Raw genomic sequence first — 144,179 nt, 5'->3', positions numbered from 1 at the left:
ATAAATTGCCCTGATTTTAGCATGTATAACAGTTTTTTTTTTCTTAATTCTTGGTGAGTAATTCCTTTCCTATAGCCTGGTGCGACTAACGTCGCTTCAAGATTTCATAATTTCTTACCTTGGCAGCTGTCGTTTAGGCACCAAACGTGAAACAGTTCAAATCGAACATACTCCGGAGTTTGGAATTCGAGGGAATGCAGATATCTGAGAGAGCACTTTAAAACATAATCTTGGGTGTTGTGTCCACTGGCTGGGTTGGCATACTATTGACAATCTCTATTTGCTCTTGAGTGGCCTGGAAGACATGACAGTGATAGATAGAGGGAAGACAGTCAAGAGATTTGTAGATAATGATGAAAACTTGGAAATTTAGCTGCCCGGTGAACGGTGAGTAACCCTTGTTAAGAGTATTCCCACATGCAGGAGAGGTTTTGGAAGACCTCAGGATTACATCATTGGGTGAATAACCTGCAACTCCTTCCCTTCCACCATGTGTGAGCCCTTGTGGAAAGACAAAGCTGCGAAGGCCGCAGTGAACGTTTGGGAAAATATGCGTTTGTAAAATTGCCATTCAGGCAATGCACAATGAAACAGTGAACAGAACGTAAGTACGCCCTTGAATAGAAGCAGAGGGAGTTCGACCATAGAACATAGAACATAGAACATTACAGCGCAGTACAGACCCTTCGGCACTCGATGTGGCGCCGACCTGTCATACCAATCTGAAGCCCATCTTACCTACACTATTCCATGTTCGTCCATATGCTTGTCCAATGACGACTTAAATGTACTTAAAGTTGGCGAATCAACTACCATTGCAGGCAAAGCATTCCACACCGTTACTACTCTCTGAGTAAAGAAACTACGTCTGACATCTGTCCTATATCTATCACCCTTCAATTTGAAGCAATGCCCCCTCGAGCTGGTCGTCACCATTCTTGGAAGAAGGATCTCCCTGTCCACTCTATCTAACCCTCTGATTATGTTATATGTTTCTATTAAGTCACTTCTCAACCTTCTTCTTTCTAACGAAAACAACCACAAGTCCCTCAGCCTTTCCTCGTAAGACTTTCCTCCTTACCAGGCAACATCCGAGTAAATCTCCTCTGCACCTTTTCCAAAGCTTCAACATCCTTCTTATAATGCGGTGACCAGAACGGTACACAATATTCCAAGTGCAGCCGCACTAGAGTTTTGTACAGCTGTAGCATAACCTCATGGTTCCAGAAGTCGATTCCTCTATTAATAAAAGCTAAAACACTGTATGCCTTCTTAACAACCCTGTCCACCTGTGTGGCAAAGTTTAAGGATCTCTGTACCTGAACACCGAGATCTCTCTGCACATCTACACTACCCGGAAACTTTCTGCAACTGTAATACTGTTCTTGACCAACAATGCTACACACACCCCTCTTTTACATTCTTCTCTATTCTTACTGAAACACCTAAATCCTGGATCCTGCAACACTCATTTCTGACCCTGTTCTATTCGGGTCTACGGATTGGCCATAAAACTGAATTCACAGGTACCAACCCATGCTGCAAGTTCAACCACCTTATTCCGGATGCTCCTGGCGTTGAAGTAGACACACTCCAAACCAACTTCTTTCTTGCCGGTGTCATCTTGCGTTCATGAAACTTGATTTTGTACCTCCCTACACTCAACATTTTCTTTACTTGAACTACAATTTTTGTTCCCATCCCCCTGCTGGACTAGTTTAAACACACCCCAATAGCCTTTGCGAATATCCCCCCAGGATATTGGTAGCCCTCTGGTTCAGATGAAGACCATCCAGCTTTTAGAGGTCCCACCTAACCCAGAAAGAGCCCCAATTATCCAAGAATCTAAAACCCTCCCTCCTGCACCATCCCTGTGGCCACATGTTCAACTGCTCTCTCTCCCTATTGCTTGCCACACTAGCACAACAGCAGGGTGGGAATTTGAAAGGACGCATGGATGTGTATTACGACCGTGTCGTCCAAACGAATGGATTTCAGATTGAGCTGAAGAAGAGCAGAGACGTGGAAGAGTTAGTGATGTTCATGAAGTGCAAGTAGGCTGACATGGTGATTATGGTGATATGTGGTTAATAACACATCACGAGGTGAATAATGTCACCATAGTTATGACGTGTCTTTTCAGACTTAGACAATTGCCAGGGAGGAAATTGAATCAGTGGCGAGGCATTTTCTCCCAGCACGTGGTCGATGATGCCTTCCAACTGAGCTCATCCACTTTCCTCAATTCCGCTCCCAAAACCCTTCCCTCAAACTATGACGAGGTCGGAACTCCCTTCTAAATCACTTTAAAACCCAGCAACTTCTATTGACATCATATCATCCTACCGTATGTCCGTCAGCTGCAAATGAACCCCACCAACTAAGATGTGTTTCCCTCCCCACCCCTATCCTTTTTCTCCAAAGAACTTTCCTTCTTTGACTCCCTTGTCAAGTGCACGCCCCCACCAAACCACCATTCCCTCCCAGCAACCTTCTCATTACAACACGGGGATTTGAAAAACATCCCACCCACACCTCCGCACCTCAACTCTTTCCAAGGTCCCAAAGGACCTTTCCATGTCCATCAGTGTTTCACCTGCATTTCCACCATGTCATTTACTGTATCCATTGCTCTTTTTGCAGTCTCCTCGACATTGAGGAAATTGGATTCCTAAGTACAGACCACTTTGGAAAACATCTCTGGGACACCCGCACCAAACAACACCACTGGCTCCTGGTCGAATACGTCAACTCTCCCTCCCACACAGCCAAATTCATTCAGGTCCAGGGCTTCCGCCGCTCTCATGAACTGTCCTATCTGTCCATCTTCCTTCCCACCTATCTGCTCCACCCTGCGCTGCGACCTATCATCATCACCCCCACCTCCATCCACCTAACACACTCACAGCTACCTTGTCCCAGCCACACCCGCACCCATTTGTCTCTCTATCCCTCGGTTCACAAGCCTCTTTCTGATAAGGGCTCGTGCCCGAAACGTCGATTGTCCTGCTCATTCGTTGCTGCCTGTCCTTCTGTGCTTTCCTAGTATCACACTTTCGACTCAGTGGCGAGGCAGTGGATTTTGAGTTGGGACTGAAGTCAGAGGTTTCAGTTTTGCAATGATTCAATTGTAAGAAATGTCTGCTCCAACAGGACTGGATGTCATGAGCAAGTGAGACGAAGTCAAGCCTGTGGAGGTAACCATCTTGAATTTCCACAGACATATATCAGGGTGCAGTACGGCAAACGGCTGAATAAGAGGCCCTGGATTGAGGCTTGGCTGACTGGCAGAAGGCAGACAGTTGGGCAAAGGGGTCTCTTCCAGGATGGCAGCCCGTGACTAGTGGAGTTTAGAGGAGTCAGTGTTTGCACCACAGCTATTCACATTATGTATGGATGATCCATTCAAAGGAACTGAGGGTGTTGTTGCTCCATTTGAAGAAGACACAATGATAGGTGGAAGGGCAGATCTTATTGATGAAGCGGGCATGCTGCAGAATGACTTGAACGGACTGAGTGTTTCGAAAAAAATATTTGCAATTGGCATACTTTGTGGAAAATATATGGCCATATGTTTGGTGGAAAGAGTAGAGGCATAGACAATTTCCTGAAAGCAGAAAGATTTCAAACTTCAATTTTCTTTTATGTTGAGCATGCAATTTCAGTTTGTGATGAGGATGGCAAATACAATGTCGGCTTCTGTTCAAGCTAATGAGAATGACCGGGCAGAGGTTTAAACCTCAGTCAATAGGAGGCTCTGGACAGATGCATTTGGAACATTGGGAGTAGGTTTTGGCCCATATCTAAGTGATGATATGTTTTGAGTGATGGAGAGGAGGATTATAATGGCTGACTCAGTGGTGAGTACTAATGCCTTGCAGCCTCAGTGATGTTGGTTCAATATCTACTTTGGGCGACTGTGAATTTGGAGTTGGTAGATACTCTCCTTTTCAGACTGGGTTTCCTCCACAGACTAAAGATGTGTGGCTGACGTTCTTTGGTCATGGGAAATGCAGAGTAAAGGAATTGAGTGGAGGTGTGTGTTTGGGTGCGATTCTATTCGCAGGATTAGTGGGGATTTCTTGTTCCAAATGGTCTGTTTCCACATTGTCGGTATTCCATAAGAACAACGTTGATCGCAGAGATTTAGGCCTTGTCATAAGGATTTTTTTAAAGGAGGTGACAGCTTCCATATAAACACATGGTTTCAAATGAATGTCTTGAACGGTATAGGGAGTGGAGAGGCATTCTTAGGGAGGACATCATAAAGGCCAATCGAGAATATGAGATAGCCTCAGAACATAAAGTTAAATATAATCTGAAGAGATTCTACAAGTATATCAAGAACTTCAGAACAAAGAGGACCACTTTAATATGAAAAAGCTCACCTTTGTCTTGAATCTCAGCAGATGGAGAGACATATAATGTTAACATCGCGTCAGTTTACACCTTGGAGAACAGAATGGCGGGTACAACTGAATATTGACGGTTTGAAAGAAGTTCACATTGAAAAGGGAATGTGGTGGAGGACATGGAAAATATGAAGTTGGATATTTCTCTGGGATTTGATCTCCGGAATCCCGGAACATTGTGGGATGATAGGGAAAGAAACTGTTGGCCCTTCGTAGAAATATTTTTATCATCTATTATTAGGAGCAAGGTGCCGAATGACTGGAGGATGGCTAATGTTATGCCTTTATTTAGAAAGGAATTAATTAAGAAGCCTGGGATCGATAGACCTGTGTGTCTGGTTATGGTCGTGGGTAAGTTGTTGGATGCAATTCTAAACGATAGGTTTTTTTTGAATTTTTAGATTCAAGGAATGAATCGAGATAATCAGCATTGTTTTGCACAAAATTGATTGAGTTTTTTGAGGGCGTAGCCAAGAAGATCAATGAGGACATAGTGGTAGACTTTGCTCACTTGGACTTTAATAAATGCTTTTACACGGTTCCACACGGTTCACTAATTCATAAAGTTAGATCACAAAGAGATCAATGTAAGGTTTCTAATTAGATATATAATTAGTTTATTAGCAGGCTGCTGAGAATGGTGGTGGAGGGTAGTTTTCAGACTGGAAGACTGGTACCAATGGTGTCCCATTGGCTGAACGCACATTCATTTGTTTCATTTAAATAAATGATGTTGGTGGGAAGATAGAAAGTATGCTAAGTAAGTTTGCAAAATTGCCAGTAGAATGGACAATAAAAAGGTTATGTAAGGGTGTGAAGCGATTTTCTCATCAGGTCAGCTGCTCTCTGGCCGCAAGTTTAAAAAGCGTGAGAGGGGCGGGGGGGGGGGGGGGGGGGTGGGGGAGTAGTGAAGGGCCGTTCTTCCATCGTGAAGGGCACATTATCAGACATCCATCTATTCTCGTCCCAGTTTGCAGCAATGAGATTCTCTCTGTGATCTTAAATGACATAACAATAGTACTGAAAGTTGACCTGGCCACACTGTTGTAACTCCTTTGTGGAACGTATTCTCATGTTCACATACAGAGGCAATCACACAGGCACATTCCACGACAGTGACAGAGTCCTCAGGATTATACGCACTCCATGTGCTTTATGTCTGCAAGTTTCCCTGGAGAAAGGCGGCTTTAAGTGGAATACAAGGCACTTCGCTAGAAAATGTGCACCGTTCTGGTGAGCCGTGATATGAAATGGATACTGAGCTGAAATAGTCGAACACGCTCCTCATGTGTAACTTCCAATAACACAAATCCCACCAAACAAGCCCCCTGGCTCCTGGGACCTGACAGGATAGCTCCCGGCAGACATTCTTCACCAAAAATAACGAACACACGGCAAAATCTAAACACTTTCACGTCTCGTCTTGTTCTGTTTCTATTCCTGTAACACCTCCAGCTTTCTCTGAACTTCTAGTCCCGATGTCAATGAACTGTTTGATCTAAACACAGGCACATTGAGAAAATAATCTTTACCTCAAAAGCAGAGCCAGGGAATGTCAGCTGCACGGGCTTGCTCTCGCCTGGGTAATGAGATATCAGGTCTTATCGTCCTGATTATCATACAGTCCGATTCCACAAATATGACCGTAACAGTTATTACCAATTGAGATGTCCCAATGAATACCATGACTGACAGTAAGATCAGGGGAGAATAGCTTCGACCCCTTCCTCACCGAGGGACATATTTCAAAGATTATCCCTTTACTTCACAAACTGACCTCCTCACAGCTGGCCAGGGAATTGTCTTGCACAACAATACCCTTTTCGCCCACTAAGTCAGCACCAGTCCAACACAATCCCCTGAACTGTTCTTATCACATCTGGCGTCACTTGATTCAGAGGGGCAAACATATTCAGTAATGGAAGTGTACAACTAAATGGGTCATACCTGCTCTAGAGTTTTCTGCCTTTTCCATCCTGACAGGCGGTTGGTTGCAGGTTCCTAACGTTCCTTATCTGAGTTATACGCATTTCACCTAATCCTGCGATTTGAATTTCAAACAAATGCAGAGAACAAGCACTCTTCAAGTTCCCGCTCGGCTCTCAGTCACAGTTCGCAAAATGTTGAACTGCGTGAGGAATCCACAGTGGATATAATACTAATTGCCTCAACCACGTGGCCACAACTGCCGAAGCGCGCTACTAACCTGGTTTCAAATTCTCCCTACCTGTGGAGTTGAGGGATAGGCAATCACTGTTCGGTTTGTTTGAATTCAATCACCACAGTTTCGACAATGTTAAATGTCAGGACATGTGTGGTCTGCGTAAACAATCTCGATGGTTGAAATGGTTATTCCGTTAAAAAGAAATGGAGAGATTGCAGGAGAAACTAAACAGATCTGGCAGCATCTGGGGAGAGACAAATAGAGACAACGATTCAGAGCTTCTTCAGGAGTTTCTCAGAAGTACTGACAAACCTGCCGAGTTCCTTGAGCAGTTTCTGTTTTTGTTTTAAATTCCGAGTGTCCACAAACCTTCACTTGCCATTCAACAATTCAGAAACGCATTTGTGGTTCCTCATTGGGTTTGGTTTCCGTTTGGATACATATCCCTGACCCTATTAAAAGAAATTCTCTGGCTGCACTCTGATTAGCTTGTCCTATTATTTTTGTGTTGTACAAGTCGAATTTGTTGTCCTCGACATCACTCTGCATTGCTACTCGGTGGATAAGAACAGCGATCGCTCCATGCGTGGGTACACCCTCTTTTAGGTTAACAACCAAACGAGAGGACTAATTGCTCCACAGTGACTGGGGAGTTCCCTTGTTGCAGGCCCCTCGCAGGATATCCAAAAGCAGACTGTCAGTGAACTCAAGCTTTCTACCGCCCTTCGCAGAATGAAAATTGCCCTCAATTGATTTGACGTTTCCAAAATGAATTCTTAGGCATTCATTGTGGACCATGGGACAGTCTGATCTCACGCTTTGCAGACACATACATGTCACCAGGATACAACTCTCCTAAAACTGGGAGTTTCTCCCTTCGAGCCTTATGATGAACATTTTCCTGACCTCGGTAAAAACTCGGAAAACTTCGGCCAATAAAAAACAGATGGTGTGGGAACAGCTGTTCCTCTGTTCCTGAGTCGTGGGAGAACAGCAACCTCTCAGTGATGAGCTGAACGCACTGAGAAACGTCGCCACAGAGCGTGAATGACGTCAATGATCCCCGAATGCAAGCTGCATCCTGCTCCTCCCATATTGACAATCGTCCTTAATTAGCATTACTTTTCCGAAATAAATACTGTTAAGTTCACGGTGAAGACATGGGAATAGTCTGATCCCACACTCTACAGACACACCCATCACACCGCAAACCAGTTATCCTCCTACGGGGATCGTCTCACTTCCAGCCTTTCAGTGTCCTATCTGTTCCCGCGTTTTCTAATTGCCCGGGAGCTGAGATGAGATTTTACATCCTGACTTGCAGGAACGTGAATCCATTAATATCACAGATCAATTAATATCTGGAGAACATCAGAGTCAAAGTAACGGCCTCCGAAAGAATGGAAAGATTTCTAAACTTTTAAAGTGACAACATTTTCCCAGAAACTTTTCACAATCCTCTGTTTTGCACCATGTACAGAGATATATAAATCTTCTTTGTCAAGAGATTCCAGACTCTGGGAATGTTTTGTTTGGAGCACTTTGGATGCTGCCTGACCTGCTGCGCTTTTCCAGCAACATATTTTCAAACTACTCAGGACACCTGGCAGTGGTGATTCGTGTCAAGTTGATCTTCATCAATGCGTATCGTGAGTTGTCTGTCCTCTACAATGTTTCCTACAGTCACGACGTGCACCATTGTTTGGTCAAATTTGTACTGCATATGGTGGATATTTGGTCCTTTTTTGGTGAGTTGTTGTCAAACGGTGCTTTCGGTTTATGCTGTATAATAACTCCAAGTGGTCAGAGGAGTCTGGCTTTACGTGCTGTAACATTTTTTTTTACCTATAATGATGCGTACTAGGTGTGTTGGATAATGGCATGTCCTCCTTGTGTTGATTTTGGCAATGAATCTGCGGAAATATCTATTGTTGCAAAATATTACTGGAGGATCCAGTGAACAACACAACCAGCTGGTCCGAGTAGCAATGCAGAGTGATGTTGAGGACAACAAATTCGACTTGTACAACACAAACATAAAAGGACAAGTTAATCAGAGTGCAGCCAGGGAATTTCTAGAATGACGAGAATCATCCAATGACTCCATCAAAAAAACAGGTTGATCTGGACCCAACATACTGGGACATGCAAAGAAACGACAAGAACCAGCAACTGAAAGCAGTGGGAAGGAAATCAAACCAAATCAAAATGCTGCAGGACAGCAGTGCTTCACACGAATTTCACCTGCCTTGAAGATATCACAAAGAAAGCGGAGGAAACGGCTGCAAACCAACTTCCCAAAACCACCGAACATCCCCACACCATCTGCACCCTTCACCGGAACTACAGATCTTTACAAAAACCTTGAACCCCAGAAAAAGTCAGAGCCGCCCCAGCGGGAATATGAGCCCTGGCCTCCCACGTGACAACTGAGGTGACGAAACGCCACCAGGTGGATGTCAGAGCTAACTGAGGCTGCAAGCTACTTGTGCATGTTCTTGTCAATAACACCTGCTTGATTATCCTCATCCCATTTTCCATCATTTAATGTTGTATGCCTTAAGCATTACAAATTCACATTTAAATATCTCTGAAGGTTATTCGAATTTCTGCCTCTCTGACGCATAGAGACAGTGATGTCCAGATTCCAACCACTTGCAGGCTGATAAAGTTATTTTATTTACAGCTACTCGAACTTTTATGACTCTTACCTTAAATCTATGGCGACCTTTCAATTGATACCTCCATCATAGAGAAATGTTTCGTTAAGTTTACCCAATCCATGCCCCTCATTATTTCCTACATCTCAATACTGTCTCCTCTCAATCTCTCCTACTCTCACAAAAATAAGGCCAGCCTATCTGAACTCTATCATAGCTGAAGTTCTTCAATCCAGACAATATATTGCCAAATCACTTCTGCACCGTTTCCACAGTTGTCATATCGCTTTTGTTATGTGGATTGCAGAATTGTACATAATAATCTAGCGAGAGACGAATCAAAACTTGAAATAAATGTGGGGAATTCACAAATATTGGTCTATTCCAATAAAGTCTCTTTCCCTCGAAACTGTTCTGTGTCCTTTTCATGAACCCAGTGCTCCAATGATCTCTGGTCCATGCAAATCAAACACTATACATGAGGAATGATAACCCAACAACATTATCTGATTGCATTGAGTGTCTTAAAGGTCCTCATTGTGGCATTGGGGCACGTTCACCGAACAAGAGTTACAGCTGTAACACTAACTTCACGGTGTCAATGTGAAAGCGAATGTTAATTTGTGCAATGCCCCAGTGACATGGGAGGAGGGATGAAAAGGAAGAATAGTGATTTAGAAAGGGAGAACATCTCCGAGGTTGGGTGGAGATAAAGTTTGAAGCAATAAAATCATCACCGTATAGTGTATTTTAACTTTAAATTTGAATGTTCCCTTTCTGCGTCTGTTATATGGAGTAATATGGAACAAATGCGCATTGCTGATACTCGGATTTGAATGGAGGTTGCTTCGGCCACAATGCAGAGGATGAGCCACTATACGATCACATGAAATAATAACCAACAGTAAAAGCAATAAATGCAATGGCTGAGATTGGCGAGGAACAGCACCACATGCACAAGAGGATAACCTACTGAGATTGGAATGAATCGTCATCTTAGATGTGCTCAGTGGCTGTGGAGATTCCATCCTTGAGAATGTTGAAGACTGAGTTCGATAGATTTCTTGCACAGATGAAATGTACAGCCGCTAGTGCACAAATTGTTGAAATGTAGGTTTAAATAACAACGAAGTTTCACATTATTACGGGACAACGTAGTAACGACTGTTGAACACTCACATCACATCGGTTCCCAGGTCTGGAATCAGAGAAATTTAGTGGTGCAGTGGCGAAGATCCAATCGGAAATTGGGAGTGGAATGAACGCGTGGATCTCTACTCTTTCTGCCAGTGACCAAGTCCGTGAGCAATCAGTCCTTTTATGAAGGCAGAGAGGCGCCTGAAACGCCCAGGCTGGGAGCTCCAAACTCGGCTGGACAAATTCTGTTGACATGGAATAGGGAGCAGTGGGAGCAGAGGCTGGGAAGTCTAACCTCATCTGGATACACTTCAATTGACATGGCACAGGAAACTTTGGGTTGATGGAAAGTATGCTGAGCGATTTTAATCAGAACTGAACTAGTTTTTGGCAGCATACATTTTTGTGGATTGAGGGGGGATCTGCCCCAGGGAATTGTCACAATTATAAATAAACATTTTGCAAAGACTGAGCTCGTTCAGGACTGTGAAATGGACTAATTATCATTGCACTCTGACATTTCTCATATTCTGACTCTGCAGCCGGTTAATGTTCTGGAAGGATATTTTAAAAATCTTTTTTTTGTGTTATTCAATTTCCTGCAAGCTTGTTCTGGTCTGGTTATTGATGTAACGTAAACAATCGAAATCAATATGATGCTAGGATTCGGTTCGAGGTTCCGTCGAATTACGGAGGAACAACAGGAGAGTAGACGTGAAATTTATCAGAACAGCAGTGATCAAAATGAATGGACGGGCAGACAGACAGTGAAAGAAAGCTTCATGGTGATTAATGTGCTTTCTTTGCCAATGAAACTTACCGTGTCACAAAGTGGTGACTATTGAGGTCAAGCAATGTGGGTGATAATATTTGCTGGTTTTGCGAATGTCTCACCTGCGCTGACAGGAATGGAGCTTTTAAGTCCTTCTACACAGAGTGAGGCAGGGAGAAAGTAAACACAGCAAGCTCCAAAAAAAACATAAATATTTCTTATTTTCTGAACATCAGTCCCGAACTGACTAAGATGATCTTAGCAAAATTATTTTACACCATGTCAGAGATTACAGATTCGAACACGGAAACCAAATTATGTATCAAGATTAAGTCATGCCACTTTATTCGCTAAGAAAAATGCAACATGGAAGTTTTACCTTCTGACTCGCAGTAATTCTTGCACAATATCATAAATTTGTTTCCCATGAAACGGGAATAGCTGTTCTTTCTCTAACTTCCTAAACGTTGAACAAATCACACCTGAATCGTTTTTGATCTCTGTAGAACAACTTCAACTTCTCCACCCTGAACTTAGATATAATATTCCGCATTTTTTTGACTGTTCTGATAAATCTCCTTTTCGATTTATCCACAGACATTCACATTCTTTGTCGAGATCACCTGTTTGCGCAAACCCAAATGTTGTGTATTCATGTGGGTGATATTATCACACACAGGTAATTGCTCAGGAACATCACCCTGATTCCTGGGTATTTCCTCAACTGTGAGAGTTTGCTCTGACCACAGTGCTTCTGATTTCGTTCGAGCTGCTGGGTGCAGCATTTGATTACCAACATGAAATCAAATAAATCAAATTAATTACTTCAGTTTTTTTTACTAATAATCTACTGTTACAACCTGACATAACCTTTTGTACTGTCCACTTTTCTACCAATCTTGTTCTCATCTGCAACCTCACTGACCATGCTTTATACATTTTTATCGAAATCATTTGCATGAATGGAAAACGAAAGCGGGCCCAGCATTAAACCCTGTGGAACACAGCTGGAAACAGTCCTCCAGTCAGAACACTGCCTTCCACCACCGTTCATGCCTTCTACCATGAAACTAATTTTATATCTTATTGTAAAGCTTACGTTCCATTCTATGTTATCGAACTTGAAAAATTAATCAACCTTGTGGAACCTTTTAAAAGGATTTATTAGATTCCATCTGAACAATGCCTACCACTTAGTCCTCATCAATATACTTGGTTACGTCCTCAAAAAACCCAACCATGTTTGTGAGACAGAAATTCTCTCGCACAAAACCAAACTGTTTAGCCCTATTCATTCCTCGTCTCTCAAAATACTTATAAATCCGATTGTTCAGTATTGCTTCCAACAACTTAAAAACGACCTGAGCAAGCCTCACAAGTCTATCATTTTTAGTTTTCTCCATTCATCCCTTCCTCAACAAAACCACACCCTATTTATTGGGCACATCACTCGCAGTAATAGATGATGTAAATATTTCTACCAACGACCCAACAGTTTATTTCCCTGTTTTCCCAAAAGGCCCTTGCTGCACGACATCAGATCCCAGAGAAATATCCAACTTTATAGTTTCCAAGTCTTCCAGAACTTCCTCTTTTCAATGTGAACCACTTTCAAAACATCAATGTTTGTAGCCTCCATTTCGTTCACTAATGTGAAATGAATATTTAAGATCTCTTCCATCTGCTGAGGTGCAAGACAAATGTTAGCTCTTGCACCTTTCTGGGATCCTATATGGTCTCTAGTTTTGAAAGTATTTATAAAATATCTTTACTTTATCCTTAAATTTATGTGCTAAGGCTATCTAATATGGTCGTTTTGCCTTCATGATTTCCTTTGAAGAATGCCCCTCCACTCCTCATATTGTTCAAGAGATTGACTTGAGATCGCATGTTTACATGGAAACTGTGATTTTTTAAAAAAAAAATAATTCTTATACGACAAGTCCCTCATCCCTGCGGTCAACGTTGTTCTAATAGAATCCTGAAAATGTGCGAAAAGGCAAATCAACCCAAGAAGAACCAACGAAACATACGAAGATCATTGCATTTAAGCTCACACCTCTACCCGATTCCTGTAAGTCTGCATTTCCCATGGCAAAATGACGTCAACAACGTATTTTTCTTCTGTGGAGGAAACTGACGCAGATACGGAAAGAACGTGCAAACTGCAGACAGTCGCCCGACGAAGAAATTGAACCAGCGTTGCTGAGGCTGGAGACAGCAGTGCTCACCACTGTGTCAGCCATTGTAAACCTTCTATCCACCACTCATAATATATCTCCCCTTCGACATGAGGGCAAAAGCTATTCTAGATAATCCAAATGCATCTGACGAGAGCCTCTTATCGCTTCATTTGCAAACCTCTGCAGTTGGTTCTTAACTTGCTTGAATGAATGCAAACATTGCATTTACCCTCCTAACAGCCAACATAACTTGCATGTTAAACATCAGAGAAACCTCAACTCGATTTCTCAAGTGCCTTTAACCGAGAGATCTCTGAAGCCTTTCCGCGTCACAAAATGGTCTATGCCTCTAATCATGCCATTACTTTATGACCTCACTCTTTTCCACACAGTGTTCTAACTGCAACCTTTTTTATCCAAGCATCCAGCAAGTCCACGTAATTCTGCAGCCTGCCCGCTTCCTCAAAACGATCTGTCCTTCGACCTTTTGTTGTGTATTCTTCAAAATATCAACAACACTCTCAGGTCCTTTGACCCGATCATTCACGCATAACGGGAATAGTTGTGGTGCCAAAACTGACCCTTGCTGAACCCCACACGTCATGCGCTGCCATTCTGGAAAAGACCCCTTCACCCAACTGTTTTCAGCCAGTCAGCCCAAACTCAAGCCATGCCAGTACTTTGCCCCTCAAACCATAGACTCTTTTTTCGCAGTTTCCAATCCTGCACCTTGACAAATGCCTGCTGCGAATTCAAACTGATCAAATTCTCAGAATATAATGTTTCTCACTTGCTCATTACTTCCTCATAGAATTCTATTACATTTGTCCTTAAGAACCTGTGTTGATTCTTCAAGTACTACGGAATCCCATCCTAATATTGACCTCTCCTACGGTATTGAATACAGAATTGATTTGATTGACATTTATCTAATATATTAAAACTTTGCTTTCAGTCCTGAATGTCACGACCAACGAAGTCCAATCGCATTTGAGAGATGTAACATCTTGGCTGTCTCAGCAGGCTCGATGAGTGAGTGAATTCCTTCCCCCAGTGGATCTCTCTGCGGTCTCTGCAGGGTCGATGAGTGAGCTAACTGTTTTTCTCAAATGTAGCAGGTAAATACGTTCTGCCCACTGCAAACTCGCTGGTGTACTGAGAGTTGAGATGATCGCCCGAACCGAGTCCCACAATGAAAACAATTGAAATGTCTCTCAACTTGTGAGAATGTCGATGGAACATCAGACCTGCAGAGACTGGAGAGCACATCCCACACACTGGATATTTGATCGGTCTCTCCACAATGTGAAGACGTTCATGATTAAACGATCCCAAGGAACTTGTATAGTGATTACCACAACCTCAGCATGTAAAGGGTCTCTTCTTTGTGAACACGTTGATGCCATGTCAGTCCCCAGGAACATTTGCTACACTTGTGACGGTCTGGACGTTGAAAAGATCTGGTAGCAATGTTAATAGGATTTCACGTCGATCGGACATTTGCAGCACGTCCCACAGTTGTGAAATTGAAGATGTCTGCCCTCTGTGTGAGCACGTGGATCGGACGCCAGGACCCCAGAAGTTCTAAAGGACTTTCATTCGTGTCCACATATTTCCCATGCATCAACTACACAAAGGTCTGATAATATTTTCCAAAGTCTGGACAGATGAAAGTTTTCTCATTAGTATGAACATGGTGTTGGATAATCCAATCACTGGACGTTTTATCGCATTTTCCGCAATCCAGACATTGAAATGATTTCTCGTCATTGTGATCGAGCAGGTGTCGCAGTAGGTCAGAGAAGGAGTTTATCCCTTCCCACACATTGAGTTTGTTCCTGGTATCATTGCTTTCATGGGGTTTCTGCTCAGATGGAGAAATGAATCATCACTTATCTGCAGTCTCACTTAAATATGACTACAATTGTAGTTTGTGAGCTCTGATGCAAGCAGAAGCCTTGTCCATACACACAAGTTAACGATTCTCTCCCACCGTAACCGGAGCCTTTTCCTTCCATGTTCAAACTCTAACAAGTTCTATCTTATCATGGTGGAGTGATTGTTTATTAAAACTTTCCTTCTAATATGCTGTGAAATTGATGTTATATATTTTTTTAAATCAATAGAATGAGAAAGAGTCTCTCACAGACTCTGGATTGTGCCTGAAGCTAGGATTGAAGGTAAGGGATTTAGGCACAAACAATTTGACAGGAAATTTGCCAGAATCTTTCAGACACAGCCTCCACTTCTGAGTAGGAGCAGGTCAACAGGTGGATGCGATCACCATCAAATCCCTATTCACTCGAGGTCAAACACTCTCCGGACTTCTCTGATATCCTGTCCTGTTGGAGCAGACATTTCCTACAATTGAATCGTGCAAAAGTGTGGCCTCTATCTTCAGTCCCCAACACAAATCCACTGCCTCGCCACTGAGGAGAGTGTGTGGACTTGGAAAGGCACAGCAGGGCAGGCAGCACCCGAGAAGCAGGAGAATCGACGTTTCAGGCAAGAACTCTTCATTCGAAATGAGGCTTGTGAGCCGAGGCGGTATAGAGACAAATAGGAGGAGGCAAGGTATCTGAGAGTGTGGTAGGTGGGTTGAGATGCGGTTAATGTAAGATTGGTAAGATAACGAGTTCTTTTTTTATTCTTTGATTTTTCAACAGTCTCTTTGGGCATTTAGAATCGTGGGAATGGAGGTGAGGGCATTTGAATGTTACTCCTGCCGAATGTGAGAGGTAAGGGTCATGACTATTGTCCCTGCTGACGACATTGCGGGAAGTGCACCCATCTCCAGCTCCACGAAAACTGCGTTCGGGAACTGGAGCGAGAACTCTATGAACTTCGGATCATTCGAGAGGCAGATAGGGTTATTGAGGGTAGTTACAGGGAGGTAGTCACTCCTCAGGTGCAAGAAAAAGGCAGATGGGTTACAGTCAGAGGACGGAAGGGGAACTGGCAGTCACTGCAAGGATCCCTTGTGGCCATTCCCCTTAACAAAAGAATACCGTTTTGGATACTATTCTGGCGGACGGCTTACCAGGGGAAAGCAGTGGGGCACAGGGCTATGGCACAGTGTCTGTCCCTGCTGCTTAGAAGGGAAGGGGGGAGAGGAACAGAGCAATAGTCATTGGGGACTCCATAGTTAGGGGACAGATAGCAGGTTCTGTGGGGACGAAAGAGACTCACGGTAGGTGTGTTGCCTCCCAGGTGCCACGGATCGTAATTCTCTGATCGTGTTTTGGGATCCTTAAGGGGGAACGGGAGCAGCCCCAGGTCATGGTCCATCGAGTACCAACAATATAGGTAGAAAGAGAGATGGGGATTAAAGGCAGAAATTCAGGGAGCTAGGATGGAAGCTTAGAGCTAGGACAAACAGAGCTGTTGTCTCTGTTTTGTTGCCCGTGCCACGTGCTAGAGAGGTGAGGAATAGGGAGAGATTGGAGTTTAACACGTGGCTACAGGGATGGTGCATGCGGGAGGGTTTTGGATTCTTGGATAATTGGGGCTCTTTCTGGGATGGGTAGGACCTGCACAAGCAGGATGTTCTTGGTCTGAACCAGAAGGTTACCAATATCCTGGGGGGATATTCGCAAAGGCTATTGTGGGTGGGTTTAAACTAATCCAGCAGGGGGATGGGACCCAAAATTGTAGTTCAAGTACAGAAAAGGTTGAGAGTATGGGGATCCGAAATCAAGTATCATCGTCGCAAGATGGCACCGGCAAGCAAGATGGTGGTTTGAAGTGTGCCTACCTCAACGCCAGGACCATCTGGAATCAGGTGGATGAACTTGCAGCATGGGTTGGTACCTGGGACGTCGATGTTGTGGCCATTTCGGAGACATAAAAAGAGCAGGCACAGGAATGGTTGTTGCAGGTCCTAGGATTTAGATGTTTCAGTGAGAACAGAGAAGATGGTAAAAGAGGCATTCTTGGTCAAGGACAGTATTGCAGTTGCAGAAAGGATGTTAGGGGACTCGTCAACTGAGGTAGTATAGGCTGCGGTTATAAACAGTAAACGGGAGGTCACCCTGTTGGGAGTTTTCTATTGGCCTCCGAATACTTCCAGAGATATTAGGGAAAGGATAGCAAAGATGATTCTCGATAAGAAAGGAATGAGACAGACAAGGTAGTTGTCATGGGGACTTCAACTATCCAAATATTGACTGGAAACATTATAGTACGAGTACTATAGATGGATCCGTTTTTGTCCAATGTGTGCAGGAGGGCATCCTGACACAGTATGTAGACAGGCCAACAAGGGGTGAAGCCACATTAGACTTGGTACTGTGTAATGAGCCCGGCCAGGAGTTAGACTTGGGAATAGCTGAGCACTTTGGTGATAGCGATCACAATTTTTTTATGTTTACTTTAGTGATAGAAACGGACAGATGCATACCACTGGTCAAGATCTAAGCTGGGGAAAAGGCAATTACGATACGATAAGGCTAGATTTAGGAAGCATTATATGGGGAACGAAACTGCAGGTTTCGGGCACATTAGAAACGTGGAACTTAATCAAGGAAAAGCTCCTGAGTGTCAAAGATAAGTATGAACCTGTCAGGCATGGAGTAAGCTGTAGAGTGGGAGCTGTAGTTTACAAAGGAAGTGGAATCTCTGGTCAAGAGGAAGAAAAAAGCATATGTTCGGATGAGATATGAAGGCTCAGTTAGGCCGCTTGAGGATTACAAGACAACCAGGAAAGACCTAAAGAGTGAGCTCAGAAGAGCCAGGAGGAGACATGAGACGTTGTTGGTGGATAGGGTAAGCGTAAACCGTAAGGCTTTCTACAGGTATGTAAAGAATAAAAGAATGACATGAGTAAGATTAGCACAAATCAATGATAATAGTAGGAAGTTGTGTGTGGAGAAGAGGGCTAATGGGAAGCACAAAATGCAGATCTTTCAACAGTATTCTCTCTAGAAAACGACCATGTTGTCGAGGAGAATATTGAGATACAGGCTACTAGACTATGTTAGACTAATGAAGTTCACAAGGAAGAGGTATTAGAATTCCTGCAGAGTGTGAAAGGAGATAAGTCCCCTTGGCCGGACGGGATTTTTCCGAGGATCCAGTGGGGAGCCATAGAGGAGATTGCCTAGCCTTTGACATTGATCTTTAAATCGTCATTGTCCACAGGAAGAGTGTCAGAACACTGGAGGATAGCAAATGTGGTTCACCTGTTCAAGAAGGGGAGTAGAGACAATCCTAGTAATTACAGACCAGTGAGCCTTACTTCAGTTGTTTGTAAAGTATTGGAAAATGTTATAAGAGACAGGAGTTGATAGGGATAACTTGATTAGGGATAGTCAGCACGCTTTTGTGAAGGGTACGTCGTGCCTCACAACCCTTATTCAGTTCTTTGAGAGTAAACCGGTTAATATAGTGTATATGGTTTTCAGCAAGGCGTTCGAGAAGTTTCCCCAGAATAGCCTGTTGTATAAAATGTGGAGGAATGGGATTATGGGAGATATAGCGGTTTGGATCAGTAATTGGCTTGCTGAAAGAAGACAGAGGGAGGTGGGTGATGGGAATTGTTCATCCTGGACACCAGTTCCCAGTGGTGTACCGCCAGGGTCGGTATTGGGTACACTGCTGCTCTTCATTTTAATAAACGACCTGGATGAGGGTGGGTTAGTAAAATTGCAAACAACACTAAGGTCGGTGGAGTTGTGGATAGTGACGACGGGTGTTGCAGTTTTCAGAGAGACATAGATAAGTTACAGAACTGGGCTGAGATGTGGCAAATGAAATTTAATGTGGACAAGTGTGAGGTTTACATTTTTGGTCAGAGTAACCGGAATGCAAATTATTGTGCTAATGGTAAGTTTCTTGGAAGTGGAGATGTGCAGAGAGATCTCGGTGTTCAGTAACAGAGATCCTTGAAATTTTCCACCCAGGTTGACAGGGTTGTTCAGAAGGCATACAGTGTTTTAGCTTTCATTAATTGAGGGACCGAGTTTCGGAACCATGAGGTTATGCGACAGCTGTACAAAACTCCTGTGCGGCCGCACTTGGAGTATCGCGTACAGTTCTGTTCACCACATTATAAGAAGAATGTGGAAGCTTTGGAAAGCGTGCCAATTTCCTAGGATGTTGCCTTGAATGAAGGGAAGATCTTACGAGGAAAGGCTGAGCGACTTGACGCTGTTTTCGTGGGAGAGAAGAAGGTTGAGAGATGACTTAATAGAGACATATAAGATAATCATAGGGTTAGATAATGTGGTAATTCTTTCTGATGAAAAAGCCTGAAGTAGTTTTATCCAGGGCTAATCTGTTTGAGTTTGAAATTCCACTTCTGTGTTTCTCCTTCGAAGAACATGTGGATAACAAGCAGCTGACGTGAAGAATGCTACAGTTTGGCAGGAAGAGCAACATGAGAGAGTAGAAGCCGTAGAGTAACGGGGAAACAGTTGGGGAGGAGACGTACGGGGAGCGGCTTAATGCTTCTCTTCCTATGTAACAACAACAAACTAGAGGAATCCAAAGTAAACAGGCAGGAGGATGGGAGATTACAGGAAGCCAGGCTGCCTCAGGAGGTATAAGTTCAGCGTGTACCAATTCTTAATAGCTGGGCCTGTCCTCGAATGGCAGCCTGCTGCCTGTTTACCTCTTTGCTTACGTAAACAGGCTCTGGTTTTCAAGTCTAAAGTGAAGAAAGAAGTAGCCAAATGGTTAAATTCCTAATTTTCTGAAAGTCGTCCCTCCTGAGGCATTTGTCACTCTCGAAAGATGTGTCATTGGTAATAGAAAGAACTAAAATTCCACTGAATCATTCAAAACAATTTATGTCTTCATTGGAAGCATCTCGCAAAGCAAGTTGTTTATCTTCTTAAACTTGGTTTTACTAAATATCTCTCAAACATGAGCTGTTTCTGAGTACTTTGTAGCCAGAACATTTGAAAGAATTTCATTCTGTTTGAATTATTTGTGGCACTTCTTAATATACCGATTAATGTCTCCCATCGATGAATGCAACCGAGAATATCAGAGTCAACCTCAGACCGCTGTCAGAGGAGGGGAAGAGAGGAGGGGATGATAGGAGCGTCTCGCACGCTGCTCTTGTGCACGTTACCAATTTCAAACCAATCCAATACCTGCAACCCGTGGGAGTGTAAACGAAACAATTAAAAAGAGCCCCGTTTCAACTCTGTGAATCTTTAGGGGAATGAAAGATGAACTGACCGAATGAGCAGAGACTGTCAAGGTACCTTCCCCTTCTTGAAGGAGCAGGGACATCAACTCTGATGTTCTCGAGGCATGAACTGATCTGAGTTATTGAAAGCATTCCCATCAAAGCTGCTCCACTCTCGCTGTTGTCACTGTCAGCAACAATATAACCTGATTCCCTGACCAGGCACCCAACCCTGGCCGCAGTGAAGAAAACACCGACTCTTAACCAATACACCACCAGTGCTGCCTTCCAAGCTGTCGAACTGCTTCTTACTGCCAACGCATATGGCATTTAATTTATCAGTACATAACTTTGAGCTAGTCATCGACTGTTTACAGAATGGAAAGAGGCCCATCATCCAAGTTTTCAGCTCTTGGCCTCTCCCCTTGTTTTCTCAAATGTTTCAAGCACTCGTCGCAATGGTATCATCCAGTCACGTTTTACAATGTATGCGACTGAAGTTTAAGATATGTTCACACCCCCTCGGTGATCTGAACCCCATTTCACTTACAGAGGCAAACACAAAGACAACTGCTGGCGAAGTGACTGTGGCCTCAGGAGAGATCAGCCAGAAAAGATGATTGCACCCAATTGGCTTATGTTGTCCCATTTCAAATTTCAACACCAGAGTTTGGTTGCAGCAAAGAAAGGAAGCATTCAGCGATTCCCCTGTCCGTGTTCGTCCCCTAACTAAGCATTGAGCTACGGAGGCAGTGTGCTCTGAGAGAAAGATTCTCACTCTTTAGAAAAAGCAACATAATAGATGATTGGATAGCCCATGCATTAGAAACCAGTCGGAACAAAACCAAGACAGAACTGAAGGCATCATGTGCAGAAGGATGGGAGTCTGTAATGCTGAATCAGACAGTGTCCATGTTCATAGAAAGAGCGACTGTCCCTGGAAGTCCAGTCATTTGTATTCCGTGTTCTCACATCCATCACCTGCGAATCATTAGCGTTTATTGTTACCAATATGAAATGCTGCCTTCCCCTTAAAAGTAAAATTATGACCTGAACATTCACACGTAAATTGTGAAATTGGTATTAATTGATGTTTTTTTTATTCCATATTTAGGCTAAAGAGCAACATGTAAACACTTAGATTATCATTAAAACCCAATATTAAAGCCAGTTAGTGTTTTCAAAAAACTACATAACCAGAGGAAGAGCTGGGAGTTGCACGACTGAAGGAGTGGGACTGCTCCTGCTTCCGATCCACTTTTCATCCCTTTTGTCCCAAGAACAAGTGCAGAAGCCAAATACTGGCAATCTGATATATATATTTTAAAAAATCAGAAAATGCTAGAAGTATTCAGCTTGTCTGGCAGTTTCTGAAAATGTGGTAGAGGTCAACGCCATCACAACCTGATTGTCTTTACTTTGTATTCACGATAACTAATGTCCAAGTCACAACTCATTCAGACACATTTCCTCATCTTTAAAATGTATGCACGCTTTCAAAGTTTGCCATGAGAAACGTTTTGTCAATTAAATCAGTACTGACAGGATAGCCGTTTAAAACTGTATGAAACATGTTGCAAACGGTCATATCAGACAAAATGAGGTGCCCCTGAAGAAATATGTGTTTCATTCAGGAAAGTTAAAATAGAATTGTTCATAGAAAATTGTGGTGAACTTCCTGCCGATTTTTTTTTGAGGTAAGAACAAGTCTTGATTATGCTAATCTAAAGCGATCAGATAAATGTAGATTGGCAAAACAAAAGACAAAATTTCTGTGAGACTGCTGTGCATGAAACCTGGGGATGATGGAATATAAGGGATAATAGCAATATTGATCATAAATAGGCAGCGTTAAAGGTTACTGATGAAGGGTGCCTGCCTGAAACTTCGATTTTCATGATCGTCGGATGCTGCGAGACATGCTGTGATTTTTGAGCACCACTCTAATGCTGACTCTGATCTCCAGCATCTGCTTTCCTCACTTTCGTCTGTGGCAAAGGAAACAGAGTCATAATTAACAATTGTGTTTTGAATTGGAAGAACTTTTCAATCGAACTTTGATTGAGCGTTGGTGTGTGAAAGTTCTGGTTAGATTATTTTAGCCAGACAGCATTCTCTGATTTATCAGAGCGCCCAGCGCGCGAATGAGATTCTATGATTGGTTGAAGGACCAATGCCTCCAGCTTGGTCCTGTAGGACCGCCTCTTCCTCGCTGTTGAACATTATACGTCATCACTTGGGATGGATCCTGCAGCATGCATCGGGTTAACATGAACTGTGAGCATGCTCGTGTCGAGTGCTCATGGGAACGAAATGTAGTTGTCTCCAATCGACAGTCGGTGAGTGAGGACTAAAGGGGAGGGAAGGGCCAGACGCTATAGCCCAGTAAGAGGTCACAGGTTTGGTCATGAAATGATTCTGGAACCAAACATAGTTTATCTGGGATCGCCAATTAAACCACAGAGAGCATGAGTCTTCTTCTCAGAAACAAGCCCCTGTCAGTGACCGCTATTCCTGATTCAGTTTTAAAAGAAAAATATCAGGTCACGGTTGGTTGATCTAACTTTAGCGTGAATAGAGTTGAAAATAAATGATATTGTTTGAAATTATTGCTGTGGTCCATGAGGTTGTAGTGTTTTTCGGAGATGCTTGGGAGTGTATTACTGACTGGAATTGATGGGAAAATGTACCCCATGAACACCTCTGTCCCTTACCTTACGGTAAATGTGTCAGAGAAGGAAAGAATGGAGCAGGAAGTGGAGGACTCCTGAGCAGGATAGTGGTTCATGGGGGTTTTGGAATTTGAGTTCATTTGTGGCCAATCCCTCAACATAAATCCGACCGATTGTTTTTCTCACTGCTCCCCTTCGCCACCCTTTCCTACCACTTCCTCCACCCAGCATCAGCAACATTTTAAAGACGTTTACTTATTTCATATATGCTATGTCGTTTTTGTCAGAATATTCAGTAATTTGAGAACTGAATTTAAATTGAGATACAGAACAGCCAGTGTACGAACCTCAAAAGTTACTTGGCACCTCTTCGAATTGCTGAAGTTCATATGCTAAAATTGCTCCCCGATTATTGTTTGGTAAGTATTTACAGGAGTATTCTTTAAATCTAGACAATGTGTTACTGATGTGTGTGTCAGTTAAAAACAATTGGTTTTCATCTCCCTCCTTTAACAGAATGGAAATATGAAAATTTAGAACAGGACTGCTTGTTGTGATGTTTGATCCTTCTCTGTTATTCAGTATGATCTTATCTGATTATTCCACACCGTAACTTGCTACTTCTTTAGGCCAATCGATTTATGTACAAGAAGACGAAATCTCCTTTCCTAATTTAGTTTCGTAAATTTCTGCTCGCTCTGTCCAATCCAGTTACTGTTTTCCAATCTTAGGCTAACTCTTGCCCTCAAAACGATAAATATCTAGATCTTGTCACCATTCCACGTTCTGGCTTTAATTACGTTCTGTGGCATCAAATTTCACTGAGTAACCAGTTTTTGATTAATAAATAAAATCATCATCTCAGTCTTAAATGGACTACCCTATATTCTTCGAAGTGACGCCACCTCCTCACCCTCTATGGTTTGGATGCCCTGGTCATTGAAAGCATCCTTTCTGCACTTACCTTGTTCGTACCTTTTAGAATTTAACTCGTTTCTGTGACATCCTACTTCATCATTCTAAACTTGAGTGATTTTCATCCTAACGAATCCTCATACATCAGTCCTGCCATCCCATGAATCAGCCTGGTAATCTTTTATTGTGCAGTCTCCGTATGGAGAACATCCTTTATCAGATAAGGATTCCAAAACTGCACACAACACTCTCGGTTGTGCTGTCAACAAGACTCTGCACAATTTCAGCAAGTCTTCCCTGCTCCTGTGTTTATATCCTCTCAGTACAAAGGCTAACACACCGCTTGCCTTCCTCGCTTGCTGCTGCGCCTGCATGCTTACGTTCAGCGATTTGTGTACAAGAAGACGAAATCTCCTTTCCTAATTTAGTTTCTTAAATTTATGCTGACTCTGTCTAATCCAGTTACTGTTTTCCAGTGTGAGGCTAACTTTTCTGTCATTCCATGTTTTCTCGCTACTTCCTTTTATAAATAGTGGGGTCATATTAACTGAACTCCAAGCCCTAGATATTGTTTCAGAGTCGATTGAGTATTGAAATATGACAATTAATTTACTCTATTTAGTCTCCACGCTCTAGTTACAGAACGCATTCACTGCATTTAGGGTAGCTTGAAGAACACTGCTGTTTGATTTGCAGTTGGTGGAATTTACTGTCTTTTAATCTCACCAATTTCCACAACACCAGCTCCGTGATAATAATGATTTCCTTCAGTTCCTCCCTCTCTTTTTCTTCCCAGCACTTTAGGAATATTACTTTTATCATCTGTGATGACAGAACCAATATACATATTTATTTGGTATGCTATATATTTCTCCCACATTATAACATCCTCTGTGTCTCATTGTAAGGGATTTGTTTTTTTTTCTCTCTCTCAATTCATATACCTTCAGGAACTTTAACAAATCGTTATAAGTTTCTCTCAAGCTTACTGTTAAACAAAATTTTCGTTCTGCGTTAATTCTTTCTTCATGTTCTGCTGATATCTGAACTGGTCCCATTCTTAATGTCTGCTGCTATTTTCAGCCAATTTGTAAGGATCCTTGAGTGCAATATTATGCCTAATATCGCTTTTTATGCATGACATGGCCACGTTTCCCGTTTTCTTTGTGTCAGACAGGAGTGAGAAGCAGTTGCAGTTCCTGGAAATGCTGTTGAAACGCTTGTTTTGTTAAGTTCTGTTCCACAATTCGTTGTACCGTGCTCACGCTTCATATGAGTATCATTTCTTCTATTTAGATTTCGGCTCATAATCTAAGTCAGCTCTATCACTCCCGAATTTAATGAAGAATTCTCTCACTGACTTATTCAATCTTCCTGAGGGACACCATCGAGATGGATTGCCAATTATTCCTTGAAATATATACAAATAAAGCTTTCCAATCAGAGAGAGAGAGAGAGAGAGAGAGAGAGAGAGAGAGAGAGAGAGAGATAGAGATAGAGAGAGAGAGAGAGAGAGAGAGAGAGAGATCGCGCGATTTGACTGATGGTGATTTAACCTGAGAGTCGTTGTGCCTCAGGCAAGGCGCAGGATTGAAAATGTGGGTACTTCATAAAGCCAGTACGAGAACTGTGCACATGCTGCTGCTGTCATTCTTCATCGCAATCTCGTCGACCAGCCAACTAAGCTAGCTCACCAATGGCCATTAAACAGTCCGTAATCAAAGATTCTCTGCCCTCCATTTGTGTTCTTAATGTAGCGACTCAGAAAACCATCTCATACATACACCACATATGTCGCCTCCATAGCATTGTTACTGATCTGACTTGCTCAGTCTATGGGCAGATTGAAGTCACACGCAATAGCGATAAGGCCTCAAGATAAAGGAGCAGTATTAGGCCATTCAACCCATCGAGACCTCTCCATTTTTTGGTTATGGCTGATATGTTTCTCAACCTCATTCTTCTGCTTTCTGCCATCTCCTGTAACTGTTGATCCTCTCATCAATCAGGGACCTATATACGTCTGTCTTGAATTATTGCAATGACTTGACCACTAAGTCCTCTACGGCAAAGAGTTCCAAAGAATTACGAGCCTCGTGCTGAAGAAATTCCTCAGCATCTCACTTCAAAATGGTCATCCTTTCTCTCTATACTGCGCAGTCAGCTCTTGGTCTCTCGTGCTAGTTGGAAAACTTCTCCACAGCCACTTTATTTGCCCCTCTCTGTATTGTTTAAGTTTCAATCCGATCCCCCTCAAACTTCTAAACTGCATCAAGTACAGCTCCCGAGTTTTCAACATTTTATGACAAGCATTTCTTTCCCCCAGGATCATTCTTTTAAACCTTCTTCGGTCCCTATCCAATGTCAACATATCTTCTCGAATATTGTGTACAGTTCTTGTTTCCTCGTTACGAGAAGGATTTTATTACATTGGAGAGGGTTAAGAAAGTATTTACCATAATGATGTCATGAATGGAAGTCTTCTGTGATAAAAATAGGCTGCGTTTGTTTTCACTGCAGCAGAGGACTTCGACGTTTGGCCTTCTAGAGATTTGTAAATCACGAGGAGCATAAAAAAGGATTGCTATCAAAGGTGAGAGAGTTCGAATCCTGGGGCATATTTTTTAAGTATGAGAAGGAAGATTTATAAAGGACATGAGGGGCAGCTTTTGTTTCACACACTTTGGTCACTGTGTGCAATAAACCGCTAGAGGAAGTGATGGATGCAACTACAGTTAAATTATTTAAAAGTCGTTTGGATAAGTAACTGATTAGGAATGTATTGGCGGTATATGGGCCAAAGGCAGGCAGGCGGGTCTATTTTAATTTGTCAATGAGTTCTGCATGGCATATAAAGGTTGAATGGTCTGTTAAACTGCTGTATGACTCTGACCCTACCCTTAGATATCGGGCCTAACTTCTTGCAAGATTGCAAATGTGGTCTGACCACAACGATATAAATGCTCAACTGGACATCTCTGCTCTTGTATTCGAGGCCCCTTGATATAAATTATAAAACTGAATTTTCCTTCCTTCATTCCAACTGAACCTGCCTGATCTAGGCCTCCCAAGTCACTTTGAACTTCGGATTTCTAAACACTTTCCGTGAACTGAAATTATTCGAAGCTTGCCTTCTTCCTCTCATACTGCATAACCTGACACATCCCATATTGTATTCCATTTGCCACTTCTTTGCCCATTCTCTACGCCTGCCTAGCATCTTACGAAATTTCCCAGCTTTCTTGACACGACCTGTCTCTCCAACTACGTTTGTGTCAACTGCAAATGTAACGAAAATGTACTCTGTCCCTTTGTCCAGATGTTTAACGTGGAACGTGAATAATCATGCTCTCAATACCGAAACCTGTGCAAGTCTTAAAAAATCAGTAGCTGCCATCCTGTAAAAGACCCCTCTGTTCTCACTCAGCCTGTCAACCAATCCCCTCCTTGTCACTAACAGCATGCTTCTTAACTTATTTAGCTGTCTGCTCTATGGCACCTTATCAAAGGACTTATGGGTATTGAATGAGATCACGTCCACTGGCTCTACTTTGCCTTACTTGTTTGGTACTTCCTCAAAGAGATTTAGAATAGCTGTCAGACATGACGTCCACTTGATGAAGACATGCAGACTTTGCTGTATTTTACCGTCCATTCCCAAGTACTGTGCAACACTGTCGTTAGCATGGCCGACAGTAGTCTGTGTCTGCCTCTCTTCTTTCTTTCAGAAGGGGTGTTGCAATAAAAAAATTCCACTCATCTTGGACCCACCGTGACGCCGATGACTACTGACTGATCACGACCAATGCCTCCACAATCTCCTCAGCAATCTCCTCCAGAAATCGGGAATGCAGTCCATCTGGTCTCAGTGACTTCGTCCCTTCAGACCTTGCAGCTTCCCTGGCATCTTCTGGTTAGTGCTAGCATTGCATTCACTTCCTCCCTACGTGTCTCTTCATTCACGTATTTTGTTGTTGTCTTCCATTGTGAAAACTGATGCAAAGTACGTGTTTACCTGCACCATTTCGTTGTTTCGCATTACGTCATCTCCACTGCTCCAATTTGCACTCTTCTCTCTGTTATCTCTCCACCATTCAGGCGCTCTGTCTGTATTGCTGATGAAGTGTTTTTGAGCGAAACGTCGGATTTTTCTGCTCCTCGGAAGATGCTTGAACTGCTGTGCTTTTCTCGCACCACTTTACTCCAGAATCTGGTTTCCAGCATCTGCAGTAATTGTTTTACATAGTTGACTTAACCCTACTGCGAATCCTCTTGCAAGGATGCCTACCTTGAAAATATTTTCCTCCTCTCTCGACAAGAATCTCAGGGAGACCCTCTCCCACTGCAACTCCCAGGTCATTTCCTCTGCCCTGAAGCTACCTTCCCCCACGCTTCTCACTGACTTTCATACCCACCGCACTCATCTATTGTACTCTATTCTACTTTCTCCCCATCCCGACCCTCCTCTCATTTATCTCTCCAACCTTCAGGCTCTCTCTGCCTGTACTCCTGTTGAAGGGCTTTTGCCCGAAACGTCGGAATTTCCTGCTACTCGGATGATACCTGAAATGCTGTGCTTTTCCAGCACCACTCTATTCCAGAATCTGGTTTCCAGCATCTGCACTCATTGTTTTACCTTACTATTCTCTCTGTAACCTTTTAAATATGTGAACAAACTCTTGCACCATTCTTTATATTCAAGTTCACTCACTTACGTAGTAAATCTTAATAACTCATCTTGCCATTTCAGTTGTTCTCTGCTCATTATTGAACCCTTCCAAATGCTCTAGGTTTCACTCATCTACATCAGATGGTAAGTTTTTTTCTTTTGTTTCTGTGCTCTCCCTGACTTCTCTTGTCAGTCATGTTTGCTTTATCCTTTCTTAAGCATGTTCAGGTGGCGTGAGCAATGGATCCGGTGTTACGAGGCGCTGACAGAGTGCCATTTGGAATTGGGATAACGTCTGCCAACTTTACAGGATAGCAGAGTACATGGAACAAGACTGTGACCTGGACACAATGATTGTGAATTTCTCTCCTGGATTGGTAGAGATGGGTTTACGAAACTGCATTTACAGTGAGGTATATTTGTGTCTTCTGAATTTCTTACCTGGATTGACAGTGATGAATTTTAGATACCCCTTTTTGTTATTTTACCGTAAGTCCTGTCGACTGTGTCTTTATGATTTATCCACCAATTACCACCCCCAGATCCTTTGACTGTCACAAATCAACTCCATTTTCCTTTTGCTTCTCAGATCATAAGGATCAAGAGAATCTGCTTCATTTTTTTATTTCCTGATGTCTGTCTGCGCACGCTAAAACATTCATCTACCTTCTTTCCCTGCACATACAACCCGACCAGCTATGTTATTTCAGCATAGACTGTTTTTATTAAATATTTCAGCTGCTTCAGTATTTTGCTATTATTTTCTTGCAGGTGTTTCCTCACAGCACTGAGTCTAAATGTACAGATGCTCCAATGATGAGCTGCTTTCTTACTGAGTGGTGGATACAGAAACAGATCTATGGACTCCGGTGTGAGTTTTTATCCTTTAATTTTAGTCTCAATTACCGAATGATTCCAACAGAAGTTAATTTGGCGCATCGTGCTGATGCTGGTTCCCTGAGCAGACTAGTTCACCCCACTTCCCAGCGCTTTCATGAGCAAGTCTGGCAGATATTGTCAATCTCCAATTCCCTATGTAGAAATCGATGGATTATCTTCTTGAACTGCTGCAGTCCACGTAGTGCACATGGTCCCAGATTATTGGCAGGTGAGGAGTTACAGGTTAAACACCTGGAAATGATGAAGGAATTGCAATGGATATCCAAATCAGCAACATAAGATTATAATTCTACCCCGTCTTCCATCTGTCAAAATGTCCAGAATGATTCACAGGAAGGTGAAAAGGCAACACTTGACACTGAGCCACATAAAAAATTGTTTAGGTACTTGACCGAGCATGTTTGAATGGGTTCTCTCTCAATTATATGCTTCAAATCAATTTTACACGGTATTAGAATGATTGATTTGCAATCAGCAAATTTGGTTGAAAGATCACTGCAGAGTCTGACGGAGTCACTTCATTCATCCAAACTTTAATAATATAGTGTTCTGAACAGGAAAGGTGCAAACTTCGTTCAAAGTCGGGAGAAACAGAACACGTGTGTGGGGGGGAGGCTTCAGATGATCATCTGCCCTGTCAAGACGCAAAGGGAATCAGCACAGTGAGATACTATGCAAATGTCAGGATTGTGGAAAAGGAGAAAGTGATGATTGCACATGCTTGCAATCAGTGTCTAAGAATGTGGTACTGGAAAAACACAGCCCGTCAGTCAACATCCAGTCATAAGCACTTCATCAGGAGATTAAATGTCCCACAATATGAAACAGGGGACAAAAAATAAGAACAATAAAGAGGTCGTATTTCAAAAGTTAACTGGACTAAAGTTTGAGTCAATTAGACCAGACAGGCTTCATCCCAATATTTTGAAGAAAGAGGAAGACAATGAGAGAATGTGAATGCGCTGGGAGTCATCTTTCAAGTTATATAATCTCTGCAAAGTCTCCTGTGGAGTGGAATTCACGTTGGAACCCCACTGTTTTACTTATTCAGGAGGCTTTTTATCCGGTCCCACACAACATGACAAAACACAATGGGGTTGGACAAAAAGTGCGAGCATTCATATAGGATTGTTTACCAACTGGAAAGCATCGATTAGGAATAAGCATACTTTTCTCAGGATGGTATTCTGTTACTGGTGGAGTACCACAAGGATCAATGACAGCACTGCTGCCTCAGTGCTAGAGACCGGGGCTCAATTCTAGCGTCACGCGATTTCCAACATGAAGTGTGCACATTCAAAGTGTCTGCGTGGGAATCCTACGGATGCTGCTGTTTCTGCACACAGTACAAACATTCACGGTTTAAGTGAATTGCCCATTATATCCAGGAATGTACAGGCTAGGTGGATTGGGCATGCGAAATGCAGCATTATAGGGAGAGTGTAGGGCCTCATTGCAGTGACTGCATTGCAGAGATTCTATGGTTCAATGCTTGAACCAAATTGTTCCCAACCATTATACATGATTTGGACATTTGGACCTCTTGTAATTTTTCCAAACTTGTTGATGACACCAACTGGATCGGAATGTACATTGTAAAGAGGAAGGTGGGAGCCTTCAAGTGAAGTTTGACAGCCTCAAGAATGAGTCAGTAAATGGCGGTTTATCCATAACACACGATAGCTCCACAAAAGAATATCAATAATCTGGTTAAATCTGACTACCTTTTCGCAAAGTACCTTGAATTTTCATCATATCCTTGATTTTCTTTCTCCAAGTGCCTTGCTCAACAACTTTATTGAAAAAACATTGAGAAGCTTTCATGTGACAGATGTTAAGCTAACTACTTGTCATTTCCTCCTTGACTTCCCTTCTGTTCTGACTAAATAAAACTCACTGATCTGCATGGGTTGGAGAAATTGAGGACTGCAGATGCTGGAGATCAGACCTGAAAATGTGTTGCTGGAATAGCGCAGCATTTCAGGCAGCATCCAGGGAACAGGAGAATCGACGTTTCGGGCATAAGCCCGAAGAAGGGCTTCCTGAAGAAGGGCTTATGCCCGAAACATCGATTCTCCTGTTCCCTGGATGCTGCCTGACCTGCTGCGCTTTTCCAGTAACACATGTTCAGATCTGCATTGGTTCCCACGATGACTCTCCACTGATTTTATAATTCTCATATTTGTTTTCAAATCCATCCATGGTCTTACACCTCATTAATCCACCAATGCTGCCAGCCCAACATTCCTCTGTGCTCTTCCCACTCCTCTACTTCTGCTCTCTGTATTCGAACGCTTCTTACTCCCCCACTGCCAAATATGGATTTTACACTGAATGAGAGAGTCTGAAGCAGTGTTGCATTGCACTAAACACTACAGGCTACTACTCTTGGCGGTAATATGGAGTTCTACCTCATCACCATGTTGTCTAAAAAAATTAGATCAATTCATTCTCATGATATGATGTAGATTCCTGCAAAATACTTGACTATTTTCTGTGTGCTGGCAAGTACAGTATCTTTCTCTATCCCCTGTTTCACTTTGACTGTGACATGGCACATTTTACTGCTCCTTTACCCACTTATAACTGTTCTTTGTTTGAGGTCTGTATTTCTGGTTTTGTGTGCGGTGGGCCAGTGACAGCCTGATGTGCAATTCCAAATTGTTATGAAGGTGAAAATGTGTGCTGTACCTTTAAGAGAGGTAGAATGCTGTTCTGCAATGAGAGCTTACGAGAGCAGTCTCAGAGTTTACTGGAAAGTTGAAAATATATAACATTTGGCTGTGAAATCGGTACCTGAGTTGGTTCCTGTTTTGACGACAATTCAAATTTAACCAACGAGATTCATTTACGTCTCTGTAAATTAAAGGCCAATCGATTTCGAATTTATTATTCTGCCAACATCGAACAAATGAGATAATCCGATGTGGGGGTATAAGAAAGGTAGGCATTTTGAACGTCAGACAGAGTTACTACCATCAAGGGAGAACTACAGGAAGAAAATAAAAGCCAAAAACAAAAAGACCGATTGCGAAATGAAGGGAAATGACTGGCAATTTGTGCAGCTAACACCAAACAAATGTTTGCATGAAAGCTGCTGGGTTGCGCTGTTGGATCTTATCATCACAACGATCACATGTGCCCCACACGCTGACAATTGATAACTCCGCCGAATCTCAGTTCATCTGCTGCTGAAACTCTCATTTTTTTGCCCCTTTGATATCATTAGAGGGGACTTTAAATGAAAAGGCTGGCAATTTTGCTCGATTGAAAAATTGCAGTTCTGAGGAATGATGTTTTAAATGGACATCAAACGCGACTGTAAAAATTCAGCGAAGGAACAAAAAATGCAGTGATACTGGTGGAAGAGTGCGACGGAGACCAGAAAAACTTAATGGTATAGTGGAGCTAATGGCAGTTGATCTCTCAATAATGATCAAATAAAAGGGTAGAAATAACAGTGGATTTTCACAACTCCAATGTAGTGTGTCATTGTAATGTGAAATGAATTTTGAAGTGATTTCAAGAGCACTGTTTTGATCAGTCATGGCAAGACAAACAAGAGAGGCACAATAGGAGGAATGGCGTCGGGAGAGCATCTTGGTGGTAGAGATGACAAACCAGTCAGCTTAACGTCAGACTGAAAGCCACAGACCACAAGTATTAGAGTAGTATGGTTGACAAGGTGTGTGTTCATTTCACCATGGCAAACTGGTTAAAAGATAAACGTCTGTGGCATTAATGGAAACGTAGCAAGTAAGGTGCCATACTGGCTTAGTGGCAGGAAATCAAGACGAATTGTTAACAGGTAATCTCTGGTCCATGCCAGTAAAGGCTCCGACATGATGATTGATTTCACAACCACCGGGATTGAAATGGATCGAATGGTTTCCTGTTCCCAATCATGGGATGGGACACGTTTACCCATCAAGATTGACAGCAGCAACACAGACAGAATGGTGCCGATGTGCACGTTAGATTATGGAATGCCTCAGTGAAATGGCAGGAGCGATGTAAAGGAGGGTTAGTGATCATGCAAGGGAGGGAAATCTCTGAAAGTGCGTGGGTTTGACTTCTGATTTATGAAATGGAGAAGTGTGATATTCCGCATAAGTAACCAGTGTTGCGGAATATCATATAATCTCGTGTTCCCAGGGCTAAACTAAGAGAGACTGAGTGGCGCAGCAGTGAACATCAAACTGGAAATTGGCATGAGGATGAGCCCGCTGTGACGGTATAAAGGTGCATGAAACGCCGGGGCTGGGAACCCAACCTCACATGTAGTACCTTCTCTTGACATGGAGCAAGGAGCATTGTGATATCAGATTGGGACCTCCAATTTATATGGAGCGGCTTCTGTTGCATAAAACAGGGGGCATTGTGGCAGCAGGCTGGAAGTTCCAACCTCACCTGGAGCAGATTTTATTGATAAGGAGCACAGACCGATGAGACGTAAAGTTGGAGAAAGGATACTCAGTTATTTTAATCTGAATTAAATTAGTATTTAGCAGGACCCATGTTTGTAGATTGAGTGAATATCTGTCCCAGGGAAATCTCGCAAAAAGAAGGAAAAATGTGGCAAAGATTCAGCTCGTGGAGGAGAATCTGTGCAGAAAGAAACGCAGGTAATATTTTCTTTTTCTGCCTTTATCAGAAGACTGACTGCGTATTTGGTTAAATTGCAGATGTGATTTTCAGCTCGTGCCATGATATTATATTTCCTGAAAACCCATACAAGTCATTAAAGCGAACTAAACTTCCAAAAATTAGCGGTATATAACTAGATCAAAGGGAGAGGACAGAGGGTGGTGCTGGAGGGTTGTTTTTCAGACTGGAGTCCCGTGACCTGTGGAGTGCTACAAGGATCCGTGCTGGGTCCTCTACTTTTTGTCATTTAACTGGAGTTGTGGTGGACAGCGAAGAGAGTTACCACAGAACAGGATCTTGACCAGTTCTGAATTATCTGAATTAAACTCCATCTGAGAAATAGCAGATGGAGTTTAATTCAGATAAATGTGAGGTGCTGCATTTTGGGAAAGCAAATCATAACAGGACTTCAACACTTAATGGCAATGTCTGAGGGAGTGTTGCTGAACATACAGACCTTGGAGTGCAGGTTCATAGCATCCTGATGTTTGAAATTTAACTTGAAAGTGGAGTCGCAGGTGAATAGGATAGTGAAGAAGGCGTTTGGTAAGCTTTCCTTTATTGTTCAGAGTATTGAGTACATGAGTTGGGATGTCATGTTGCAGCTGTACAAGACATTCGTAGGCCACTGTTGGAATATTGCGTGCATATCTGGTCTCCTTCGTATCGGAAAGATGTTACGAAATTTTAAAGGGTTCAGAAAGAAATGAGGATTCTGTCAATGTTGGAGGATTTGCTAAAGAGGGAGTGGCTTAATTGGCTGGGACTGCTTTCCCTGGCGCGTCGGAGGCTGAGGCATGACTTGTTAGAGGTTTTCAAAGTTATAAGGGTCAAAGATATGGTAAATAGAAAGAGTCTTTTCCCTGGGGTCTGTGGGTCCAAAATTAGAGGGCATAGTTTTACGGTGAAAGGGGAAGGATATACATGAGACCCACTGGGCAACGTTTTCACACAGAGAGTAATACGTGTATGGAATGTGCTGCCAGAGGAAGTGGTGGAGGCTGATACAATTGCAACATTTAAGAGGCATTTGGATCGATATACGAATAGAAAGGTTTTGGATGTATATGGACGGGGTGATGGCATAAGGGACTTGATTAGGTTTGGATATCTAGTCAGCATGGACGAGTAGGACCAAAGGGTCTGTATCCATGCTGCGCATCTCTCTGACTCTATGACTCTATTTGATGTTGACATTATGCTCGAGTTTATCTTGATTTATGGAGGAAAAGCTGGAAACTAATGTTGAAATTTACAGGATCAACGATGATCCCATTCAATGACTGAACAGACAAGAGGCTGAATAGAAGCTTCATCATGACAGATATGTTTTCATTATGAATCGCGCTGAAACACAACGTGGGGAGGATTGGACTGAAGCAGTGGTGGTGATTTTCTTTCCTGGTTAAATTTTTGAATATGAATGCTATTTCTCCTGTCCTTGTTAACATCAAAACTCTGAAGCATGAAAGCGTGAAGAACATTTGGGGCAAGTGGCGCAAAGTCTAACGTGCCTGACTCAAGATCAGAACATTGTAGATTTCACTCCGCTCTAGCTCGAGGTTAACACAGGTATTCATTACACTCACAACCTAATCTTCCTCATTGTTCTGAAGCGGAGATGAAGCTTGAGCTCCTGATATGCAGACACGAGAATCTCTTTGAGTACACATCCCGGAGAACATCACAGTCAATGTCGCAACGTCATCACAAGTGAGGAAGACCAAATAGTCCCACACACTGCGAATCGGCACTTTTCAATTTCACAGAGCCATCGACCCAATCGCTGCGGCTCATAGTAATGGCAAGGAAACAAAATAAATATCTCATTCTCATGTTGGTTCATGGAGTGCCGAGGCACCTTCTCCTTCTTTAAAAGGCTGGGACATTAACTCTGATGTTCGTGGAGACATTGATTGATTCGAAGCATTGAAAGGAATCCTATCACAGATGCCCACGCTGTTGATGCTGAACAAAACAGCCCTTACTGGGAATTAAACCAGGGCTTCAGTGGTAAAAGTGCCAATTCAGAACCACGACATGACCAGGGACGAGTACAGCGGTCAGAGGCACGTAGTGTGACAGCCCTCAAATGTGTTGGACGCGTTCTCTGCAGAAACAACCGCTTCACTATCCTCATTCCATTTTCCATCTCTTTGCCTTGTATGCCTTAACAACACAAATACAGATTGAATATCTCTGAAGGTTGTGTTGATTTCATCACAATGAGTTGCAGATTTATCCATCACCACTGGTGGATAAAGTTTTTACTGCTTATCTATTGAAAACGTTCTGCCTCGTACATTTATCGACTCCACTTGGCGTTTGTCCGAGAGGAAACATTCCTTTCAGCCGAACATGCCTTTATCTCTCATTGTTCTGCACATTTCAATCATGTTTCCTCACAATCTCCTCTTCTCCATTGAAAGTAGAACAGAAAAACTGATCGTTTCCAAAAAAAAAAACTCCCTTTGCTAAATATGCATTGTGTCATTTTCCTGAGCCTGATGTTCCAGTGATCTCCGGAACATGTCAGTAAAAATTGCTACATGAGCACTGATCTGTATGTAAATGGATCGATTGGTTTTAAGGTCCTAATTGTGGGATTGGGTCACGTTCGCCCAACAACATTGACTGCAGCTGCACAGACTGAACAATGTCAATGCGAGTGATTGATAGCCAAATGCCTCAGAGAAATTGGAGAAGGAACCTAAAGCAGGGTTACTGATCGTGGGATGGGGAGAAATCTCCGAGAATTGGTGCGTTTAAATCCTGATACATAGACAGCAGAAATGTGAAAGGGCCAGGGTTTGAAGGAGCAAAATCATCACTTCGACGAATATTTTCATATCAAAAAAGATTGATTCGCTCCTGCTTTTGTGAAGCTTGTCTTACTCTGCATAAAACGGGAACAACTGACAATACTGAAAGTCAAATTGGAGATGATCTTTCTGCTGCCACTACGCAAAGCACTAACCACTGCACGATACCGGCAACGCGTGGAATAGCATGATGCAAAAAGCAGTAAAGATAGTGGCAGAGGATATGTTAGGAACAGGACTACATGAACAGTAGGAATACTTGACAAACAGTGACTGAGAAATGCAAACTCATGGTTGGCTGAATGGTTAACTTCGGTATCTCAAGAGCCGATGGATATTTCATCACTTAGTTTGTTGAAGGCGAAGATTGATATAGTCCTCCAGAAAATGAAAGCATCAGGGAATTGCTGGAATGTATTTCTGCAAAAGAAATGTAGTTTACCATCGGTTGCTTTAGCAATTTCGTCATGCAAGGAAGAAACCATTGCTGTGGAATATCATATAGTGCCAGGTTTCAGGCCTGGAATACGAGAAACTGTGTGGAGCAGCAGCGAAGATCAAACTGGAAATGCGGATGGGGATGAGGCAGCGGATATGAGTTCAGAAATGAAATCATTGAGTGTGAAATATGTCACCGAAAGTACAGAGTGAATTGAAATGCCGGGGACTGGGAGTTCCAACATTGCGTGGAGCAGTTTCTATTGACGTAGTATACGTCGCATCAGGCTGGGAGATCCAACCTGAACTGCAGCAGCTTCCATTGACACGAAGCAGGGAGCACTGGGATATCAAGCTGGAAGTTCCAACTGTATCTGGAGCAGCTACTATTGACATCTGCACTGAGAGAAATGGAGGTAATGGTTTCTCTCTCTGAGCTATCTCATATGGCTAACTCTGCTCTGGGCAGAAGGGGAATTTTTTTGGTCATTTCATTTTATTGAATTTCTTGTAAACTCGCACAGGCCGTTAAAATACGTTCAGACTTCGAAAATCAGCTTGAATATGATGTTGTGATTAGGCATTAGTTGATCAAAAGTGATGGAGCAAAATCAGTGAAGTGGAATTTGAAATTCATCAGATGAGCGGAGATCCCATTGAATGGCTGAGTAGACACAAAGTGAATGGAAGTTTCATGAGGATGAATGTCTTTTCGTTACAAAACCTCCCGCTGCACAAAGAGTGGATCATTGGAGTGAAGCAGTAACGGTGGTTATCTTTCCTGGTTATTCAACTTGTGAACATGAGTACGATTGGTCATGTCCGTGTTTAGATCACAACTCTGCAGAATGCCAACCTCAAGCACGCGCGAGCACAGTGTCACAATGGATAATGCGCATGGTTATGGTCCAGAGATTGTACTTAAGGTTTCGACTTGGTTCAAGAGCAAGACTGGCAGGCTTCAACTTCACATACAAGTTAATTTACCGCACAATGTAGCACATACAACGGGTCAGTGGCACAATGGATAACATACCTAACTACAGATCTACTGTGTGGAGCTTCGATTCCAACCTGGCTTGCGGGCAGCGCTGACTTTATTGCACTTAAAACGGACTGTTCTGAAGCCGAAATGAGGTTTGCACCTTGAACTGCAGGGACAGGAGTCCCTTCATTAAATACCCCTGCGACCGTCAGAGTCAATATCCCAGAGTCATCACTGGAGGGGGGAAGCTGAATTCTTCACTCAGGTTGCCCTCTACACCTTTCAACTTTCCGAGATTCACTGTGGCACCTGCGATTGTGAAGGAAACGAGACACAGAGCCAAGTCTCAGCTTTGACAATTTTGGGAAAACCTTTAGGAAGCGGAATCAGAGGAGAATGGTGAGTGATCTGTCTGAATGAGCAGAGACTGCCGAGGCACCGTCCCCTTTATTTAAGAGTCTGGGACATCGTCTCTCATTTCTCGACGTCATTAATTGATCCGAGGTACTAAAAACACTCCACTTGCAGGGGGTCTGCTTTTGCTGATGTCACTGTCAGGATCAAAACAAACCCAACGCCCGGACTGAGAATCAAAGCCGGGTCACAGCGAAGGAAGCGAAAAAAATGGACCTGCTAGCCCACCATGGACAGCTACACGAATACCACGTATGTGTAGAATGACAGCCCTCAAGGTCGTTGTACATGCTTTCGTCAGATGCAATCGCTTGACTATCTTTATTCACTTTCATCACTTGGCCTTGTATGCATTAACAACTCAAGTTCAGATCCGTGTATTTTTGAAGGTTATGTGGGTTCAGACAGTGAATCCAGATACAACCATCCGCTTGCTGATTAGATTTTTCTGCATATCTCCTCAATCCTTTCCACTTCTTAACTTCAGTCTTCGCCCCTGTTGATCGGTCAAGAGGAAACGTTTCTTTTAGTCTGTATTGTCCATGTCGCTCATTACTTAGTGCATATGAAACATGTATCCTCACAGTTTCCTCTGCCTTAAGAAAACAACCCCAGTCAAAACAATCTGTCTTCATAACCTAAACTTTTCAACTTGGTAAATTTCTGCACGGTTTCCAGTGCGATCAAATGACTATTATAATGTGAATTGCAGAACTGCACGCAATATTTCAGGGGAACCGAATGAGCAAATGAAATAATTGACTGGAGAAAGCCACAGAAACTTCTCTTTTCCAATAAAACATCATTTGCTCAATCCTGCGCTGTGCACTTACCTGAGCCCGATGTTCCAGTAATCTCTTGTCCGTGTCAGTAAAAGCTGCTCCATGAGGATTAATTACAGAACAGCGGCATCTAAATGGATTGAATTGCTTGAAGATGCCGACCATGGGATTGAGCACTTACACCCAAAACAGTGACCGCAGTAGTACAGAATGAACAGTGTAAATGTGAGTATTATATTGTGCAATACCTCAGTGAAATGGGAGGGTGGACGTTTAGGCGAATTAGTTCTTGTGGGAGGGAGAGATTTCTTCGATAAAGGGTGGTTATGATATGTGAAACACAAAGATGTGAGATAGCGGGTGTTTGAAGAAGGAAACTTATCACCACGTAGAGTATTTTCATGTAAATCAAAGATTGATTTTCTCAGCGTTTGCTAAGCACATATTACATGGAGTAAAACGGGTAAAATGCCGATTGCTGTGACTGTGATTCGAGCAGAACTTGCTGTGTTGACAATGCCAAGGAAGAACCATTTCATGATCCTGGCGCCACATGGAAAAGCACGATGCAAAAAGCAATAAGGATCGGGGCAGAGGTTATGCCAAGAACAGAAACACACGCACAAAGGAATACTTGTCAAACAGTGACTGAGATGTGGGAACTCAGATTCGGTTGCATATATATCGCTTCTATGTCCGGAGAGACTGTAGAGATTGCAACACTGAGATTGTAGGATGTTACGTTTGCGAGATATCTACAAAACTTCAAAGGGTCATGGGATACTGCAGGGTATTGCTGAAATGTATTTCTCAATAACACTGTATTTTAACATCGGTTACTTCACCAATTTCCTCACTTATTGACGTAATCATATAATGGCATGTCATATAATCCCAGTTCAAGGGCGTGGAATCAGAGAAATTGATTTGCAGTGCACCCAAAACTAATTGGAAATGGTAATGGCGTTCAGCGCGAGCATGTGGCTGTGAAAATGCAATTGGTGAGCGTAATACCATTCTCTGATGATATAGAGGCGCGTGAAATATCGAGGCTAAAAGCTCCCGCCTTAAGGAGACCGGCTTCAATTCCCACGCATCAAGAAGCAGTGGGACATCAGGCTCGGAGCTCCAATTTCACCTGCAAGAACTTGTATTCACATGGAACACGGAACTTTGGGACATCAGCTGGTCGAATAGATACTCAACTATTTTATTCTTAAGTCAGTAGTTTTCAGCAGGATACTTGTTTGTGGATTGAAAGAATATCTACAACCGGGACAGTCAAAATTACAAAGAAGAATTCTGCAAAGAGTAAATTCTTGAAGAAGCATCTGTGCAGAGTGATGCAGAGGAATGTTTACGTCATCTGCCGTCCTCATATGTTTGACTTTGCACTGGATTAATTTCCATGAAGGGATTTTTTTGCTCGGTTCACAGTATTCACTTTCCTGCATATTCGCAAAAGTCGCTACTGTGCTCGAAATCTCTGAAAATTAACTGGTATATACAATGTGGTGATTAGGCTCACGTTCACGTCAGTTATGCTGAAGAAGTGGATTCGAAATTCATCACATCACATTCCATTAAATGACTAAGCAGACAGAGTGTGAATGGAAGCTTCATGAGGACATATGTGTTTTTTTTTGGAAAATTCGTTGCTTTGAATGGTGATGAAAATTAGACTGAAGCAGTGACAGTGATTATCTTTATTGCTTGTTCAACTGGTGAACATGACTGCTATTAACCGTGTCCGTATTAACATCACGGCTGTTAAGGCTGTGCATGCGGCCAGTGGCGCAATGGATAACGCGCCTGACTACGAATCAGGAGACTGTAGGTTTGAATCCTACCTGGCTCGCCGGCAGCGCAGATTTTAATCCCGTTTAAAAATTGATTTTTCAAAAGCCGAAATAAGGTGTGAGCTCCTCATCTGCAGGAACGAGAATGCCTTCATTAAATGCCCCCGAGAACATGAGAGTCAATGTCCCAGCGTCATCACAGGAGGGAAGCCGAATAGTCGCGCGGGTGACTATTGGGCACCTTTCCATTTCATAAAGCCACCGATCGAATAACTGTTGCTCGCGGTGATGCTCTGAATTGAGCATTTGGCCAGTGGAATCAGAGAAGAATGAAGGGTTAACTGTCCAACTGATCTTTATAGAGTGTGAGTTCTCGAGTCTCCTACCCGCTGACTGATAAAGTTTTCCTACCAGTCTATTCAAAGCTTTCTGCATCTTATCTGAAATCTACAAACCCTGGTGATCGATCAAGAGCAAATGTTTCCTTCAATCTGTAATTCCTTGCTCCTCATTATTTCGTACACGTCAATCATGTCTCCTCACAATCAGCTCTGCTCTGAGAAAAACAACATTTTGAAAGTCTTGTGTTCACTGAAATTTCTTGCCTGTTTTTAACAGTTCGGTGAGTGGAGTAGTCCCACTGCTAACATTCAGCACAAACTTTTAGTAAAAGCCACTCAAAGCGGGGAACCGTAGTACTGCTCTTTTCGTCAACAATGTGTAAAAGTCCCCTGTTACTTTCGATTTCGCATCCCGTGGGGCTATTTGTCCGTGTTCAACGACGTTTCCCAGGAAGGTGACTTTAGCTTTGGCAGATTCACTTTCAGCTAGGTTTACAAACCAGTTTGACTTCCGAATTCGATCAAAAAAGCCCGATAAATGCAGTAAATATTCAATGCACGAGAGTTTGAAAGTCACCAGGCACAATATACACCAATCAGTTGCGTATTCGGCAATTACCCTGTCAGTTAACCTCTGAAATGTGGCTGAAGTGTTTTTCGTACAAACGGCATTACTTTAAATTTCTGCAGGCCAGTTGGCGTTACAAATTTGCCTTTGATCTTTCTGTCAAAGTTCCCTACCAGTAACCTTTGAGGAAGTCCAACTAAGAAATGCAAGTTGCTCCTCCAATCTTTTCCACACAGTCCTCCAACTGCAGATATGTATACGCATCAGTCTTTCTAACAACATTGATTTTGTGGTAATCCACACATAACTGTTGGGTCTTTTCTGGCTTTGGCACCATGATGATGGGTGAACTCTATTCATTGAAACTCACTTCGGTTATGTCATATTGGTGCATACGTGATATCTCCTTATGAACTTGTACAACTTTAAAGGGTTATGCCTGCAAGGATGTTACAGAGTCAGAACAGCATCTCCTATATTTTCATCATCTACAATTAGATTATTAATTCCCAGTATATTTCAGCAGATCTCCCCATGCAAGAGTAATAACTCTTTCGATTTTCTTCTGGAAGATAACTGAATAACTTTTTGGACAACTTTTGCATTGTTCAATTTTATTTCAGGAACGTCCAATGCAGAATTCCCTGACATTGGTTCTTCCCAGTGTGTCGTAGTCAAAAACACATTCTCCTCTTGCATTCGTTCTCTGCCAAAATACCGTTAGAGCATATTCCCATCACATTCTGTGAGATTCCTTCATGACTGGAGTCCCTATCAAGTAGCTAACCTCACTCAATTTCCTCTCAATTTGATAAGGTCTTTTAAACCTTGCTTTAAAGTTTCACAGATTAATGAATTTTAAATAATTGCATTAGTCTCAGCGGCAAAATTGTGATTCTTGGATTTCTCATACACTTCCTGCTTCACCATTTGCTGCGATACTTTTAAATACTGTCTCGACAACTTCCCAACATTATTTAGTTCAACTCTAAAATTTGACGCATCATCCAAATGCGTGGTCTCTGTAATCGGACTTATTAATTTTTCCTTAATAAATTTTAATGGTCCTCTTACCTTATGCCCAAAATTGGTTTCAGATGGACTTTGTTTGGTGGATTATTTTGGTACATCTCAGATCGCAAACAGCACTGACGCAACTCCCTTATGGAAATAATCTGGCTACTCCAAACCATAAAACCTCAATATAGTCTTGAATAATTGACGTCACCTTTCCAATGCACCCTGTGATTCTGGATTGTACACAGTAGATTTGAATCGTTTTATTTCCAAGCTGTCTAAACACTCCATGAAAAGTTTGGACGTGAAGTTTGACCCTTGAGTTAATTGTATCTCTGATGGTAGTCTTAATCTAGTTTTTTTTAAAAACCGTAATTCGTCCAATATCCTTTTAGCTGTCATATTGCATGATTGAACAACATTTGGAAATCTCCTCAATACATCCTTTTTCTGTTAATTAATACTTATTCCCATCTTTTATTGGATGTAGGAAAACTTCACAATGAATGAAGACACTTAAGAAAGATTCGTCGAACGCTGGGATACATAGTAAAAGTGCAGGCTTTATTATTTCCCATGGTTTTCCTATTAGTTGAAATGTATAACACGTCTGGCAAAATTCAAATGCATTCCCCTGCAATCCAGGCCGTAAAAATGTCTTTGTATTTTAGCCTCCGTTTTCATCACGCCTACGTACCCTCCAATTTGTGGCACATGCGGCACTCGCAGCACCACTTTTCTGTACCCTACTGGAAAAATAAATTCTGCCCATTTCTCACTTGCTTGAGTATGTGTTGCTCTCCACTTCCTCCTTAACATATCATTTGCTACGTAATATCACACGGGGATGCATTCACTCTCCTTCCAAGTATATGACTTCTGATCCAACTGTATTAATTATTCATCTTTCTGCTGTAACTCAGTAGCATAGTAGAGCTGAATATACTTGCGTTATTAACGTTTGTCCCTTGCTGTGTCCCACCTACCTGACAAAAAAAAATTGTAATCATATTTCAGCTTCCATATCCGTGCCTTTTGATTTGTCATGCTTCAGCTTATGACTCTGTGATCGCGTTAAGACACAATCTGGGAAAATTCCTTGATAAACGTCCTGCATTGCGGCACTTGCCTGCATCTCGACTGGCTTTTCAACTGGAGTAGGCAGCACGCTTACCGGTGATTGAGCTATATCATTTGCAAGCACAAATTGTATTCTTGGAGCTGAGAGTTTGTCCAGACCTCCCAGCAGAAATTCCCCACTCTTTCTGCCCACTCTAGCCTCACTGTACATAACTGAGCAATTTTTCGTCCCACCATGAATTCCCGTACACACAGTTCTTCAGGAGTATATGTTTCTCCCTCCTTCTGAATCACAGACAGGCACGATCCTGTGTCCCTCAATATTGTTAACTCTCTATCTGCTACTCCTGGACAAGGTAAATAAACTTTACCTTTGCAGGTATATTATTAAAGCAGATGTGGCACTTCCCCCTTACCAACCTCTGATCGGCTTGTGCACTCTGATGCAGCTTTCCACCCTCCACTGTGCTTTCTATTGCCACGCCAACAAAACATCCAGGCTTGTTTCGTTTCCCTGCATCTGAATTTCCAGTGCTTTCCCTAGTTCTCCAACACTGATTTCATGTGGCCTACTTTATTGCAATGAAAACCTCAGATTTTGTACTCTTCAAGAGTTTCCTATTTCCTCTGTGATAAGTTATCCTAATGATTTTCACAGAGATTTAACTTTCCCTTTCCACGTATGGATTTCACTTTGCCCCAATTTCTATCCTTCAGACTTAAAATGATTCTGGAAACCCATCCCTGTTTTATGGACCACTTCATCACAATCAGCCATTTCAGCTGCTAACCTTGTCGTTTTAACAATATGCTCTTCCATAGTAAGCTTGTCTTCAGCCTTTATCTCCAGCCTTTTAAGGTGAATTCCTTTAATAATTGCCAATTTCTGAAGTTCAAACTGTGTCTCCCTTTCTCTCTGCTCTGCTGCTCTCTCTTCCTCCCTCTTTCTACTTCAAATCGTATCTCAAACTGCTCAAATCTGGTGTCCTTTCCTTATCTCTCGAGTCTAACTCAAGCTGCTTCATTGTCAAATAAATTTTCACCATCTCCAAAAATTTCATGGATTTTGCAGCTTAGTTAAATGGGGAGCTACTGCGGGAATGATCACTCCTTTCCTCACAGAAAGAGGCAAATACAACCCCAGTATGTCTGCTAATTCCAGAAACCCGGCCTGAATTACTTTTTGTAAAACTACCAACTTTACATCGTCCATAGCAAGACAACTCTTTGAACCTAAATGAGACATTGCTTTCCCAAGCATTGCCTACCCCAATCCAAATCAACACCCGAATTAAAGACGCAAGCACCTATCAGTTGCTCTTTTAATCCATCAACTAATTCCCAATTTATTATGGACGAGGCTAATCCATTCAAAACGTTATTAAGCAGACAACCCAGACCGTAACGCTATATTTTTTCGTTAAGCGTACAGTGAAAATTACCCGAGTAAGCTAGTTTCAAAAATTATTCACAAAATGACTGATTGAAAAACAAAAGACAGAATATAGAATACCCACAGAACTTAGTCTATCCAAAGTAGACTTACTTATGCTGTTCTGAAAATACACAGCAATCCTTAAAAAAAGTACCTTAAAAACAGTAAAAATGAAACAGAAGTTAATAATTAGAAGGGCAGAAGGAGAGAGGTTATTAGTTAGTGCACTACTGCTGCAGGATCTCAAAACCGGAATTCAGCTTTCGAGAATAACCACTGTTTTTCCATTATATAGTTCATTTCGAAAACATTAAATCTTTGGCCTTAAGCCTCAGCTGTTTACAGAGAAACGAAAGGCCTCACAGTGAACACTTTCATCTCTGTAACACTTCATCCGATTCGGAGCCCGAACTGTTTTAAAATGCCTTTGATAAAAAGATATCAAGAGACATTATCCTTGAGAAAAAGTACTGCTCCGTTTCCTTTTAAAAAAGAGAACATCTTTGTGAGAGCCCAGTCCGTACAAACTATCTTCATTAGTGAAACTCTACGAAAAGACAATATCCTGGTAAATCTGTTCTGCACCGGTTCCAATGTCATCACATCCCTGCTGTAATGATAATTGCAGAAAGACACACAGTATTCCAACTAGAGCCGATTGAGCAAATGAAATTAACAACTTAGAAAGCCACAGAAACTGTACTTTTCCAGTAATGTGACTTTTACACAATACTGCCCCGTGGAGACAGTGAAAACTGCAGATGCGAGAACTCAGAGCCGACAGTGTGGTGATAGAAAACACAGTGGGTCAGGCAGCATGCGAGGAGCAGGAGAGTTGATGACTCGGGCATAAAGCCTTTATCAGGAATGAGGTTTGTGGCCTTGAGGACTATAGATAAATGGGAGGTTCGGGAGTTTGGGGGCGTGATAGTTGTGAATGCGAGGAGTAGATAAAGGTGGAGAATAAGATACTAGTTCTGACAGGAGGTGGAGCGGGTAGGTTGGAAAGGTGATGTGCAGATCATGAAGGCAATGCTGAGTTGGAATCATGAAACTAGAATAATGTGAGGGAAGGGTGAATGAGGAAACTGGTGATCCCATGTGGCATCAAGGGCCCAAGGGGAAGATGAGGCCTTATTCTTTCAGGCGTCGTGTATTTAGGGAATGTCAATGAAGGAGGCGCAGGACCTGCATGTGCTTGGCAGATTGAGAGGGGGAGAATGAATTTCATCAGTGATGAGCTTCTAACTGCATATCCAAACTATCATTATGAACATGTTGTTACATCTTAGGAACGGTATCTAACACTACCCCGCCTGAGGAGAAGGCGAGGATTGCAGATGCGAGAGATTAGAGTCAGGAAGGATGGCGCTAGAAAGCACAGCGGTTAGGCAACATCGGAGGACCAGGAGTGTCAATATTTCCAACATTCCTGACGAAGAACTTCTTCTCGAAACATCGACTTTCCTGCTCCATTGATGCTGCCTTCCCAGGTGTACTTTTCCGGATCCACACTTTTAACTCGACACCACCTCAGCTCAACTGCATAGGAACATTAAGATGCACCTGTCACCACTCAGTTGATTCTTCTGTCGCATGCGAGACAAACTGCAACATTCATTTCCCCATAAATATCAGGTCATTCAGATCACTAAAGAAAAGAAAACTACAGAGACTGAATATCTGAGAGAAAAGAAATAATTGTTGTAGAATTCAGCATCCTGTCAGTTCAACTGAATGTTTGGATATTAAAATTGGTAAAGGAAAAGAGAAAGCTGCAGTTCAATAACTGCGACGTTCTGTTTCTCAAAAGAAAAAAAAGTTTCATGAACTGGAATGTTTCGATCAGACAATGCATGCTCACCTTGTCAAGTGCTGATAGGTACGGAGGAATATATATTTGCTTCGCCACTGCTGAACAGATGAAAAATATCATTTTGCCTTCCGAATCAGTTGATGCTCCTGCAGAAAAGTCAATGTGACTCATAAACCCAGCACAGCCAGTTGGGTGTGCATTTCAGAGTCCTGCAACATCGCATTTTATTTAAAAGATCTTTATTGATTGTTCCTTATAAATATGGCATTCTCCATTTCATTATGCATTGGACAATTTTGTACCCACTCACTTATTCATTGGTTCATCACTCAATTTTAGTATCCCTAACGTTCCATTCACGACTTAACTACCAAACTACTTTCACGAAAAAAATGCTTATTTTTAAAACCGAACACTGAGCTGAAGCAATGCCTGTTGGAAATCAACCATCATTCTCTCACTCTCTATACCTTATTTAGTGTGTCTCAGTGCCTGTCACCTTAAACCTGTGCCCTCCAGTTTTGAACTTCACCATCCTGCGCAAACGATTTAGTCCAGTTGCCTATCCATGCCCCTCATGATTTTTTAAACCGTGAGAACGTTACGTGCTGCCTGGAACATTCCAGCGAAAAAGCCCCTGCCTACCCCATCTCCACGCTTAACTAAAGCGCTCAGGTCCCCACAACATCCTTGTAACTCATTTGTGCACAGTTTCAATTTTCACAAAATCCTTCCTGTCGAAGTTGACCATCACTGCAAGCAGTATTCTCAATGTGATCTCACCAATGCTCGATATCGCCACAACATGACATTCCAACTTGGATAATCGACTTTCTGATTAATGACAAAAAGTGTGCCAAGTACTTTCTTCACAATCTTGTCTACTTCTGACACCACTTTATCTGCTTTTATAAATTTTGCCTTGACTGATAAAGTTGTGATTGTCACGATGTTCTGCTGCCTTCACGGATATGTGGCCCAACATGCAAAGTCTCTCTGTTCCTCTGGGTTTCCTCGTGTCCTGCCATTCATTGAGTAATCAGTTGACGTGTTACTCCCAATGTGCATCACCTCATGTTTTTCATGGTTAAATTCAACATCCCCTATCTGAATTTGACATTTGACAAATTCATCTCTGAGTTCCTCTATCCTAAGACCTTCTTCCTCACTATTAACCATTTTGCTAATATTCGTATCATCGACAACTCTGCTTCTCATTTCCCTCGACTTTGTTCTATATTCTTTACACACACCCACAAACGACATGGGACCCAGCATTCGTCCTTGTGTTACACCATTGAATGCCAGTTCCAGTCACACAAACAGCCTTCTATCACCATCCTGTGTCTCCTACCACCACCAAATTAAGTTTGGATCCAACTTGCCAGGGGACCTTAAATCCCTTTTCACTTTTATCCTCTTACCAGTCTCAGTTTGGTGTCGTGTTAACGGCTATGTTGAAATCCACACAAACAACATCAACTTCACTACCCTCGTTTAAAAACCCGATCACTTGCCAATAAAATATATTTAATTTAATCTGTTAGGCATGACATTCTGTAACAAAGCCGTGATGACTCTTCCTGATGAAACCTTGACTGGACAAGTGGCAGTTAACTCTCTCCTACAGGGTTTGCTCAAAAAGATTCCCTTTAATTGATGTCAGACTCACTGCTGTGTGATTCTCTGGTTTATCTCTCCCAATCTTGCTGAAAAGTGGAACTGCATTTGTATAGTCCACTACAAACCCAAAGAGGAAAGTAAAACATTTCCTCCCTTGTCACAGAGAGGAACATAAGATACAAGTCCGTCTTGAATTGGGAATATGCCCACTTCAAGCCGCTCAGAACCACGAACACTTCATCAGTCTCTATGTCAAACTTGTTCAGAACCTTTCCATCCCACGCCCTGCATTCTGTCCCTATACCTCAGCACAAGAGGACTGTTCGCTTGCTGAACAAGGAAAGTGATTCACTCAGTTATCCCATTTGCTGACACAACTGTACTGTCACACTGGAAGGAGATCATTCAGATATTTTAACTCGAAAATGCTGTATTAAGCCTTTGTGGTTATAAAATATTTTGCTTTGATAGCCACAGTCTATTACAGTGAGAAATGGTGTGAATTTTCTCTAACTGAAAAACATTTACTTAATTCCACCGCGTGTGGAGATTCCTATCTATTCCCATCTGACATGACCGAGATTTAGCTCTCTGTTATTTACCATATCCAGAACAGAACTGCTGCACAAATCCAAGCACATGATTTCTATATTTATTGACCTACGAAATCGATGCCAATGCCTCACATTGTAATGGGATTCATCAACAAGGGAGCTTTTCAGGATTAACACAGTTGTGTCTGATGTGCAGAGGGTCATTTCACAAGCACAGTATCAAGCTTCCTCAGGGGCAAGACCAAAAGATGCTGGAAAGAGAAATCGGAGTTAACATTTTCAGTCCAGTGACACCGTCCTTAGCATTGATGGTTTCCAGGAAAAGTTTGGTCTATATGCAGAAGATATGTGGGGCTGCTGTACTTAGGAGGGAACGAGATGTCGGGATAGAGCCGAAAGAGAGAGACTAACAGTTGGACATAAGAATTGATAGTGATTTATTTGGAGCATTAACAACTCTACACGGAGACTGTTTATGACTAACCATAAATATTGTGTAATGGTTGCTGTGTTATAACTAGGCCTGGTGGGTGTGTCGGGGGCCAGGACATGGGAGACTTCAGGCCTCTAAAATGATTGAAATTGGTATGGATGGTCGCGGGGTTCTCAAGCAGAAAATGGTCTGTTACTTTTTCAGCATGCGCTGAGCTATGGTGGAACACTGCAGTCAGCCTGAGATAGAGACGTTGGCGAGGAAGCATGGTTCTGTGCTAAAGGAGCAGTCAACTGGAAGCTCAGGGACATATTTGGCTATAGAGCTTTGTATTCTGCAAAACGGTCATTCAATCCAGACTTCATTTCCCAAGGTAGTGGCGACCACAATATGAGCAGTGAATCTATTCGACTGGATTGTGCAAAGTGTAGGTAAAGTGTGGCTTCACCTAGAAGGTGTATTTGAGCACTTGTGTACTAAGCAGGGAGTTAAGAAATGGACAAGTGAGGAGAAGCAAGAAGCAAGAAGAAAGGATAGCGTTGAGATATTATTAGAGATGTTGTTAATAAATGGGTAAGAAAGCGACCATAAAGGCACTATACCTGAATGCTCGTACTTTTCGGAAGAAGGTTGGGGATATAACGGCATAAATTATCACGAACGAATACAATTTAGTAGACATTGCAGAGACATGGAGACAGCATAGTCAAGGCTGGTAGGTAAATATTCACGGGCATGAGACAATTCGGAAGGACAGAAATGGTGGTAAGGAAGGTGGTGTAACTCAAACATTCAAGGACAACCTCAGACCGATGCTGACAGATGATATACGCTCTGTGGAGAATGAGTTTAAATCCATTTGGGAGGAAATTAGAAGTTCGAAGAATAAAATGTCATTGATTGTCGGAGTCTACCGGCTCCAAATTTTAAGATTACATTGGGGAGGGCAGGAAACAAAGACATAAATAACACCTGAAAAAATGGTATGGCAATTATCATGCGGATTTTAATCAACATGTCGATCGGTCGAAGCAGCTCAGTCAGGGTAGCCTTGATGAGGAGAGTATTGGGTATCTGCGATAGATTCCTTAACTACTGTGTAATGGAACAGGCCAACAAGGGGAGAGGCCAAATTAGATTTGGTACCGGGTAATGAACAAGGCAAGGTGATAGATTTGGCGGTAGGTGAGCACTTCGGTGATAGTTACCAAAATTCAATTATGTTTACTTGAGCTTTTTAAAGGGAGAGGTACACACCGGAGAGCTACAAACTTGTTAAAACTCGCCAGGTGACTAAACAGATCGATGTGGATAATGTCGTTCATGTAATGCACGTTTGGATTTCAGTTAGCCGTTTGATAAATTTCGCCATGGTGGATGACTGCACAAAATACTAAGGTATGGGCTTGAGGAGGATTTCGTGCTTTGGACTAGAAATTAGCCAGCTGAAAGTAGACAGAGGGTGTTATTTGATGGTCAAACGTCATCCTGGAATTCAGTTGCTTTTGATGTAATGCAACGATCTGTTTTGGGCTCACTGCTTTTTCTCATTTTTATTAACAACCTGGATGGGGGCGTAGAAGGAGGGGTTCGTAAATTTGCGGATGAAACTAAGTTCGGTACAGTTGTGCATAGTGCTGAAGGATATTGTAGGTTACATAGGGACACAGATAAGATGCAGAGCTGTGCTGAAGGTTGGCAAATGGAATTTAATGCAGAGAAAATGTGAGAAAGAGCATGGCATTAAAATTAGCACAGAATACAAAGATCGATAGGAGAAGTTTCTATTAAAATATAAAATGAAAAAGAGTGGCAAAAGTAAACGTTGACACTCTCGTGGATAATAAGGGGCATTTACGTATGAGATATGCGGAAATAGCCATGACATTGAACAGGCATTTGCGTCGGTCTTCACGGTGGAGGATATCAATAACATGCCAGTAATTGACAAAGTGATGACGGTTGGTGACGACCTGGGAACAGTCATTATAACAAAAGAGCGAGTGTTGGATTGTGGGAGCTAATTAACACGATGGTGTGTTAAAAAGAAGTGCGCTGGTAGTATTTTTCCAAAATTCTTTGGTCTCTAGGGTAGTCACAGCTGATTGGAAAGCACAAATATAACATCACTGTTTAAAAAGGGAGGCAGACAGAATATGAGGAATTAGATCAGATTACTTACAGTGTCGAAACAGGCCCTTCGGCCCAACAAGTCCTCACCGACCACTGAAGCGCAACCCACCCAGACCCATTCCCCAACATTATAGAACTTTGTTTAACCTCTGCAGTGCACCACGGTCCCGCAGAGGGAATGGTTCCTGGCGAAGGTGGACAAGGGCGGGGAGGGGAATATATGTTTGGTAATAGTATTTCGCTGGAGGTGGTGGAATTAGGAAAATACTTCGTTGATGACTTGGAGTACCACAGCGCTTAAGATTCCAGACCATGTTCTGAAAAACATGGGATGAGGTTGGAACGTTGCTTCATGACGGACATTTGAAAGATGTGTCCAAAGTCCTTCTTTTGTTCAGTGAAAGCCACAATGTCTTTGAGAAGCTAACTTTAGTAGCCAAAAGCATTGTGGCCACAAGAGCAGGTCATAGTCAGAGATTTTCGTGACTCCCGAAAGCCTGTCTGACACATAGCCTGCGACGACACGCCACCTATGATTTGTCACCGGCAGTCTCCACGAACAGCTGTTCACTCTCCGAGCGAGAGCGTTATTCACCTCATTGACCAAATGTTCTTCTCTTTCTTTTGTTATTTCCCGACCAACTGTTTACTCCTTTACAATACAGAATGAGACATGATGGGATAGTTCCTGTTCGCCTGGATGATTGCAGTGTTAAAGAAACAATGCACAGGAGAAGCACAGCAGATTAGTCAGCATCTGAGTTGCAAGAGACATTTAAATCACAACCTTGTTGTGGATTCCTTAGTGCAGTTAGAACAAAACTGAAAAGCTCAACACCGTCCAGAACAGAGCAACTGAATTGAGCAGCAACACACAACTAATAAAACATCGACAAACATCCATTCCCATCACAACCAAACACTCAGACATGCAGTCTGCACCATCCACAAGATGCACTGCAAATGTTCACCAAGGGTCCTTAAAAAGAACATTACAAAATTACAACTACTTCCATCTAATAGGAAAAGTGTAGTAGATAGGTAGGAAAGACCTACAACCCACAGACCATCCTGCTCTGGAAATATATTGGCGTTCCTCCAGAATCACTGGGTCAAAACTGTGGATTTCACTCCCCTTTATTTTGGGTCTACCAACAGCACACGGAAACGATGGTTCAAGAAAGCAACTCATCACCACCTTGTCCAGTCAAATCAGGAATGAACAGTAAATGCTGACCTCTTCTGGAATACCTACAACCGACAAAGAATGAAAATCATACGCTTTGGAGTTTTGAGTCGTTCTCTCTTACTGAGATATATCTGGTTTTATTTGAGGGGTATCAAAGATGAGGATTTGCTGTTGGGAAACAGAAACGATGCATCACATCAGAATTTGATGGAGCTGCTTTGTTCCATGTAGCCTGATCCTCACCGGCCTTTGAAAATGAAAGCAGAATGTTACATTCACAGTGGAGTGAAAGCATTCACTATCTGAACTATCGAGACATAATTGGAGGGGCGCTGGAGAGGAACTGCGGTAATGTGGTGACGATTCAGTTACTTGTCTGCCCTGAATATTCATCAGTGCAACCACACCGGGGAAAAGCCATTCAACTGTTCTGAGTGTGAAAAGGGATTTGCTCAGTTTTCTAACTTGCTGACTCACCAGTGGGTTCGCACGGAGAAGAAACCATTTAATTGTCCAGAGTATGGAAAAGGCTTTAAAAGTTCTCACGAACTGCTGTACCATCAATCTGTTCAAGTTGATGAGAAACCATTCAAGTGTTCTCACAGAGGGAGTGGGTTCAGGCCGTCACTTGATCTCACTTTACATCTGCGAACCCAGTGGACAGAGGCCGTTCGCCTGTTCTAAGAATGGGAAAACATTCAGTCAGTCATTCAGTCTGCTGAGACACCAGTGAGTTCATACCATTCGTATGAGACCATTCGTCCACTGCGAGTTGAAGTAATTAATTGATTCCAGCAATCTGCTGCAATACAAGAGAGTTCAACTGGAAAGAGACCATTAACCTGCTCTGACGTTTCTCAAACTTACTGAAAGACGAGTGAATTCATATTGGCGAGAGGACATTCATATGTTCTGAATTGGGGAAAGGATGCACTTAAGCCATCCATCCTCCTGATACACCAACGGGTTCACTGTGACAATAATTTGTTTTAATGACGCAGTGTGGGAAATGCTTTATAAGTTTCCAGTAATTGACGTCCCAGCAACATGTTCACGCTGATGAGAACACAATCTTATGCTCTCACTGTAGGATTGTTGTTTCTTTGATAAAAGTGAATACACTTCACGAGATCTTCATTTCGATGTGAAGAGCATTCAGAAATGCTGAATGCATCGATATATCTTTTAGTACAAATCCACACTTAACAATGAAGAAGAGGATCAAGAACAGGGCAGTCAATGGATATCTACCAGTCTCCTCTAATTGTACGGAAATCCGGGAAAAGAATTTTTGAATTTGATGTGATTGAACACTGAACACTTAAACATCAGATCAATTGAAGAGATTAAACACATCCAATGAAGTAAACCCCGGCTGACAGAATGAACACAGTTCAATTCTCGATGTAATAACTCCATATCGCATTCACATGCGACCTCACTGGATTGTTTGCACTATTACCGTCTTTCCAGATCGTAGAGGCTACTGCCTTCATTTGAGAAAGAAGGGGCTGTTGGTGATTTAACCAGGTCAGAGAAGATTTCGACAAGGACAACTTTTAAATTAACCTCAAACCATTGATAGGAATTGGAACCACGCTGCGAGCATCACACTGTTTTATAAGCCAACAAAGCAGCCATCTGACCGAAACAGATTCCACCTGACTGGGCTGTCACACGTGCGAATGAGTAATTGAATCCCTTGCTACCCACAGTGCAAATTAACTGCCTCTCCACGCATGGTGGCTCAGTGTTTAGCACAGCTGCCTCAAAGCATGAGGGGCTGACTTCGATTCCAGCCTCGGAGGATTGTCTGTGTGACGTTTGCAGGTTCTCCACGTGTCTGCGTGAGTTTCCTCCAGGTCCTCAAATTTCATCCCACAAGACAAACTGGTGCGCCGGTTAGTTGAATTGGCCATGATATATTACCGATACCGTAGGTTAATAGTTGGGGTAAATATAAGGGAGGGTAATGGGTTTGAGTTCTTTTTGGAGGGTTTGTGTGGACTTGTTGGGCCGAAGGGCCTGTTGCTGCACTGCAGGGATTCTCATGTGTTTTCTGGTGTTTCATCACATCATTACTCCTTAAGCTCTTTTCAAAGTCAGACCATTAAAATTTTTCTCTCATTTGTGGGAACAAAACCATATCTGCTGAGATTGGAAACCCGAGTTAATCACTTCCCAGGCAAGGAGCAAGTAAATATTTCTCGCTCGTGTGAATATACTCGTGCTCGCTGAATAGAGATGACCAGGTGAATCTCTTTCCACACTCAGTGCAGGCCTCTCAATAGTGTGCCCATTCATGTTTATTTGAACCTTTGCTAATTTAATAAATTCCTTCTCATACACAGAACAGACGAATGGTGTCTCTTCAGTTTCATGTCGATCGGATGACATTAGGCGGTGTTGTGAAGATAATCGCTTACCAAACAGAGAAGACAAATCTTCTCTCCCTTTGTTGAAGTCGTCTGCGTGCCATTAGGATTGATCCTCGAGTGAATAGCTTCCCGTCATGGAACAGCTGAGTGGCTTGTCCCCATGTGAACAGGTTGATGTTGAATTAAGATTTTGAATTTACAACCTTTGCAGATCCGAAAGTTTATTTTTCAACAGTATGGGAAATGACATGCAAACCTGCCTGCACACAGCATGGCCAATAAGAACACAGAAAATCAAGCCTGTCCAAGCCATACAAGGAACACCCAAAATGCCTCAGCATTGACCAAACAGGCTGACAAGGGAAACCATACATGATCAGAGTTATTCACAAACCAGGGAATACACTTCCCAAGACAATCTACCAATAAGCTTCCTCGACCCGATAAACACAGCTGAAGCAAAGGCCGTAGGGTAGTGTAGTACCCCCGAGATATCAAAGCCACATGAAGCTCAGGTAAGCTAGGGATGCACCAGAATACCTTGCTCATCTCTGGAGAGCAACAATGGTATCACCATACTGCCAAGGAAAGGGACATTCTCACACACCCACGAAGAGATCTGGAACCCCGATCCCATTCTTGAATGGATGAATGCTGCTGGATGCTTGATTGAGTCCAGACTGTATCAATCACGTCCAGAGCTTGTGCCGTAACAGGGATCCAGCCAGGGGAGAGCCGGACGGGCAAGGGAAGCCTGGAAAAATAGAATGAGAGACTGCTGATTAAATTTTTCGCATCAATCCTAAGAGATTCCTCAGCTCGAAGGAAATTGACCGGGATTCCACCAGTTCACTGTTTTTTCTGTCTTGTGGTTTCTGAGCATTTGCTTTGGATGTGTCTGCTTGTTTGCTGACTGCATATATTGTCAGTTTCAGTTCTCTCGTCTAAGTGTGTTTATCCATCAGACAAGTTTACTTTAGATGACATGACATTACAGTGTGGAAACAGGCCCTTCGGCCCAACAAGTCCACACCAACCAGCCGAAGCGCAACCCACCAATACCCCTAAGTTTTACCCGTTACCTAACACTACGGGCAATTTAGCATGGCCCATTCACCTGACCTGCACATCTTTGTGATTGTGGGAGGAAATTGAAGCGGGAATTGAACCCGAGTCTCAGGCGCTGTGAGGCAGCAGTGCTAACTACTGTGCCAACATGCCGCCCACGGTGTGTTTGTTTACAGTGTGGTGCGCGATAATCCTTTATTGCTTGACCTATCAATCACTCACTACTTGTGTGTTCTGTGAGTACTACCTTTATCTTTCCTCTAAAAATGAAGTGCAATGCTTAGCTGTCAGCGCAGGACGTCCAGTACGCCATGGGGGCAGGGAATTCCACCCACTGCTGGGATGTGCGAGCTGGGCAACCCCAACCATGTGGTGACAATGGCCCAGGACCGAGGTTGTACAAGACGATATTGAGGAGGCATGTAAGTTTCGATTCCCTACAGTGTAGAAACAGGCCCGTCGACCCAACCAGTCCACCCCGACCCTCGGAAGAGTAAGCCGTGCAGACCCATTTCCCTCCCACTAATGCACCTGACACTATGGGCAATTTAGCACGGCGATTTTACCTGACTTGCACACCTTTGTGAATGTGTGAGGAAACCGGAGCACACGGAGGAGTCCCACGCAGATATGGGGAAATGTGCAAACTGCACACAGACATTCGCCCAAGACTGAAATCGAACTGGGACCCTGGCGCTGTGAGGTAGCAGTGCTAACCATGCCGCCCTGTAAATACGTGAAAATCAAAATAAAGATCGGAGATTCTATTGTTATACCTGGTTCACTGGCAGACACTGTGCTGAAAGAGACAGGGGATGGCGGTTACTTTACACACTTTACAGTAGACTTTTACACATGTCCACAAGGAAACTGACCATATGGGAAGTCCTTTAAATTCGAGAAGCTTGATTATTGGACCACGGCCATTACGGGAGGGCACGTTGACCCCTCCTGGGACACTGCATACATGCTGCAGTGTCTTGCAAAGTTTCGGCAGGTTGCCCACCAGTTCCAGGCCGCGGAGGCGAAAGACCGCTGCAAAAGCAAGCGACACTGTGATCAAAATAATTCCAGACACAGCCACACCGCCCTGTGCCCCACAGTACCTGAAATTTCCCATACTGGATTCAAAGCCAGACCCTATTGGGCCTGAATGATGTGGCTGCATTTTTTTTTTACCATACATTACACAGCAAGCCCGCGATGGGACACATTAGCCCCCGGGCAGTATGAATCACCACTGCTGCCCAACTCAAATGATAAGTCCAGACTCACAAGAAGACCGAGTGCTTGCCGAAATTACTAGGCCACCAACTGTCAGTTTCCCCGCATCATGATATGGTGCACCCCGCTGTATAAGACCTGGATCCACGCAGAGTTCCGGGCCATGCGACAGACCCGTTGAAGTGACAGCTCCCGTTCTACAATTGGGTCCTCGAAATTTCCTGTATTTTCAACTGTCGGTCCCAAGATGTGCAGACCATATTACAGCTTGTGCACATGACCCACTGGGTGACCATCAGCCCTGTTATTGACATCCCCCTGGGGCACCGCTTCAGACTGCGAAAAAGTGTCTGGACAGCACCGTGAAGGATGCAATAAAGGCCATTGCAAGACGGCACGCCGAATTTGGGCTGTTATCCAGTGTCTGCAGAGCAGCCAAGCATTTGCTCGATGTCATTGTCCGTTTTAGGGAGGTCTGTGACTCCTCGTCGGGCATTCCATTAGCAGAGAACGAAAAGCTTGCCGTGCAGTCCTTACATATGCTCACGTTTTAACGTTGACAAACGAACGACGAGCAGGATGGACAATTGAATTGTACTTAATAACTTGGACGGGAATCGGCTGTTCACTGCACCAAAACTGACGGGGGCATTCGACTGGCTCGCACAACTTGACAACCACAGGGACCACTCGGAAAATTACCTGAGTTGCAAGAACCTCTGCTCTATACGGTTTTTGAGAATACCCATAACAGAGCCACTCTCCTAACCTATTAACTCCAGTATTGGCCCTGCCACTGCGACTGATGCTGCCATTATTTCAGACTCTTGCCCAGTCGCCATCCTGAGCCGGCAGACCTTATGTAAATTGAATGCCAATATCCACTGTTCCTCTGAGGATCTCACATTAGCGAACCAGGACGTCCAATATTCCATGGTGCGGGCAGTAATTTCGCACAGCACTGAACCCTCTGACCAGGTAAGTTCCTGATGCTCTTGGTCATGCTCCACTTCACCTATCTGCGCTCTTCTCGACCCCTACTTGCCCTGTTGTCAATGGCCCCTTTCTGTAGACAGTTCCCTGACTCCCTGCTCCCAGTGGGGTGCGCAATTGACGGTATTGACTTGTCATGCATCCCAGCAGAATTAATTGAAAATAGCGACACACTACGGTGATAGGTAGATTAGATTAGATTAGATTAGATTACTTACAGTGTGGAAACAGGCCCTTCGGCCCAACAAGTCCGCACCGACCCGCCGAAGCGTAACCCACCCATACCCCGACATTTACCCCTTTACCTAACACTACGGGCAATTTAGCATGGCCAATTCACCTGACTTGCACATCTTTGGAGTGTGGGAGGAAACCGGAGCACCCGGAAGAAACCCACGCAGACACGGGGAGAATGTGCAAACTCCACACAGTCAGTCGCCTGAGGCGGGAATTGAACCCGGGTCTCTGGCACTGCGAGGCAGCAGTGCGAACCACTGTGCCACTGTGCCACCGTGCCGCCCACAAAGTAGATACTTGTGAAATCTAAGGACTTCAAGGTGACCTTCTTACCAAATGCGGGTGCTATGATGTTGTTATACCTCTGCACTGACAGCTGAATTGACGTCAAGCTGCTGTCTGTTTTCTCCATTGCTTTTGATCATTCTGGCTCTCGTCTAATTGCCTGAAGACGAGAGGTGCCGACAACCTAGGAGCTTGCTGCGTGGTTTCTGGTGTAATTTTCAGAGGGGATGAGGAGCTGCTGTTGGTCACGGGAAGTGCCTGTGAGGCCCCCAACCCCCACTCCCCCGAAACCCCACAACTCCCCATAATCCAGTTACTGCAGTCAGCAGCTGATCTACCCTGTCAGAGCACACTGGATCCTCCTTACCCTGACCTTTTGGAACGACAGTCTGCTGCCATGAATGTGGCAATGGCTGGATATGATGTGTTTTGCTTTCAATTTCACTTTCATCTCTGGCCACATGTAAGTTCTTCAGTTTAACCTTGTAACCCTTGCAGGAAATGTCCGCTCGCTGATCCCTTTTTGTCAACTTAACCAGGTTCCCCACACATAATCACCACCTCAGCAAACTCTACTTGAACTTGCCCACATTGACTTATTGATCCTCCAGCCTTGATAGAGCAGGGACTGTTCCTGTGCCCAAGCACCCTGCAGGAACTTTAATGAATCAGGGAGCAATCTGAATCTAATTGATGTTAAGTGTTTGTTAGTAGCCAATGTCTCTCCAAAGCTGTTGTTTGAAAGTATAGGTAACAGCCTTTAAATATGATTGCTGCATTCTCTGAACCGGAACATCCTCTGCCCACATAGTTCGAACGACGCCCCCTGCTGACCGACCGTTAATTGACCAGTTCTGACAATGTTGCATTCTCGACTTTTCCTAGCCGACCCACGTGGCCACACCTCCTAATTCCAATCCTGGTCCCTGCATTTCATAGCTTCCAGTAACATTTTGGCACTTATGCTCAATTCCACCACAAACCCCTTTCCCGACCTATTACTTTGTGCTTCCAAGCAACTTTGGGCAAGAAAGTTGTGAAAAAGAGGTTCTGTTTTGCATCCTTATCATTTTGTTATCTCATCATTCCTGCACCTCCATTTTGTTTTCGTTCCCTCCGGTTCCCCTCTTTGTTCTTTGTCACTAAATCCTTTTAATTGCTGCATTTTTAATTTTTGACGAGAGCGGATGGAACTCAAACAAAGTAAGTGTCTACAGCAGATTGTGAGTATTTGTTAATTTGCAATATAATAAATAACATATGATTAGGATTCATTAAAAATGACGCTTAATACTTATTGATGTTGGAATATAAAGTCCACTTTCCCCTTTATTGACACGAAGTAATTTCTTCGATTTAATTTTCATATTTCAGAATCAGTTCAGTTCAAATGGCAAAAGACAGCTAGATCGCTGAAGTCACTGCATTCCAAACTGATTTTGGACACGTGAGAACTTCAGTTTCTCTCCCGACTGCTCTCTCTATCCGAGCAACTTTCTCTGATTTCCTTTCCTTCACTTTTAAGCGGCCGTGCTCCAGGGGGAAATACTATTGGCTGTTGTTGAATCTCCAGCTCGAGCTGAGAGAGGGTTGTCTCCCATTGTGAGGTCAGAGACCCAGCCACAGGTTGATGGGACTCAGGGGTCAGGCCCCACTGCGCAGCCTCTGTAGAATCTCCATGTCTCAGTGTTCCCCGAGGGGAAAGGCACATCCAGGAAGGAGTCACTGCGGGCCTCACTATAGGCTGCATAAAGGGACACTGACAATTACACACGGAGCTTGGACAGCTAGTTCCAAGGGAACCGATGTGACACCTGTGCCCTGTGACTTTGCTTGGGAATTCAACCTGCGTGTGTTTAGAACAGGAACTCTTCCATTGGGTTAAATCCAGCCATTCAAAAGGATCGAATATCTACTGTACGAATAATGATATACTTCCGAACACCTCATGGAGACTATCATTTACAGCAGATTCTAGTCGATTGTACAAACAGAGAATTATACTGAAAAGTATAAATATTTTCTGCATTAACTCATTCATAAACGAATCAATCCATTGGTCAGGTATTTGGTGGAGAAGCACAGGCTGGCGTTGCATTTCAGGCCCCTGCAAAAACCTGGACATAGACTCTGTTCTAATTAACTGGGGACCTGAAAACTCTGATAGGGAGACCCTCCTGAAGAATGTGGCCTTCACTGTCTGTGCTGTCACTTATTCCTCCCGAGAAGGTGGTGGAGAGTGAGTTCACTTCCTTAATCACTACAGATTACTGGAATATTGTGTACATTTGTTCCTGGGTCCGCACCGTCAATCATGGGGATGGATTGGAAAGAATGGAACTTTTCAGATTGGGAATCTGATGGGATTTTCAAAAATCATGACACCTCTGGGAGAGACTGTTCCCCGAATATAAGGTTCAAGAATGAGACAACACAGGCTGAAATTATCTGCAAAAGTAACAGGTGTGTCGTAAGAGATGTTTTTTGTTGACATAACGCTTGGTGTTTGTGTGGAGGGCCCTGCTGGAGTTCTAATGGAGGCGGCTCCAACTGACGCTTTTAACAGGGAACTCGGTCATTATTTGAATTTCACTGAGGGGTGGAGAGTCAATGGACAGAACAGAGTGTCACAGTAATTTCGTTTCTGAATCTCAAACTCCCACTTTGTCAATGAGGACTTGGTCACTGACATCAAGAGATGTCAGCATGCTGACGCTTGGCTTGGGAGTCTTTGTTGTGGACATCGGGCTTTACTCACTGTCAACCTCCAGACAACAGGATATGTCTTCAGAATTTGCAAATGACACAAATTGAAAATGCAGGAAACAGGGAAGAGAAGAGTAGCAGAATTTAGGAGGACACATGCAGACGTTATTTCTATTCGGTCTGAGGATGAACGTGGCCCACAGGTTTCCTGATATCCTCATATTGAACTAATCAGAGCCAGACTTCCTTATTGTTCGTGGCCAATTAATATGAAGCACAGAATTCCTGTGAAACAGACAGGAGAGAGGTGAGAGCTTTCTGTTTGTCATAAAGAGCAAAACAGTCACGCAATGACCGTGGGGGAGAGACATTTCCTGTATTTAATCAAAATCACACTCTGACATGGCGAACCCTCCAACGACCTGAGGGACTGTGATTTGTAAAACATATTCCACTTGAAGCTTGTTCAGAATCAGTCACAGATTATTTTAAATCTGCAATCTGACTAGATTGATCCTGAAGGCAGAAGTTTTACAGACACTGCAGAAAAGATTTACCACCATGCTTCCTGGACTGGAGGACATTTCTTATGAAGTAATATTGAGGGACCGAGCGCTTTTCTCATTGGAGTGAAGAAGGATGCGGGGTGAATTGATAAGGGTGTATATGATGATAAGAACCACTGATAGAATGAATAGCCAGAGACTTCTTCCCAGTACAGAAATATCTTCATAAGGGGGCATAATTTAAAAGTGATTGGAGGAAGGTTATTGTGGAGATGAGAGGTAAGTTCTTTCTATGCACCGACCAGACTCTGTGGCGGTGGTAGTTCAATCAGATGCATTATGGATGTTTACGCGACTCTTGGATAGGCACATGGAAGATAGGTTATGCAGATTAGTTTGATCTTAAAGTACATTAACCGATCAGCGCATTGTCGAGGGTTGAAGGGCCTGCATTGTACTCTTCTGTATCAATTGTCCTCCACATTATTGACTCCACTGTCAGTTAAAGTTCTGATACCATATATCCCCCTGAACGATAATGTTTAAGAACTTCTCACCATTTTCAACGGGATCATTCAGTTTCTGTTCGATGCCTCCGACAAACGTGAACCAATTGTTGTAATTGTACCATTCTCCACCACGACCTCTGGAGAGCAAGTGGGAATACAGCGTTGAGATAGGGAATCAGGCATGATCACATTGAATGGAGAGCAGGCTATAGGGGCTGAATGGCTTCGTCCTGCTCCTGGTTTCATTCAGCTAAATGTCCTCCTGAAAATCTCATCCTTAAAAGTATCAGTGAAACATTGGGGAAGCACATCAGCAGTTGTTTTCGTTGAGATTTTGCTGCATCTTTAAAATTTGATTTTTCTTTGCAGTGACGATGAACAGTCAGTCTGAGAATCAAAGTAGTCCTCAGGACTCCTGATGGCGTCACAGTGAAAAAGTTCATAGGAACGCTTCCTTACTGTTAATGATCAATCGTATGCAATAAAGAGAGACACTTCATGGAACTTCCGGATTGTTCACGGACCCGAGATGTTAATTTGCTTTGTGGATTACAGACTATATAAATGTAGAGGAATTACACTGGATATCGGCAAGTAACGTGAGGATGGATATTTAAAAACCCTGCAAAAAAATCTTAAGGATATCCTAAAATGTTTTAAAAGTAATTGAGCGGTTTTGAAATTTATTCAACACTGTCGAGGGAATGGGAGGTAATTTCAGAAACCGAGAGAGACTCACAGACACAGATAGAGAGCCACAGCCACAGGTACAGGATAAGATTTCCCTGGAGGTGTTTCGGAGCTCACTCTGTGGCCCACGATAGGCATGGCAGCAACAAATGGAATGCAGCCATTTTCTGGTTACATGGACGATGTTTTGTTTACTATTTGGCACAGTATTGTCCCAGCCCTGGGAGGGTTTGATGTGGAAAATGTAAAGGGGGATTTATTCTTTATCTAACTCAGTGCTGTTCCTGTCCTGGGAGTGGTTGATGGGAACAGTGTAATTGGGCTTTAATCTGTACTGAGCCCTATGCCTGTGTTAGAGATTGATGGGGACAGTGTCGGGTGATTAAAACAAAACCTAACCTCATGCTAAACGTGGCCTGAGATTTCAAAGGGTTCCAGTCTATTGTTAGATTACTCGACACTGAACCTATTTATAGATTCCAGAAGCAACACCGATATTTTCTCCCTATCTCATCCTGCAGTTCCTGTCATTGACTCTCAAACATTCATCATTTTGGGCTATTCGAAATTCCAGGGATACAGTCCTGGGCTTGTGTCATTTCCATGGCCATTGAACCCGTGCCGTCCAACTATAGTTCTGTGAATCTACGCTGCATTCATTTGCACATGGAATCCCAAGTCCCCAACACGTTCTTGTCTTTATCTTTTTATAAAGTCGCTGTCAGCGCTGTGCTGACATGAAATGGCTACCTGAAACAAACCTATAATGGCTACTGACACTTCTGGAATCATTTGTCCTGGTTGGCAGATTAAAACACATCGTACACTTTATACATTTTCATCTCTCGGCCTCCTGCAGATGAAATAAACTGGGATGCGAATCGATGCAATTTCGATGTTAGAGGAGGGATAATCTAAACCAAATGGTACAATGGTAAACTGGATGCAGGAGCAGAGAAGCTTCAGTTTGAGTCTGAATTCTGTCAGCACAGGTGAGGGGCAAATGTGTGAAAAGCTTTTTTTTCCATTCATGCATTCCTACATTGGAGAAATGTTAATTTACAAATTAAACTCTACAAGCAGGATATGGACAACTCTGTTAAAAAGTTTCGATTGATTAAGATGCAGATTCCAGAATCCTTTTAAAGTCCGTGCCCTGAGATTTTTAAAAGTCTATCTAACTTTCCAAACTTCAAGACGAAAATGCGATAGTTATATGACAGGTCAGCTACTGAATTGCAGGTGCGTGGTCTTGTTCAGAATCTGTCAGAGATTTAGCGCGGAGTAAGATGTACTTTATCCAGATAACAGGCATTTATCAAGGACCAGCCTGACGTAATTTGCCTTCAAATTTTGTGTTCTCTAAAAATAAAGAAATTGATTTACCATTCTGCAAGCCTCTCGGATTGTGTATCATTAGTATACATTTGTGAAAGAGTAACTGTGTATGTGAATGAGCGAGTGTGGCTTTGAGGTGTCTGTGACTGATTGACTGAGAGTTGGTGGCTGAGATTGGCTGAGTGAGAGGTTGTGTTCGAGTGTGAGATTCTGAGATCGGGAGTTTGCAATGCTCTATTTTGCGTGTGACCGATCATGTGTGACCGCATGACAGTGTGTCTGTGCGTATGAGCTATGTACGAGTTTGTGATAGACACTGTAGAGGCAGCTTTACTCTGTAATCTAACACAGAGCTTCCCCTGACACGGGAGTGTTTGTGGACATATCTGTACATTGTATGTAACCCTATTTTTCCCTGACCCTGGGAGGTTTAGTTGGAGAAAGTGTACAGGGAAATGTACTCTGCCGATAAGCCAGTGATATAACTATGCTAAGTGCATTTGATCGGGACATTGTGGGGATAGGGGTTGACTTCGTCATTATCTAATTCCACGGTGAACATGGTCTGGGAGTTAGAAAAGCTGAAGTGCAGAAACAGCTTTACTCTGAACTTAACCCCATTCACTACCTAAATACAATCTGAAAGAACTGCTGATTCTGTCAATCAGAAACAAAACCTCAGCAGGCTTGGCAGCATCTTTGAAGAGAAAACAGCGTTAAAGTTTCAGGTCTGGCTCAGATAAACGGTGACCGGATACGACGTGGTAACTCTGGATTCTCTGTTCGGATGTTGCCAAAACTGCTGAGCTTTAATCAGCAATTTGTTTTTTTCCCTATTCTCTCCCTGTTCTACGAATTGCTCCCCTCAATTAGCTTAGAGACTTTGTTCTGCTGTACATCAGCTTGCTGACAACACATGGAATTCCAGTCTCTCACTCAGACTAGAGTAAATGAATATATAATCCCAGCGGTGTGAAATGCCCCTGCCCTATCACTGTACATTTCCCTGACTAATGCACCTAACCTTCACATGTCTGATCACTTTGGGCAATTTAGCATGGCCAATATTACTGAACCCGCACATGTCGAAGCAAACCAGACCATCCGAAAGAACCCCACGCAAACACGGGGAGAACTTACAAACTCCATTTACAGTTGCACGACACTGGAATCAAACAGGAGTCCCTGGAACTCTGAGGCAGCAATCTAACCACTGAGTCACTGTGCCAGCCAAACAGTTAAGTTTAAAATTGGGACTGGGAATACAAAAAGCTGCAGTTTAATTTCTGCGACATTCAGTTTCTCCACAAATAAAGTTATGGAGTACATCAGTTCGATAAGCCAGTTCACTACCATCTTCTCAAGGGCTGATGGGAATGAGGGATAAATGCTGAGCCCAGCCAGTGATGCTCACGTCCGATGAACAAACGAAAACTTCATCCCTTTGCCTTGTTCATACCTTGCTGCCCCTGCAGATTAATTCGATGTGTTTTAATATCCCAGGACACACAGATCCCTCTCTACGTCAGAGTCCTATAACATCTCCCCATAAAAACTGAAGTCTCTGTCGATTCTCCCTGACACTCTCAACTTTGTATTGTAGTGGACAGGGCTTTGCCCATTGACTTACCATCGCTATATCAATCTGTTTGACAGCAGCTTACTTGCACTTCACAATTTACTTATAAACTAGTTTCACCAATAATATACTCAGTTTTTAGATCAAGACTGACTTGAGCAGATGCCTTTTGGAAATCTCAAAATCCTTCGGTCACTCTCTGTTCCTTATTCAGTGTGTCTGCCTGTTTCGCTCTGCTCGCCCAGAATATCTGTGAATTGCCACATTCATCCGTTATCATTTTGGAGATGCTTCATGGTGTCCATATCTCCTGTACGATCACAGTAAAACGTCTTCACCTCCATAGGCCCAAGACCTGGTTATAATTGCCAAACTGTCCAAATATTTGGTGACGCCATCACTTTAACTCTCCCGATTTGTGTCCAAGGTTGCGGACAATGATGTTGAATCAATTAATAAGATCCAGATTAAAGGAGTACTTGACTGAAAATAAATACAGTTCTACTAAAGGACTGTAAAATGTACAGATCGGGATTTCCAAACATCAAAGCTTCATTAAACAATCCTGGATGTCAGATAAACAGGACATTCACACACCTGGGTCGGACTCAAGACTCAATCCCCCCGACACAGAAAGGTTCCTGTATCAAACAACATACGGTATTGGAATCAAATGCAGTTTTTGTGAGCAGGACATAGCACATGGATTGAGGAAAATTGTCCATGTGGATGTTCCGAATCAGGAATATAATTGGGAATCCAAACTGAACAGAAACAATCCAGTAAAGAACTCTGTGATGAAGTTCTGGAATACATCTATTTTCGTTGAAAATGGGAACCCTCTTGGTTAACAATCGAGAATTACTGCGTGTGTGTGTGTGCGCGCGCTCCCGCGCGCGCGTATGCACGTGTGTTTCTGTGGTGATAGTTGAGCGTGAGTTAAATTTCTATCACTTCTCAGATTATACATATCTTCAAAATGTTTGGTTAGGCATCATCGAGGGAACTTTACTCTGTATTTAACCCTGTGTTGTCAATTGATCTCACAGCTTCCTATATACTGGTTTCAAGGCTCCATCCGTTGCCACATCTTATATTTGCTAGTATCCTTTTCAGACTATCATTCAGCCACTCAGTGACATCCCAGACTCAGGGAGGCAGCGTGCTACCTGGTGTCGCATATGCATTGTCACAGACATCTGCCTGATGCCCGAACAATGCAATCCCCTTATCACTATTGCTGTCCCACTTCTTTTGTTTTGTCCATTAATTAAATTCAGAGAAGGTTCATTTAAACTCGGAAGCAACAAATGTAACTTTTCGATTTGAAAATGGAGGGATGCAGAAAACAGGGCCAATGCTGAAATTCTGTCCAAGCAACAATGCTAAACCTTTTCATCGTTCTGTGGTTCCTAATATTTATACATTTCGTGTACTATAGTATTGAAGTATTTCAGGGGGTGCACGCTGCCTTGTGACGGAATGATGAAATGAGAATAAACGACCCAGTTCTCCAAAAATATCTAGTTGCTTTCATTCAGAAAGTGGTTGCTGGTTCCTCTCGTGGCGGCCAGAGGAGATCGCTCTCCTCACCTCACGGCCCTGGCACGAGTCACCTGTTGCCTCCTCTCGCTTCCTCGTTGTCAGACGTTCCCCGCTGGTTATGGCCATCCTTTTTGTGACGTCACTGCGCAGCCGCTTGCGCCTTTGAGTCATTCAAGACATTGTGAGGGTGTCAGAAAAAATAGAATGTACAGGGACAGGAGCAAAGTGTCCCAGAGAAAAAAAAAATCTGCTGCTTGTACAGTGACACTGGGAGGCCAGCAGAGGGCGGTATTTTATCACTTTTACAAAACAGGGACAGACAGTGACAGAGAAAGTCAGATACATTTCTTCATCAAATATTAATTAATTCATTGGTGACGCCATCACTTTAACTCTCCCGATTTGTGTCCAAGGTTGTGGACAATGATGTTGAATCAATTAATAAGATCCAATTAATAAGATCACGTTAACATTTCTGGTAATATTGGATCGACACCCTCACTCCCAGCCCCCCACCCCTCCCCTGTCTTGGTTAGTTCCTGTGCAGGTTGCCCTATTCCTAACAACATTTGCTGCTCTTGGACTGTTTGTGCTCCTTACTCTGATACCCTCCTCTTTGAAGTTCCTGCTGAGGTTCATTTTACAGTCGGCTATCATACATCCAGAAGAGCGTAAAGTCTCACACACTTTCATTACGAGGATGAATGTTTGAATCATAAGCATTCATATTACCTGTGGGGTATTTCAATAATCCCATGCATTGCTGAAACCTTCAGGATGATAGGCTTATAGCCGAGTAAGGGGATTTGTGTGTGTGGATCTTCATTGTCTGCCAGGACCATTCATTAACATGTTTCCCTCTGAGCTATAAAGAACAGATGAACACAAGAAATAGCAGCATGTGTCTGAAATTCGGCTCCTCGAACCTGCTCCGATTTTTAATACAATCATGGCCGATCGCATCTACGAAGTGCTTTAAGAGGTTAGGAATGGCAAACATTAACTCCCAGATTGCTGAGGTCCTCGATAATTCGCCACGATCGTAATCGATCCATACAGACCCCATCTCTCTGGCACTTCACTCATCTCTGGAACATCTGGATAACATGGACACCTACATCAGACTTCTCTATATTGGCTTTACCTCTGCCTTGAAGACCCTAATGCCAACAAGACTCATCGACATTTCTGAGTCTTAGGACTTTCCTCACATCGAGAACTGGATCTTTAACTTTCTGACCTGCAGATCACAATGAATGAGGAGAGTTGGAATAATACGCAATACTGCTGCCCTTCAACGCTGTGTACTCAGCCCCCTTCAATATTACTTACCCTCTCGTGACTGTACCGCCAAATTCAGCTCTAACTCCATTTACAGATTTACTAATGACACCACGACAGTGGGTAGGTCTCAAAACCGACCTAGATTACACCTCCTCCCACCCTGTCTCCTGTAAAAACGCCATCTCATATTCCCAATTCCTTCACCTCCACCGCATCTGCTCCCAGGTGGACCAATTCCAATATCGAACAACCCAGATGGCCTCCTTCTTCAAAGTCCACAATTTCCCCTCAGACGTGGTTGACGATGCTCTCCACCGCATCTCCTCCACTTCCCGCTCCTCCGCCCTTGAACCCCGCCCCTCCAATCGCCATGACGGCAGAACCCCACTGGTCCTCACCTACCACCCCACCAACCTCCAAATATCGTATCATCCTTCGTCATTTCTGCCACCTCCAAACAGACCTCACCACCAAGGACATGTTTCCCTCCCCTTCCCTACCAGCGTTCTGGAAAGACCACTCCCTCCGAGACTCCCTCGTCAGTTTCACAACCCCCACCAACTCAACCTCCACTCCCAGCACCTTCCCCTGCAACCGCAAGAAATGCAAAACTTACACCCACACATCCCCCTCATTTCTCTCCAAGGCACAAAGGGATCCTCCCATATCCGTCAAAAATTCACCTGCACCTGCACACACAACATTTACTGCATCCACTGCACCTGATGTGTCCTGCTCTACAGTGGGGAGACAGGCCGCCTACATCAGAGAACACCTCTGGGACACCCGCACCAAACAACCCAGCCGCGCTGTGGCTGAACACTTTAACTCCCCCTCCCACTCCGCCAAGGCCATGCAGGTCCTTGGCCTTCTCCATCGCCAGACCATGGCAACAGACGCCTGGAGGAAGAGCACCTCATCTTCCAGCTAGGAACCCTCCAACCACAAGAGATGAATGCAGATTTCTTCAGCTTCCTCATTTCCCCTCCCCCCACCTTATCTCAGTGCCAACCGTCGGACTCAGCACCGGCTTCTTGACCAGCAATCTTCTTCCTGACCTCTCCGCCCCCACCCCTACTCCGGCCTATCACTCTCACATTAACCTCCTTCCACCTACGCATTCCCAACGCTCCTCCTCCAAGTACCTCCTCCCTACATTTAATCTTAGCCTGCTTGGCACACCCTCCTCATTATTGAAGAATGGCATATGCCCGAAACGTCGATTCTCCTGCTCCTTGGATGCTGCCTGACCTGCTGTGCCTTTCCAGCAATGCCTTTTTCAGCTCTGATCTCCAGCATCTTCAGTCCTCACTTTCTCCTACAGGAAATAGCGCTTCGTGACATGGTGTTAAGACACCAATCTTTCACTCAATGTCAGCAAAACAAGGGAACTGGCCATTGACTTCAGGAATTGGACTGAAGGACACACACTGGTCTCTGTCATTGGTGCTGATTTGGAGGTGATGGACAGCTTCAATTTCCGAGTAATAAATATTACAAACAATCAGTCTATCCATGTCAACTCTACAGCCAAGAAAGCACATCAATGCATCGACCTCCTCTGACGGGGAAGAAAATCTAGCATTTTAGCAATGACTCTGACCAATTTTAACATTGCACTGCAGAAAACATTCTATTCAGACGCTTCGTATGGTAACTGCTCTGTCCGTACTGCAAGAAATTGCAGAGATGCGTGTATCTAACCCAATCCATCACGCAAATCACATTTCCTTCCATTGACTCGTTATTGAATTCTCACTGCTTCAGGAATACAGCTAACATAATCAAAGGACCCTCCCACCACCGCAATGTTCTTTCCCAACCTCTTCCATCGGACAGAAGATGCAAATGTTTGAAAATACGCACCAATGGATTCAGGAACAATTTCTTCCGTGCTGTTATCAAACTTATGAATGGACCTGTCATATATAGAGTTGATCCTTCTCTGCACCTGTTCAAAACCTGTGAAACTACATTAAACTGATGTCCTTGTGTAAGGTATGATTTGTACTGAAGAGAATGCAACATAATATTCTTCACTGTTTCTCAGAATGTATGACTATCACAAAACAAGCAAAATTAATCTGCATACAATACGTCTGAGTCTGGTCTGCTCGATAACACTTTAAACCTATGTCTCCTGTGAGCTGTGTAAAAGATTTCCATTATCCATTACTTTGATGCCTGTCATAATTTCGAAAGGATCTATTTCGTATCCCTCAGCCTCGTCGTTCATGTGAAAGAAATGATTCATTATATTGTCCCGCATCATTTATGATGGGAGGTGGCAGGATTGCAGAGTTTCTGTCTGATCCATTAGTGATGAAGTCAATTAGCATTGTCTATCCGTTGCTTCTTATGGTTTCTGGCACGCAACTATTTCTGTGTCGTAGCTTCACCAGGTTGACACCTTACGTTTAGATATACCCAGTGTATGCACTCATAGAACATACAACATAGAAAAGTACAGCTCGGAACATGCCCTTTGGCCCACGAGATTTAATCCTAATGTCAAATATAGTAACTTAACCTACGCATCCCTCAACTCACGGCTATCCATGTGCATGTCCAGGATTTGCACCAATGTCCCCAATGACTCTGCTTCCATGACCACAACTGGCAACCGATTCCATGCATTCACAACTCTCTGCGTAAAGAACCTACCTCTGACATCTCCTTTATACCTTCCTCCTAATATCTTCAAACTATGACTTCTCATACCATTCATCCTGCCCGGGGGAAAAGTCTCTTCATATTGATTGTATCTATTCCTCACATTATTTTCTATACCTCGATCGGTCTCCTCTCTTCCTCCTTCACTCCAGAGAGAAAAGTCCGAGCTTATTCAAACTTTCTTCATAAGGCAAGCTCTCCAGTCCAGGCAACATCCTGGTAGACCTTCTTTGAGCTTTCCCCGAAGCCTCTGCATCTTTTCTGTAGTAGGGAGACCAGAACTGGAGACAATATTCCAAGTGTTGTTTCACCAGGGACTTGTAGAGCTGCATCAAAGCCTCTCAGCTCTTAAACTCAATCCCCCTTAAGGAAAGCCAAAACTCGATATGCTTTCTTCAAAACCCTATCCACTTGGGTGGTAACTTTGAGGGTTCTATGTACTTGCATACGCAGATCCCTCTGTTCCGCCACACTGCCCAGGATCCTGTCTTTAATCTTATGTTCAGCATTCGTGTTCCTCCTTCCAAAATGCATCACGTCGCGTTTATCCAGGTTGAACTCCATGTGCCATTTCTCAGCCCAGATCTGCATCCTATCTATGTCGCGTTGCAGCCTGAAGTAGCCGTCTATACTGTCGACGATACCTGCAACCTTAGTGCCATCTGCAAACTTACTAACCCACTCTTCAACCTCCTCATCCAAGTTATTTATAAGAACTACAATGAGCAGAGGCCCAAGAAGAGAGCCCTGAGGGACCCCAATCAACACTGTCCTCCAGACAGAATATTTTCCATCTACAACCACACTCTGCCTTCTGTCAGCCAGCCAATTCTGAATCCAGATCGCCAAGTCTCACTGTATCCCATACTTCCTGACGTTATAAATTAAAGTCCTCTACTCTTCATTTAACCAGGTTTGATCACTGGCTCCAAGTCATAACCCTCCCATTCATCTGCTTCCCCTGCCCTTCCATCTCTTCGTTGTCATGTCTTTGGAATGTACTTTGTTTAGAGCCTTGGTAAATTTATACAGTGCATCTTGGAGGCTGTCATTGCTTTACACCATGCAGAAGGACTGGTTAATACTTACAAACAGTCTCTAACACACTCATTAAAAGGCAGAGCCTTTAGGAACAGCTGAAACAAAAATAAACCAGGTTTCTTCAGGATTAAAATACCTATCACTGCCGCGAACAGAGAGAGCTCCTGAGCAGGTGAAGACTTCTCTGTATCTTGTTCAGAGTCCCAAGCTGTTTTGTTGCCTGAGAACCAATCACATCGTTGCTGGTAGCAGAAATCCTTTGTCAGTGGTGAACTAGTGGCCAATCATCAATGAGCTCCTTGTCACAAACAAAGGCTGCATCTGTGTATAACTCCGTTCATCTCCAATCATATTTCAATTATTGGGTCACTATCAGGTGAATTGCTGTCAAACCTTGCAGCTATCCTCTGCTTTCGATCTGTTTGTAAGGTCGCTCTTTTCACATTTTAGACCACAATTACACTCAATTCTTTTTTTAAAAAATGTTTTTTATATGTATTCGCCCTGAGAAAACTAAAATGCCATTTCAAAAACGCGTTTACTTGCAAAATACATGATGCATAATTTTTATAAAAAGTGCAGTCTATTTATTATTTCTCCCTTCTTGCAATGTTATGCAACCTTCACATTTCTTAAAGCTTTTACGTATTTCACCATTTGTATTTTAGGACAATATATCTGAATTCACATTAGGTATTCTAGTGATGTGTAGAATAAAATGGTTACAACAAACAACACCATCAAAATATGTTGCATTGTTAATTTGAAACTTTTAAAGAAGGCCAGTGGATTACAATCTGTGCAATTTTGTATTTCATTGTTCTTTGTTGGGTGGTCTTCGAAGTGCTGAAGATCTAACAGCAATCCCAAAGTCCCCTTTCCTATGGAAGAGGACTTTTCCAATGATCGGTATTGATTCTAATAGAAATATCCTCCAGGTTCTCAATTCCTAATTCATCACCCTGGAACAAGACAGCACGTCGACCCATTTCAGAAGCATCAGAGGCCATTTTGAAAAGACTGGAAAATGCAGGGATGGTGAAATAGGTTCATCGATTCAAATTGCTTTCATCCTTTCAATATTAACCTCGCACTCTACTAACTAAACCACCTTTCTCTTATTTCGTTCAAAAACTTGTTAAAGGCGCAGCTGTCCGGACGAAATTATGGACAAATTTTCTGTAAAGTCAAACAATCCAAAAATCTATTAATTTCTCATTTATTTTTAGGAACAAGAAATTCTAATAGTATCACTTTTGCTGTCTCCATCAACATCTGTGCTCTTGTGTGTGAATGTCTGTGTGACTGTATGTGCACGTGTGTCTCTTTAAGTCGATATGTGTGTTTCTGTCTGAATGTGTCTCTGCACATCTCTCTGTATATGTGATTGTGTCTGAGTATCTGTACGTATTTCCGTCTGTCACACACACACAGAAACAGGCACAAAACACACACACACAAATACACACACACACACACACACACACGTTCAAACATAACAAAAAGCAATGTATCACTTCACGCCCAAGAGGAATAGTCAGAGGGAGAGATATATTGGGGTTTAAACCACATTTCAGTTGTTACAATCCCGAAAATAACAGAGGTTGCACATAGGTACAGACCCAGAGATACATAAACATGGAGACACACACTAATACACACAATGAGACACAAACACACTCACATAACCACAGATAGTCAGGAAGAGATAGATGGGTAGACACACACAGAATCACAGAGACACGAACACACGATAATGCACACACACATTCAGAGAAACACATGCATTAAGCCAAACAGAATCAGTATGCAGTAACTGACACTGCGCTATGTCTAACCATCTGCAGCACAATCTATGTCCCATCAGCTCGTTCCCAGTTTTTACAGATGAAATGTTGACGAGAAAGTGGAACAGTCGCGTGAGGTGTCTCAGCATAATATCCGTGAAAAGGTGAATCTAGTTAAACGTTCATGGTCATTTGAGCAACCAACAGACTTGTACACCACATCTGTGTAATCACTGGATGTCCAGCTGTGAAATGGATTGATGATGATGGCAAGTAGTTATGTTCTCCATAATTAGGTAGAATTAACTTGCAGTGCAAGTTAACATTCTCTGTCTCCACCATCTACACTCAGTAGCAGTGGAATATACCACTGACAAGATGCACTGTAAAAATTCCCCAAAATTCCTCACAGAGCAGCTTCCTGAACCACGGCATTATCGCGTGGAACACTGAGCACAGCAGATACACGGGACACCAGTTGACAATTCCACATCAAGCCACTCGCCACCCTGGCTTGGAAAAACATCTCAGTTCCAAAAAGTGCCATTGGTTGGAAATCCTGGAACTCCCTCCCTTACACCATTATGGGTTTATTTGGATAAGCTGAATGGAAGCAGTTCAAGACGCTAACTCATCGTCAACTTCGCCAGAACAATTATATCTGAGTAATACGTGGTAACCCAGCGGCAATGAACCAAACACATTAATGAATCACAAAATAAAGGTCACGATTTGGAACCCACGTGCTCCAATGCTGAGCTTTTGAAAAAATTTTGTTCATATTCGAGAAAATTGAAACACGATTTCATTTGAATGTATCAAATTCTGAACAGTCTTCAGAGGATAGATGGTGAGAAATTGATCCTGTGGGTCTGGGTATCTGAAATAGGATAACACAGTCTCAGGAGTTGCGGAAAATCTCAGCAGGTCTGACAGGATCTGTGAAGAGAAGTCAGTGTTAAAGTTGCACCATTTACAGATCTTTTGGTTATTATTGACACACCCTCAGGGTAAGGGGGCAGGTTATTTGGGAATGAGATGAGGAGAGCGCGATTAACTCTAAGGCCTCTGAGTCTTTAATATTCTCTCTCCCTGACGATTATTGATGCACCCTCACTGAGTGCATTTCAGATTGGAAGACACAAATTGCTGGTTTCTCAGGGAGTCACGGGATATGTGGATTGCACAGGAAACTGGAGATGAAATCTAAGTCTAGCTTTGATTGAATTGACTACTAGAACAGACTGAACATTTTAAAAAGTCTGTATCGACCTCTCATTATTTCTTCAGCGTTACCCCCATTCCAATTTTTCAGTAATTATTACTTTTCTAACTTCCTACCGCTCTGCTGAATTCCCCTACTCTCATAACACATGAGCTAACCTTTCCCTTCTCTCGACAGATGTTGCATGACCTTACCAGATTCCTCTGAATGGCCTGTGTTTATTTCAGAGAGAATTATAACTCCCTATTCCTGTTTCTGTGAGAGGAAACATTCTCCAAACCGATTCCTTTAATTCTGTTTGTTCACAGAGAAAGGAGGCATTGTTCTGTCCAAATGCATTACATGCTCATGAGGGTATCAAGATATTGTGATGATTTTTAAAATAAAATATATTAAACATAATGAAATTCATGATGAAAACACGAGACCCAATTCTAACTGTAAGGGGCAGGAATTCAGTTATGCAAGTTGAAAGTGAGGACTGCAGATGCTGGAGATCAGTGTCAAGATTAGAGTGATACAGGAAAAGCACAGCAGGTCAGGTAGCATCCGAGGAGCAGGAGAGACGATATTTCGGGAAAACCACCGTCATCTGGAATGAGGCTGGGAGCGTCCAGTGTGGACAGATAAATGGGAGGGAGTGGGGTTGCGGAGAAGGGAGCGGAGAGCGCAATTGATGGATGGAGGTGGATGTAAAGGTGATTGGTCGGAGAGGACGGTGGAGCGGATAGGCGGGAAGGAAGATTGGCAGGTCGGAGAGGCCATGAGGATGGTGCCGAGCTGGCAGGATGGAATTGGGATAAGATGGTCGGAGGGGGAAATCAGGCAAATTGTAACGGCCACATTTATGCCCTGGGCTTGGAGGTTCCTGAGGAGGAAGATCAGGCTTTCTTCCTCCAGGCGCCGGGTGGTGAGTGAGTGGTGATAGAGAAGTTCCAGGTCCTGCATGTCCTCGGCAGATTCGGAGGGGGAATTGAATTCTCCCTCCGCCAGTTGTTATTTGTATGTTGCTTCTGACCCATCACAACACAGATCTGTGTGAATGCGCAAACAACCGCTCTCTGTACATTTCACTCAATAATGTCAATAACAGGACGGATTAAAACAAAATGCAAACTGTGTTGAATGCTGGATGTAGGGAATCATGTTACTGTAGAGCCTTTACAGCACTGAGATCAGGCTTTCGGCCCATCATTCACAAACCAGTTTCCCTCTTGAAACCTCTCCAATTACCCAAATCCCTGTCTGATTGAAGACTGTCTGTGTGGAGTTTGCACATTCTCCCCGTGTCTGCGTGAGTTTCCTCCGGGTGCTCCAGTTTCCTCGCACAGTCCAAAGATGCGCAGGTTAGACTGGATTTGCAACGCTCTATAGTCAATAGTGTCCAGGTGAGCGTTGGTTATATGGTGAGCCATGAGAAATGTGGAGTTACAGGAATAGCGTAGAGGGTGAGACTTGTTGGGATGCATGATGAGCCGAATAGCCTGTTTCTACACTGTAAGAATTTTATGATCCTATACTCCATCCCACCTATCTCTGTGGATGAAGTGGACTATCATCTGATCAAATATCCCCTTCAATGGGCCAGCGTTTTTTTTTCTCCCTGACAAAGAACTGCAGGTGTTGCAGATCTGAGAGACAGCACAAAAATTGCTGGGAAACTCAGCAGGTCCGGCAGCATTTGTGGGGAGTGAATCTTTTGGATCCAGTGATTGCTCTTAAGGACTGAAGGCTTCTGATTCTGATATTTTCAGACCTGTTGACGTTTTGCAAGCAATTTCTTGTTTTGCTTTCAGCCCCAGTTCAGTTGGTGACTATCACGGCCTTGTTATGTGTGTTTGGGAAAAGGAAGGCGTTTGCTGCTGGCGCGGTGGTGGTGTAGTGGTGAGCATAGCTGCCTTCCAAGCAGTTGACTTGGGTTCGATTCCCGGCCATCGCAGTGTTGCGGTTTTGCAAGGAAAAGTCTTGAGCACCAACGTTGCATTCTGTGGCGAAATGGATTTGTCAGGTTGCTTTCGGGTTTTCATGGCGATGGTTCCTGTTAATTGCCGTGACAATCCGGGCAGCGTTGCTCGAAAGCTTTCCTCTCTGCTGCCCATTGCTTAGTTGGATATTGTTTGCAACATAAGGTTCGTTTTGTTTTGTTCGAAAAGTGAGAGATTGCTATCGTCAGAAACGTTAAATAATTACAGAAGCCGCTGGAAATTCGGAACTGATTCAACAGCTTCTATCGTGGACGGGAAGGAGGTTTAAATGCGTCAAATTTCTTCAAGGTTAAACATTCGCACCTCAAAACCATTTGGAAGCTTAAGAATTACAAACATCACATTATACCTTTTCCTAATCCATTCAAGTTTCACAATATCATTCCGGTAGCAGGAATGATATTGTGTGTTTATGCAATGTTACTATATTCGAACATTGACTGTTTCGTAGTTAAATGATGTTTCATTTCGTTAAGTTTTCCAATAGAGTTGGGTTAGTCCACACTTTGTTTTTTGTTTGTGTTACAACGATAGTGAAATTAAATTATGTTTCAGTTCAAGCCTGGAAGTTTCACCAATTGAATTGCATTGCCGTACATTTACCTTCAGGAGAAAAGAAAAAGGAATCTCGACCATCTTCTTAACTCATCGGAGTTTGATCTGGTTCAAAACCTTCTCGATTTCGGTCAATAAATGTCCCTACAATCCGCAAAAATGATTTTCACAGATTAGAGGAGGATGCACAGACATCGTTATTAATTGTTATTACCTCGAACATGAGACGTTTGGGAATGATATTCCTCAGACCATCGACTGTCTGCTCAGCCAAGGTTAAAGGCTGGAATCCGGCAAAATTGGAAATAATGCAATTCCCAGGAGACTGAGAGGTTACTAACAGAACGGGAGGTGGAGAGTCGGGAGCAGAACTACAGGGACAGTCCGCTCTGATCACTGACCCTTCACCCTCAGTAAATCCAGTGCCAGGAATGACTGCCATTGGTCAGAATGACAAAATGTTGTGATGGAAAATAAAGAGCATGAAAGTAAGGGATGGTTTAAAGCATGAAAGCAATGGAAGGCTTAAAGCATGAACCCCACTGGCGATCTGTTGCAAGGGGTCTGTAGAATGCAGGATGAGATAAGAATAGTGGAGTTCTCTCACACCAATTAGCAAAGAAAGGTTGACGCTGAAAGGTCTCGATGGTGAGATGAGATTACAGTTAGTAAGGTTAGGCTTCCTGTTAAGTATCATTATGACTCGATTGGGAACATAAATATTTGGGACATGACATTAAGTATCAAATTAATTGTTAATAGATTCAGCCTGATTGAGATTATTGACAATGAATGACTTATTATGACATCGGGAAAGTATGAAGTAGGGTCTGGAAAGAATGACCATTGTTGCGAAAGCTGACATTAAATATTTAACCATGACATGAGAATAACGTTAAGAAGAAAGAACAATTAAAGAGATGATGGTAACTAACATCACTGGTTTATTGTGTAACGAGTGTGAGGTACTATGATTAATATATTTAGATATGCTGGTAAGCAAACAATGGGTGGGAAACATTTATAAAAAATACCATGGACAATGAAGTTCGAGAGCATTCGAGAATCTGCTTTCTCGGTGTCACGGTGTTTCGTTTGCAAATAACAGACCGACTTCTTGAAGAACACTCTACGTCTCCTGGTGATTTTCGATATTTTTTCCACGACAAAACCCAGCAGGTCTGGCAGCATCCATGCAGAGAGGATCGTGGACAATATTTAACAACTTCATCAGAACTCAATAATCTCCCACAGGTACTGCCAAACCAGATAGTTTTTTCAGCAGTTTCTGATTTTGTTTCAGATTCCCAGAGGCCACAGTTCATTACATTAACCTTTAAACCATTGCAGAAAGTTCTTTGTGGTTCTTCACATGGAAATTTTCCGTTTGAGGAACATTTTCCTGCCCCCATTAGAAACAAGAAACCCTGCAGCAGAGAAAACAGATGCTTTAACAACAACGATCGCTGTCACTTTTGGAGGTCTTGAACGACCAGCCTTTCATTTAACGGTCTAATACGCTGAAACTTCCAACTTAAAACCTTGCCCGGACTTCAGTCTGTCCTTCCCAGACCGAGAAGTGTCCTCTTATCAGTTTTATTTTTCCAGAATAACGTCTGGAGCACTCATTATGGAGGCATGGGAACAGTCTTATCCCATCCACGACAGACACACCCATGTCACTGAACACCAGCTCTCCTCCAACTGGGACCATATCCCTTCAAGCCTCCTAGTCCCTTGTGTGGTCCCGAGTTTTTTCATTGTCCCGGAGTCTAGATGAGGTTTGTATTTGTCATGTAGGGGAACGAGAATTATTTCAATGTCTCAGATCAGTTCATGTCCCGAGAACATCAAAGTTAATGGTCTGTCCTCTTAAAGAAGGGGAAGCTGTCTTGACTGTCTCTGCTCATTCGGGCAGTTCACACTTCTTCATTCTCCTTGGATTTAACTTCTTACGGAGTTTCTGAGGATTCACAATGCTGGAGACTGGGTTATATGATTGCCACATTAACATTTTTCCACCTGCCAATTGATAATATTTTCCCAAAATCTCTTTAACCCTCTTCTGCCTTGCACCATGTCCAGGGTCGAGATTTCCTGGCATGTGAAGAGATTCCCGAGGTTTTCTTTGGAGCCAAGAGAGTTAACTGAAGATATTCTCCAGCTGTTTATCTTGATAGGGGAGGGAGCGGTCGGGATTGGTACATTGACGAGCAGGAGGAAATATTGTCACTGAACAGGATCAGTGTCCAGAGGACTGTGATTGAAGGAATTTAATAATATGCAGCACTTGTGCACAGTAAATTTACAGAATACTGCAGAAAACCGACGGATCTAGCGGTAATTGTGGAAAGAGAAACAGAGATAACATTTTGAGAGTGATATACTTGTGATCAAGCACTCGACTTTCCAGCGCACCATACTGCCAGCGAAATTACAGCCAAAGAAGTGTTTTTGAAGAAGATTCAGGTCTATTTGTTCATTCAAAAGTCAAAAAAGACAATGCTGCAAACACTCAGAGATGGCACTGGACAGTGCAGACCGACCTTGAGGGTATTATTTTTGCTCTGATATGCACCTGGGATAATGTGGCACCAGAAGACCTCCTCACAGCGGAAGGGGTCAATTATGAAAGACTTAGGTGTGGAGGATATTTTCTCTTGCAGAGGGTAGCAAATCTGTGAAGTTTTTTGCAACAGAGGGTTGTCATGGCTGCATGCATGCAAGGCTGAGAAAGACAGGCATTTGGTCACTTCGGGAATCTATGGCCACAGAGATGAGGCCGAAAAGGGATTTGAGGATTAACCAAATCAGCCGTGATCTCATTGAAACTTGTCGCTGACTTGATGGGTTAAATTGCTTCCATCTGCTCTTTGTTGTCATTTCGAAAATGTGAACCTTTATTGCAAATTAAGAAAAGCAGAAAGTTTAGAAGAGATGAGTACAGTCAAACTGAGTCAACATCATTTTTGAAAGGAAAATCACACGATGATAATCCGACAGATTTCTTTGGTAGCATGACCTGCAGACTTGGTGAAGGACGATGCTCAGTAAAGTTCATTTGAATTTTAGCAAGCAATCAATAAGGGGCTATGTAAAAGTCCATTGTACAAGAAAAGGAGTTCTTGGTGTTGGATAATAAAGCAGCACTGTCTGTCTGTTGTCTATTTAACAGAAATCACCGAATCGAGATTAATGAGCAGTTTTCAAGTTGGAAAGATATCTTTTGTGAAATCCAGATTGTTCAATCATCGGACTTAATGTTTTATCTGACCGAATGACTTGGAGGAAGTGGCAGAGTGAAATGCAGCGATACACAATATATTGTGAGCATATTGTGATAACGATGTGGAATTTTACAAACAGATATCGAAAGTGTGAGTGAGTGGAGAAGTCTTGGCAGATGCAGTTTCATGGAGGGGCATTTTTATCTGTAAATAGGTTCACAGCTCTCCATTCAATTTGCAATGTTGCAAGCCCACACAACAGCGCATTCGCTCGCTGTTGCAGATTTTGTTGACACATTGTTACCAATGTTTTGATCATGTGTTGGTTTCTGAGTGAAAATTGTTTCCACTGTACCGGAGGTGCCAGAGACACGTTTATCAGTTCAGCCGAATATATGATAAACATTGTCCCCCTCAAAACGTGAAGTTCCATTCCAATCATGCACCAACCAAAATATCCAGAGCCGTGGAATGCGAATGGCCACATGCTCGGGGGATTGACAATAACGTATCTATGTCAAATAGTGCTGAAACAAAAGTAACTGATTTAGAATGCTCTGAATGAAACCGAATGCAACTTTCCCTAAACTTTTCCCAATTCACTCGGAAAATGATGCTGTTGCATGCACGTAGATTTACATAATGAACACTTTATTGTCAGTAACAGGGGTGAGGTGGGGCAGGATAGTGAGAATTTCGTGTGGCTGAGATGTGATCTGGTCGAACGGGGAATTCAAACGCCCACAGAACAGAGAGAGCTGGTTGATCCAGGAACTCACTCCCATCTTCTGTTTCAGTACCAACAAAAGAAATCGCCGGAAAATCTCAGCAGGTCTGGTAGAAGCTTGGAAAGGAAAATAGAGTTATGACATCAAGACCAGTGACATTTCTTTCTCCATGTCCATCTCCCTCTGCCTTACGCACCCTTCCTTTTTATTGAATATCTCCTGACTTCCAACTTTATACTCAGATCCTCTTTTATTACTTCGTCTCCAAACATATTCCCAGTCTCTAAACTTGCATCAGACGTGTTCTATCTCTCACCTCACCCAGTTATGACCGGAGGACTTCGAACTGAAAAACAAACTCTGTTTCTATTTCCTTAGATTCCGGATGGCCAGGGACCACAAGGCATCGGTGGACAGTTAGAACTTTCAGCCCATCTAGTCTGCCCGACCATTCGATCATGGCTGATATCTTTCCCAACCCAATTCTCCAGCCTTCTGTCTGTGACACTAAGCTCCCCTGAATTCCGGATCCAGTCTATTTCCCAGAATGGGTCTGAATCCGCCCCAACCTTCTCCACATCTGCTGGCAGCTGTAACACCGCATCTGTGTTTGATCGAGCACAGTTTCAGTCCAACACAGCAAACCCGGTCTGTTCGGAGCAAAGCAATACCCGCTGCGGGACAGATATATGGGTCTCTGGCCCCAATTGTGTTTCTGCGAGGGAGTAGTTAGCTCCGTCACCACTCACGGCAAGGACTGATGCTTCAAAATGTGGGGAGAAAGGAAATAGGTACAAAAGTTTGGACAGGTTAGGTCAAGGGTTATTTGTCAGCATCAGTGGAGTCCCTGCTTCAGAGTCTGAGTTTGAATTGCACAGACTTGGATCCAATTCGCATTCAGGAAATAAAGATTTGTTTCTCTTCTTTTGGTTTATCTGAATGAAAACTATTTCCTGCTTCCACACAGAGCACAGACGCGGATCTGCCAGAATCAATCCAGTGATTGATTGCATCCAACTGGAAGGATAATTGCGGCAGATACACGAGACAGCTGTCACCGCAAATCGCCTCTAAGAATCTCGCCTTTCTCAGCTGAAACTATCTCACTGTTCCTTCAATGTCGTTTGTTTTAATTCTTGGAATTCCCTAGCGACATCAGGGATGCATCTCTGTGCTGAGTACTTCCACGATTCTGTAAAGTAACTTACTATCGCAAGCTCTGGAGTAATTATGGATGGGCAGTGAAGCTGGTCCCAAAGAGTGACGTGCATATTCCAGAAATTCGTTTCAAACGGCTGCAATTTCGAAGTGGAAACTCGAAAGTATTCGGGAACAAGTGAGAAGGGGGAGTAGGATAAACTGAAAGTCAATGATGACTGGCAGACATGAGGCAAGAAGTGAATGAGGTGCTGTTGGTGCAAGGCTCAACGTCAGTGCTAAAGGGTTAGCCCTTACTACCCACTGTCAACACCACTCCTGGTAAATTCATCACAATTACCCTGATCTTTTTGTATGAGATACCCTCTGTGCATATTCACGCGTTTTATCGGCCCCGAGAGGATGAACGCATCCTCTTTACCCTGTCAGATTACAGAGAGGAAGGCAATAGTTTGAAAGCAAAGCAAGATGAGATTGCCCCTTTCGGTGCGTTTTCAGTGAAGGAAGACGAGCTGTGACCTGTTCTCTCCTGCAGGTTGATATATATTCTCATCGAGCAGGTTTATTACTGCAAGGAAGTCCGAGTTACTGTGATCAATAGTTAATTAAATGCACAAACGGATTTGAAGAACACCGTATGTGGCTTTGTCACTTAAATCATCTGGTAATAACCAGGCGGGAATAGTGTCAAATGCTCTGAAATGTTCCGTACATTGAAAGTTCATTGCATAAACTTATTGTAAAAGCCGTGTTGTTGATCCAATATCGCGACAGTGACGGCTCAGCATGCTTCTTGTGTTTGAGCTCAGCCCGTTGTTATTTGGTGAGACCAAGCCCTGCCGCCTGCTGTGGACCCATTAGTCAATGTTCTATCCTGCTCATCCAACACCGAGATTCTTTACAGTGTTCAACAATGATTTCTCCATCTCTTCTACTTTTAGTCTCTCGCTGTCAGAGCAAGTCTTTTTAAAATAATGAAGTGAGGCAGGAGACACTGCAGACTTGCCAGGAAATGTTGTGGTAATAACGCATCCATTGCTAGATGACAGCTCTCATTGTCTGCTGTCACCATTCATTAATTTTAGGCAAACTGCAATTACGTCATTGAAATCCTATAATTGGAGAGAAAGTGTTTTTCTTCTGGTCGGTTAGGAATTCTAATTACAATTGTAAATGATCATATTTTGAGTGAAGAAATGTCACCTGACCTCAGACCCAAGTGACAGAGATATTACCTGGAGACTGTGAGCCCGGTTCTACACACTCTGGCGGGCGGGGGGGGGGGGGGGGTGGGGGTTGGGGGGAGGGGTGCGGGGGGGGGGCGGGTTGGGGGGGAGGTGGAGAAAGCTACAAAACAGGTATACTGTTAAACTGTCACCGAATTTCAGACTTTTCCAAGTGTAGGAATAGAAGTTGAGGGATATTGACAGAGAGTGGAAGAATGTAGAATAGAGTGAGATGATACAGAGAGACAAAGGGAGACAAATAGATAAGCATCCGAAGGTAGACACTGAAAACAGAAGCTCTCCATTCAACGTTGTTGCTCATGGACAGAAAGGACAAGATAAAGGTAATGAGTAAGGCCAGCCTTTCACCAACGCAGGAGAACAGCAATAGCATTACAGCCGATATGACATTTTTCATTTTACAGATGACGTATGTCAGCTAATGAGAGATTCTGAGATGTATACTGATTCGTGAAGTGAAACTGGCAATTCCCTGGAATTAAAACAATAAAATGCACAAGTAACCTGATTCTGTCGATATGAAAAATTAAATCTCTTTGTCTCCACGGGTGCTGTCAGGCCGGCTGAATTTGTCTGTCAATTCCTGTTGTTGATTCAGATTTCCAGGATTCGCACTTATTTGTTTTACGCCAGTCTGAATCGTGTTTGTGACAAAACTCCATCAATTGCCAGCACCATACAACATTCCCTGCTTTGGGAAGGCTGTCAACAAGATAACCGGTCAGAGGAAATCTCCCATTGCCACAGCAGTAAGAGTACTGAATCCTTACCACGAGACTTCCAGGGAAATTGAAATATGGTGCTGTATGTTTCCTTAATGAATCCCCTTTTATTTTTTCATTTGTGATCATTTTAGCTGCACATCAATTTCCTTCTTTCTTCCATTTCTTTCAGCGTGGAAAAGGTCTTTCCGCCTATCTGCAGTGCAAGAGACTGGATATTCATCTACTCTAGTCCCAGTTTCCATGATGAGGCACTTAACCTTACATGTTCTGATGTTTCCAGCGTAAATTTCAATGAGATACTCCCTGTGCTTTAAATGATACAATCATAGGACTGAACTTTGACGTGATCACACTGCATGGTAATCGCCCTGAGGAAATCATCCTCATTTTCATCCACACAGGTGGACAGACAGACAAATCCAGCGAGAGCAGGAGAGATGTCAGGATGAGACCAGTTTAACGTGCTTCATATCTGCCAGTTTCTCTGACCACCTCACCGCAGCATGTCAAAGATTTCTGCAGCACAGAAAATGCACTTCAGCTGAACAAGTTTGCACCAGTCGAACACAAGTCCCTGACTGTTCTCGTCTCATTTTCCAACAGTTGCCTCACAGCTTCAAACGCAGTTGGTGGTAGAAGTGTACATATCAATGCGTCTCAAATTTCTCTAGAAATTGCTGCTTGCTGCACCCTGACAGGCAGTGGGTTGCAGATTCCCACCATGCCCAATTTGCCTGTTTTTGTTTTTAAGCTGACTATTCCAGTCGAAGTCCGGGAGCAATTTCTCTTCGCAATTATTGGCATTTCTCCATCAACATCAGTAGGATTCGAGACTGCATATTTTAAGCCATATGTATTTCAATTCCATTGCTTTAACCACTCCACCAGGACGACAGGACGACACTGTGCAATTCACTTTCCAGGTCTCTTTCCTAGTGGAGATTAGGAAGAGTAAATCATTATTGGGTTTGTTTGAATCCAATCATTTCACAGCTTCCAAACGTGTAAAATTTCGGTGCGTGGTGAGGCTGGCTGCATCATCCTGATGGATGGAATGGGCATTCTGTTAAAATAAAAACAGAACTTGCAAGAGAACGTCAGCAGGTCTAGCAGCATTTCTGGAGAGACATTAAGAGGCAATGTTTCAGAACGTCATCAGCGCTGTGTTTTCTCCCACAGGTACTCCCAAATTGGCTTGTTTCTGCAGCAGTTTCTTTTTGGTTTCAGATTCCCACAAGTCACAGTTCTTGACATTAATCATGACAGCAATGCGGAAATGTCATTGTGGTTAGTCCTACTTTAGTGTTTCCATTTGGAGAATACCTGTTGACCTCATTAGAAATGGAAACAGTGCAGCAAAGCAAACAGATGCATTAAGGGCAGTAATCGCTGTCGCCCTGAGGGCTCTTGAATCAGCTATCTTTCATTCAGCAGACTAATGCGCTGACATATGCAATCCAGCACATCACACGATCCTCCAAAGTAGGCGGTTACTGAATCTCAACTTCAGTCTGCCTTCCCAGAATGACAACTGTCCTCTATCAGATGTACTTTTCCAAAATAAAGCCTAGGACGCTCAATATTGAGACATAGTAACAGTCTGATTTCACTCACTGCAGGCGTACCCATGTCACTGGGAAGCCTCTCTCCCACAACAGGGACAGTCTGGGTTCCAGCCTCTCAGTTTTTGTCTGGCCCGAGATTTTTCAATGTCCTAGAGTCCTCATTTACAAAAATGAGAAATCTTTCAAAGTCTCAGATCAGTTTACTTACAGTGTGGAAACAGGCCCTTCGGCCCAACAAGTCCACACCGCCCCGCCGAAGCACAACCCACCTATACCCCTACAATTACCCTTACCTAACACTACGGGCAATTTAGCATGGCCAATTCACCTGGCCTGCATAACTTTGGACTGTGGGAGGAAAACGGGACACCCAGAGGAAATCCACGCAGACACGGGGAGAACGTGCAAACTCCACACAAACAGTCGCCTGAGGCGGGAATTGAACCTGGGTCTCTGAGGCTGTGAGACAGCAGTGCTAACCACCGTACCGCCCAGATCAGTTCATGTTCCGAGAACATCAGAGTTAATGTCCCGTCCCCTGAAAGAGGGGGAAGCTTTCTTGACAGTTTCTGCTCAGTCCGACAGTTCACCCTTGCTCATTCCCCTCCGATTCCACTTCCCAAAAAATTTCTGAAGATCCACAAAGCTGGAAACTATTTTCCATGTTTTGCCTCCATGTTCCGCTCTCAAATGTCAATATTTCCCCAAAATCTCTTCAATATCCTTAGTCTTTCACCATGTCCGGGGATGAGAATTACCTTTATGAGGAGAGAGTCCAGAGGCTGGTAAGTTTCACTTTGGAGCGAAGAAGATGAACCAGAGATTTCCTGCGCCTGTTTATAATGATGTGGGAGGGAGCAGTGAGGATGGGCGCTTTGACGAACAGGAAGAAAACTTGCCACCGTCCAGGGTCAGGACATGGAGGACTATGATTAACGGAATCGAATGTAAAGTTGCACTTTTGCACAATACATTCAGAGAATACTGCAGAAACTCGATGTGTCCAGCAGTATCCGTGGAAAGAGAAACGGTCAAGGTTTTGATAGTGGTACAGTTCTGATTAAGAACTCGAGGTTACAAAATCAAATCGAACAACAGGCATGGTCTGTTGAGATTGTTCTTTTTTCAAGTTTGAGCGCGAAATCGTCCTTTCAGAATCATTGAAAACGTCGTCGGCAGAATTCGAAACTGCGTGGGGATTCCCAATGGATATCTAACCCATCGCCTTTCCCACTCGGACACGACTACACATTTAACTCCCGTGCTTAATACATCTTATGAAATGAATGTTTCCAACCTGAAACACCAGTATTTGGCTTGCCCTGTCCGCAGCCTGACCCCAGTATTCGCTTTCCTCCTCTGTCGGTTCAGAACGGAGTAGGATGCTGGGAGATCCAGTTGAATTACACGCGTTGATGAGAGATAATTGTGGCTCAGCAGTTAACACTGCTGCCTCGCATCACCATGGTCCCAGGTTTGCTTCCAACGTCGGGCCACTGCCTGTGTGCTGTTTGCACATTCCCCCCTGTCTGCCTGGGTTTCCTTTCATAGTCCAAACATGTGTTCGTCAGCTGATTTTGCCGTGGTAATTTGTCCATAGTGTTTGGTGCATTACTCACAGGGAAATGAGTCTGGGTGTGTTAATCTTCAGAGGGTCAGTGTGGACTGGTAGGGCCGAAGGGCCACACTGGAGGGAATTTAATCCATTAAAGTGGATGGGAAGGATCCATTTCCATATGCAGAGACATTAATAAACATAGCAGTGGATCGAGAAAATAAAAACGTTGTTGTATTGGTCCAGTGCTTTCATCGCCAGCTGAGTTACTGAGGGTTACCCCAGATTACAAAAGGATCTGTACCAGATGGGTTAATTGGCTGAGAAGTGGCAGCAGGAATTTAATTGAGATAAATGCGAGGTGCTGTAATTTGGGAAAGCAAATCTTAGCAGGACTTATGCCATTAATGGTAAGATCCTAGGGAGTGTTGCTGAACAAGGAGACCTTCGAATGCAGGTTCGTATCTCCTTGAAAGTGGAGTCGCAGGTAGGTAGAATAGTGAACAAGGCGTCTGGTCTGCTTTCCTTTATTGGTCAGAGTCCTGAGTACAGGTGTTGGGAGGTCATGTTAGCGGCTGTACAGGGCATTGTTTAAGCCAATGTTGGAATATTGCGTGCAATTTTGTTCACCTTCGTATCGGAAAGATGTTGTGAATATTGAAAGGGTTCAGAATAGATTTACGAGGATGTTACCAGGGTTGGAGGATCTGAGCTGCAGGGAGAGACTGATCAGGCTGGGAATATTTTCCCTGCTGTGTCGGAGGCTGAGGGGTGAACTTCTCCAGGTTTACAAAATTATGAGGGGCATGGATAGGATTAATAGACAAAGTCTTTTTCCTGGGGTTGGTAAGTCTATAACTAGAGGGCATAGGTTTAGGGTTAGAGGTGAAAGATATAAAAGAGACCTATGAAGCAATGTTTTCACACAGATGATGGTACGTGTATGGAATGAGCTGCCAGAGGATGTGGTGGAGGCCGGCACAATTGCAACATTTAAGAGGCATTTTGATGGGCAAATGAATGGGAAGGGATTGGAGGGATGTGGGCCGGGTGCTGGCAGTTGTGACGAGATTGGGTTGGGATATCTGGTCGGCATGGACGGGTTTGACTGAAGTGTCTGTTTCCACGCTGTGCATCTCTATGACTCTATGATTCTATGTGATCTTGAAGAAGATTCGCTTTTGGCAAATCTAATGTGCAATTCATGTCTGTTTGTGTCATCTGAGGTCAAGATATGAAAATGTTTCTAATACTCACAGCTGGCTCTGCACAGTGAAGGCCGATCTTCCGGTGTTTATTCTGCTCTTCTTTACACCTGGGAAGATGTGGGACCAGTGGGCCTAATCACAGCGGATGGGGTCAAACATGTAAGACAGACGTGAGGAAAATATTCTCTCTTTCGGAGGATAACAAGTCTGTGGAAATGCATCGAAAAGAGGTCTGTCAAGAATGGGTACACTCAAGGCTGAGACAGACAGTTATTTAGTCAGTCTGCAATCAAGGGCCACGGAGATAAGGCTGAAAAGTAGAGTTGAGGATTATACAAATAAGCCGAGATATCATTGAAAGCTGTCGCTGACATGATGGACTAAATTGCTGATATCTGCTCTAATGTCTTTGCTGTCATTTGGAAAATGCTAGACACCATTTAAAATGAGTAAAAACACAATGTTAGGAAGAGATGTTTACACTCAAACTGTGTCGACATTATTTAGATCATTGCATAATAGATCATTGCAGACTGAGAGAGTTCACAGTGTTGGGTAATAAATCAGCATTAACTGTCCACTGTCTACTCACAAGAAGTCACCGAATCGGGATTATTGAACAGTTTTCAAGTTGAAAACATATAATTAGTGAAATCCAGAATGGTAAGTCATCGGGCTTCAATGATTTATCTGTCTGAATGACTTGAAGGAAGTGGCAGAGTGAAATGTGTCCAGTTCTGCTGCCGATACGCAATCAGTGAGCGGGCTTATTTTGATGAGGACGTGCAAAACTGCAAAAAGATAACGATAGTATGAGTGAGTGGAGAAATCTTGCAGTTTCATGTTGTGAGTGTGAGGTCATGCACTTTGTTAGGAATAATCAAAAGACAGACTAATATTAATATGGAAAGAAACCCAATAAAAGTGTGGTTCAGATGGTTTCCAAGAAAAGACGGAAACTAAGTCGCCTGCAAAGTAATCGATGACCAAGATATGGCTTGTCTTGGTCTATGGGCCATACGTATTTTATTGATTATTGTTCTCCAAACATTCTCTACAATAGAACCGGGAGTGGGAGAGGGGAAATTAAGATCACCCATGATTACTGCCATCTTTTAGCACTCACACACAGTACTTTTTCTTGCACGTCTTATTTCTCACTCTGGTTACTGGGAGTGGGCTTGTCAACTACACCTGCTGCTGACTTCTTTTCTCACTGTTCCTTATCTCGGCACAAAACACATTTTACATCCTTATTTCCTGAATCAAGGCAATCTCTAATCATTGCATAAATATCACTAAAATCTCGGCATTTCGCACGCCTCTGAAAGTCATCTTCCAACATTAATTGATTCTTTACTGTGTTGGAATTGCACACGGTAAGAGAAAGACAAAAAAGACATTGGTGGACCTGGGCTTCATACGCGTGTTATTGAAGTTAAAACGCAGATTACTGCCCACAATACGATCATAGAAGCACTCACTTAATCTTCAGGAAGCACAGAATAAGTACAGTGTTGTAGGACATGTCAAGAGTAGCACCAGAAACACAACAGAAATACTGCTCTGGGTAACTATTTTGTATGCATTTCTCAATGAGCAATAGACTTTTACATGTGTTCCATCCGGACGTACTTCACACAAGGAAGTAACCAGTGCTGCAGACGGTCATATAATCCCAGTTCCAACTCCGGGGATCAGAGTTACTCAGTGTCCTGCGTATCGATATGAGGAACAGCTGTCCGTGGCATTTACGGGCTAGATGAACTTTATGAATGCAGCTCGCACGTTGTCAGCCTCTTTCTCCGAGATATTGTTTTGTGCAGTCCCTTGGTGGAATCTCGTCAAATACTTTGTCCTGCACTTGATGGGTCTTGGGTCTTGTGTTCTCAAACCCCAACAATCGGAAGCAGAAACTATTGATGGAAACTAATTCAATTCATAACACTCACAGGACCGCAGCGTTTCACATGAGCTTCAGCAGCGCTGAGAACGTCATCGAGAAAGGGGAGGAAAAAGCTGGAAACCTTCTTCCCAGCTCCGCTGAAAATTCCAACAACAACTCCGAGGACCGGACCTTCACATCTTTCTGCTCCAAAACTCTATGGTTTTCTGCCGCAGAGAATTGCACCCTCAACTCCCGCGTGCAAGGTGAGGATACCAAGCCCTACACTATCAAGGATGGTAGTTAGAGCGAGGGCAACACCGGTCACTATCATATAGATAGCCACAAACACACTCTTTTCATATGGAAGTCCATTTCTTCGCACTCTCTTCATGTTACCAACATCCCAGAGATTATTCTGATAAAACAGCTTTGCACTGCCTCTGTGACAAGGAGACCATTGATTTATAAAGGTCAGAAAGTCTGTCCACAATAGCCGAAATACTGCCTCAACAACACTCCACAACTCCTACATATGATTCATTTTGTAATGAAGGCTGACATTTCATTTCCTGTCCTGGTTCATGGATGCCCTGCATGAATTCTGTTCGTGATGTGTGACCAAGGACATTCCGGTCCTTTTTGGCAAAAGCACTTCCCAACCTCTCACCTTCTAATAAATACAACATGAAAAGGAATGTATAAGTTAACAAAAAAGAACAAAGGAAATTTACAGCCCAGGAACAGGCCCTTCGGCCTCCAAGTCTGAGCCGATCCAAATGTACTGTCTAAACCTGTCGGTCAATTCCTAAGCATCTGTATCCCTCTGCTCTCCATCTACTACATCTGTCCACACGCATCTTAAATGAATCTACCGTGCCTGCCTCTACCACCTCTGCTGGCAACGCCTTCCAAACGGCCACCACCCTCTGTGTGAAGTACTTGCCGCGTGTATCCCGCTTAATCTTTCCACCTCTCACCTTGAAAGCGTGACCTCTCGTTATTGAATCCTTCACCCTCGGAAAAAGCTTGTCTCTATCCACCCTGTCTATACCCTTCACGATTTTGTAAACCTCAATCAGGTCCCCGCTCAATCTCCTTTTTATGAATGAAAACAAACCTAACCTACTCAACCTTTCTTCATAGCAAGCGCCTTCCATCCTCGTAAACCTTCTCTGCATCCTCCAAAAGGCTTCCATATCATTTTGATAATGTGACGATCAGAACTGTATACAGAATTCTAAGTGCGGATGAACCAATGTCTTGGACAATGTTAACATGATTTGCCAGCTCGTCTACTCAATATGCTGTCCAATGAAGGCAAGCAAACCATATTCCTTCTTGACTACTCTATCCATCTGTGCAGCAACCTTCAGAGTACCATGGACCTGCACTCCCAGATCTCTCTGCCCAACAACTTTTCTCAAGGCTCTTCCGTTCATTGTATAATTCGCTCTAGAATTAGTCTTGCCTACATGCATTACCTCACATTTGTCTGCATTGAAAACCATCTGCCACTTTCCACCCAAATCTCCAGTCCCTTAATCTCCTCCTGCATTCTCTGACAGTCCCTTATGCCTTCTGCTACTCCAACAATCTTCGTGTCATCTGCAATCTTGCTGATCATACCAACAGTGTCCTCTTCCAGATCATTTATTTATATTACAAACAACACTTGCCCCAACACTGACCCCTGTGGATCACCACTGGTCAACTTTCACCATTTCGAGAAACTCCCTTCAAATACTCCTCTCTATCTCCTGTTTCTCAACCAGTTCTTTATCCACCTAGCTGGAATACCTTGCACACCATATGACTTCAATTTCTCCATTAGTCTACCATGGGAAATCTTATCAAACGCCTTAATAAAGTCCATGTATATGACATGTACAGCCCTTCTTTCATCTAGCAAATTGTTCACTTCCTCAAAGAGCTCAATTAAGATCTCCCCTGCACAAAACCATTTTGCCTATCACTGTAAACCCATTCTTTTCTAAATATAAGTAGATCCTATCCCTCAGTACCTTCTCCAGCAACTTTCCCACCACTGACGTCATGCACACTCGTCTTTGGTTACCCAGAATATTCCTACTACCCTTCTTGTACAGGGGGACAACATAAGCTACCTTCCAATCCTCCAGCACCTCACCTGTATTTAAGGATTCAACAAAGATATCTGTCAGGGCCCCAGGTATTTCCCCTCTCGCCTGCCTCAGCAACTTGAGATAGATCCCATCCGGTCCTGGGGATTTGTCCACCTTAATAACCACTAGCCTACCCAACACATCTTCGCTACTTATGTCAGCATGATCAAGACTAATCAAACTTCTATCTCTAATCTCAGCATTCATCATTTTCCTCTCCTCAGTGAACACTGATGCAAAGTAATCATTCAGAATCTCACCCATTCTTTCAGGTTCGACACACAGCCTTCCTTCGTTATCCTTTAGTGGACCAATCCTTTCTCTAGTTACCCTCTTGCTTCTTGTATCAGAATAAAATGCTTAGTGATTCTCCTTAATTCTGCTCGCTAAAGTTATTTCATAACCCGTTTAAGCCCGCTTGATTCCTCGTTTAAGACTTGTCCTACTTTTCCGATATTCTTCCAGGGCCCGTTCTGTTCTTAGCTGCCTCGACCTTATGTACGCTTCCCTTTTCCTCTTGGCTAGTCGTAGAATTTCTCCTGTCATCCACGGTTCACGAATGTTGCACTTCCTATCCTTTGCCTTCAACGGGACATGCCTATCCTGCACTATCCTTAACCTACCTTTCAAAGCATCCCACGTCTCAAATGTGGACATCCCTTCAAATAGCTGTGTCCATTCCACATTTCCGAGCTTCTGCCGAATTTTGATATAATTGGTCTTGGCTCAGTTTAGTACTCTTCCCTTAGGACCACTCTCTTCTTTATCCATGAGTATTCTAAAACTTACAGAATTGTGGTCACTGTTACCAAAGAAATCCCCCACCGCAACTTCTACCACCTGTCTTGGCTTGTTCCCCAGTACCAGGTCCAATATGACCCTTCCCTCGTCGGACTATTGACATACTGCAGTAGAAAACTCTCCTGGACATTTCTTACAAATTCCACCCCATCCAGATCTCTGACGCTAAGCATATCCCAGTCAATGTTGGGAAAATTAAAATCTCTCATCACCACTACCCTGTTGCCTCGACATATATCCAAAAACTGTTTACCTATTTGTTCTTCTACCACATGCTCACTGTTGGGAGGCCTGTAATACAGCCCCAACAGTGTAACTGCCCTCTTCTAATTTCTCAGCTCCACCCATAATGCCTCACTAACCAAGACCTCCATAGTGTGCTCCTTTAGCACAGCCGTGATATCGCCCTTGACCAGCAATGCAACTCCACCCCACCCTTTTACTTCCCTCCCTGTCCTGTCTGAAGCATCTATATCCAGGGATGTTTAATTGCCAATCTTCATGCACTTACTTCAACCAAGCCTCTGTGATTGCAATGACATGATACTCCCAGGCACCAATCCAAGCCCTAAGTTCATCTGCCTTTCACAATATACTCCTTGAATTAAAGTAGACGCATTTTAGGCTCCCAGTTTTTTTGTGCTCATCTACTCTCTGTCTACTCTTCCCTTTATGAATGCAATCTTCATAATTCTTACAGTCTCCGGTCTCCACATCACTGCCTACTTGTTTTCTCTTCTCGTTCCCAGTCTCCTGCCACATTAGTTTAAATATTCCCAAATGCAGTAGCAAAAAACCCACTAAGGACATTGGTTCCAGTCTGGTTCAGATGTAGACCGTCCATTTTGTAATAGTCCCACCTGCCCCAGAACCGGTCCCAATATCTAACAAATTGAGCCCCTCCTTTCTACATCAACTCTCAAGCCATGTTTTCAACCTGTCTTTTTTTTCTACGCTGGCTAGCAACTGGCACTGGTAGTAATCCCGAGATCACTACCTTTGAGGTCCTCCTCTTTAACTTCTCTCCTAGATCCCTGAACTCTTCTTTGAGTTCCTCATCTCATTTTCTACTTATATAGTTGGTGTCCATAAGCACCAAGACAACTGGCTGTTCACCCTCCCCTTTTAGAATGCTCTGCAGCTGATCGATGGCATACCTGACCTGAGCACCTGTTAGGCAACATACCATCCAGAAGTCCCATTCCAGCACAGAACCGCCTATCTGCTCCCTTCACAAGACAATTCCCTGTGACAATGGTCCTACGAGTCGTTTTACCGCCCTTCTGAACAGCAGTGTCTGCCATAATGCCATGAACCATGCAACGGTTGCCCTCCCCTGGTAAGTAATCTCCCCCAACAGCATGTAAAACGGTATACCTGTTTTGGAGGGAGATGACTGCAGGGGACACCTGCACTCTCTTCTTACTCTTTTTCTGCCTTTTGGTCACCCATTCACTATCTCCCTCAGCAATTCTAAACTGTGTTGGGACCAGCTCACTAAACGTACTATCCACGGCATCCTCAGCATTACAGATGCTCCACATTGAGTCCATCCGCAGCTCCAGAGTCGTCATGCGGTCAAACAAGAGCTGCAGCTGGACACACGTTTTGCAAGTGTAAGAGTCTGGAGCGTCAGCCACGTTCTTAAGCTCCCACATCAAGCAAGAGGCACAGGCCACGGGTCTGAGTCAACCATTGTTGTTTTGCTAAAAGGTTGACATAGTACAGTGGACGTTTATCGTATCCATTTGCCTTACAGACATCTTACATTTCATGATTTTCCCTTATCCATGGTGTGTGTGTGTTTGTGTGTGTGTGTGTGTGTGTGTGTGTGTGAGAGAGAGAGAGAGAGAGAAAGAGAGAGAGAGAGAGTGACAGAGAGAGAGGGATGCTGACAAGAATCCTATTGTTATTTTGGTATACTCTAATCATATTCAGGGGTTCAGCCTTTTTTACATGAATGTTCATTACTTCGGTGTTTGTTTGGAACTGAGAATTAACCGGAGTTCAGAATGGTTAGGTTAATATAACTTGAGCAGCTATGAAAAACAAATCTGTATCTGCTCAAATCTTTCAAGTATTGATTCACAGTCCATGACTCACGAAGGAATTAATATAAACCTGACATGACAAAGAAAGGCTAAAAAATAACTTCAGAGGACATTGGGGCGCTATAGAGAAATATAGGTTAAGTGAGTAGTCAAAGGCCTGACAAATAGAGCTTTACGTGGATAAAAGTGAAGTGTCCATTTTGACTGGAAGAAAAACATTTTGTTTTGATAGAGGGAGATTCCATAGCTCTGAGATGCAGTGGGATCAGAGTGTAACATTATCTGAATCACAAAGTGCTCGCAGTACGTAATTAGGACAGCGAATAAATGTTTTCCTTTTATCATGGGGGAATTTAAACACAAAAGTAGAGAGCACTGTTGAGCTTGTATCTTGAATGCTCTAATTCCTATCGGTCACGCTGTTTATGGAAGGAAGTAAAAACGTTGGAGGCAATTCCGAGAAGGCTTTTTGTCAGTTTGTGGTTAGGAGAGAAAGAGGCAAATTAATTGAAACAAGATGTTTCCTCTGACAGAAGGGACGGGAATGAAGGATTGCTGTCTAAATGTCAGTGGTTGCCCATTTAAAACACATCGAGATGATTTGTTTTCTCTCAAAATGTGGAAACTCTGGCACGCTATTAAAGCAGATTTATGGAATATTTTAAAGACAAACATAAACAGTTTATTGTTGAGAGAGAGATGGCGAAAGGTTTTCAGGGTAGGCAGGAATGTGGATTTAAAGTTACAATTAATGAGACATATTCATGTTGAATATCTAACTCATCCCTGTTTGTATGGGATGTGGCAGGTTGATTAAACTGATAAATTGGAGTTTCAATGTAAAGATCCAACCAACAAGTTTATCATGCTGAAATCCTCCACCTTCAGAGCTTTTTCAATGGTTGAATTTTTCAAGTGTTTGTTTAAAATCACTTAATTTGTGCTGTAACACTAATTGCCGATATGGAAACTGTGACACTTCCAAGGCAGAAGAGAGTCCAGTAATGAATGCAGTGATCACAAAGAAAGTTTTAGTCCAATGTGTGACTTAATTAAGATTCATCTAGAACACAGCAATGTGAAAGAAAATTAGTGCCACTTCCTGTAAGTTCTATGGAGGGGCTTCTGTCTGAGTAATGCCACAGTCATGCAACAAACACCAACCTACGGCAGTCACATTAACAAAGTTGCTTTTATATGTCTATAATGTTTGCATTTTTCTGAGAGATTAGAGATTTTGTTTGCTTAAAAAATAGTTGCATCAAGACAAAACCTTCAAAAGTGGTAATTTGAAAATTGCTTGCCGATTCAATATTCAGATCTCAATTTGTATTCGAACATTCAGATAGCTGAACTCTGAAGAAAGAATAAATATATTGAACAATTAGGATTCCTATATCCTCTGCTCCCCTAATTCTGCCTGTGATGTCTTTCAAAGCCCCTATGATAGTTTTAAAGAAAAAACTTACTGTTTTCCATTGTCCCACTACCTCTGGAAGTTGATCTACTTAATAAGTACAGTTGATCAAAGAAAATAATACTGAATCCCTGAGCATCCAGCAATTTTATACCAGCCATCAGCCAATTGTGCATACAAGACCTGGCTTAAAATGTTACCTTTCATGACTAATTTCAGCTGCGTATACTGTGAAGAACCGGGAAATCTAATTTCTCCAGGAACAGTTGCAGAAAATAAGTTTGCTCCAGTTTGTGTATAAATGGTCCTTGATTAAGAATTCAAAGACGTGAAAGGAAATTGCTGGAGAGCTGTTGTTTAGATTGTTCAGGGGCTTCCTCTTGAAAGCATGTGACAGCAGTGCAACAAACACCTTTGCAGACCAGACCACAGCAATCGCACTAAATTTCCATCCCTAATGCTTGCTTTGTTCCTACTGATTGATGCTCTTATTTAACTAGAACAAAAGAAAGCATCCAAATAAAACCCGAAACAACTGCGAATGCTGTAAATCAGAAAGAAAAGCAGAGTTGCTGGAAAAGCCATTGCTTTAAAACATCCAAATCTCTTCAGTGAAACGTTTCCCCTTCATCAGCCCAGTCCTGAACGTTTTACCTCCCATTGACCTCTCTGGTCTATACTGCAAGGAAAAAATCCATCTCCCGAACATTCTCTGCCTCTCCCTTTATCTGTGCTCTGACTTCTTGCAAACCAGTTATGTAAGTTTGACAAAAAAAATCACCAACTCATGCAGTCATCCTTCTGCAGTGTGAGCAGTCTTTTTAAAAAAAAAACAGCTGAATAAGTGCTGTAATACTGAATCCAGATCCTTCAGCCATTCCAGCAGCTGGCACACAATTGTATATGCAGACAAATGCTGATTTCAGTGACTAAACTTGCCTGTTCAATTGCAGCCTGGTAAACGTGACAGCCTAAACTGCGATGGAGATGGGAAACCATGCCTTCCAAATCTAAGTCCGTCTAGAAAAAGTATGTTTGATACAATATGTGACCATGATTTTGCTTCATTCAGAGTACAAGAAAGTGAAAGTAAGTTGCTGGTGGGCAGGCAGTTATGGTAAGATAACGTACAGACACCTCATGAAAACCCCAAACAGCATTGCAGAGATTACCACTCCCGACCATAGCAATCACATACTGCCTCTCCATTATCCACATTGTTGTTTGGGTCGGAGAGTTCTTTTCAAAACAAACAGTTTTAGGAGAGGATATCAAGGAAGCATGAATTCAAAATTGCTTGCAAATTTGGGTTACTTATTCCTGATCATTTTAGTCTCTTAAAATGAATATATTCAAGAAATATGTATCCCATCACACACTCACCCTCATCACCAGCTATAGTGTCCTATGAAAGGGGTTGAAGAATAAAATCAGTATTGATTGCAGTATCCGTCTGGATTGTAAGAAGTTTAACAAAAGCAGCTGAAATCAAGCTGCACGACTGAATCCAGAGTCTTCAGCCATTCAAGCAGCTAGATTAGATTAGATTAGTTCCAGTGTGGAAACAGGCCCTTCGGCCCAACAAATCCACACCGCCCCGCCGAAGCTAATCCAGTGGGCAATTTAGCATGGCCAATTCACCTAACCTGCACATCTTTGCGACTGTGGGAGGGAACGGGAGCACCCAGAGCAAACCCACGCAGACACGGGAAGAACGTGCAACTCCATACAGTCAGTCACGTGAGGCGGGAATTGAACCAGGGTCTCTGGCGCTATAAGGAAGCAGTGCTAACCACTGTGCCACGTTCCACACATCGATAATACTCCATAGCTGGCACTCGATAGTAGCTGGAGGCAAATGCTAACGTAAGGACTTAATTTATCTTGCCTGACCAGTTACAGGCATGGCAAGTTTGACAATCCAAACTGCTTGGGATATGGAAAATATAGTTCTCCAGGATTGTTTGCAATAACTACAAAATATGTTTGATCTTTTATGTAATTCGTGCTTCATTTGATATTATATTCGCCAAGGCAATTACTGGAGAACAAGCAGTTCCTGTGAAGTTATGTAGATATTTCCTTCTGCATCCAGGAACCATGTATCAGGCCCGAGTTACCACACTCAGCTTAACCCGCTAAATATGTATTACATCCAGAAGTTGGAAGATGGTGTTCTTTCTTACACAAGACCTTTGCAGTCATAATTTTATGAATTCTGGTGAAGCCTGCTGGTTGAACTGAGAGCTGCATTATGATGCGATGGTTGGCAGTGCCAAGGGTGCCATGGTACTGATAGTAGCTAATACAGAAGTTGCTGCCTGGTCACAAACCGTTATTGAAATGACACGACTCCAGGAGCTAACAGCAATAACAGAGTGAAGGCAAGGCAACGACGTTTCCTTTGCTGCCATTAGTGATGGGTATTGCTGAGCCTGTACTAAAGAGATTTGCAGGCAAAAGCTCACTGTGGGAGTTGAGGAGCTCTATTGTTCACAACATAGACAGACATGAGTGGGTCTCAAATGGTGCCTTCATTTGCCCACCACTGACTAGATAATATAATGGTGCAGAAGGGATTGGGCTTTGCTCCTGAACTCTCCTCCACTTGGAGACATTGGAAAATTGGTTGCCTCGTCTCCATTTTGGCCTGGAGCTCTTCAGTTGAGATATTTTGAGACGTTTCAACAAGTATAAAGTATTGAGGAAATGAATTGGTTGCATCGTATCTCCCTTTCTTTGCTCACTCGCTCCAGCCTCATTACCTTGTCTTGCAAACAGCCAATGAGGGTTTTGGGGTAATAAATCACCATCTACTGTAATTGTGCCTTGACCTAGTTTTACAAAACACAGAAGTCCATGGCTTGAAATACTTTTTCAATGTTTCAGGGTAATAATGATGATTTTATTGTGGATGTAGATGTACGTTTAAAATGACTGAATAGCACTTTTCTGACTATTATCAGACCACCTGACAGTCCATAGAACAAGGTCGATAGAAAACTGTAGACTCCAAAATCTATCATGAGAAAAGTAAGTTTGAAAACAATATGTGATTAATGTTTTGTTTCATTCAGAGTACACAAAATAGAAAGGAAATTACTTTCTAGGTACTTTTCAGATAATATCACACAGCAGTGCAGGGAACACCACTCCAGGCAAAAGCATTTGCATTACTGTCTCTCTGTTATCTGCATTAGAATTAGGGCTTCAGAATTTTGGTTCAAAAATATTGTATTAGGAGAGGACATCAAAGACACTTCATTGTAAGTTTGCTTGCATTTTGTTATTGAAGTTTCTAAACTCTGAATATGAATACATTCAAGAACTTGATATCCCCTTTCTGTCGCTAATCGTTATCACCAGCAAAAATGGTTTTGAAGAATAAATTCACCATCTATTGCATTCACCCATCTGGAGTGTGACCAGTTTCACTCAAACGGCTGAATGCAGGCTGCAGTCCTGAATCCAGAATCTTCAGTCTTTCAAACAGCTGGCACACAATTGTGGGATGGAGCCAAATGCTTATTTAAATAGCTTCATTTATCTTTTATGACCAATTGCAGGCATGGTAAGTGCGACAATCCAAACTGCGATGGAAATGAAACCTATAGTCCGTCAGGAACAACTGAAGAAATTAAAGAGTCAGTTTGATCCAAAGTGCAATTTAATTCCTGATTAATATTGTATTTGGAATACAGGTTATTGCTGGAGAACCAGCAATTCCTGTGAAGTTATATAGATATTTCCTTCTGCATACATGCGAGAACAATGTCAAGTACGCTAATCCAGGCCATAGTTAGCACATGACGGAAACTGCTGGGCTCTGCCTCCCAAGTGTGTATTTTTTTCTAGAAGTTCGATTGTGGTGGTTTTTCTTAAAAACAAGCCATTTGCAGTAATAATGTTGTGAATTGTGGTGGAGCCCTGCTGCTTGGACTGAGAGCTGGACCCAGCGCTGCTGTGAATGATGGTACCACTAATGTTGGCATGCTGCTGATGTGGACTGATCAAGAAGCTGTTGCGGGGTCACTATCCCAAGAAGGTAACGGCCAAATCTAAAGAGCTGATGGATCAATTGGAGCAATAGGAGAGTGTCAAACCTTTCTGTGCCACTATTAATATTTGCAATTGCTGAGCCAATACCCATTGATGAGGAAAAGTCAATCCTGTATGTAGAACCAGAATCCAAAGCTCTTCAATGGAGTATTTGGACAGGTAGTTGCCCTTCTCTAATTGCCCTAAGCTCTTTATTTGAGACTTTTCTAGACTGTGCAACACGTGGAAAGTATTGAAGAAATGGGTTTATCACATCATTCATTTCCATGTTCCAGCCTGACTGTCAGTGGCTTGAAATCCTGTCACTCCTATTCAAGTTTCTAAAAAATGTTTTTATTCTGAATGTAAATGTTTGCTTCAATTGACTTAATGGCACTTGATGACCATTTGCAGCTCTGAAAACATCAACTGCTGAAAGTGCGAGGGAGCTGGTGTTTCTGCTTCTCCAGAAACTAAGAAGGTCATTGAAAAGTAAGCTGAACACAATGTGTGACTGTCTACTAACAGCTAGCAGATCTGGCTGCATTTGTGGAGTGAAAGCCGAGTTAATGTTTTCCGTTGAATGACTCATGTTCACAACTTCAGATCTCTCTGAAGAAGGGTCACTTGACTCAAGGTGAACTCTGCTTTCTCTCCACAGATGCTGCAAAATATGTTGCGTTTCTCCAGCAACTTCTGTATTTCTTTCAGATTGTCAACTTCCACAGTTTGTTATTTTACATTAAATAAATTATTGACTGGCATATAATCTTTGCTCTATCATTCGTCTTGTAAAAAAAAAACATTTTTGGTGAAGCTTGCAGTGAATGCTGCAGACCTGTTGCTGGGACTGAAACCTGGAGGTTTTGGCGTATGCTGAGGATGGTATATTGCCAGCAGTGACCAATGAAGAGATTCTTCATTGATGAAGGGCTTTTGCCCGAAATGGCGATTTTCTGCTCCTCAGATGCTGCCGGACCTGCTGTGCTTTTCCAGCTCCATTCTAATCTAAATGAAGAGATTCTTGCCAGGGTTACTCAGCAGTTGATGGTGCAGCTTAGTTTCAAGAGTTGCTACTCCAGTAAGAGGGAGGACAGATCAACACATTTCTGAGCACTACTGTTCATACTGATCATTGCTGAGGCTGCAAAGATGGGCACAATCAGGGAAATGAGGGAGGCAGGCTTGAGAGATCATGGAGAGTCAAGATGTCAAAGAGAACTGGTCTATGTCAACATGGCTTAGCAATGAGAAGGTGCCAGAGTCCCGACCTGACATTTTCTAAATCCTACCACCTCCCAGTTAAAAGCCAGTGAATAATTGAGCATGCATTAACACAAAGTCATTCAATAATCATTTCCAGACCTTCAATGTTCAGGGCTTCAGTTGTTCACTTCAAAGCACTGGACTGTGCAATGAGGATAAACATATTGAAAACACATTGACTACCTAACTCTCTGCTTCCCAATACTATTACATCGGCCACCTCCCCTCACCCCATCTCTTCAAAAAGAACTGACCATGGTGTCCTGCAAACCTCTGTGCAAGTTGAAAAAAACGCAACATATATTGCAGTCATAGCTTTTGAAAGTGGCCTTTTTTAACAGAATGTAATGTGAACAGGAATTTCTGGAAAGCAGGAATTTCTGTAAGATTCCTCTTGACAACATCTCCCAGTGCTATAGCAAACACCACCATTCCAGACCACCGTCCCTCCCAATATTTGCTTTACTCTGGTGAGTAGAGTGATTACTCTTTTTTAAAAAGAAAATGTTGTATCAGCTCAATAGAGCCTTTTTATCTTCAGGGTTTATTTCCAAATGTTTGCAAGTTGTTTATAGGTGTAAGCCTTTTGCTTAATTTGTGCTTCATGATGACTTGTGACTGGGGACTTTTTGACAGACCAGATTGTCAGGAGGATGGGAATCAAAGTTTGCCAGACGTGAGGGCAACCATGAGGAAGCAAGTTTGATTAGATCCGATTTTGATGTGGTTTAATTATGCTTCATTTGGAATACAACAATGTGAAAAAGGAATGTTGGAGAACCACTGGTTCCTTTAAAATGTTTTGTGCAATGCGATAAATGCCAGTTCAGACAACAGCAACTACATTAAAGAGGCTGCTAGACTGCCTCCCAAGGAATTTAATATTAGTGACAGAGTTGTCTTAAACAGTAGTACCACCACCCTAAATGCTGAGACGGAAAATTACTTGCTGATCAATATTGAGGTTCTGTTTCTGGCCATTGGAGCTATAGTCAAAATACTGAAGATTTGGGTTCCTCTCCTTCACCCCACCTCATCGCTTCTCTTTCCTGCTCATCCTCACTCCCCCACCCACCATTCCACACTCCCTCCAAAATCATTACCATGGCCTCCAGACTTTGGTGACATTTGATGAAATATGGCTGTGGATTGGGACCAGCTCCTGATCTCCTCGCCTTGTCTATCTCCCATACAATGTCGCCATTGAATGCTTCGCACTTTTTATAATTTAAGTTGACCAGAGGCTGTGTGTATCCACGGAGTCAGGCACATTCCCTAGTAATAGTTATTTGTTTGAATCAAACTTATAAAGTGCTTTCATGGTGAATTCAATACAGGCAGCATCACATCCACACCGTTTCACTGATGTCATCAATTAATCGAAGCCTAAATACTGAGGTCATTACACTGCTCTGGGTCAGAGACGTAATTACTTATGGGTTTATTATGGTCAGATCTTGCAGTAAACTCCGAATGGATGAAGGAGCAGGAAAGGAAAAGGAATAAAAATTTCTTTTCAACAATACAGCCAATACTGACTGATATGACATGAACCTTCAGTGAATTTGAAAAATGAGAAATTACTATATTCGGATTCTGAATCAAACATTGAGTTACAAATTGTGCTTGTAAGGGTTAAATTAGCAAGAGCTTGAGTTTCTTTTTCTAAGATCAGGAAGTTAAACTTAAATCCTTGCATTTGGGATGTTTTCCCTCTGTCCCAGTGCAGAAAGTCTTTATTTGACCTCTTTACTCCCCAACCACCAGCTCCTGCCCTCACAGCCAAAACTCTCGCTGTTGATAAGCAGTGCCAAATATTAACTTGGTGATCATGCACATATTTAAAATGATCTAACTGGTAGTTTATGATGAGTTGCAGCTGTGAAAATATTGACACCTCACACTGTGAATTAGGTGGAAACCTAAGTTTGTCAGAAACAAAAGGAAACAGATTGGCAAGTAAGTCTGGTATAATGTCAGATTTAAATCTGCTATGTTAGGGATCCAATATTGTGAAAGGGAAGTGCTGGCAGTTGTTGTAAGATTATGTCAGGGTTCCCTCACGAAGGCATCCAATGGCAGTGTGGTGAACACTAACACAGAAGGGAACAATCACAGAAAACAACTGCTTGACTGGTTCAGAAATGCTTGGCTTATTTTGAGAGACCAATCTTGAATCAGCATAAAACATCCAAAGTTTCTCAATGGTCGGTTGAATTTTGCTTGGATTTTAGTATGAAGGTCTTGCATAGCCCAGAAATGGCTATACACAATGGTGACATACTAAATAAATGGTTTTCTCTTCTTTTCACCCTGTACTGTCTCTTCCACACCCCAACCCCAACATTCCCTCATTGTGGTGAACTGTAGATATCCTGTGGAAGTCAAAAGAACCACATACCAACACGACCACGATGGTTCATGATGCATCTTGAAAACAAATAAAGTCCCAGCAACATTTTCCAGATCATAGGACAGCATTGCCAATACACTCCACGGGGATGGGTGGTGATAGCAGCAATAACTAATAACATTAGCAAGATTACAAGACTGGGAATCAAGGTATACTGCTTTGTCATTACCCCCTCATTAACTTCACCATTACAAAGCTAAAATCGGGAGCATTGGAATCTTCACTGCTCACCTGGTGATTGGTTTAATTGCAACAATAGTCAAGATGCTCAATATGATCAAAGAGAGAGCAGTTTGATTGACTGGCAAAAGAACTAATGGACCTAATTGCCACTCCCTTAACCATCACTGAGCTACGATGTTGGGCTACCTAGCACTTACACTCTACGGAATGGACTACAGCAACTCATTAGACTTACAGTGAAAGGATCTTTGCTGTCTATAATCTCCATTTCTGAAGAGAACAACGATCAGCTAAAGGCCTGTTACACCAGATTCTCACTTTGCATGGAAATCTCTGTTCTTTTATTATCACTATGGCAAATAGTGCGATTTATTAAAATTGCAGTCATTGACTAACTTAAGAAAACTAGTCGATCAGGCTTGGAATATTGAATCTCAAGTCTGCGATTTTTTTTTTGTTAAATTGCTTTGGACTTAATTCTGGATAAGGTTACTGATGTTAAATGACTGAATTTGTGCTCTTTGATGAATTGCAGTTCTGGAAACATTGTCAGTGCAAACAGTGAGGGAAATGGGAATGCAGGTTCTCCTGGATCAAGTGAAGTAATTGCAAAGTAAGTTTAGTTGCAGGCATGACTAAGTTAGTCATTATATCAGAATATGACAAACCATTAGGAAATAACTGGTGAGCTGGTAGTTTGTGCAATGTTATGCAACGATCAATGGTAACAGATCGGACGCAATGATTGATCAGCTCTCAAAGAGGAACTTGCCTATGTTCACTCCCAAGTCCTTTTACTATGTAATAATTCAAAACCTCTCCTTATGAAAATTGTAGATTCCTTTTGAAGCACTCAGTTGAAGCTGCCTCCTCCACTATACCATAAGGCAGAACATTCCAGTTTCCGATCTATGCTGTTTTTTAAAAGGATTCCTTGTCACCTTTGATTTATTTTGCTGATCATCTTAAATCAGGGTCCTTTTCTTCTCAAGCCTTTTTAAAATATAATCCGCAGAGTATGGAAACAGGCCACTTGGCCCAATAAGTCCACACCAACCCTCCACAGAGTAACCAATCCAGATGCATTCTCCTACCCTTTACACTACTCTATGCAAATCCCTGATGATTTTGAACACTTGTAAAATGTCTTATTTATTTTCAGTTCTCCAAAAAGAGCAGCCAGAGCTTCTTCAAACTATCCAAATAGTTGTCCAGTTGCTCATCTCTGGTACCATTCTTGTGTACCTTTTGTGCACCATCTGAAATCCCTTCCTGAAGCGTGCTGCATAAATACTAGACATGAGGGAAAAGCAGGACTGTTTATAACCATTTGTCATAATGTCCTTATTTTGCATGCCACGGTCCTATTTATAATGTTCAGAATCCTAATGATATCTTCAATCTGCATTGCCAACTTCATAATTTGTGTGCATACACACAATATGTATAAAATGCATTAAATATTAGACTGGGATCATTTAAGGAAGCGTTGATACTTGTATCGAAAGAATTTAGCTTGTGTATAAAATGAACAAGGAACAATCCAGAAAAGTTCTGAGTTGGAGGAGGGCTGAATTCAATGGGCCAAGAGGGCAGTTGAGCACAAATCTGGGCAATGTTCAGCTTCAGCTGTACAGTACAGCTTAACATTTCCACAAGCAGGAAATGGTGGCAAAAACAATACTCTAATTCCCAGCATGATGTTGCAAAGGATATGGATTATTGTTCACCCCAGTGAGAACCATACTAAAGAAGACAGTTCAGATGGGAAATAAGGATTAAGGGAGACTGACAGCTAACTTTAAAACGGAATCTAAAAGTCATCATTAGTCACAAACAGTGAAAAGGTGGCAAAAGAATGAGTGGGGCCAATTATCATGAATCTCCTGTTTAAAATTCACAGGTGCAGGGGCCTGGCTGTGGTATTATGAAGAGGAAGTTCATGCCCAGTTCATGGTGAAAAAAAGTAGTTGAGACTTGGATGAGATGAAATTTGACAGAATTTTAGAAAGGCTAAAATAAATCAAAATTGCAGATGCTGGAAATCTGAAACAAAAATGAAACTGCTGGAGAATCTCAGCAGGTTTGGCAGCATTAGTGGCGGGAAAGCAGCGTTAATGTTTTTGAGTCCTGTGACACTTGAGCATCTCCAGCTGTTTCTGCTTCATTTAGAAAGGCTGATTGTCATTGAGTGTTGGTAGCTGATAGCAACTGAATTGGAGACATCTGAGGATACAGAGAAGAGGATCATTGAAGCTGCATTGGTAATATCCACAACAACCTAATCCTGTTCAAATAGAGGCATGGAATCAGAGACTGGAGAATCACAACATTTAAAATATGTTTCCCACCAGATTCATCTTAGTGGTGGGAAAGCTTCTAATGAACTGTAATCTCAGCCTCAAGCAACAATACTGGGAAATCATATGGACTAACTTTATATGCTGACTAGAAAATCTAATGTGTAACCTGTTTACCAAAATCATCTGATGACAGCTTATAATTCTGAATCTTCAGTTTTCTTGGGTATTTAAGCCGGTTTAGAAACGTAGAAAATAGGAGCAGGAGGAGGCCATGCAATCTTTCGAGCTTGCTCTGCCATTCATCACGATCATGGCTGATTGTCCAACTCAATAGCCTAATCATGCTTTCTACCCATAACATTCGATCCCATTTGCCCCAAGTGCTATATCAAGCTGCCTCTTTAATTGTAGTTGAAAGTGCTTGTTTGAAGTGTCTTAACTTGTCCTTAAATTCAATTGAAACTGAGAAACAAACATGGATTCCAAACTCTGTCCAAATTCTGAGGAAGTCGACAATTTAAGTTCACGAGAAAAGAAAGTGACAGTCAAAAAGTAAGTTTGATCCAATGTACGACCATGTCATGCTTCAGCATGTGTTCGGTCTCTTTCTGAACCTGTGCCAAGCTTCAAAGTTTAAGTCTGTAGGATGTTGCTTGATTGGAACAGCATTCCCTCAATCAATATTATGTGTAGTGAGATTAGTGATTCCCAGGTTATTCCCATATATCTCCCCATGTGATTATACCAACTCTTTCAGGTCATTTCGATTTTCATCTGGAAGTAACTCAGCAGTTTATCCCAGTTTTCCAGAACTTCCTCATTGTTCAATTTAATTTGAGGAATGTCTAATTCACAATCATATTGATTAGCTTTTGAACAAAATACATCGCTTCAAGCCACAGAATGGTCACAGAAATAGGTGGAGCAGTCAGCCATTCAGCACCTTAAGCATGCGCTGCTGTTCAAAATGATGATGGCTGATTATCCAACTCAGTACCGTGTTCCATCATTCTTTGATCCCTTTAGTCCGAAAAAAAATCTATTATGTTTTGGACTCAATCAATTTCTATGACAGTGAATTCCAAAGAGTCACCACTGTCAGGGTGAAGAAAAGTTTCCTCATCTCAGTCCAAAATGCCCGAGCCAGTCTCCTTCGACCATGAGCCCTGGTTCGGGACTCCCCAGCCGTGGAGAACATCCTTCCTGGTTATCTAATTCTGGGCATAAACACTGACTTGTGCTGCATCTTGTGATCTTCGCCTGGGTCATGTATGGGGAGGGTTGTTCTCTGTATTGCCACACTTTGACAGTGCAAGTTAACGTCTTGCTGATAGCAAGCTGGAAGCAAGGTAGCCATTTGTTGCTAAAAAAGAGATAGGACTGAGTGCTCACTGCCCATATTCAAAAGGGAAGAATAACCAACTGAGGAGAGATATTAGAGAACTTTTTGTATCTTTAACGGTGGACACTGAGAAAAATTACTGACTCCCGTAGAACACAGCGAATCAGCAAAGGTGACCCAAAGTGCTGATTCCTAATTACACATGTTGCACTTTCCAAATGACAACAGCCCATTGTTTGAGAGGTTTTCCTTTTTTTAAAATTAAAATGTTCAGCGAAGTATGACACACCTCTGGAGTAGGGGAGACAGGAATCCAAGTCTACTAAATCTAATTTAGGAACTTAAGCCTACTGACCAAGGGTAGGGAGACTATCATTCTATCATCAGAGGTCTGTTTTGCATCTCATACAGAATTGATGCAATTGCCGTTAATTGCTTCATTAATCCCTGGGGATGTAAATAATAAGCCACTTGTCAGAGCATTGTGTGTTGCTCAGGTGCCACTGAGTATAATGCTGATCTCTGAGTCGGAGGATTCAAGATCTACCCTCGGAGTTAGAGTACACTAATTGATACTGCCACGGCAGTGCAATCCTGAGATAATCCTGCACATCAGACGTGTATGAGGCATTAAACCAAAGCCACTCTGCACTCTAAAGGGACCCTTGTCACTTTGAATTAAAGTGAGATTATATCTGGAGTCCCAGCCAATATTTATCGCTCAATCCCGATGAGCAGATGATCTGGTCATCATCTCCTTCCTGCTTTTCTCACGGTACACAAAGTAGATATCACATTTCTAACATGTGACTACATGATCAAAAGTACCTCGATTGTTGTATAGAACATCTCTGATTGAAAATTGGCTTTGTCAGAACTTGCATGTATTATTACTCAACTTGGCCGTTCATTTTTCACTCTCTTGACCCTCTGTTGTAAGAAAGCGCTCCTTTCCAACTTCCACCAAAGGAGAATGAGAGAAAGCTCAGAGCTGTAACATTTCACTTTGTACTAACATCTGGATCAAACTGAAATACCATTCAATGCAAATATAAAACGGACTGAACCAGTTTTAAAGGATTAAAACAAATTATATTTTTCACCAAAGGAGTGTATTGAAATAGCTCAATAGTTCTCATTGTGTCAAGTACAAGCAAACAGTGGAGTCTGTTGCAATCTATTTTATCTTGTCTAAAGAATAGGCTGAGGAAAAGCATTGCAGGCTCTTTAAATTCGAGAATGAGGAAAGGAGTACAGTGTGGAACAGTGACTAACAGCAGGAAAACTATTCTCCAGATTAGAATAGATATGTAGTGGAATATACTAAAATGATAGAATGAGAGAAGCTAAAGTGGGATATTGTCAGCGGAATGTTTTATAAGCTTGTTAATATCGGGTCAGTCAGGACCTTATTGAATGGTGGAACAGGCTCGAAGGGCCAAGTGACATATTCTCATTTACTGTTCATGCCTCGAAAACAATTTGCTAGTTACTCGAGCGGAGGTATTAAACACATTTTAAACTGTTACTTGGGCACATGCTGATATTTCCGTCTATGATTCCCTGGGTTTGATAGTATGTAGTTGACAGTGGCCCCAGGGGTTCTGCACTTGTTTCAGAGATCTGGAAAGAGATGTTTAGGATATTCTGAGGTGGCATTAAGATATTATATAAATGGGCAACTTTTCTACTCTGCCAGGGTAGAGAGGATTTTGCTCTCTATCAAACCTGTGCATCATTTGACTTCAATCTGCTTTTCTTTGTTGCATTATTGTATGGAGTTTATTCTCTTAAGTCAATAGCCTGGGCTTTGACCAACGTTTAAGAGGTTTTTACTCACATTGGTGAGTTTCTGTATCCCATGAGGTAGATTCATTGCAGTCAGTCATGGGAAATATAGCAGATCAAATATAATGTTGTTAATTGTTAGTACATCTTTTAACATGGATAACTATGTGCTGTTCTATGAACCTCAAGATTTAAAAGCCTTTTCAGTGGAGCCACTGCTGATTTAACCAATGCGCTATACTGGTGAACTCACTGATATTGAAACCTCCATAATCTGGGACAATGATGAAATAGAAACTGACTGGAACGGCAACTTATCAAGAAAACTAGGGATCAGCGAGAAGTTGAGGCCGAAGCTTAGAATACAGAGGCACTGCAAACCCAAACACCCATTGACACAGCTTCTGGAGATGAATTATGATGTGGTTCTGCACTATTCGGTTCTGATCTCTGTGGTTTGTGGAAAAAAATGATATCTGCTAGAAGACAAGTACAAAGCTCTCTTGCGATAATGTGACACAGAATCAAGTGAAATTTGGAGTTCTCCTTATGGGGCTTCTTACATCCTTTCAAGTGGCAGCTGAATTTGGTGATCAGGTATCAGTTACTATCAAATTGGATGAAATCTTGATAGTGATTCCTTTATTTACATTTCCCTATCTCTGAGGTTTGCCCCATTTCTTTATTAAAGGGCCAATGGGTGTGAGATCTCTTTAGTGCTGTCCATAGGATAGCCGTGCTCCTGCCACTGTGCAACTTCATATTGATATCTTCCTTTAAAAACAATCTGAATCTATGGTCACATACTGGTGTCGGAACTAACCGGGATTCATAATAGAAGGACTAATTCTTCAACTGCTGCAAACCAATATGGGCTAAATTTTCAAACTGTCATTATCACAAAGGTGCTTTTGGTGCCGCATTCAGTATTCAGAATGACAATTAGGTTTTCTGTTAGTGCAGAATTTCTCTCTATTACTTTAAATAATAGTGTGCTGTGTGTATGTGCATGTGGTGTGTTTCTATTTATTTCTGTTCCTCAATGGCTTTGAAATTGTTGTTGTATAGTTTCAAAGGCAAAGTAATGTCTCCACAAGGACATTGTTGCTGGTTTAACTCTGAGACCAGTGCAGAACTTTACCAGTTCATTGTAGGCCTGATACATTATAGTTAAGTTTCACCTCTGCCAGTTGGTACAACATGGAAATTTGAGTATTGATGAAAAGAAAGTTTTTTTTTATTTAAGTCTTTAATATTATACTAAGCAGGACACTCTCAAGAATTCCAATGGAAAGGGTGAAAGCATTTAATCTGTCTGGGTAATGAGTGCTGATTGGTAAAGGCATGGAGAGTGGACCAGGTGATGGTTGGCAGTTAACTGCCAATGCTTTTTGTGATTCGACTAAATTGGTGATGGCCATTCTCTGCCTCATTTGGCATGACAATACCTTGACCACTCAGGCAACCTGCCAATTGAAAACATAACAAAGTTCAGTTGTCAACTGACCATCACCATCTGACCAGTTCATTTTTCCTTTGGGAACATCTCGATCAATCATTGTGCACTTTCCAAAGCATCAGAACTCTTTTCTTGTTCAGTATAAAATGCTGTTTCCCTTTATGTCAAAATATTACTGTATTTGCAAACAATCGTTTGAATTTGGGAACCTTTTGTTAATGGAGTATCCAACATCCAGCTGATATGATTAAAATGGAATCTAGTTTTCGAATTTGAAATGATTTAACCCCCTGACAAGTCCACTTTGTTCATGAAGATCCTCTTTGAATATTGTATCAGTCTGGCTGTTGAAAGACAGCTTTGGAAAGTTGTTTACTTTGGTCAATTTCTATTTAATGAATTGCTGAAACGGTGCAAAATGCATTCTATTGCATTTACAAAACTAAGATATCTTGTGAAATCAGGAGATGTGCACAGTGCAAATAAAAATCCCATTTACTGCTGGCCTGGACAAGACTGGTAAACTTCAACTTGTGCTTATAGAGAAAGGACTGAGATCTGAAGTGGCTCATTATCATCTCATGTATTGAGTTTAAACTTATGTCTATCTCTAAATTCTTCAAAGCCTTGATCCACGCTGTCTCTTGTACCCCTTAAATACACACTCTGTTTTTTGGTTCTCTGATTGCTTTATATCTTTTTGTCCATGAGTATGGCCAAGCCCCCTGAATTAGCTGTACTTTACTGATAAACTTCCTCAGATACCCTCTGGTACTCATTCTCTCTTTGAAAGCCTGCTTAAAAGCCGGTTTCATGTTTTTGGTCTTGGTCCTAACTCTTCTGATACATGCCAATAAACTTCCCCTGTTTGGCATTTGGTGCATCTTTTCTAGTTTGGAAGGTCGAACTCGAATAAATATAGGGTTAAAGACAGGATTCTTGGCAGTGTGGAGGAACAGAGGCATCTGGGTGTGCAGTACATAGATCCCTCAAAATTGCCACACAAATGGATAGGGTTGTTAAGAAAGCATTTGGTGTTTTGGCTTTCATTAACAGGGGGATCGAGTTTGAGAGCCACGAGGTTTTGCGACAGCTCTACAAGTCCCTGGTGAGACCACACTTGGAATATTGTGTCCAGTTCTGGTCGCCCTACTGTAAGAAAGATGTAGAGGCTTTGGAGAGCATTCAAAGAAGGTTCACCAGAATGCTGCCTGGACTGGAGGGCTTGCCTTATGAAGAAAGGTTGAATAAGCTCAGACGTTTCTCTGGAGAGAAGGAGAAAAAGAGGAGACCTGATTGAGGTATACAAGATAATGAGAGGAATAGATAAAGTCAATAGCTAGACACTTTTCCCCAGGGCAGGATTGACTGGTGCTAGGGGGGTCATAATTTTAAGATATTAGGAGAAAGGTGTCGAGGAGACGTCAGAGGTAGGTTCTTTGCGTAGACAGTTGTGAATGTATGGAATGTATTGCCAGTGGTGGTGGTGGAAGCAGAGTCATTAGGGACTTATAAGCGACTGCTGGACATGCACATGTTTAACAGTGAGTTGAGGGGTGTGTAGGTTGTTATTATATTTTACATTAGGATTAAACCTCGGCCCACTGTCGTGGGCCAAAGGGCCTGTTCTGTGCTGTACTTTTCTATGTTCTATGTTAAAGCATCTCATAAATGTGAGTATTTAATATCCACTTTGGCAGATTTAATTGATTCTAATTGGAATGTATCTGCCAAAGCTTTAGCAAAACTGAATCAGCAAACAGCTTCAAACTGTGCACACATCCATCATATAACATTGCTGCTCCACATTAACTTTTCAAATGCACTGCTCCATTCCAAATAGCAGACCACCCGTTCCCATTCATAGAAATCTGTTTCTGATGGATGGAAGTGGTTCTTTCGGTACTTCTGCCATTTTTAATTGAACTCATCTCAAGTTACACTTTAGAATTTAACACTCAGGACAAGACTGTTTGTGTTAAGCTTTATCAATTTTGACCAGTTTGCCAGCTCTTCATGTTCTTGAGTATTGGAATGGGACTGGGTTCTGTCAGCTCTCTAGGGGCAGGCAGCAAGGTCATTAGGTGTATAATAATAAGGGACGGAAGGAGTTTCAGTGGCTCTAAGATTTCCACCTCCGTAGTATTTTATTGACCCCAAATTAGGGAAAGGATGGCCATTCAGGTGGTCAATGTAGAGTCTGTTCCCGCCAATGCTGGCAGTTTGTTAGCAGCAGGTGGGCCCTCCATTGTGTGGGAGACCTCCTCCTGCATCCTAGAGACACACCTGCAGGATGTCCCTCCTAATGAAGTACCTTATGGCTCACAACAGGGTATCCCATCTGCATACTGGAACAGTCTCCTGTCCATGGTGGCGATCATTACGGGAACTGGAAATCAGAGTAAGTGAGTGAAAGAAGCCGTGAGGGCTAGAGTGGTCACTCCCCAGGACGAGGTTGGCAGGTCCTACTGAGACCATTAATAAGTCATTAAGATCCCCCAATTGGTGCATGGACACTGGGTTGCTCCTACTCCTAGTAAGAGTACTGTGATTACTGCTGTTTCAGTGCTATCAAGCAAATAGTGAAGTGTGGCCATGTGATAAAATCATTTACATTCAGTGCTGAATACTTGAGACTTTTTTTGTGAGAAACTTTATAATTCTTCTCGATGTTCTTAATACTCTTTTTATTTCATACAATGGTGATTTTCTACATAGGATTACAGAGGAAATACAGACCATTTGGCACAATCATTCATGCCAGCGTTTTTTTTCCACTCAAGGTGTTTCTCATCTTTTCTCATCTAAATCACCCATTGTAATTCTCTATTCCCATCCCTTCCAAGTGCTCGCCTTGTTTCCTTGACATACATCTAAACTATTGATTTCTACTATTCCGTCTGGTCACATATTCCCAGTTCTCATCATTATTTCAGTGAAGAGGTTTCTTCTGAATTCCCTTTTGGATTTCTTGAGGTAACGTTTTGTATTGACAGCCTCTAGTTATGTTCTACCCCATAGTGAAATGTTTTCTCTGTACCTTCTCTTTTCAAAACCTTTCATAATTTTAGAACTGTCAGCCTTCTTAACAAGAGAGAAGTGAACAGCACAACCATTCTTCCTTGATATACACAGCCAGAAACTTGTGTAGCATTCTTATAAATCTTCTCTTCACTCTCTCTCATACATTCTATAGTATGTCAACTCGAACTGCAGGCAATACTCTTAATTATAGTCAACCAAATTTCTATAGTGCCCCTACTTTCAAATCTATCCCTTTAGGGATAAAGCTTAGAGCTTTGTTTGCATTTTTATTGCCTTTGGAACCTGTGGTGAAATTGTTAGTGACGGATGTAATTGTCTGAGATCCCTTTGTTTGTCTCCCTCATTTAGACGTGCATCTTTGAATAAGTGACCTGCACATTATTCCTACCAAGATGTAACACCTTACGTTTATCTGTGTGGATCTTCATTTGCTAATTATTTGAACTTGCCGTAAATTAATTAATGATCTCTTGCAACTTCTTGTAGTCCTCAGAATTGGCTACATTTCAACATTCCTTTCCAATTTGGTGTCATTGAATTGCTAATTATTTTTCTCGTAATTAGATACAATATTAATTTGCAGTTTTACTTTATTTTGTTTTGAATTTTTAGAGAGGTGCAGTAATCCACACGTAACTATAACAACTAAATGTAGAATGACAGATAGATGAAAATTATTACACGCACAGGACTAATTAATAGACTCTATTAACTTCAAGGTCAAAACAAGGAATTATTTTTTACACGAATGATATGGTGAGATTATCCGTACTGCAATCACTTTTGTCCATTTCTTTTCTGTTGCAGTTTATTTCCCCAGGTCTCTCTGTGCTACTGGTATGAAATTGAAAAAGCACCCATCCTCCATTTTAAACTAAATGAAAATAAGATAAAACAGCGTTTATATAAAATGTAACATGATTTATGAAACCATCCCTCTAGGCTTATACATATTCACAGCCATGTAGAGTTATATAGGGAGAGGCAGAATGAGCTGGGGCAAATTTCCCTGGAGCGTTGGAGGCTGAGGGGGTGACTTTGTAAAGGTTTATAAAATCATCAGAGGCATGGATACATTGAATAGACAAGGTCTTTTTTCCCTGGGGTGGATGGAGTCTCATCTAAACCTATACTCGTGAGTATAGGTTTAGAGTGAGAGGGGGAAAAGTTGAAAGTACCTAAGGAGTAACTTTTTCATGCAGGGGATGGTGTGTATGGAATGAACTGCCGCAGGAAGCAGTGGAGGTTGGTGCAATTTCAACATTTAAAAGGCATCTGAGTGTGTAGACGAATAGGAGGGTTTAGAGGGATATGGGCCAAGTACTGGCAAATGGGACTAGATTAGTTTAGGATATCTGGTCAGCATGGGCGAGTGAGACTGCAAGATCTGTTTCTAAGTTGTACATCTCTATGACTCTATGATCTACTCATTTGCTCTTAATGTACTAGTCGAATCTCTTTGGATTATCTTTAACATTATCTCCCAAGGTTATCTCATTTTTCTTTCTTGCCCTCCTCATTTCCCTCTTTACAATGTCCCTGCACCTCTTGTACTCTTCGGGATTCACTTGATCTCATTTCTCTATATCTAATATACGATTCATTCTTAATCTGAACCAGAGCCTCAATATCTTTATTCCTCCAATGTTCCTCCTCTTACCAGCCTTATCTTCACACCAACAGGAACATCACGCCTCCGAACTCTCGTTATCTCACTTCTGAAAGCTTCACTCTTGCCGGCCGTCCCTTGAGCTGCAAACAGTCTACTGCAATCAACCCTTGAAAGTTTTTGTCTCATACTATCAAAATTTGCCCTCGTCCAATTAAGAACTTTAACTTATATATAATGCCAATCCTTTCCATAAATATTTTACAACTAATCGAATTATGACCCCGGCCCCAAAAAGCTCCCCTACTAACCATTCAGTCACTTGCCCTGCCTTATATCACAACAGTAGGTCAGGTTTGCTCCTTCTGTGATAGTTACATCTGCATATTAATGAAGAAAATTGACTTTAGCACTTACGAAATTCCTCACCATCCAAGCTCTTAAGACCATGGCTGTCCCATTTTATGTTTGGAAGGTTAAAATTTGCTATTATTCCAATCCTATTATTCTCACATATAAATAATATCTTTCGACATATTTGCTACTCAATTTCACTCTGACGACTGGGGGGACTATTACAATCGCATCAAAATAATCATGCTTTTCTTATTTCTGAGTTCCATCCACATAGCTTCACTAGACCATCCCTCAGAAATACCTTGTGTTAGAACAGTAGTAATGTTTCACCACAAGAAAAATTGACTCCAATCTCCTTCTAGCTCTTCCTACTTCTGCCGTACCTTTGATGATGGGAGGGACTTTGAACATAAATTATTCAATTTACTGGTGTTTGTTAGTAGCTGAAAATAAAGATACTATGGGTGACTTGGGTGATGGGAAATAAAAGGGTACATTGTGTGGAAGGAAAATTCTGGATAGAAACAAGAATTTTAAAAAACGAACTCCATTCAGTGTTTGGAGTCCTTGTTGGTTCAACCTGTGCTTTGGTCTATAATACAAAATTACAGAAAAATATTAATAGCAATTTAAAATAAAATGTTAGGATATTGGAAGAACAGCTAAGAGCTTCAAAGCTTGACAGACGGCTTGTGGGAAAGGACATGGAAAGCAGCAGGGTTTCCAGAACTTCTCATCTCTGCCTTCCCTGATCGAAATCAACCTGTGATTTATAATTGTTGAGGATTGTTATTCATTAATATCGGTGTGTCAGATAGATCTCAGTCTCAGGGAGGGGTGACCTGCTACTTTGTTTTGTGATGAACTCAGGAGAACATACAATAGTAAGGGGGTAAACCCAAAGGGGTGAAGGAGCAGAGGATCCCCCGTGTGTATGTGCACAAATCAGGGAATGTACCATGACACATGGACAGAAGAACAAATAAACCCGACTTCATCACCCTACGCTGTAGAGAACAAACACAAAGCAATTATGTTAAACTGAAATAAAAAGTCTCTTGTCTCACCTGGAATGTTGCAACTAGTTTCAGTTGCCATGTTTTTGAAAAAAAAATGCAAAGTTATGAGATTAGGTGCGTGACTGATTCACAACACTATTCCCGGGATGATACACCTCACCAACTCTGAGAAATTGAGAATGCTCTCCTCTGCTGATAGTTTCCAGACTCTGTGACCAGTTGCTGTGATTGGTTCTCAATTCCGTCTTGCGTCATATGGATCTCAATGGCTGAATATTTCAGGTACTCACGAGCTGTGCCTTGCCTGATCACAGTGCCCTCTGATTTATTATTTTTGAGGGTTGCTGTTCAGTAATATCCCTGTATCAGGCAGATCTCAGTCTCATTCCCTGGGATTTGACAGGTATGGTGTGTCAAGTAGATCCCAGGAATTGTGCTCCATGAGATTAATGTGTGAGAAAAACTCCAGTTCTGAGAATCCGCCCTTGGATTGTGCACGTGTTGTGTCTGAATACCTGACTGAACGTTGACATTTTTGGCTGATGAATGTTTTGTTGGGCGCTTTAGGTGGCGATTTCTGCATGACTAACCCAGGCTGCCCTGGCATTGGGAATACTTTTAGTTTAGACAGTGTAGAGTAAACTTTAAAACTCCGTTGTCTGCCTTTTTTCGGCTTCTGGTGGAACCTATAAAATTATCATGAGGTGACCCGAGGCCGTGACCCTTGGTGCATAAGAGGAAATGTTCTCTCATCATTCTGCCTCTGGAGTGTTCCATCAGGCATATCGTGTGAAAGATGTATTTACATTAGTGGGCTGCATGGTAGCGCAGCATTAAACTAAATGACTGGATAAAATACAATCAAACAGAACAAGTGAAAGTATTTGGCTGGGAAAGGAGTAGGATGTGGGAAAATGTATTATGACTGACTGACCTTGAAGAAAGAATTAAGCAAACTCAAGGTTAGTGCATATTCATTCGAGATTTATTAACCATTTCAGAAAGCATTTTTATCCAAAAGATTGATGTAAAAGCTAACAGAAGTGAATATAATGGCTGGATGCCACATTGAGATGAGAACACATGCGCTGTGAGCTGGGAATTTTCTGTACATCAGTAACAGTCACAAGAAAGGGAATACAAAGGCTCATCAGAAAGGGTAGGCAACCATTCTGAGTAAGGAACAAATAAAAACAAAACAAACTGGCTTCAAACAACTGGGAAGCTAGAAATTCTTCCAACCACAACCGTCTCAAAGATATCAAAGTAAAAAGGAAAATCCATCAATAATTGTCTCAGTTACACGCTGATAAACTGAAGTCATCTCACTGTTCGAGTCAGCAACAGGACAGATTGGAGATTGGGAATTCAGAGACCTTGATAAGCAGATCAGGAAAATCAAAGGGGTCCGCAACTCATTCACTTAACCTGGAAAAGAGAGAAAGCAATGACGCAGATGTTTATGGTCAGGGACTTTCAGATTTAATGTTTATTCAATGGCACACTTAGAGATTTCACAAAACATATTGGGCTGCTTGGCGTGAAGAAAGATGTGATTATTCTCACCTTCACCACAGTGACGGCAGCGCTGTAGAAAATACTCAGGAAGAACAAGGTGATGAACGTGGAAGCAGTTGTCCAGATGTTGCTGTTTTCATCCTCATAGTCTTCAAACCAGGTGCGATCTATTGAATCTATGAATATAAAGCCGAGAGAGCGCATTTAGATTGTTTATTGATCCAGATCGATCTATCTGCATCCAAGTCATATAATTGGAGACCATTACATCTTCATAAAGCAGTCAGGGATTTCTCAAGTGTGACTCTTATCTGTATCTATTAGTGCATTATTGACTCAACAAGAAATTACAAATACTAACTGCACATGTTCTTTCTTCATTGTCCATGTCAGAACGTTTTAAATTATTTTTCTTTTCATCTATTATTTAAGGATATTATTATTTGAGGAATGCTTATTACGAATGATGATTTTAATTATATCATTATATTTTAAATATAGGCTGTGACAGTACTTTAGTTGAAAATTGTGGCCAGCACTGAATAAAAGTTCAAATGTGATTCTCATCTTTTGTGTTGGTCACCAATTGCTTGGCAAATCATGCATATAAGTGACATCACAGTCAGGACATTTCTTCATATTTTAGTTTGTAGGATCTGTATATTTAGGAATAAGTTTTTGTCCGTGTGTCCCTTAATTTATTTGATCTACTGCTTGGTATGTTTGGTTTTCCTTTAATGTTTGTGTATGTGGTTATAAGAGTCTCTTACTTCACTCTAGCCCATGTTGGAGTCTGTGCATCAATAAACATATTCCTGTTCCTTTACTGCTGGTGTGCTCATGTGTTTGTGCACCTACATTTTGGTCTTTTCACATTGTGTAAGCATCATCATGCTAATATGCCACTTCGTTGCTGCCTATGCTTATCTTGTAATGTCTTTGTGAGTGTTCACTTTTCATTAGTGCTATCTAAAATGTGTGCTTATGTGTCTGTTTCAGATCCTACCTACACTGGGTTATTTTCATGTTTATGCTTAATAAATGTTAGCATGCAATGTTATGTTTTGATGGATGTTTATATTTATATGATGATAATTGCTTGTGTGGCAATCTTTCCCAAACCATCTCCTGATCAGCTTGTTTGTGCTATTGTTTGTGGATGCTTGCTGATCCTTGTGCCCATTGTCCTTATTTAATAAACACCCCTCTATTTGTTCATCTATGCACTTGTGTGTCTGCATGTAAGACTCTGAATTTGTGTGTGCGAGTGATATTGTATACATGCTGATCAATGTGGTTTAAAAATAACTAATTAAGCTGCCTCTGTCATCGTATGTTTGTGATTCTGAAAATTGGAAAATAATGATATTAATGTTTATCTCTGTGCACTTACGTGCCTGTGTGAGTTGACATGTGGGAGGACATTTTTCAGATTTTGTATCTGTGTGTTCATGTGTGTATGTCTGTACGCATTGTGCTGTATGAATGTATATGTATTCATGCCCATTTGTGTGTAAGCGTGTGTCGATGTTTCTCATGGTTATATGTGAGTACTCCTGTTCATTTGTGCAAATGATTTTCTTTCGGTGTATGTGAGTTTTTGTATGAGCTTAGGTGAGTGTTCAAGTACCACTTGCATGTGTGGCTCTGTGCGAGTATGCGTGTGTGACATCTTATCTATATGCACATTTGAGTGTGCACATAAATATGTGTCTTTAGGTGAGAGCCCGTATATGTGTCATTACGTGTGTATTTGCGATCATCTCTCTGCATCTGTTCTTATACCAGACTGCAATTTTCATTATTCTAATTTATTGTTCTAATTTTAATGCATTGCCCATAATTAGATTTGGCCTTGGTTTTGCAGGAAACATTTCCCATCGTGGTGCAAAGGTCAGCGTTTTATGAGCAACTCTTCTCTTGCAGTAATAGAACTTCTGTCTCTGAGAGAAAAGGCGTGAGTTCAAATCCCCACAGCCCCAGAGATAACATTTCTGAATATGTTTATTAGAAAATGTCTACTTGCGTTCTGTATGTGAAACAAAATGATATCAGGTATTCGAATACAAGAATTGATCCCATGTGCTCCAGAAAACTGAGGCAAAACTATGGAATTCAAACTGGGACGATGCAAACACCAGTTTTGGATTATGGGAATCAATGGTAATCATTTGTTAACAGAGCCAAGCGTGTCTAACATGCTTCAAAGGTATAGTTTTGCATGGAAATGTAAAATCTTTGGACAGTAAGCAAGAAGCTGACTGTTCCTGTTCGCAACTGGGTTACATTACAGAGGACATCCACCATGAAAACTCTGCACAGGGAGCAAGAGGACAGACCATTCATCGTTCCCCTCCCCTCTGCTCCACAACAACTTATCTGTTGATTCTCTTTGGTGGGAAAGTGAAGATATATTCTGTCAACTCATGCGCTGGCGCAAGATCCCTGGCAGTTCCCCAGAAACAAAGGTTACATTCAAACTGTTCTGCACTCTTTACGATTGGTATGTTCCAATCAAATTTAATTTTAAAGTGTCTTAAATTTACATTTCCAATTGGTGCAATTTGGCAGTTTAAAACTGACATGAATTTTGTAAGAATGTCAAATGGGGGAATCAAAAACACCAAGTTCAAAACTTGTGCCCTACCGTTGACATAAAATGGACATGGTCAGATTTTGTCACAGAGGGATTTAGGATGGATAACGTCCTTGGCGGAATCCTGCAATGAGTGAGCTTTACTCTGTCTCTGACCCAGGGTGTACCTGAGCAGAGAACATTAACTGCACAAGACATTCGTCCTAGACGGTTAATAATTCACTTTAACTACACAGATGGAATGTAAGTCAGAGTGAGAAACAACTGATTCAGTATTTAACTCACAACTGGAGGAAAAAACACTTCATTACTTCTGTTGAATTATTAAATGCAACTTTGAGATTTTTATTGACATGAATCAACAGTGTCCATCAGTGCAAGTGAAATGTTTACAAAACTCGGTTTACCGCTGGATTTATCGACTGTTCTGTTGATGATCTTCAATGGAATCGCTTCATGTCCCACCACACAGGAGTAAGAAGCACCGCTGGCCCACTCCTCCGCTGTGATGGATAACAGGCTGTAGATGAAGAAGGAAGTGTTGTCGCTTTCCGCCATCACCTCAGTGTTCTTGTAGTTACTGGGATTCACCGGCTTGTCATTGTTAGTCCACTTGACGAAGATCTCTCGGGGGGAGAAACCTCTCACTAAACAGGTGAGGGAGAGAAACCTCTGAGCGGAGATTTCTTCTGTTGGTGGCAGGAGGACCGACACTGATGGCGCTAGCGGATTAATCACTGCAGAATATTGGAGACAAATATAAATCAACCAAAACAATCCTGAACCAATATCACAATTTCACTAAATATTAAAATGCGCCATGTTTAATTTGGGATTTATTCACTTTCGTTTTTTAAAGGAGCAGAATGGTATACATTCTGTTCAGTAAAAAAAGGAAAGTTTAATGTGAAAGTTGCCTCCATGTTTCCAGCCCACAACGAGGACATTCTGGCCATTTGTCATTGTTGATGGTGACATCACAACCCAGGCTTCTTCCCACCTTATCTGACTTAATCAGAATACAATATCCTTTGGTCCATCTTTTTCTGAATCAGCTACTTAGCTCTCCTGCCTTCAGATGCATCATTAATGCCCCCAACGGTGTTGGTTCATTCCCAATCAAAGCCTGTCATTGATGTAACTGGATCGGGATTACACATGGGATGCTTTGTGCTTTAATCTCACCGCTCACCTTTCTCCTTGTGGATGGAGTCTCTCAGCGGAGTCGGTAGATTCTGATGGTCCACCACACATTCAAAAGTAACGCCACTCAGCCAGGCTTCAGTAGAAATGTCTAATTTGCTGATCACGCTGTCGGGATTCTGTCCAGGCTGCTCAGCAATCTCTGATTTCAGAGGCTTCTTTTCTTGTCTCCAGGTCACATTGACTCCAGAAGGAAGATTGGACACAACGCAGGTTAACGTCACTGTCGCCTCCAGTAAGACTTGTTCTACTGGCGGTGGAAGGATTTTAACGGTGTTAGGGTGGCACTCGGTATCTTCTATGAAACAAAAATCAAAGTCAATGAAAAATGACCCTTTCTGATACAAACAGCCAATCTTCAGATTACTCCTTCACAGGGTGAAGACACCACCTTCAAAATGGCAACTCCAACTATTGCTGAAACGATGCTTACTATTGTTGATGTATTTTGATCTGTGAAACATTTGTGATTACTTATAACATACACTGTGTAATTATTCCTAAAGAACACTGGCTTTGTAACAAGTGAAACCTGTGAAAAAAGTAAAATCATCGAAGATACCATCATGTAACCCATGGAATGACCTTTCTTTCAGAGTTTGTCTCTCACTTAAGACCATCTATTGATACTTGTGACAAGAGTAATCTGAATATAATGAGTTCATTTCCATGTTCATAACCTTTAGGTGCAAGTGCTGCTGGTCACACTGACTGCCAAACCACATCCCAAATTTTGGACAAATTATAATAAATAATAATAATTCTCTTTGCAGAGTTCTAAAGTGTTACGGGAGCGGTGAACAGCCATGGAAATTCTGTTCATCATATTTAACGTGATCAAAAATACTTTTCGTTATTGGTGTGATGTCATTCTCTAATTTATGTCATTGTTCCTCGTGGGCTGTGTTTGGAATAGATCTGAAAACAAGACATTGAGTACAGCATTGGATATCGAGAAGGACACCCATCTCCTTAAGTCTTTCCCTCCATTCAGTTAGTTCATAACTGGTCTGTACTTTCACTTTATTTACCAAGCTGCATTTTTTAATTTCTTCATAGAGCAGGGGAGAAAAAGAAACAAACAAAAGCGTCTTAAATTAATCTACAAACGCGATGGAAATGTCACTCATTTTATAGACATCCACTACTCACTGTGTAAACATCGCCACCCCAAACCAGGCTAAATCAGCCTGTCTCGAGTTCCTAGTTCATTCATCCCTATTGTAGCATTCCTACCAGAATTTATTCTCCTGCCTCAGCCACTAATTACAAAGAGCATCTTAAAGAAGCTCAATCAGATCACGTTTATCCCAGTTCATCAAATGTGATAGTCACTTGGTCTGTGGTCTGATCCCATAAATGAAGTTAAAGAGCTCAGTACCAGATAAAAATCGATGTCGTACAATGTCCAACCTACAGGTCATTCCTGAGCAGGGAATGAAGCATTGAACGCATTTTGATTTATTTTCAAGTAAGGGTCACTGCATATTTTAACTACGTCAATTTGATAGAGGATCAGAATAAGGCTGTTCGGCCAATCTAGAGTTTAGATCAGAATGATGCTGGAAAAGCACAGCAGGTCAGGCAGCATCCGACGAGCAGGAAAATCGACATTTCGGGCTAAAGCCATTCTCCTGCCTTCTCCCCGTACTAAACAAGTGCCGATCTATCTCTGGCTTGAGTACACACAATGGCCTGTCCTCAACAGCCCTCTGCAGCAACATGTTCCACAGACTCATCACCCTCTGGCTGAAGAAATCCCTCCCCATCTCACTTCTAAACGGTGCCCCTTTGACCCTGAGACTGTGCCCTTGGGTCCTAGTCTCGCCTACCAGTCAAAGCATCTATTCCACATTCACTCGACCTTAGTCTCTCAGTATTTTCTATGTTTCAATCAGATATCTCTCCAATATCCCCCCTCCACCCCAAGCTTATCCTTGAAGCAGCTACCAGGCAAGGATTAAGCACTCTGAATGCCTCTCCCAGCATGGTCAGGCAACAAACTATTTAACAAAGCTCACTGTCTATATATCTATCTTCAACAGAGAGGAAACATGCTTTTCTGACTTGCCAAAAGGTTGAATTATGAGCAATGCTAATGTAACACTCAAACTGAAATGAGATACGTGGCATGTTTGGAAATGAGAAGCTGTACCGTGCTGTATACTACGCCTGATAAATTAGTGTGTTTGATTCACATCAGAGTTATGAATGATTTGTAGCTCTCTCAGTCTGTGTCTCTTACCCTGGAGTGCGGTGATATTTTTACTTTGAGTGTTCTCTCCATGAGTGACCTGGCAGGTATAGACTGCGCTGTTGAACCATTCACCATAAGGGACCATCAGCCGACTCGTCACCGAGAAGTTCCCGTTTGCCTCACACACGGGAGACGTGAAGAAGCCAGAATCCAAGGGTCGGCCATTTTCAACCAACTCACGGAGATTGACTTCGGACGGAACTCGATGATTGAACAGACGACGGTTGCAAACTTACTGCTTGAGATTTCTTCACTGGAGCTCACAGTTAGGTGAAGAGTTGGTTGGAGAATATCTGGACCTTTAGGAAATACATCACATACATTCTATGATGAATTTCATAACAAATACAATCAGTTCTCATATATCAAGGTTTCTTGTGGTTAATGGATACAAGAATCATAATTGTGCAGAGTTCTGGAGAAGCTGGGATCCACACAGAAAGATCAGCAGGACAATGTGAAAGGCGAAACTTAGAGGACACAGCAAGGAATCAAGGAGGCATAGAAACTATAGGCCGGTAACATCAGAAGGGAGACAGCAACGTTGGATGGTATTCGTTTTAATGACAGAGTCTGATGAACAAGGCAGACGAATTACTGGCATAAATGAGGAAATGATGCCGTTGCTATCATGGAGACATATTGAGAGCCGGGCAGGAGTGGCTATTCAATATTCCAGGATTTAGTGCCTTCAGGCGAGACAGGGAAAGATGGAAAATGATGGGGGCGGGGGTGTGCGGTACAGAATGTTGCTTCTGTCACAATTCTGACAAGAGTATTTTAGGCTGTAAAGAGAAATGAAATCATGTATACCTCCTTGAACAAAGGCAAATGGACAGTACTTCAAAAACAAAATACAGCAAACATAACTACTGGGAGAGCACGATAAACCTTACTATTGGTCCAAAAGACCAAATGCAAATACATGGGCAAATTTCAGAGACATGTAAATTAAATAGGGGAATGAGAAAGAGGTTTTTAACTTCCTCAGCATAGGCTTGGATATTCATTTTGTCAAAGATTTAGAGGGAGCACAATTCTGAAAATGCCCCAGGAGAATATTTGAACAAAGTTTAATACAGAGAATTTTAATCCAGACCTTGCAAGAAAGGGGTGAACCTGAACTGAACTTTAGGGAATGAAGTTGACCCAGTGGGTAAAACATCAATGGTGGAGCACTTTGCAGACAGTGATGGTAAATCAGTTGGATTTCAGATTGTACTGCAAAGGAATAGATATTGGCCCAAAGTTCTGAAAAGGGGAAGGACAATTTTAGTAAGATCAGGTAATGACTTGACCAGAGTGGACTGGAAGCTGACACTTATTGTCAGAGCAGTGTGATACATTTAAGAAAGAGATAGGAAAATCACAGGGAGGACATTTCCCAGGAAGCCACTGCGTGGGACCAAGAATGCAGCGGGCTCTGGACACCAAAGGGCATGGAGGGGGAGATCAAGCGAAACAAGGGAGGCTTCCGGTCTATACTGAAATCTCAAAACAATAGTTTTAATATGGAGTACAGAACGTGCAAGGGGGAGTTTGAAAGACAAAGGAATTAGAAGAGCAAAATGGACCATGAGAAAATAATAGCAGTCAAAATAAAGGAAAATATTTTTAAAAGTTACAGACTCATTCATAATAAAAGAATTATTCAGGAAACAGTAATGCCCATTAAGTGTTATTATTGGAGTGGAGCCGGAGGATTAGGTAGTGGTCAAAATGAATGTGTTGTGTCAGTGTTCACTAGGAAGAGGGACAATGTGGGGACAGAAATCATGGAGGGGTGTTGTGATGTACTTTCAGAAATTAGGACACAGGATGTGATGTTGTGTGTTGTCTTGCTGAATGAAAAGTGGTTATATTTCCAGGGCAGATGAAAAGTATACCAAGTGGTTGAGCGATGCAAAGGATGAAATAGTTGGGTCGCTGACAATAACTTAGAATTCCTGTCTGGCCACAGCAGTTGTGCCAAGTGAGTGTAGATCAGCCAACGTTGCACTGTTATGCAGGACGAAGGAAGGGATAAAAAATGAAAACACAGATCTGTCAAGCTAGTCTCAGTGGTAAGGAAACTATTGAGAAGTGAAATTAGTCTTCATTTGGAAGATAAATCAACAATGTTTAGCACGGTTTTATTGAGAGGAATTCATGTGTAACAATTTGAGAGTAGTTTTCATAGAGATAACTCGATGTCCAGATGATAGCAATAATCAGAACCAATGGGATCCGAGTTAACTTGACAGATTGGATCGAGAACTGGCTGAGTGATGGGAGCAGGGGATAATAGTCATCGGGTGTCTGCGTGACTGGAAATCTATGTCTCCTGGTGTTCTGTAGGGATTTGTGTTGATTTCCGTGCAATTTATCTTACATACCAATGATTGAGACTCAAATTTAGGAGGATTAACCAGTGAATTCACAGATGAAATGAAAACTGTCATGTTGGTAAGTCAGGAGCATAATGGCTTTAGATTTCAGGAGGATATAAAAGGGTTGGTTGTATGTGAAGAGAAAAGTTGCAAATGGAAATTATTCTGAATAAATGTAAGGTGATGTAATTCGGCAGAAGAATCTGTCAGGTATGACGTTTTGAATGGTGGAACCCTGGAAATGCCTGAGGATCTTTGGTGCATGTATCCACCGATCCCCTATAGTACTGTGTCGTCTGGATAAAGAGGCGAAGAAAGTGGGAGGATATTTGCTTTTATTAGCCTAGACATTGACAATGAAGAATGGTGAGATGATACTGGAACTTAATAAAACACTGGTTAGGCCATACTGAAGCGTTGTGTGCATGTTATGGAAGGAATGTGATTACACTGAAGGCAGTATTGATGAGATTTGCCAGGGTCTGTATAAGGTGAGTCTGTGAAAACGGTTATCAATAATGCCTTCTTCATGTTAATCACATCTGTTTATCTCAGTTCCCACAACACGTACCTGGACATGGCATTTCTTTGCTCTTGTGTGACCCGCTGTGTTGAACCTCACAGTAGATTTTGCTGGGGCAATCTACCACTGACTCGGGCTGGGTTAACTGGCTGCTCAGGGTGTAGGTTCCCTTCTTGTTTCTCACTGATGGGTAAGTCTTCAATCCAGTCGTGATTATCTCCCCTCCTTTCTTCCAGGTTACCTTGGTGACGTCAGGGGAATAGTCCATCGCCAAACAACCAAAGATCATTGAACCGGTGTTGTGCTCCTGACAGGAGGAGACCAGGCCATAAAGCGTGGGGGGAGATGGTGTCTCTACAATAGAATGACCAATTGAGCATGTTAGTTTCTGTTAATTTGACCTTATCAGTTACTCAAATGTATCCTCAGTTGTAAACGTTTGCCAGTATGCTCCCGCTGAAGTCGACAGCATAACTGGGGTTTATTTTTGTTTCCTACCAGTTGCTGATCATGATCATTGGTTCGCTCTTTAAAAACATGCCCTAGACCTTGACTATTACCACATAATTTAGGAAGAAGAACATCCTGATGCCACCCCAGTAACTGTTTGAAGATCTCACCAACTGACACTTTCACTGGATTGCTGTGAAGAGCAGAGACGTTTCACAAACTACAAACCAGGGAAATGCAGATTCATCGAAATTCTACAGTGTGTGCAAACAGGCCATTTGGACCAACAAGTCCACACCCACCCTCTGAAAATTAACGCATCCAGACCCATTCCCCTACCCTATTATGCTACAGTTAGCCCTGACTAATGCATCTAGACTCCCAATCACTGAACACAACATTTGCAATTCCCCCAGCTTGCACATCTTTGGACTGTGGGAGGAAACGCACACAGACATGGGGAGAAAGTGCCAACTCCACACAGACAGTCACCCGAGGCTGGAATGGCACCCGAGTCCCTAGCATTGTGAGGCAGCAACACTAACCACGGAACCAGCGTGCTGCCCCACTCGGTGCCGTGCTGCTGGAAATACCCAACAGCTGGCAGTACCCCCGGAGAGAAATCAGAGTGAATCATAGAACATAGAACATTACAGCGCAGTGCAGGCCCTTCGGCCCTCGATGTTACGCTGCCCTGTCATACTAATCAGAAGCCCATCCCACCTACACTATCCCATGTACGTCCATATGTTTGTCCAATGACGACTTAAATGTACTTAAACTTGGCGAATCTACTACCGTTGCAGGCAAAGCATTCCATACCCTTATTACTCAATGAGTAAAGAAATACCTCTGTCATCTGTCTTATACCTATCTCCCCTCACTTTAAAGTTGTGTCCCCCCGTGTTTGCCGTCCCTATACTTGGAAATCAGGTCCAGTGAGCCTTCCTCACTTATCAATGCAAGGCAGAATGTTCACTCTGGGAGGAAGGTCACTGCAGCAGCAGCACAGGCAGGAGCTGAGCACTGGGACGGGGAGGATGGCTGTCACGGCTGAACTCATGCCAATTGTCTGGAAGTTGAAACATCTCATTTACAATTATCTGAATTCTGGAGGCCTCTGAAAATTGGAGGACCATTAAGGTTCAGCGACTTTGGAGTGTTACAGCTGAGTATTTACGTAAATATGACTTGAGAAATGAACAAGTAATCTTTAACTTTAATAACGATCAAACTGACACGCAGTTCACCAGCAAACCTCATCTTTTAAACTAACCACTGCACTTACTCTGTCTAGACCTAAATTTCCACTCACATTGACAAACCCTACCCTGCTATACACCCATTCATGCCCGGAACACACAACCCCTATCACACGAAACACATCCAAGGCAATCCATATTGGTAGTGTAGCTGAGCAGAGAGATCTCGGTGTCCATGTACATAGATCCCTAAAAGTTGCCAGCCAGTTTGACAGAGTTGTTAAGAAGGCATACTTTGTGTTGGCTTTCACCGATAGAGGGACTGAGTTTCAGAACCACTTGGTTAGGCTGCGGCTGTACAAAACTCTGGTATGGTCGCACTTGGAGTATTGTGTACTGTTCTGGTCACCACATTATAGAAAGAATGTGGAAGCTTTGGAAGAGTTCAGAGGAGGTTTACAACGATGTTGTTTGGTATGGCGGGAAGGTTTAATGAGGAAAGAATGAGGGTCTTGAGGCTGTTTTTATTTGAGAGAAGAAGGTTGAGAGGTGACTTAATTGAGACATAAAAGGTAAACGGAGGGTGGACAGTGAAAGTCTTTTTCCTTGAATACTGATGGTTCGCAGGAAAGGACATAGATGACAGATGTCAGAGGTTGTTTCTTTACTCAGAGAGTAGTAGGGCCATGGAACGCAATGCCTGCAACAATAGTACATTCGCCAACTTTAAGGGCATTAAAAAGCTCATTGGATAAACATATGGATGAAAATGGAATCGTGTAGGATAGATAGGCTTCAGATTGGTTCCACAGGTCAGTGCAACATCGAGGGCTGAAGGGCCTGTACTGCACTGTAATGTTCTATGTTCTATATTCCAGATGGACATATGATCTCAATTCCTTTCACTCATTTACACTCCTGCCACTCTGCACCTGGCCTATGGTGAATCTGGCCCTGACTGGACCTGGCACCATCATTTTCACAACCTCTGACAAAAGCCCACTACCCAAGACATGACCTCAGCCCTTGATCACTGACCTCTCATCTTATCCAAGTCAACCTGTGCACATTGCATCCTAGCTCCTTTCGCATCTGTGCTTTACAACCTACCATTTTGCCAGACTCCGAGCTTTGCATTTTGACAACACGTCCACCTGTCACTTCATTACAGTGACCTTCCACCCCCGAAACATCCTGGCACTCTGCCCATCTCTACACTAACCAGCCCGGCATGCTGCTCACCTCTCCATAAACCAGCCTGGCAAAGACAGAACTCCCGTATTTCAGCTCAAACTACCCCTCACCTACCAAGCACAATTCGACCAAATTATCCTGTGACCATTACCATTTACCTTGATGCCACCTTGCCAGACAGAGTGCATGTAAGCTTACCCAGCAGCCTGCCAACACCTCACAGCTTACCAGCCCAAACTCTCCCACATGCCTAATCTAGCCCCTCACTTGCTCACCACCTTCCAACTTTGAGCCTACTCCACCATAAATTCAGTGAGTCATAAAGTCGTACAGCACAGAAACAGTTCCTTTGGTCCAGCTCATCGATGCTGACCAGAGTTCCCAAATTAAACTAATTCCACTTGCCTGCCTTTGGCCCATATCCATCCAGACCGATCCAGTTCCTGGAGCTGTTCAAATGTCTTCTAAATGTTGGACCTATCTCTGCATTTACCACTTCCTCTGGCAGTTCATTCCAATGTTTTGGACAGTTACAACATGAAGCCCCAACTCCTGCACTCAGTGCTCTGACCAATGAAGGTACATGTGCCAAACACCTTCAACACACTAGCTACTTGAGACAACGCTTTCAAGAATCTATGAGTCTGAACCCTCAGGGTCCTCAGTGTTCAATATCACTACCCAGTGCATTACCATGAACTCTGTAGGTTGTGACATGATTTGTCTTCTCAAAAAGCAACACGTCGTATTCATTTAAATTACACTCCATCTGCCACTCCTCAGCCCATTGGCCCAGCTGATCAAGATCTCATTGTACGTTTAGATAACTTTCACTGCCAATTATACCACCAATGTTGGCGTTACGTGCAAACTTACAAACCATGCCCATTCAATGTTTTCATGGCTTTCAACCAATATTGTACCCTGTTTGCCTTTCTCCCACATATCCGGAGCATTTTTTTAAGGATTGAAGGAATCTACCTCATTATTGAAATCATTTAATGTGTTGTCCTTAATCAATTTCTGTGGTGGAGAATACCAAAGGTTCACCATTCTTTTGCTGAACAGTAAACAATCAGGATCAATGTTATCGGTGTGTTGGGAAGAATGGTGAGCAGCAAGTTAATAATGATCCCATGAATGGAATAGCCTTCTAGAGGGTCCGAGGGGCCTTCTTCAGCTTCCATTTTGCATGCTGACATGTCCCTTCAGCAGCATGTTCCAAAACTGTGATTCTTGAGGATAAGGGCGCACATGCATGTAAATGCTTCACCTGAAAGCTCTCCTCCTTTCTCTGCCGTTTCCTCTTCCTCAATCACAGCCATGGGACTCACTTCCTAACAGCGCTGTGAATGTGCTAATACCACACAAACTTCAGCAATTCAAATAGGCTGATGATAACTGGTTTCCCAAGGCGATATAAAAAGTCTGACACTTCCACACCTGTCTAGAGATTCAAACAACCGCTGGAAGAATTGAAAATTACTTGAGGCACTTGTGTGTCTACACAAGATGACGTGGTTTCCTTTTGTGTGATTTGACTGTGTTTTCACTGAATGAACAGAGCTATTTCTTAATCATATAATAGGAATGAAGCTTCCCTCATTTTTAGCAAGGCAATCACACATTATATTTCTTTATTCCAGGGAAGTACAGTGTTAAACTTATGGAATATGATGATTGAGATGTTTCAATTGGAAATTGTCAGAGATTTAAAGTTTACTTTCATGAGCAATTAATTCCAGCCTCATTGTGTCACAGTACTCACAGGAATGTCTTTCAGAAATGGTGTCTCCCTTTGTTACGGGCAGTGGAATCAGTAAATCTGGGATAGTTTTTGCTTGTTAATCAAAGGTGTTGAAGAGTTTTAGCCAAAGGGAGACCTGTAGATTTAGCTCACAGATGCTCCATGATCTAAGTAAGTGGTGTAACAGCTCGAGGGGCTGAGTGCCCTTCTCTTGCTCCTACCTTCCTATCATTGTGCCATTCATTAAGCTAGCACTGGCGGTGAACACTTTGTATTAAAATATTTCAACAAATTAATTGTTTCACACATGTTTTAGAAAAACCTTCTGTTGATTATTTGGAATGGGCTCATTGACATTCTCTATCTGAGTGATCAAAATAACTTCCACCCAATTACAGCATCCACTGCGCTCTGGGGTGTGTTGTTACTTCATAATAGTTTCTTGTGAAACTACAGCTCAAGATCAGGGCGGTCAAATTCAATGATTCTCTGATATTTAATATCTCTGAACATTCGCAATTTGTTCAAATGCATCTTTTCTCTGAAGAACGTGCTTCATCGAACACAACTTTTTTCAATGAAGCAACAAGCTTTAAATGCTAGAAAACCAAAATAAAGACAGAAATCTCTGAAGAAACTCAGCAGGTCTATCAGCTCCTGTGGAGAGAAGGCAAGGTTAACCTTTCGCATCCAGAGACACCCCTCCCCCCCGCTCTTCACCAAATTGTTTTCATGTTTTTGGCACAAGAGCTCACACCTGTTGAGATAAATAGTGATTATGTCGGCTTCACTCCTGTTGGAAAAAGAATTCTTAGCAGAGGTACTGGATGGTCTGAGATAGCAACTGAAGACCAACTGAAAAGCTATCACCATCTGCAGCAAGTGTTGAATTCAGTGGAACTCCCACCGTACTGAACAATCAAATTCAGCTACAGCACTGGTTTAATATAAAGTAAAACAGCCTAAGCATAATCTCATCAAATATGCTTCGAAAATGATTCATTCTGGATTAGTTATAAATAATATTGTCATAACAGCAAGTCAAAAGCTGGGATTTCTTTGAGCACGTTCTCCATTAACCCCATATAACGATGCCCAAAAGCTTGTGAACAAATATTGATCTGGAAAAAGCTGCTAACCACCAGAATTCTGTTTAATATCTAAGAGACACAAGTCAGGACAGCGATTGAATAGATTTCATTGGCCTCTGTGAGTGGAATTCCAACAAACACCCAAACATGTCAATCTGCTTTCTTGCACTGAAGTAACCTGTTAAGAGATTGTGTTACATATCTCCCTAACAGGTTGTAAGTGAACACAGGCCACCTGGCACAGAATCAGGGACTCTACTACAACATCACAACAGACCTGAACACAATGAGCTTGACACTATCACGGAGAACACAGCCCACCTGTTTTGACAATACATAAACCATGTTAGTTATTATCACCTTCCAACAATCAGGGATTGTTCCAGAATTTACGTACAATGAAAGTTACATTTCAACATTTATCCAAGAATGCTTTGACAGCAGCTCCAAATTGTTTAAACTCTATGGGAACTACAGAGGAATAAATCTAGGAATTACACTGCCATCAATTCATTGTCACTGGATTCCAACCTAGAACTCCCTTCCTCTTTCCCCTGTGAATGTTGCTGTACCAGACGGTCTACTTAGTTTGGAAAAGATTAAAATGTTTTGAAGTGTAATATGACCGTTGCCAGTGACATTAAAAGCTGATAATAGGTTTTCAAATAATAAGATGCAAAAAAATTCTGATTCTACATTGTGCCACGGAACATGTCTTGCATAACTAAGGCACAAAGAAAATATACAGCATATTTACCTCTGCCTCGCTCAATCAAATATCTCTTGTTGCCAACAACCAATTTCAAAACACTTGGTATCTGCCTTTTGTTCCTGAAACGTTCGTTATGATTGGAACAACTTAGTCAGGGCTCTCAATTCTGAAGCACCTAATCGAATATTGTATTTCTGGCAGATAAAAGTGGTTTTGAAGCTCAAGATAAAATTGAACTGTCTGAGATTCAGGTATCCGAACTGGACAATTTACAAATGGTCAGGACCGTTGACAAGTTAGTCGGAGATAGCACTGAAACAAACTGCACAACAGACTTAATCCTAGAGGATACATTGCTCAACTCCTCACGTCAAACATATTCACTGTAATTGAACATTCATCAGAGGAACTAACCAGTGGATTAATGTGAATGAGAATGTGTTCACAATGAACATAAATAACCACTGAGTTAATAAACTTAACAAGTCATTGTATTTAACAAAATTATTGAGGTGGGAAATATCGCCAATTAAAGCCCAGATCCGGAGGAAATGGATTATTCTCTAAATTATTTTTACATATTCTTAAAACGTTCCTTGAATTGTGGAGATTTTGCATGCACTGCATAAAGTCAATACTGCATTCCAGTGTGGAAAGCATTTCTGTTGAAGGAATTAGGGCAAGGTCATTTTCTTGTTAACTGCTTTTAATGAACGAAAATAATTAAAAAGGTATGAATTGAAAACATGCTTCTGTCTGGAGTTGTCCACTTTAACAGATGTCTAAGTAAATGTGGGCACTGCTGCCTCACAGTTCCACGTACCCAGGGTCGGTTCCAGCCTCGGGTGACTGCCTATGTGGAGTTTACACAATCTCCCCTGTGTCTGTGTGGGTTTCCTCCCACAATCCAAAGATGTGCATGTCAGGTGAACTGGTCAAGCTATATCGTCCATCGTGTTATGTGCATTAGTGGGGGTAAATATAGGGTAGGGGAATGGGTCTGGGGGGATTACTCTTCAGAGGGTCGGTGTGGACTTCTTGGGCCAAATGGGCCGATACATACTGCAGGAAATCTAATCTGAATGATTGACACACTTAACTAATGTGAGCAATTCCTTCCGATCGCTACATTGCAATAAATCGGTCAAGTATATTAATTAAAATAAATATTAATCTATTTTCAGTGTCTGAATAAACAATGTGCTCTGTTTTCCTCTAGTTCGTCTTCTGCAAATTTGTGAACTCTGCATCTGTCTGAACACATCGATGTAAAATGAATTCTCTGCGTTTGCAGCAAGCACTCCCATGGTTTTAAGAGTAGGGTTCCTACAGTATTGAAACAGGCCATTTGGCCCAACAACTCCACACTGACCCTCTGAACAGTAAGTAGCCCAGCCAGAACCATTCCCCCTAATTTATATTTACCACTGGCTAATGCACCCTAACCTACACATCCCTGAACACTATGGCTGTGCTAAGTTGCACAAATCACCGGACCTGCACATCTTTTGGACTGTGGTAGGAAACCAGATCGCCCGAAGGAAACCCACGCAGACACAGGGAGAATGTGCTAACTCCACACAGGCAGTCACCCGAGGGTGGAATCGAATTTGGGACCCTGGCACTGTGAGGCAGCAGTGCCAACCACTGAGACACCATGCTGCCCTGCGAGTTCATGAGTGGATTATTTTAATGAATTCAAAATTTGGCGTTGGTCACATAATTCACGATAGCAGTTGTTTCCAAAAGAATGACTCCTCAGTTGATATTTTGTTGTAAAATGTAACTATTTATTTAAAATGCACAGATTGGGAACAATCTAAAGCACTGTGCAGATTACATAATTCAGTTAATATTTTATTTTTATCCTGTAAATCCAGTTTAATCAGGGACATCACAATTAATTAACTCAAGTTACGTGTGAAACTGATCAAAGCAGTGAAACTGACCTGTTCTTCATAGAATTGAGCAGAATTTCCAAATGGTCTTTGCCAATGATCTTTTCCAGCCAGAAAAATATCTTTGTAGTGTACAACGGAATTGAAAGGTGTTTCTTGATCAATTATAACACGGTCATGACATTTTTGCTCAAGAGCAAGAACTATTAGAACATTAGACTTCTGAAATTCTATTTATATTTCTGTATAACTTGTAAACTGTTTAAAGACAGACCTTGTAACTGAACTAGATAGCTGAGTTCTGAATGTGTATTGTAAAGCATGGATTAGATTAATCCTTAATTATTTATTTTAAGTAAAAATGGCGCCCGAAGGTATCTGTTTTCCCTACATTTCTAAAACCTTTGCGATTTGCCTTTCACTTAATAATAGGTTTTATGAAATTTCAACTCGCATGCTGATTGCATTGAATGAGGAACCAGGAGCGGTTCACTGTCACCAACCATGTTAACATTGCAAAAACAATGTAGAAACCAAAAACGGTTTCCCAAATATAACGTATTTAATGTTACCCAAGCACAGTCCTTCCTCAACAGATAAACGATCACCAGATCACAACACGGTGCAGCAGAACTAGCACTGCAAACATTTTCAACAGAACCAAGAACATGATGCAAACTCACAAAAAAAACAAATTGAAGTCTAACAAAGCTGCTCAGAATCCAGCAAACTAATGATTAAATTGAATAGAAATAACAAGTCATAACAGCAACCTTGTTTGTGAGGGGACTTAACACTTAAAGCTGTAACGTTTCTGGCAACAGTTCAATTTATTTCCAACCTGCACACCCTTCTTGATCGTGACAATCCTGTGCAGCGCACAGTAGAGCGGTTGAAGGCATATATTGATTAATCACTTCATGGTCAAAACAAAATTACTGAATGAACAAATATTACCACATTATAATTTTAAGTTAGTTTCAATTATGTAATCTGATCAATTCTGCAGTTTCAGATTTTAATCCCAAATGTTATTTGAATAAGGCTACTCAAAACAAAATTCAGCTGGTTTACAATTCGAACTGAGTTTTTTTTTAAAAAAAAACACTTCCGGGTTTCTGCCTTCGGTTGTTTTTCAGACTGTTACAAATGGATGTAATGTTTTCAATCAAGCAGAGAAAAATGTGTCATATAAGTTTAACAAATGCAGAAATGATTCGTGAAAAAAACAAAAGAACTTCACAAATATTGGCAATGAAAAGTAATCCAGAGTGTCAATCTCCTCACCAGAAAGAAAACACCAATTACAGAAAGCATGAAAACGCTGATCAATTTCACAAACTAAATAAGAATTCAATCAACTCAATTCAACAGAATCAAGGAAAATAAAATCAGAATCCAATAAACTCAAGACAACATATTTAAATGAAAGATAATCAGAATCCAACCAATTCAATTCAACAGAATAAAATAAAACAATTTCAAAAGCCAATCAACAGAATTCAACAAAACCAAGTAAAAACAAAGTCAGAATCCAATCAACACAGTTCAAACTGAATCAACTAAAACAAAGCCAAACTCCAATCAAATCCATTCAACAGAATCAAGTAAAACAAATTCAGAATCTAATCAACAGAATGAAATACAGCACCGCAAGAAAATTTTGTGACAGTTTCTAACCTGCTTGTCATCAACAAAATTAACAAAATAAATAAGAAAATATAACCATGGTAAGAACACATATTCAAGAAATGAATAATGATATTTTAGCATGTTTGGTAATATCTCGAACATCTTTGAATTCTTAGTGTTTGTTATTGATAATAAAACTCACAGTCAGGGTGACACTGACATTAAACATTATTTATAGCTGACTGATTAAGAGACATTAGGTGTTTCAAGTAACCCAGCCACACAGAATGCCCATCTGATTAAAAAAAAGAGATACTGACTCCATCATCCCCACTGTAACTATTTGCTGAGCCTTAACTGAAGTCTGTAATCAGTGTTAACAAAAATCAATCCGAACCAAACCAAACTCAGCACAGAATCTGAGTTTCGTTTAATTCAGAAATTAGTCACATGAATAGAAAGTTTTTAAAAAGTCACTAAGAAAGTTCAAGGGTCTTACCTGAAGTCACTGTCACCATGGTCCCCTGGCCCCAGTAATCAAGATAGTCACAGTGTTACATTCTCTGGACTGGGTCACACAATAACTAGCTCTGCGTAAAACAAATCAAAAATTTACCATCATTTTAAATTTTCAGAACCACAGGCAAAATAAAGTCACGATAAAGCTTCATCACATAATTGCGCTAGTGAATTCTGATCATTCTTGATACATTTTAATACTGATTTATATTTCACATAGTAACACATGAGCTGATTCTCAAAATCCCCAACTGGTGTGTCGATAATTACCCAACACTTTTACAAATTAAATGGCATTAAACCGCACAGAACTAATACTGCACTGCAAGTTAAGATGGTTTGTAGAAGTAATCACTGATTAGTTTCTGACAATGGAGGCTGAATAGGTTTTTGTATTGATCATAATTGCAGTGTCACTCCAGCTATATCACTGTGAGACACGTTGTGTCAAATACTATGACAGGCTGTAAACTGTAAAATGCAGATAATTTCTTCACTCCCTAGAAAGCAGTGATTCAGACTCCTCTAAAAATGATTCAGTGTGTTATTCCAGCTTTTACTATTCATTGTATTTTGAAAGCTTGGAATACTTTTCCAGGTTTGGTCTGCATTGAACTTGACAATCAACACGAAGAAGGTAGAAAAAAATTATACATTTGTACAAACTAGCACTACTAGAGGGCGTTTAAATTGCATCTCACATTATTTCTCGCTCCTGCCATGGTAGAAATCACCAATTTGAGGTAAACACTTGTCAGTGGTTTTTGTATTAGGATGTCGCTGTGCACAACACTGTGACCCACTGTAGTATCACAATGATGTAGACCAGTACACTCATTCTCTGTTCTTTACTCGAGGTCTCAATTTTCATTTGAAAGAGCCATTTAGTACTGATCATGTTCAGAATTAATGCCATAGTTGACATAACAATTAGCAGTGATTTCCTGATCTGTCAGATATATTAAAACTAACATTTTTTTCCGAGCATTTACTTGATGGAAGTGTTAGCGCTTCATATGACATGCACAAAACATTGTCCCATTGTGTCAGCAGTTTGCTAGTTTAAATGGTACATTTCCTCTTTGATAGTTTTGTAAGAGGCAGCCTGAGGTCTGCTTCAGATTGCAGTTGGTATAATTGCATTTAAAACTCGTACTGACCGTCAGTTTATGATGGAATTGACAAAATGTTCCGTCGAGCTGTTTTTGAATGGGTCCAGCCCTGGTTCCTCTCGCTGTGGTCTCTTGCACAGTAATAGATGGCGGTGTCTTCGATCTTCAGGTTCTCCATGTCCAACGCGAAAATGTTGTTTGAAGTGTCTTTGGACGCGGTAAATCGATCCTTAATCGCTGGTGCATAGTTATTGCTGTTTGAATTATAGTAGTACAGCAGCCACTCCAGACCCTGTCCGGGAACCTGTCGGACCCAGTACATGCTGTAGTTGCCAAGATTGAAGCCGCTGGTTTTACAGGTCAGTTTCAGGCTGCCTGCGGGACGGCCAGTCTCTGCCTCTGGCTAGGTCAAAACAACCTCCGACTGGACACCTTTAAAAAAGAAAATAAATAAACCTTGAGCATTAATGTGGATGAAATGATGGGTGAGTCTTTTACATTCCTGCCGTAGACTAACATTGATACAGAAACAAAGAGAGACTTGAACAAAAAACACTCACATGATAAGAAAGTCAGTAACAAACTGAGAAAAATTGTCGACACAATCATTCTGATAACATGTGGGAAGCGGTTCTGTAAAGATCTTTCTAAACAAAGCCGACCCAGGAGTGTTGAATTAAGGTCTCGTGCCCAGGATTTATATGGCCATCGAAAAGGGCAGGCTTACAGCTTCTGCCTGTTGGTTTCCTGCTGGAGGCTGATACTGGATCCTGGTATCAGCTTGCACAGCCCGAACACATGGTGTCATGCATTTACATGAGGTTTTGCTTAAACATGGACACATACACATCTTGGGATATTTGTTTTGCTGAATATCTTCTTTGGAGTAAATTTGAGTAGCTTCAGGTCTGTTTCACATGACAGTTACATGTATTTTGTTTTAAAAATAAACAAATTCAACTGGAAGTTAGCTCACTTTATTTCTACATTCATTCACAAGCAGATAAAACTAAAATTAAAGTTCAAACATATTACCAGCCAATAAAACAGTTGAGTTTTTCTTCCCTGGATACTGCAAGTCTCTGTCGCACTACAAAATAACATGTAATTCATACGAAACATTTCAGAATTCAATTTAGACAACTGAATACAGAGCGTGTCCAAAGTGATTATATTTAGAATATTCAATTAGAAGTTAACTCCCTTTCATCCTACATTCCACCACAAGCAGATAAAGCTAAAAAGAACTTCAATAATATGATTAACCAACAAAATGAATGACTTTATTTTTGCTGTCACTCAAAGTCTCTCTCACATTACAAAATAACATACCATTTCTAATTTGCGTTTCTAAATTCAGTTTAGGCAACCTAATATGGAGCATGTCTAAAGTGATTATGTTCAGAATGTGAGTGTATGTCACTAAACAGTTTGGACCCGGAGATTAGAAGCACCTCCTTACATTGCAGAATGTCTCTCCCTGCATCTATTTTTTTTTCAAATTGCTCCGACATTAAAATGCACAGTAAAGGAAAGCTGTGTGCCTGAGAAACAAAATATGAGTCCGCAGTGATGCATAACACCTAGGTAAACTTTTGAAAAAGCATCTAATAAACTAGAACAAGACAGTCCATAAGTTTTTTTAAAAAATCCTCAACGTCTAAACCATTGCATGTAACAGTCTGGGTAGATCAGGAATGATTGGTTAAATTAGACAGTATCACAGTAATAATTACCACGAATGTAGGTTATAAACAGTACATTTCTCTGCTCACTGATAACTCTGACAGGGCAGTTAACTCATAAAAATCAGCAAATATTCGCGGTTACACTACAGCAGTGTTAACCATGTATAAAGGGCACACTTAGTTTTAATGAGATGCATGAATCAGAGAATGGTGTAACAAGTGATGTGAGTTTGAACCAATTCAATTTTGTTAATTTACTTTGAGATGATAACAAATGTTCCTGCAATGTGGGATTTTGGATCCATTAACTTCATATTCAGGACCTTTAAAGATACTCAGTAAACAGGCTGAACTAACTAGAACGTCACTGCATTCAATGTCCTGTTTTCTGATAGCCATCCAGTGAATGCTGTATTCCTTTCCTTTTTAAAGAAGAAATGCCAAGTGAAATGTGTCCATTGTGAGAAAATGGGAAAATATAGTTTGTTTGGTTGGACTTTACTTTAGTTGATTCATTTTCCCTTTAATCGGCCAGATACAATAGTTGGCAGCAATTAAGCTGACTGCAGAAAAGGTTCTTAGGTTCCCAGTTTCATTTACTGGAAGCAGGTGGAGTTTCTGTAGTGGATCAG

The 144,179-nt window shown here is 42.1% G+C and overlaps 2 non-coding genes and 1 gene segment (V, D, J or C); 2 read left to right on the top strand and 1 right to left on the bottom strand.

The window, feature by feature from the left end:
• Window positions 1-41,492: 41,492 nt before the first annotated feature.
• trnar-acg (transfer RNA arginine (anticodon ACG)) lies at window positions 41,493-41,565 on the top strand. Its single transcript has one exon. It is a non-coding gene; the product is annotated as a tRNA-Arg (tRNA).
• A 10,848-nt stretch (window positions 41,566-52,413) lies between these two features.
• Window positions 52,414-130,741, bottom strand: LOC148137920 (Ig heavy chain C region-like). The segment is given in 9 exon segments: window positions 52,414-52,474; window positions 56,681-56,827; window positions 58,017-58,176; window positions 119,776-119,824; window positions 121,403-121,530; window positions 124,358-124,687; window positions 125,143-125,451; window positions 127,399-127,709; window positions 130,351-130,741. Coding segments are annotated over 8 exon segments (1,281 nt in total).
• trnag-ucc (transfer RNA glycine (anticodon UCC)) lies at window positions 78,631-78,702 on the top strand. The gene has a single exon. It is a non-coding gene; the product is annotated as a tRNA-Gly (tRNA).
• Window positions 130,742-144,179: the final 13,438 nt, after the last annotated feature.

Source organism: Chiloscyllium plagiosum, unplaced genomic scaffold, assembly GCF_037043375.1.
Source record: "Chiloscyllium plagiosum isolate Xiang-an unplaced genomic scaffold, Cpla_swu_hap1 HiC_scaffold_42, whole genome shotgun sequence".
In the NCBI taxonomy this organism is placed as follows: Eukaryota; Metazoa; Chordata; class Chondrichthyes; order Orectolobiformes; family Hemiscylliidae; genus Chiloscyllium; species Chiloscyllium plagiosum.
The sequence above is the reverse complement of the archived record's forward strand: the minus strand, read 5'-3'. Positions and strand labels throughout refer to the sequence as shown.